General features: G+C 40.5%; 2 protein-coding genes across 2 annotated transcripts; both read right to left on the bottom strand.

Annotated features, from left to right (window-relative positions):
- Positions 1 to 35660: 35660 nt before the first annotated feature.
- Positions 35661 to 36046, bottom strand: LOC308340427 (large ribosomal subunit protein uL1-like; the record flags this gene model as incomplete). Its single annotated transcript, XM_080799602.1, is given in 3 exon segments — positions 35661 to 35914; positions 35917 to 35935; positions 35939 to 36046. Coding segments are annotated over 3 exon segments (381 nt in total).
- Positions 36047 to 60577: 24531 nt separating this feature from the next.
- MBD5 (methyl-CpG binding domain protein 5) lies at positions 60578 to 126116 on the bottom strand. The gene is made up of 10 exons (XM_080798142.1): positions 125974 to 126116; positions 113448 to 113550; positions 112193 to 112373; positions 104514 to 106649; positions 91225 to 92250; positions 89389 to 89600; positions 84572 to 85780; positions 73105 to 73178; positions 64113 to 64188; positions 60578 to 61182 (listed from the first exon to the last, which is right to left on the bottom strand). The coding sequence occupies exons 1-10, from the start codon at positions 126084 to 126086 to the stop codon at positions 61111 to 61113; spliced, it is 5202 nt and encodes a 1733-aa protein (XP_080654268.1). The 5' UTR covers positions 126087 to 126116; the 3' UTR covers positions 60578 to 61110.
- Between the last annotated feature and the right edge of the window lie 18063 nt (positions 126117 to 144179).

The raw sequence follows: 144179 nt of genomic DNA, 5'->3' as shown, positions 1-144179 counted from the left end.
TGTTTCTTGACTAAAAGGAGAGGATTGCAATCACCAAGGGAAATATGTCTGACAATTAGAGTTGGACACCAGAGGGGATATAATAGTTTGCTAGAGCTACTGTAACAAAGTCCCACAAACTGGGTAGCTTAAACAACAGAACTTTATTGTGTCATAGTTCTGGAGGGCTAGAAATCCCAGATCGAGATGTTGGCAGGATTGGCTGCTTCTAAGGGCTGTGAGGAATCTGTTTCATGTCTCTCTCCTAGCTTCTGGTGCTTTGTTGGCAATCTTTGGGGTTCCTTCGGCTTTTAGAAACATCACCTCAACCTCTGCTTTCAACCTCAGATGGCATCCTGTATGTGTCTATCTCTAAATTTCCTCTTTTTATAAGGACACAGTTATATAGAGCCCATCCGAATGGCCTCATTTTGACTGGATTACCTCTGTCAAACTGTATCACTAAATAAGGTTACGTTCTAAGGTACTTCACATTTTGGGAGGACTGCAAGTCAACCCTTGATAGGGGATTACTTGTTCTGTGCTGTGTCTGGCTGGACTGGGCTATGTCTTGCTCCCTCAACAGCAGGTTTGACCAGACAATGGCATTTACTCCCAGTCTCATTCTGCCTTTTGACCACATGACATTGGTCTCACTTGGCATCATGCTTCAGAGGAAATACTCTTCCTGGCACGGGTGAAAATAGTGACTTGGTTTTAAAGAACCTGCCCATCATCCGCATGGGGGAGCAAAAATTCATTCATACTCTGTACTTCCTTGTTCCTGTCGCTCCTTATCCCCCCCTACTCCCTACTCCTTCTTCCAAGCTGTAACCCCATCTGACATTTTCTTCTGACCCTCCTCAGAAGTCACTCTGGCTTACAACCCTTCCTGCTGCCCTGCAGAGAGCCAAAGCAGCAGCTTAGCTGGGTCTCTTTCTCAAATAGCAGAACTGCTGAGCCTTCCTGCTGGGAAGCCTTTGTCCCTGTCAGCCATTACCACGAAGAAAGACCTTCTCTGACCCAGAGATCAGCAATAGGCTTATCTGTGAGTAAAGAGTTCAGTGGGCTGAGCTGAAAATGCCACACCTGGGAGTTGGTGGACCGTATGCCCTTTAAATGAAAATACCTCGAAGAGTCCATGTAGCCATCCAGAAAGCCCTCCAAGCTTTGGTTCATTTTCCGCAAGCTCCCACGATGTTTCCTGTTGACCTCCTTCTTCCTTCTGAAGTCAGCGTACTCCTTGACTTGTCTCTCTGGCCTAGGGGAACGAAGCTGCAAAGCAGAGCAGGGGTTCGGATAGTGCTGTTTTTGTTTTCCCAAATAGAAAAGCTAGTTCTTTGCTCACAACTAAACCATTTGCAATCTTCGTGTTCTTCTGATGCTTTGACATCAGCCAAAATAAAAGGTACTGTTGCCTCAGGGAAACGTGTCAGCTGAATTACAGAGACTGGGAAAGCTTATTGAAAATCATCTCCCATACGTCTGGGTATCAGACCCTCCAGAAAGGTGCTTAGGAGGGGAGTCAGAGAGACTAGGGAGAGAGGAAAGAGAGGAAGCACCTTTTGTGTGAGGAGGTTTTGGCACAGGACTTAACCTGGGTGTGGAGGAAAGGGTGACCGTTTCCGAGTAGAAACGCTGCTCAACAACTCTGTCACTTAAACTCTGTGAACCTCACTGTTTACAGTTAAACTTGCCAAATCAGGAAAATAGGCCTGCCTCATGGGTGGATACTGAGATAATGCGGAATTGCAATGTTTTTGCCTCAACAGGTCATTTGGAGGCACATTCTTCTGCCCATTTCAATAGAAATATCTCATTGTAGTTCAGACTCCAAAGCAAGAAAGGGAGGGATGGGAAAGCGAGAGAAAGAAAGCAGCGTGGACACTGATGCATGCCTCCGTGCGGGCCTCCCATGTGTGCCCGTCCTCCGACGCACCGGACTGGCCGGAGCCCGGCTTCCACAACACGCTGCTCTCCGTTACACGCTGCTCTAGCCTCATGCTCCCCGTCCCGGCTCCGTCTCTCCTTCCAGAAGTGCGTTTCTGTGCACAGAAACACATCCACCCGCACACACATGAATACGGACTGATAGGGAGACTTCATTATTGTTCTGGTGTGGGAGTGGAGGAACAAAATGACTTTGATGACCCCAGCCCGCTCTCGCGTCTCCTTCTCTACTATCTGCTGAGCAGATAGTAGATATTTAATAAATGCTTTATTAACTGGATTTCCACTCAGGTTAAACAGTCAACTTGTCTTAGATCAACTCCACTGAACACAACTAGAATAGCTGGATTTTTAAAAAGATCCGTCTGTTGGAAGTCGTCAGAGTTGCCACTACAGGCAGCAATTAGGGCCAGGGTCCTGGAGAGAAAGGAAATGCATTGAGGGGAGAGCCAGCGTGGGGCTCCTTGTCCCCTTCAGGCACTTGCTGAATCATAGGAGGAATGGGGCTGAGAGCTGAGGGTACAATCAAAGAGGGAGGGAAAGCTAATCACTTCTATCTCAATAAAGCCGGGAAGAACCACCGCCCCCCCCACAATGTTTCTAGAATTTAAGGAAAAAAAATTTTAAAGGGGTTGGCTAAGAGACAGAGAAGCTGAGCAGTCTCACAAGGTTGAGGAAATAAAAACTGGAGCTGTGGGCTCATCAAGGGAAAGGGGCCTGGGTAAATACTTCAGGCTCACAGTTGTGATCGCCGAAGGGCTGCGCCGGAAGGAAGAATGAGAAATCGCTCTGTTGTCAGCAAGACTGCAGCCCAGTTCAGTTCAGATCAATGCGAGTCTGGAGTAAGGTGAACAGTCCTATTCTAACAGCCTACCGGAAGCAAGTAAATCTGCTCTGGTGGAAGATAACATCATCTAGAAATGCTACACATTCTCATACAGTAGTTTAATGATATTTACCTTTATATAGCTCCTGTGTCCTTCCCTTCCTGATCCTCCTGGTGAGGCATGGAAAAGGTATGGGAAGGCAGAAACCTTGGCCTCTAGGTCTGTTTCCTTATTTACGGGGTGAGACAGGTTTATCCAGCTTTGAAATTCTGTGTGTGTGTGTGTGTGTGTGTGTGTGTGTGTGTGTAGCTGTCCTCAGCCTCACCCTGCTCGTGCTGGGGCTGCCTTCTGTTTGAATTCCTTCTTATTCACCCGGCTGCTGAGGGAGGATTCCTGCTTGGGTCGTGGGGCTGACCGAACAGGGGCTACCCAACACGTATACACCCAGAGCCACATGGACTCAAGGCCCAGGGAAGACAGACACCGCACGCCCGCCATGCAGGGCCACGCATGGGCTGCCCTCGGGAACAGAGCACAAAACCAGGGCTGTGGGGAGCAGTCTCTGTGGTATCAAGAGGGAGGAATGACCCTGGTTCCCAGGGGAAGATGCGATTGGCTTGTTTGAATGTTCCATGGGCTGGTAGGGAACTGGAACCCACTTCTCAGGGATAAGCAGGAGCTGTGCCTGGTCCCTTCGATAAGGAGGGTTGTTTGCCAAGAGAATCCTACCTGTGGGAGCAGCGTGGGCAGGAGAACTTGCAGTTAGGCCATTTGAGGCTCTTGATGTTACCAGTTGTCAAGGCAGCACATTATACTGAGTCTTCATTTTATACCTTACAGCGCATTTCCCAAGGAGAAGGCCCTATGCCCACACCCTGTGCCCGGCTTCCACCACTCTCTTCCACTGGCTGGACTTGTCACTTCTCCTTACATCTCAGACTCTTTTCTTGCATGCTATGGCTCTCCCCAGACTTTGGGTCCTTGTCACCTCCCATCTGTTGTGATAACGTCATGTAATAGATTTCTCTGCCTCTGTTTTTCCCCTGGCTGAATCTATTCTTGTCACAGCTGACACATTAATCTTCACGAAATAGTATGTTAACCACATTGGTTCCCAGTAGCTCCTCACAACCCTTTGATCCCTCCTTACTGAAGCTGTGATTTGGCTTCCCCACGCTGTGTGAGAACACGAGTGGCGAGCATGATGGCCAGCCCGCTGAGCTAACTGCGATCCACTGTGTGTGGGGACCCAGTTCTCGGACTTCCGTGTGAACTCGTCTTGGTTGTAAGAGTATGCTTTTTACTTATCAGAATCAAAGGAGTTATTTTCTTTAATTTTATTTTTTGGAGGAGGAGAGTGCTTTTTATTTTTCATTTGAGTAAACTCAAGCCCTAACATGGACCTTGAACTCACGACCCTGAGATCAAGAGTTGCATGTTCAACTGACTGAGCCAGCCAGGTGCCCCAGAAGGAGCTACTTTCATTTTGAATGATTAAAAAAAATGGCTATAACCTTTTAAAATTCTACCTGAGTTGATTCTTTGCAAGAAAAGATTGGGGAAGCTAAGCCCACCCTAAAGTCTTTCATTTTCCCTGCTTACTTTGTGGGTGTGCTGCCTCTCACAGGATCCACACAGGAGTCTCTCCACATAAATCCATCCCTCATTCACCTGGCTGCCTTTTTTAAAATAGAATTTATTTTTCTAAAGTAATTTTAGGTTCACAGAAAAATCGAACAGAAAGTTCGGAGAGTTCCCGTATCTGCCCTTCCTCCACACATGCACACCCTCCCCTACTCTGTTCCTCCTGCCGCACGATGGCACATTTGTTACAACAGATGAGCCCACAGCGAGACAGCATTATCACCCAGAGTCCACAGTTTACACAGGGCTCGTGCTTGGTGTTGTAGGTTCTATGGATTAGACAAAAATGCATAATGATGTCTATCCACCAGCCTAGTATCATACAAAATAGTTTCACTGCCCTTAAAAAATCCTCTGTGCTCTGCCTATCCACTCCTCCCTCCCCACTAACCCTTGACAACCACAGATCTTTTTCCTGTCTGAGTAGTTTGGCCTTTTCCAGAATGTCAGATAGCTGGAATCCTACAGCATGTAGCCTTTTTGGTATGGCTTCTTTACTGCATTTAAGTTTCGTCCATGTCTTTTTATGGCTTGATAGCTCTTTTTATTTTTTTAGTGCTGAATAATAGTCTATTGTCTATCATTTACCCACAGCTTATTTATCCATTCACCTACTTAAGGACATCTTAGTTACCTCAAAGTTTGGGCAATTAAAAATAAAACTGCATCGAGCACACTTTTTGCCTTATAAACAAACCTACCTAGGGTGTCCAGGCCAAATAGGATTGAGACGGGAATCCCAAGGAAGAGCAGCTTCATTACGTACTGCTGTATGGGGTTGTGTTCCAATAAGATACCTCCTGCTAACTACACCTGTGCACAGGGCTGCATTACGAAATTCACATCTGGGCATTTTTCAGAGATACCATATTTCCCCAACAGAAATTATTCTGTTATCTTCCACAGGCATTTATAGAGTGGTGCGTATACTCAATGTTTGGGGTGAGTTGGGGGGGCGGATAATGAAATGACTTGGATGACTGCATGCCCTCAGGATGGCTTGCAAGTAGTGTAGAGAGCCCATGATGACTATAACGTCCATAGCAGTAAACATTATAGGGCAGGCATTAGGTGCTGAGATCTCTAGTTGGTATTTCATCTCATCCACACAGTGACCCAGCAAGGACATTTTATAGAACAGGGAGTTGAGATTTAAGCAGATGAAAAGAAAGCATCCCCCCTGCCCCAAGCTGAACTGCAGAAACTTGAAGAGCATTTAAGATGTGGATCTGCCCCTGTCCATTTGTTGATGTCCAAAGGAAGCTACTCCTTGGACCCTGAGGTCCAAGATTGTGTTTTCTATTACTTTCCTTCTAGGCCAAGGGCAGATTCAAGGGTGCATTGGAAAAATTCCTTCCTTGGATTCCATACACACACACACACACGCGCGCGCGCGCATCAAAATCACAAAAAGCACAATAAGCCTCTTATCTTAGCAAGGAAACTTGATGTCTTCCTGGCAAACTGTTGGGTGTCCCTGAATTGGAGCAAGATGGAGACATCTAGCCAAGAATGACTACCCACCTCAGAAGGCGAAGGAAAGAAGGGAAGTCATTATGAGCCTTTGGGGTAGTAGACTCTGCAGTTTGGGGCCAATACCAGACCCAAAACATTTCTATGACAAGCCATTCAAGAGGTATGCTGATTTTTTTTAAAAAGGGTGGGTAGGGAAATTCAGGAAAAGAACAACAACCACAACAAAATGACGTAGCACTAAAGCAAATCAAGAAGAAATTAATAAAAATATAAAGAGAAATTAATGAATTGAAAACAGTAAAACTAATATGAATAAATGCAAAAGCTGATTATTTAACAACAATAAAAAATACAATAGATAATCTCTACTTCTACTCCACAGGGCTGGGCTAGCTACTGCCACTGCTGAATGTCCAACTACCCCAAGAGGAACAACACTGAGTTCCTAATAAAGCGCCATCCCTCGATGGAGTCCAACCAACCAACTGGTGGTAAGCTGGTTACATTGGAGTCCGCCCACCCTGCAAGTGTCAGTGATTCCTCTTGACGAGAATGGTCACATATTACAGATTTTGATTTACCTTCACAGCATCACTATTCTTCTACTGTCCTTTCAATGTTTTATCCACTTACAGAATCCTGCATAGTATCACAGAGGATCAAGGGACTCCCTTTATAGCCAGGGAGGCGTGCGGTGGGCACATCATGGAATCCACTGATCCTATTACCCACTACTCCATCCAAAAGTTGTTAACCTAATTGAATAAAAGGATGACTTAATGCTGAGGTGCCTTAGAAATACCATCTCCTAGGATGCAGTATATACCTTAAGATAATGACCTAGTTTTGAAGGACTGTGTCCCTCCCATAGGTAGAACCCATAGGTCCAGGAGTCAAGGAGCAGGGGGAGGGGTGGGAGAAGAAGGCTGTGCTCCCCACCACTCCCAGTGATCCACTTGGGAATTTTATGTTTATAACTCCCACAGCCCTCTGTCTGCATGTTTAGAGGTCCTGGCTCCCAGACAGAGAAATCCTTCCACTAGGAGTCATGAAAAAGTCCGATTCAGCTTTAAGCTAATGCAGCAGCTTGTTTACTTTGGGTTCCTTGAGCAGATAGACCAGACAGCTTTTCCACAAGGGGACAGGAGGGATTATGTTTGGCACCCAGGTAACCCACTGGGAGTCTCTTGATACTTCTCTGACCAATTATGATGGTAAATCAACAAGACAGCCACTCTGGCCAAAGGAGGGCCTGGCAACCAGGGACCCAGAAAGCTTAGGGTTGAGGATCCTCTTTCTCCCCCACGAGGACAGCCAGCTAGACTTCGGGAGGTGCTAACGGGGGCTGAAAAAGATTGAGAGTAGACAGTAGACAATGAGAACCAGTTATATCAAGATCAGTTGTAGCAGTGGGGGTGTAATTTGTGCCACTAACCTTAAGTTTCCCCAGAGAACTGAGGAATCTTGGAAAACAAGTTTCCAATGTGATGCGTTTCTTACACTGAAGAGTAGATCTTAATGTGCAGGGGGTGGACTGTAGCACACCGCCTAGGATCCCGATGCAGGGCTGAGGCACTCACGCCAGCAGCTGCTCTGGGAGGGTCATTTGCTGGAGGGTCGGCTCTCCCTTGAGTCTCTCCCCAGGAACTGCCTTTGGTTGAAGGGATCTGTCTCACCTGCAGTTATGCCCCTTGCTGGTCAGCCAGGATCTAACTGACATGAGGGCTCAGGAACCTGTCCCTGGCCTCAATTTGAGACATCTCTGGAGGGCCACCCCAGCTTCAGAGCTGAGGCCTTTGTGGGGACTGCGTCACAATGCAACTTCTCTCTTTGTCACCCTGTTTCCTCCATTCTGCTGCAGTGTTGTTCCTGAGAGTGCATTCCAACAACCTACCTGCACACGAATTTCCACCTCGAGTCTGTTTCCCAGGAAACCCAACTTGCAATACAGGTGACTGGGCATTTTAGAAGCTGATTCCACCAGCTCATTGCGGATACCCACAAAAGGGAAGTTGAGGGTGCGGAGTGCAGTAAGGTGACAGAGAAATCTCGGAGATACCCCCTTGCATCCTCAGCTGCTAGATGGCTCTTTACAGCAACAGCAGCAGCAGGAGTGAAGCCAGGAGTTCCACAGGCTCAGACATTTCCCTCTCCTCTCGTGGTTCTCACAGAGCCCAAAGCCAGAGGACCGGCTCATTGCTCTTTTGCGCTTGTTATTCTGCCGTTCATGGCATCCTTGAGAGGCCTCCTCTTAAGCAACCAGGAAAAGAGTGAGCTACTGCCAGAAATGAAAATAAAAGTGTTCCTTCCATTCTGTTCTTAAATGTCTCCTAGAAGAGAAACTAAGGGATACTTCCTAAACAGGATGTGGCTTAACATCTCTCTTTTAAAATACATTTTTAGCAGCCTACACTCAAAGGTAGTTTCATCCAAAAAGCAGCTTTATCAACCTCAAAACCGTTCCTTCACACTTCGATTCTCTTCAACTTTTAAAAATGTGTCCTTAAAGGCGATGAGTCATCAAAAAGACATTTCGAGCAGACCAAGAACAAAGTTAGAGAGACAATGAATGATTCAGAAGATAGTCCTTGTGGTTTGGGGGCCTAGCACAAAGTGAGAATTCGGCTGTCTCCGCGTTAACCAGGTTTTCCCCGGTCCCAGATGTAGAAGTCTCCATGTTTGAGGGCAGTGTTGGAGCAGGTGCAAATGGCAAGCCGAAGGATGAAACAATAGGAAATGAGGGGTTGCCGCTGCTGCTTCCCTGCTGGCATACAATCCTACAAAGGGGACACACAGATTCAAAACCAGCCGGCTGCCAGCAATGTTCACCCCCTTCCCCGTTCCAGTGCCTTCTCTGATGCTCACCCTCCAGGCCCAAGGAATTATGGACAGGAGACTGTCCATGGGTTTGAATTATAATTCTCTCCTCCCAGGCAGAAAGTAAGGTGTTGTGAATGCCAACTGGTAAGTGGAAGGGATGACTGGAGGGATTTACCCGGGCCTCTCCCCGATCCCTGTCACACAGGGAAGGACGGATTTGGAAGATGGATGCTATCTGTGCCAGCTGAGAAAGTTCTGGTCACAGAAGGGCCAGTTTACCCCAAGATGCATTGATGCAGCATTTCATTGCCTGCAGTCGTTTTCCTAACAAGCTGACTCTCCTCTCCTCTCTCACAAAGACTGAGCTACCAGGTGCACTTGTCCTCCAGCAGACGACGACTCTACATCTCAAGGCTGGAGTATGCCGTTACAGGAACAAGGACCTGTAGAACAGAGCCACGCCCTCCACCCACCCCCTCCCGCCTCTTGCTCTCCCTCTGTGGGCTCCCCAGCCTTGGCCCTCCTTTTTGTCTTCCTGGTATCGTTCTCTGACTCTCGGCCCAAAAGCTAGGGCAGGGATGTTTCCAGGGAGCTCAGGAGCCTTCCTTTATCAGGCTGGCCCCATGGAAGAGTCCCTTTGTACCTATTAGCACAACAAAGCTAGGACGTGGTGATGCTGAGAAACCCCACCGCACACAGCACCCGGGACCACGCGAACAGGCGGTGTGTTCACAGATGCCCACAGTGTTTCCACCAGCTCACTGGTCTGGGCCACACTGACCCAATAGGTGACATTTGCTACTGCAGTCCAGAAAGCTTTTATTTTGCATTCATTTAGAAACTGTTTTAATCCCGAGGATGACCACAGTCTAATACCGTGCCTACCCCTGGTCTCAGGAAGGCTTCTGGTTCAAAAGAAAAACAAAGAGGACTGTGATCTACTATGGGCACAGATATTTTTCTTTCTTGAACATTTTTTTTTCTGTGCTTTTGCCTCATTTGCTATGTCCTTCCATCAGAAGCCTTTCTACCCTCTGTGGGTCCTGCAAACTCTTTCAGTCCTGTGGCTTCAGTCAGCCGGCCTACAAAAGAGACGAAACAAGACCCTGGCTGGGGTGGAAGGACTTGGCAAAGATCACTGTAATGAGGGTGTTTCTGGAAAAATCTCTCCGCTTCGACAAACTTCTCTCTGCTACTTCGAAGAGGTAGATGGCCGAGAAGGCGCAGTTCTGAGGTCCTGCCACTGAGGTCTGGCACATGCAATGACCAAAGTGTGTCCAGAGACAGAATAGAGGAAGAACCACATTCTCCCTTTTTACATTCTCTTTCTTCTTTTTGTTTTCCTTTGAAGGAGAGGTGGTCAGGAAGCCCCACAGAGTAGACAGCTGTGTGGGATATTAAAATACAACCTTCCCAAACCGTTACAGCACTCACTGGTAAGAATATGCCAGTATGGGCCCTGGAGTCACACACTGACATCCAGTCCTGCCTCTGCTGCTTGCTAGCTGTGGGGCCTTGGGTAAGCACTTACAGCTCTTGTCGGGGTTACCTCCTCTGTAAAACTGGGGGAAACGAACATGCCTGACTCACAGGCTTATTGTTAGGATTGGGTGAGTTAACACACGGGAAGCTCCTGGCACCGTCGCTGGCAAGTAGTAAGTGCTCAACAAACATTTGCTTGTAGACAATTTTAGTGTATCTGCCTTTACCCTTCCTATGACAAGAGTCTTTACATCTGGCCAGACAGATATAGAAGTAGAGAAAAAACAAAACCCAAGAGATGCGGAGGGAAGAGGAGAGGGAAGAAATGGGGCTGGGAGAAGTGTGGGAAGGGGAGGAGCAGAAAGTATATCCTGGGAGTGGATGGCTGGGTCCCCACAGGCCTCTGTGGCCCAAGTGAGAGGCTTCTCCCCTGGAGAAGGAGTGAATTATATATTCCGAAGAAGATGCGCTGCCCAAGCTCTCACAAGAACCAAAAGAAGATTTCTGAGGAAGCAGAAGCTGTGAGACCACAACTGTGGAAAATACACACCCCACAATTTCACATGTCAGCCCAGGATAATGCAGCAGGTGCCCGGGGAAGTCTGTCCACTTAACATTTGTTTTCACATGTGTTGTTAAATGATATACAAAATTTCCTTTAAATTTCTTGTTGTAATTTTGACACAATGATCCAGTAATTCAAATATTCAGGAATGCTGGAGAAAAGGGCAGAAAGCACTGCCATTTGACTACATTCCATGCCATTGGTGACCTGGTGGGAAGCGTATGTTTACAAGATGCCTTGAGGGACGTCTGACTCTTGGTTTCAGCTAGGGTCATGGTCTCAGGGTCCCAAGATCGAGCCCTACATCAGCTCCACTGAGCTTAGAGTCTGCTTGAGATTCTTTCTTCGTCTTCCTCTGCCCCTCCCCCTGCTCAGCTCTCTCAATAGATAAATAAATAAAATCTTGGGGCACCTGGGTGGCTCAGTGAGTTAAAGCCTCTGCCTTGGGCTCGGGTCATGATCCTAGAGTCCTGGGATCGAGTCCCACATCGGGCTCTCTGCTTGGCAGGGAGCCTGCTTCCTCCTCTCTCTCTCTCTCTCTGCCTGCCTCTCTGCCTGCTTGTGATCTCTATCTGTCAAATAAATAAATAAAATCTTAAAAAAAAAAATCTTAAAAAAAAGATTCCTTGATGTGGGTACCACCAAGGGATGAAGAGTGTGCAGGTAGATACGCAGGAAAGGGACAGGCATACCAAGCAGGGAGGAAGAATGTGTCTAAATGTCCAAATATGAAGAACAGCTTGGAATGTGCCCGCACTAAAGTATTACCTGAGGGTAAAGTGCAAGGAGAGGGAGATGAGGCTGAGAGCTGGGGCAAGGCAGGGCATTGTGGGTCTTGCCTAGGCACTTGGACTTGATCTCTCTGAGCTGTCAGAGATCACTGAATGATGTTGAGCCTGGGAATATCAGCTTAGAACACAGTGAAGCATGGTTTCGAAGGGGCTGTGACTGGACAGTAGGAAGGCATGAAGGGATCCCCGCAACAGTTCGAGTGGGACTGGCGAAGGTCTGAGCTGCAGCGGGATGCCAGGGCATGGGGGATTTACCCTCCAGAAGTGCAATCAGTAGAACTTGGAGAAATTACCATCAAGAGGATGGGTGAGTCCCTGGGTTCTGGTTTGGGTGGCTGAGGGGATGACGAAGGGGGAGAGACAGTACATGCAAGCGTGGAAAAAAACATCCTGTAAGGACGCAGGGTGGAGAGGAGGGACCGAGTGGGGAGGGCAGTGTGGGTAAATGTGAGTAGGAGCAGAACTGGTGAAGTGGATAAGACATTCAGCCTATTTGCTGTCTTATATTATCTTTGCCACCTCTTCTCTTCTTAGAGAGGGAATATTTAAAGATACTCCAGGAACGGAGCAACTAACACTTACTAAGTGCTTGCTTTGTGACTTCTTTGGGTGTTAGGTACTTTGCCTGTATTACTCCATTGATCCTCAAAACAATCTTATAAAATGAATATTATCATTTCTAGTTTACAGATGAACAAATTGAGATTCAAGGGGATTAAGTAAGGCATTAAAAGTCTCACAGTTAATAAGTGATAGAGCTGATACCACTCTATAAGAATAAAAATAATTTCAGGAAAGAAGAAGTAAGGGTTTTCTGTGTTCATATTTCTGGGGGCGGGAGGAGAGAGGCTGATGAGAAATTTAGATGAACAAATGCACTTAGGCAATTTTATCAGCCCCTTACATTAATATGTTCATGCTTTCAAAACCTGATCTCAGATTTCTCTTAAACTGTCTACATGTAGCAGCCCAGGCAGATGCGAGCACCTCTAGGAATCAATGAGACAAGTATGTAGTGAGCGAGTCTTTATATTAGTCAATCTGTGGGCATTGCAAGTTCACGGGGTGTTTGCTGGAACTTCACTCATGGTCCTGCTCACAAAGGGTTTAGCATCTTGCAAAGAGTTGCTACAGGGGGCTATAGGGAGCACACGCTAAGTGCTAAATGGAGAACCATTTGTTTTCCAAGGACATTACCTAGATCCTAGTGCCTCTTGAACGATGGTTCTCAAAGAGTGGAATGATTTTGCCCCCAAGGGGTCATTTGGTAATATCTAGAGACTTTTTGGGTTCTCCCAACTCTGGGAGTGGTGGTGCTGTTGATCTCTAGTGGTCAGAGGACCGGGAAGCTTCTCCACATCCCACAAGGCACAGGACAGCCCCCGTGACAAAGAATTATCCAGCTTGGCGTGGTCGTAGGGCCAAGGCTGAGAAAAGTTGCTCCAAGGTAATACAATGACTAAATTTGAATTGCATTTTTAAAATTACACTTTAGTTTTAAAGAGTAGTAAAACAATAGATATGCTGAAAATTATTACATGCTAAATTTTAGCACATTGTGCTCACTAAAGGATTAACATGTGAGGCCAAATTAAATGCTTTTGCGGAGGCTTGAGTTAAATCTTCTTGGTATGGAGACTTTGAAGAACAATTTAACAGCATTACTTGCTATGAGGAGTATCCTGCAGTTTCCACATAAGTACTTTTTTTGTTTTAAATGTAACCATTTCTAATTATGTGTATCAGAGTTTTCTCAACAAAATACAGAAATAAATTTGGAAGCTGAGGCTGACACAAGACAAGCTGTCATCCTCAACCCTCCATTTCATATTTCTGTATTTATCAAACAGCCCAAGTGACTGACTTTGAAAGTAAAGGTTAAGTTTGAACTTGTAACTTGGAATTAGCGAAGTACTGAGCTCATTTGGGGGAGGCGGGGGAAGACCTGTGTACTACAAAGAAACTTGGGAAGCACCGGTCTGGGGGCCCAGGATTCGTGGCCAGGCCCTCAGAGCACTCTCCTCAGCCCAGCAGCAGCAGGCACACCTACGGGTAGGGTAAAATGCAGAATCTCAGGTCCACACCAAACCTCTCAATCACAATCAGCATTTTCAACAAGATTCTACACACATCAGAGTTTGACAAGCGCTGGTCTTTAGGACTCCACAGAAAAGGAACTGAGCAGGGCTTACGGTAGAAACAGACTGCAGACAAGGTGGGATTTCAGCAGGGCATGACTCCAATTATGGAGACGGGAATGTGGGGAGGGCATTCCAGGTGGGGGGAGGGGCAGGATGAGAGGCCCAGGAAGAGACCACCCTGGCCAGACAGAGGGTTCTGCGAACAGAACACGGAGGAACGGTCTGAAGAATTTGGGGGCAGAGGGGAATGTGGGGCTGGGGAAGACAGGCAGCCAGCCAGCACTCCGGCTCGGAGCTGCGTCTTCAAAGGCTGATTCCTTACCTCATTGACAGAACAGCTCTGGGTGAATTCTGGGACAGGATCTCTAACCATTTCACCACCATGAATCAATTAAACCTTCAATAGCCCCAAGAAGTTGGGGCTCATTATCTCCATTTTTTGGATGGGGAGCCAACCACTTCCGAAGCTGTAATTACTGAAGGTCAGAGGGCACCCGAGGCAGGAAGTCTGGTCTGTAACAGCACATTCTTGGCCCTCCCCGGTTCTCCCTCTCGAGGAGCACGGAGGAGGGGCCGCTCGCAGATGCTGGGAGCCTTTCCAGAGCTTAAGGGGCTTCAAGGAGCCCTGGCAAGGAGCAAAGGGGCTATTAGTGTCTCCACTCAAGCCGGCTCTGGGGAAAGAACAAGACTAATCTCGGGTCAGGAAGGGGGAGGCTGCTGAGAGGGTTTGCTGGAAAGACGCTTGGACAGGGCAGCCTGGGGGAGTAAAGGGCCTGCTGGGGAGGGTGGAAGAGAGGCGGCCACAGGGGAGAGGCCTGCTGGAGGAGGCCTCTAGCGGGGCTATTCCTGAGAGGAGCTGGAACCGTACGTAAGAGCCCTCCAAGCTAGTAGCAAGGGAACTGCAGCCGAGTTCAGAATCCCTTATTTTTCTTAAGAAGACAAATAGGCTTCATTGAAGCCTTGTGTGTCAGCTGAACCCTTTACAGGACCACATATAAACCCTGGGAAACAGAGGGAGCATCTTGGCTGGTGGCCTGGAGTGTTGATTCTGACTGGGACCTCCTGACCAGCCCTGATTTTGCTAGGAGTCAGTCACAGGGTCAGCTTTCTCTTGACCTCTTGAGAGACCCAGTGAGTTTTCTAAGCCACAAAAACAGACTCGAAACTCCTAGAGAGACAAGCACCCGAGGTAAGGAGAAGACATGTCAGGGCAAGCTAGCCCATCCCTGAGGGCTCCCTCAGCCTCCCTGTCCTGAGGATGCGGAGGCTGGGACGCCCCGCCCTGCCGCCCCACTGCACCCTGCTCAGGGCTGTTTGTTGACTTCCAGTGGGGGCCCCTTAACTCTGCCTTGAGGCTGATTCATCAGCTCCTGGAGGCTGAGTGTGTGGAGGCCCTGCCTTCCCTTGATGCTGCCCTTTGATTCCTGGTTAATGACTCCCAGCTGTGCGGTCCTGCGCTTGTTCAGACCTTCTGGGAAGAAACCACTCCGAAACCTGAGCTCTTCACTAGGTGACTGAGGACAGGTTTGGGGACAGAGCAAATGCTGCTGGTGCCCAGTGGACACTGCCCCATGGCCTGAGTCATCTCCACAAAGTGTGGGGAGACCGAGGATGGGATTACTTGTGGGGAGCACGCAGAGGTCATTCCCACCTCTTGGCCGCTGAGGCTGAAGAGGCGGGCCTCAGGCACGAGGTGTTTCTCTAACTGCAGGGAAGGATCTTCGAGACAGGTCTCAGCCTCAAGAGCCGAGGACTTCACCAGAGCAGGGGGACATGGATTTCTTGCCCCTCCCCCAAATCCCTGAAACGGACTCTTCTGGGATATTAAGAAACGGTTCCTAATGGCTGTAAAAATCCAGAGAGGGGGTAATCTTAAACCAAGAGCGCCTTACTAAAAGGAGCCTGTCTGGAACCTTCTGCAAGGTACATCTAGCAGAGAAGTTGGCAAGCAAGAGAAGAGTCTGAAGATAAACGGGGAGGCTCCAAGTTCATCATGTGTTCAGTTAAGGGGTGACTTGGGGTGCTCCTCAATCGGGAGGCAGTGTGGGCACATGAGGATCTCCAGGGGAGCACTTCAGGCTAAAATGGGGGCAGAAGAGAGAAAGGAAGATAATAAAACCCAAAGCTGAGTAATGAGCCCGGTCCCAGGCCAGGTCCTGGCTCCTGGTACCTGGAACAGGAAGGCAGGCCTGGGGGCTGGGCTGGATCTGAGCTGCTGGGGCAGGTGCTCGATGGGGCGTCCAGACACTGTCACTGCTGATAGCTTGATCTCTCCAGGGGCCAGGACAGCCGAGTGGCCTTGTGACTACCAGACCTGAAGTCCTAGGCAAGTGTAGGATGGCCGGATACCCTTCATATATAATTACACACACACATATATGCTAAACAGCTATGAAAATATCACACTATGCTTTAAGAATATTTATACGGGGAAATTCTCATGAGACATTTGTAAGTGAAAAGAAGCTATACTACAAATAGTACATACAGATTCCATTTCTTTGCTGAATACACATACAGACACACACGTACACACTGGAATTCTGCCTACACATCCACACCCGTTATCTCTGTGTAGTACCATTGTGATGAGCGTTGATTTTCTTCATGTTTTTCCATATCCCAAATTTTCTATAAGCAGCATGCCTTGCTTTTGTCAACAGAGAGGACAATGACTGTTTATTTCCATGAGAGCACTGCTTCTGTTTCAACTGGCAGGTCTATGTAAAATGTCAAAGAGCCAGGGGGCATCAACATGTCGAGGCCTCAGTGGATGCTGTTATTTACCTAAAAGCACCATTTCTCCTTCATTCCTAACTCCGGCCAAATCAGAGGGCAACCCAGGGGCTTCTCGGGCAGCTCCTTACTCCTGCGAGAGAGTCATGGGAAGAGATGGTCCTTCTGTCCCCCTCCTCCCTCTGGGCTTGGGCCTGTCTGGGCATAATGCCGACAAGTGCTGCTGCTGTCAGCGAGCAAGCCAGCGACTCTGCCGGAAAGTGGTCCTGCTCTGGCCTTCCTGTTGTGTGAAATACCGTTTTTCTGTATGGCGTGTTGTGATTTTGGACTCTGGTGTTAGTAGCTGGAAGCCTACTAAATGATAGAGAATTAGATTGGTCATATGTGGCCTTCAGCAGGGTTGGTCTAATGGTTTAAGTGTCCCAACACCTGGTCAATGTATTCCTTCCAAAAAAAAAAAAAAAAACTTTCAAAAGTTGAAAACTCTTGATTAAAAAAAATCATGCTATATTCAATATACTTACACTTGGCTGGCAAATAGTAGGAAAGGAAAATGGGTAGAGGTTTATAATCAACCACCACTTTAAACAGAGACGGGGCTGAAACAACCATAAGGTCAAACAAAAACAAATCTGTGTAACACAACAAGACAGTGAATTCAGCAAGCAACTGTGGAACCAGCCATATGCCCAGCACTTAGCACGGGGGCATCACATGGGAATGAGACACTGGTCATTTTCCTTGAATATAATTCACAGATTTAAAAAAAACACATTTTTTTCTAGGTTATATTTTATCCAAATCATGGAAAAATAAATGCAGAACTCTCTCTCTAGCAATACTTGTACTGCTCACCTTCTCTACCTCTCTTGATTATATACTCAAAAGAAAGGACTGTTACAGTCAAAATGAATGCAATTCGGAGGCAGAAAAATAGGAAGGAATTTGCTTCAGAAGGATCACATAAATCAAGTATGAGAATGACACTGATCTTTACCCCAAAATGTGAAAAACTGTGTTCTGCTGATAAAGTATTACTTGGAATGGTGACAGATACCTCCCAGGGCCCAGTTTAGAGACTGCTGCTTGAGGCTTGAGGGAGCAATGACGGCATGCTGGGCCAACCCACCACACTTCACAGAGCATCACAGGGAGCCATGGGGCCACGTGTCCATCAGCCAATGGCCCCGCCCCCTCATTCCAGGCCCAGGAAATAGACGTCCCTCAGTAAGCCTAGAGGGTTCCTCAATCAAAAACCACTCCCACAAGTGTGACAATTCAACAGAGAACCTTTCCTTTAAATCAAGTAGGATGGTTCCAGAAACGCTCTTCAAGATTCTAGTACTCTTAGGAGGGGTATTCAAATTAATTCACAACACTGGCTGCTTTTTCTTTTTTTTTTTTTTTAAGTATGTTTTTTTTAAAGATTTTATTTATTTATTTGACAGAGAGAGATCACAAGTAGGCAGAGAGGCAGGCAGAGAGAGGGAGAGGGGAGCAGGCTCCCCGCTGAGCAGAGAGTCCGATGCGGGACTCGATTCCAGGACCCCGAGATCATGACCTGAGCTGAAGGCGGCGGCTTAACCCACTGAGCCACCCAGGCGCCCACTGGCTGCTTTTTCAACAGTGCTCTGAGAGAATGGGACCCAGAGGATGACGAAGAGTGAGATGGAAGGACTGTGGTTTGGAAAGTCTGGTACAGGTAAGACGTGCAGATTGGGGATCCCTGGCAGGCAGGAGGCTGAGTGAGGGGCCTGGAGACGAACCACCTGCTTGTTCCTCTCTCCAGGGTCCTACTTCTCATCTCTCCTTAGCCTTCCTCTTTGGAGGAATGCTTAAATAGAAGCCAAACTCAATCAATAAGCTTTCTCGAGTTTCGCTCTTTGAAACCCTGGTTCTGCAAAATACCCTCAGAAAATGCTGTGTGCTAAAAGCCCTTGGAGAGTTACACACAGCTCAGAACGTCAATGTCTCTGCCTCTGGTTCCTGTAGTGAGGAATCCTAATCTGTGAATATGTAATCCAGCATCTTCCAAACTTTCTTTTTGATCAGTGCATGTGAATTACCATGACATAGTAACATATTCTGAGAAATGCTTCTCTGACGCTCAAAGGCAGTGTTTGTCACCTGAGTTTTCAGATAATCTAACCTTTTACTTCCTTTGCCATTTCCCTAGCTTATTGCATGTGAGCAGGAAAGAGAAGAGGACAAATGCACACTGACCCTCTGCTATTCCTTGTTGGCTTTCCTCGTAAATGATGTGGTTGGAATAGATTTAAACAGTTCCCTACTTTAAAGTTAGCATATTAGCCACAGATTGCAATGATCTAAACTCTCAGTTCTTCATTAACCTGGAAGAATTGAAAGTTGGCTTTTGCCGAGTCATGCTCAGGAAAACTTGGTTTCTTTAAAAGCAGTAACCTCCTTTAGTAAGCATCTTTTCATTATTCTGTAATCTTTGGAATGAGCCCAAACACCTCTCCTCCCCAAGGAGAGCTAGTTCAGGAAAACTACTACTATTCCTGGACTGAAAATATTTCAAATAGAATCATTACAGATATGACTAGATATTCAGGATGTGGCCTGGAAGCCCTCAACCAAACTACCAAGTATTTGGAACCACAAGAGACAGACCCCAGGGCTCACTCTAAGACTTTGCTCCTCAAAATGATCTCTCTGAACCAAATATTGAGAATCTGGAGTCCCTCCCCAGCCACAGAAGCAGATTATGTGTTGGAACAGATCCCCAAGTGATCCCCAGTGATCACCTGTCCATCAGAGTCTAAGGAGTATCAGGACTCATCCATTTATTTCTCATTTGCTCATTCATTCAACAAATACTGAGTATCCCACTATACAACAGACTCTCTCTAGGTATTGAGGCCCCAGTGGTTAAAAAAAAAAAAGCCAAGAAGTTCCCAGTTCTCATGCAGTTCACATTCCAAGGGAGACACAGACATAGACAAGTTTAAAACGAAGGGTTTCAGGAAGCAGTAAATGCTTGAAGAAATAAGCCCCATAGCTTAGAAATGGAGTAGGAGTTGGGGGTGAGATGAGTCAGGGAGGGTCTCTCTGAACGGAGACCTGCACCGTGAGAGGGAGGGGCCTCACATGGTCTGGGGCAGGAACATTCCAGGCAGATGGCAAGCTGGAGCAAAGGTCACCCGGAGAGTCGGAGCTTGGGAACAGAAAGAAAAAAGGCCAGTGTGGCTAGAGCTTAGTCAGTTTGGAAACTCAGAGGTCAGAGAGGTGCACCAGTGGTTCTCAAACTTGGCGTGCATCTGAATCACCTGGAGGAAGGCTTGTTGGATCTGGCATGCTGGGTCCCACCCCTGCAGTTTCTGATTCAGCAACTCTGGGGAAGGGCCTAAGAATTCACATTTCTAACAAGTTCCAGGTGATCCTGATGCTGCTGGTCCAGGGACCACACTTTGAGAACCACTGGGATGTAGAGCCTTGTGGGGCCTGTAAGGAGCTCAGTTATATTCTAAGTATGATGGAATGCCACTGGAGGATTCTAAGCAAGGGAGTGATAAAATCAGGTGTTCATTTTCCCCCATCACCAGTAGAAGGGGAGCAGATCTTGCCTGTTATCCATTATCATCTGGACTCGTATCCCTTTCCCGCTAAGCTCATCACCTGATTTGGATTTTTTAAAAAGTTTTTATTTATTTATTTATTTGTCAGAGAGAGAGAAAACAAGCAGGGGGAACAGTGGGCACAGGGAGAAGCAGGCTCCCTGCTGAGCAGGGAGCCCAATGTGGAGCTCCATCCCAGGACCCTAAGATCATGAGCTGAGCCGCAGGCAGATGCTTAACTGAATGAGCCACCCAGGTGCCCCTTAAGTTTTTATTTAAATTCCAGTCAGTTAATGTACAGTGTAATATTAGTTTCAGGTGTACAATATTATCATCATCTGATTTGATCCAATTTCCCACCCTTCCACTCCATGTCCTCCCAAACATTTCCGAGGTGCTGTTTAGAACCTCCTCCCCGCCCCCTCATTTCCTGATCTACACAATTCCTCCACGTCCTCAGCCTGTAACTGCCACTCCTTGCCTTGGTCAAAGCCAGACTGGTCCCAAGGACCCTGTATTCCTTCAGTTCTTTCTGGCAGAGGCTGTTTGATCTTTTAGAGTGCACAGACTTCAAGGCCAGGAGGTAGAGTTGGTGCCTGCTTATTTTCCACTGTTGTTCTCAGATATGACTCTTATTCTCTCTTACAAAGCCCTTGTCTGTTAGAAGGTCCCCCTGCCTGACTCTACTACTAGATCACACGTCCTCGTTCACTGAGGGCTATAGTCCCTGCTTCTCTACACAGCTCCCTTTCATCAATCGGAGTGACGTTAACCACACTGATGCTCATTCCAGCAGCCTGGCTTCTAAGTTTCCTTGACCTTTTTAATCTCTGATGGCCTTTTCTTCCTCTATTCCATCTCAAGGTTATTGTCTGAACCTTGTCACCACCAGAAACTGTCAGTCCTCTGCAAGCCCACATGCCCACTGTCTTCTCCAGCTTCTTCTCCTTCAATGCACTTGTTCAATTCACTGCAACAGTTCTTCAGCTCTGTCAAGATCTCCTTTCTATTGGTTCCAACACTTTTTCCTCTCCATCAGCCACCTCTTGTGTTCAATCTTCTTTTCTAGCGTAACATCCTTACTCTTAGCTGATGAATCCTTCTCATATTTCATTAAGAAAATAGAAGCTATCTCATGTTAACTCCCTCATTTCTCCATTTTCCCTGAAATTGTCACAAGTACACTTGTTCGCCTCTTGACTTTCCCTCTAGTCAGAAATGTCTGCCCCATTCAAGGGCCACCAGTCCACTGGTGCTCAGCTTGGCCTCCCCTCATTCATGCAGTCACCCTCCACATGCCTCCTGCTTCTGTTGGATCATCCCACTGGTGTATACACATGCTTTGGCATCTCCCATCTGTTTCTTCTGTGGTTTATATCTGTAATTCTAAATAATATAAATATTTTTAGCTTCTTCAGTTTTAGACATTCTCAACTGTTTTCCTGCACCCCCTTGTACACATTTCCCCTCCTTCCACCTCCCCAATGTAGTTATGTCACCATTTTTAGCTAAGTCAATGTTTAGTATTTGCATTACTGTCACTTAAGTACTCACAGCTGAACCATTATAAGATGTTATTCTTATACGGGTTGACTTTGTTTTTCTTGGGGTTACTAATTACTTCATTTTTTCATTGCTTAGTTTTTAAAATGTCTATTGCTAAACTTTTGTACTAAACTTTCCAATCAAATTATAAAACCCCTCTCATGAGTCACAGATAACCAATCAAGATGGCTTCTTCACTCTTGAGGCTGGACCCTTGGTTGTTAGGGCTAAAGTAGGCAAAGCTGGGACTGTCGACCTGTGGGCTTACATGTGGTCTCTTCAGCGTGGTGGTCATAGAGTAGCTGGACTTCTCACATCATAGTTCAGGACTTTGGGAGTGAGTGTTCTGGCAAACAGGGTGGAAGCCATATGGCCTTTTAGGACCTTGGTTGGGAAGTCACATTGTATCGCCGTATTGTATCAGTTTATGTTGTCGAAGATTTACCCAGAGTCAAAGGGAGGGGGCATAAACCTCACCTCTCAATAGGAAGAATGGCCAAGAATATATTTGGCTATACTTTAAAAACACCACAGAGACACATACACTTATACTTGCATTTGAGTAGCATGTCTCTGGAAGGAATCACAGGAAATTGGTAAAGGGAGAAACTGACCAGGGAAAGAAGCAGAAAGGAAACTAACTTTGTCTTATAAGTCCATTGTTGTTCTCAGACAAAATTCTTTTGAATTTTGTGTCACGTGCCTGAACTACCTTTTCAAAAAATTAAATATTGGGGGCACCTGGGTGGCTCAGTGGGTTAAGCCTCTGCCTTTGGCCCAGGTCATGATCTCAGGGTCCTGGGATCGAGCCCCGCATCGGACTCTCCACTCAGCGGGGAGCCTGCTTCCCCCTCTCTCTCTGCCTGCCTCTCTGCCTACTTGTCATCTCTCTCTCTCTCTCAAATAAATAAATAAATAATTAAAAAAATTAAATATTATTCACCATGTCACAGCTTTGCCTAGAGCCATACCTGCCTCTAAAGGTCTGTCAGTTTCTAGGGTGCTCTACACCAGCGCTGTTCAGTAGAACTTTCTGTGATGGAAATATTCTATGTTCACACTATCCAATATAGTAGCCAGTAGCCAAATGTGGTTATTAAAATTAAAATTAAACTAAATTAAAATTTAATTCCTTATGCATACTAGCCACATTTCAAGTCCTAACCACATGTGGCTAGTGGTTCCATATTGCATAGTCCAGCTCAAGAAAATGGGAGGAGTCTACACAATTGGGTGAGGGTAGGGAGCACGAGATTCCTTGGGTCAGTGCTCTTACTTTCACACGTGTACTTCCTAAAACAACTTTAAGAATATTTATAATCCCTTGCAACAATTAAAGTTGACATCTACATGCTTTACCCTTAGTTTAAAAGTTTATTTTTGTTAGGAGTTACAAAATATTCAACATTTTCTAAGATGAGAACTAACTATAATTAGAATAAATATTTCACGAGATGGTTTGATAAGATAGGTTTAATTACTGAATAATGCAGACTGAATCTGAGAGAAATCGTGTAAAAAATTTAAAACCACTAACCTATCTGCTTTAGTTGTGCTAAATTTAGAGTATCTCAATGTGGGCCATGCTTCACCCTTAACGGAAATACATGCCAGACAGGGAAAGACAGGAAGCCCTAAGAGGCGAAGATGCCTTGATGAATCATTAAAGAGGCTCTCCAGAAAGCAATATATCAATCTTCCCTTTCTTTGGCTCGAGGAGGTTTTTATACCCCAGAGCAAAGCTCCGAGGTGAGATTATCATGAGTGAGGGGGACATGGGAACTTCTGTGAGACAGTTTTAGAAATCTGTGCTTGGAAGTTAAGATTCTGGAAATGAAACCACTTTAGATCCTTCATGAACATATACCCCCTTGAAAGTAGACCCTCAGATGTACTTGAACCCTGGCTTGCAGATAGCTGCCACAGGGAGACAGAAGCTGGGCTTGGCACCAGGTTGCCTGCTGCCACTGTGAAAGTTTCATCAAAACCCACCAAGGAGTAAAGATGAAGGCAGGTCCCTGGTGCTCCTGCAGCTGACATGGGGGCCCTGTTGCTGTCACTGCTACAGCCTCCAGCCTATTCTCCAAGGCTTGTCTGTCAAAGTGAAATGATTGCCTGGGTTTCTTCCATAGGAGCTCCCTTTTCTTGTCTGGAATCGTTAAGCCTGTTCCGAGTGGAAAGGGCCAAACGCAGGGCTTCCCAGACTTGGGAAAAACAGGCAGGACCAGACTTAGTTTCTCTCTACCAGTCAGTTCTGTTCCCATTCCTCCCTCTTCACCACAGCCCGTCTTCCCCTCTGCCTCTAATTACTGCAGATTGAGTATAGACTGGAGATGAATTTGGAGAATCACAGTTCACTAGAATAGAGGGAACAGGAACCGGGGGCAGACATGGACAGTAGTCTAACTGAGGGCCGATGAGACCATCCTCCTCGCAGTGCTGTTTATCAGACCTGGGGCTTGCTCATAAGATGAAAACCTCATGGAGTCAAAATCGTTCTAAAAAGTCTCTGAAATCAGCATCTGAACACAGCTCACACGGCAGTGGTATTTATGTGCCGTGCTGGAGACAAAGACATCATCTCTCAAAATGTCCAGTACAGAAACCACTTTTCTCCCTCTGGCCAAGGAAGGATAAATCAGAGTTTCTTCGGTCAGTTACTAGAGGTGCAGCCGGCTTACACCTAAGAATTACACTGTGTGAAACATATATTTCCTTAAACCCAGGAATCACACCTAGCACGTGGGGAGCTGACACGGTGAGAGGCTGGAGGGGTCCGAGACCCTGAGGGCAGAGCAGAGCTCTGTTCTCACGCCTCCCTCACACGGGGGCAGATGGGCATTGCAGGAGCTCAAGGGCAGAAGCACTGAGTGCACTGGTATGGCCATGTCAAAACCTTCCCCTGCCCCCTTTCCTGGCCCAGCAACCTGTAGTTCTGTAATTTTGTAAGTTTGCCTCTGTCTACGGTAGGTCTCTACTGTCGTCCCTCGCTCTGGCGTTATTTGGGGTCATCTCAGGAAGGTAGCAGGTGCTTCTGCCTTTCTGCTCCGTGCCAGGCCCTGTGCTGAGCCGCCTGTCCCCAGCCTTCTCAAGCTCAGCCCACCTCCCACTCAGAGAAGACCCTCTTCTATCCACCTGCAGAGCCATAAAAGCTACGGATGACGAGGAAGACAGATACGTGTAGCCCGTTTCCTCACACACGAGGGCCGGGAGACTCCTGCAAGCAGCAGGATTGTCAGTGATTAAACCCCTAATGCTCCAGCGAGAGGAATGGAGCCTGCCCTGGGGGGGTGCAGGGGCTCCCAGACACACAGCCACTGAACAAGTTGAGTTGAAAACGAAGACAGATAAGTAAAGTCTGGAAAAATGAAGGCCCTTCGTTTGCCAGCAGGGGAGCCATCTTGATGATCTTCAGGGGAAGAAATCTAAGCCAACGGTATGTTTCCTCTAATTTTCTGCTTTGGGGGAACGGGTAAAACATCAATTAATAACTTCTACTGCATGACCTGTAAGTGTCATTACAAAGAAAAGCTACTGCCTACTGTGAACGTGTTTGGTTCAGGAGCTTGTAGACTTGTCTCTGTTTATTCCGTCATGTTAGTGTTTGTCGTGGAGGCTGGGCTCCTCTTGGAAATTGATTCCATAGTAACGCTGTCACGAGAAAATGCACATGCTGTTTTCTCTTGCCCGAGCACATCCCCATCATGACACTTACAATGTCCATTTCCCGAAGACCACGCGGGAGGCTGTGCTGAGGCAAGCCCTCAGCAAGGCCCCCGTTGGTCAGCTACCTAAATAGCCGTCTCACCCAGCAGATGCCAGGGTGGAAACAAGGACAAAGCAGTCAGAGAGCAAGTGACATGAGCTCCTCAGGGGACCCGTATTTCTGGTCCAACACTACCAATGACTGCTTCCTCGTATTTATAATAACTCGATGGATACTCTATTTCCTCTGTCGCTGTATTTTATTTGAAGTACTTATTACCAAACTATCAGGATACTATGTATCTGAGTAGAAGAAATGCTGGTATTTCTCTCTGTGACTTGGAGCCCTGTCCTTCTGCCTCTCTCCCAGCATCAGGGCACACATGTTCCTGCGTCAGAAGGCCCCAGCACCATCCATGTTGGTGTGTCTGCCCTGGAATGATGAGGGGCTTGTGCACATCTGCTCACAAGCGGTCAGGACCTGACTATCTTTTAAGCCTGTCCTCAGGCCCCAACTCAAGTTCTGCCCACACGTGCCCTTCGGCTCCTCTTCTTCCTCCAAGGCCTAGTTCTAAGCAAGGGCATGATTAGCTCTGACACCCACCAACTGTTCTCTCCCTTCACTAATGCTGACACCTTCTTTCTCTGAGCTCTAGTAACCCTTCCCAGCTGTCCAGTTCCACACCACCTACTTCTGCCTCGGAGCTAATGCATTCCTATGGACAAGTCTTCTCTTCCTAACCAGGCAGGTTTTCACCTTCTTCAGAGCACAGACTTTGGCTTATTTCTCTTGGTATCTCCCCATCCTGCTTACCAGCATGGCCGGCCCTGAGCCTCGCACAAGTGAGGGCAACAGTGGCTGGCAGAGCTGTGTTGCCTGTGCACCTCCAGGGGCCAGAGCGTGAGAGAGACTCTTCGGCCTCCAAGCACGCAACCTGTGTCTCCACAGCTCCTCCAGCCTCCAGCCTCCCTGTTCCATTCTGGAACCAAAACAGATCCTCTGGTTGTGCAGGCCAAGGTGACACTTGGGGTCCCCATGCTGGAGCGCTGAATGGCAACCACCTGCACAAGTAAAGCAAGAATAAGGAGAGAGGAGGTTGTGGGAAGGAGGGGGCATCTGAGCCCAGAAAGACACACAGGCAGTGAGAGGCATAGCAAGGGAGGGCAGGAAGAACATTCTGAAGGACAGGAAACCACAGACGCAATGTAAGAAATCTCATCTTTGCAAGTAATTATTCTGGAGTTCATTAAGCAACTTCCTGCACAAAGCTGGAAGGGTAGTGTGTGTTCTGTCCAGTGAGCTGATAACCTTGCTTCATCTTTGTTTAAAAGGTGTAAGAGTACAGGGGAGAAGCCCAGGGTCGTGGCGCTTTGAGCCAGTGGACCTGAGACCAGACTGACAGACACCCCAGTGAGGGGGGCTGGCAGAAGTGCCCGGAAGAGCAGAGCTGCTTCTGGCGGGAGCTGAGCCCAGGCCCTGGCTGGATACTGCCACTCCCGCCTCCCAGCAGGGACTGCCCACCCCTCCCCCACCTCCCAGGTCCTCCCAGTTCTCTCCACACAGGAAGAACACCACTCCTAGCCCACAGCTAGATTCCCCAGTAGCACCTGGTCCATCTCTGCTCCGAGGGCACTTGGCTGTAGTTCTGTCTGAGAACGAATGTGTTGGGACGGGAGGAGCAGATTCCTCTGTGTGGTGTCAGAGGCAACCATGGATCACCTCCTTCCAGACACGGGCTGTACAAAGCACAGATCTTTGTGGAACACTGATCTATTTCTCAGGGTCACCCTCAGGTTTAGAAAGGAGGTCGTGGTTCCCCCACCTCCAGCCACCCAGCGTCCTGGGCTAACATACCAGACTTCCATGCCCTCATGGTGGTTTCTGAACCTCTTGTGGCCCCCGCAGTGTCCCTCCAAATGTCCCTATCTTGCATTCTATTTTCTTTCCTAATGGTTGGCAAATATTTAATTTGATAAAGCAATGTTATAAAAGCCTAACACAGTAATGGATTAATGGATTATTATTATCAACAGACTTTCGTAGTCAGAGATTCTGCTTGCCCAGAGCAGGAAGTGACTCTAGGCACCTAAGTAGATGTTCACTTACAGAAAGGACAGGCAGAGCACGGGCAGACGGAACGGATTAGGCTGCTGTGGAAAGCATGGCTAAGCAGAGGTGACTCTTGGAAAGACCCTTGGAAAGAGGTCTTCCTCGTTATCAGCCCGGGGGCTCTGGATGCTTGGCACTGTTCCCCTGGACTTGACTTGGCTGTACTACCTGTGGATAATCTCCAACTGGCCTGGGCCTCAGGTCCTGGGCTGTAGCATTTGGTTGGAGGACCTTCCTAGGTCTCTCCAGCTTTCTGGAGGTAGGGAAAGACCATCCATCAATTCAGTTTCTGTAGTAGAAAGTAGGGCCCTTTTTCCTATTTGAGGGTTCTTCCAGGATAGGAAGAGTATTCTATGTGGGCAGTTCAAAAGAACCACTGTCCACTAAAATGATATGGTGACTAGTTAGAAGGGCCCCTCAAGACGACAACCGAATCCAGAAGAGTGCCTCTCCTGGAGATTTCAGGCATTACCACAGTGGATGGGGAGACTTGCCTGAGTCATGGACGGGAGCCCTAGGAGTCAGGCAAAGTTCATTTCCTCTGATTATAGATCCAGGTGCTGGTGATGTACTGGACTCATTAAATGTCTTGCACACAGCTGATGCTCAACCAATATTTGTTAAATGAATGAATGAATTGTTGGGTTTCCTAGCACGTAATCACCTGCCTCAAATACATCAAGAAATGAAGCAGGATAGAATTATCAATCAATAAAACAAAATCTCCAGGCCCTGGAGTAAGTTATTTCATCGTTCTCATACCTCATCCTCCTTATCTTGCAAGTTCAGAAGGTTGGCTGATCTCTAAGAATTTACCTTGGAACAAACTGCAAAAAGATTTTTTGTCTCCTGTAAGACACTTAGAAATGTAAACACTGACCCAATAATTTGATGATGTTAAGGACAGACTGTTAATTAATCATTGTTTAAGGAGAGAAATGATGATATGGTTTGGTTTTTAAAAGTGCCCTTCAACATGGATGGACTGAGAGGGCATTATACTCAGTGAAATAAGCCAGAGGAAGACAAATCCCATATGATTTCCCATACACGTGGATTCTAAAAAACAACAGCAAAAAAAAAAAAAATGAACAAACAACAACAACAGCAAAGCAGAGAAACAGACTCATAAATAAATATAGAAAGCAAACTGGTGGTTATCCAAGGAAAGGCTTTGGGGAGATGGGTGAATTGGGTGAAAAGGATTAAGAGGTACTACCTTCCTGTTATAAAATACATAAATCACAGGGATGAAAAGTACAGCATAGGGAATATAGCCAATAATATCATATTATACTTATTGTGGTGAGCATTTTATAATGTATATAATTGTTAAAGCTAAAAACAAAACAAAGTAAAATGAAAGTGTTCTTGTCTTTTAAAGATACATGCTGGAATGATTTTGGACGAAATGATACAATGTCCAGAATTTGCTTCACAATGAATTGGAGCAGGAAAGCAGGTGAGAAAGAGATGAAAAAGGCCCTGATTTAATCATTGTCAAGGCTTAGCAATGTGTACATGGGGGCTGGTTGCACTCTTTTGTTTGCTTTTTATATGTTTGAAAATTTCCACATTGAAATGTTTTTTTAAAAACCCACAATTCCTTTTCCTGCAGCTCCTGTGCTGCCCATCCCAGCCAGAACTCATGGTGGGCCCTGGTAGTTGCTGTCCCAACATCTCTGGCTCCTTGGCTCTTTCCTAAAAGAATCTTGAATTCTGTCCATGTGTCCGTTCTTCCACACAGGCCCTGTGACTCAAGGCAAGAGGATCCCATCCCCACCTCTAGCCCTAATTCGTCTCAACAGATCATGGTAAGCCTGCCAAGTGAAATAAGCCACACAGAGGAACTTGTCTGACAACCTTCTCACTAGTAAGTGCTCCTACAAGGACAAGGGATGAAGGAGAGCTTTGCCAGGACTCCCAAGAGGTTCCTCCCTACTCCTCGAGGGCCACGGGAAGCACTTTTCTCCTGCTGGAAGGAAGCAGATGTCCCCAAATGCCCAGCAGCCATGCTGCATCCCAGAGAAAATCAGGCCCAGGAAGAAACCAACATGCTGAACAACAGAGCAGAGAAGTGAAAGCCCAAGTCCCTGATAAGCTTCCTGAACTGCTGGATCAAACAAGCCTGAAGTCTACCCTCTCTCTGGGCTCCTCATTACAATATAATAAATGTTCTTATTCTTTTTTAAAATTTTTACAACCAAGAGTATTTATAACCAAGAGAATTGTAACAGATCCAATGCTCGGGGAATACGCATCTTGACAGTGGTGGAATGAGGACTGAGCTAAAGGGAGAGATCCCCTATACCCTGTGGTCACCACCATTGTTTGGGATGCAGGAAGCAGTCAGTGAAGGAGAAAATAGAAGGGCAGTGGTTGAGGTGGGGGGTTCAGAAGGTGGAGACACTGTCATGCTCTGCACATTTTCAGCCCAGATAGACTGTTCCTTCTAATGTCAGGCCATCCTGCTTTGAATAATAGTCATCTAAAGCTACAGACATAAGATCAAGGTCACTTTTAGGAAAGTTATGCCCAGCCCATGTTGCTGTGGATTGCCTTTGGAATATGATGGCACCCATTCCTTGGCAGAACTTTCATCACAGAAATTAAGCAAATCTACTTTTACTGTCATGGATGCTGAGAAGAGCCATTAGCAGAAGCAGGTGGCAGGAGAGGTGTGCAGCCTGTGGAGGTCTCTGCCTTTCTCCACACATCAGAGATGAAATTGCAGGACTTCTCATCCAAGGTTCTCTCTTCCTTCTCAAGCAGATTGAAACCCAGGGGATGAAGCCCTTGAATGGAGCCTGGAGTCATTCATAAACCAGAGAGCGTCTCCTCGGTTTCCAGTGGGAGCTGGTGTTGAACATTTTCACCCTGTTACTTCTGGCTCTGTCTCCTGTTGCTTCACCCTCCCCTTTCCATCTTCTCTGCCACAGCCCCAGTGCAAGGCACCACCATCTCTCACCTGACCACCAACTACAGTGGCACAACAGTCACCCTGAGTGGATTCCTGCCTCTTTCTAACTCCATTCTTCCCACAATAGCCGATCCTTTAAAAATGCAAATCATATGGTGTCTTTTGCTTTCCTAGAACCTGTCAATCCCATTCCGCTGCCAGCCATGGTCTCCACGCCTCTGCCTACCTCCCCGCTGCTCTCTCCCTTCTCTCCACTCCAGAATCCCGGACATTCTCTCACCTCAGGCTTTCCATATAGGTTGATCCTCTGGGTTGGAGCTGTCTGTACTTCATCCTTCCCTCTCATTTGCACATAGGCAATCCCTTTAGGTCTTATCTTAATGTCACTTTCTTGGGAAGAAGGTTTCTTTCTCTCTTACCCCCAGCCAAGTTGCATCCTCTATACTCATGCCCACAGTACCGTGATCTTCTCCTTCACAGTAGACAATGTAATTGGAAATTTTGCTTAACATCTCTCTTCCCCATTAGATTTTAAGCTTAAAGAGGGTAGAGATTTTGTCCACATTGCTCCACACTCCATCCCGAGGACCTACCACAGTATCTGGCACATGATCAAAGATTAGTAAATAAGTATCAGTTGACCATCTATCAGGTGTAGCCACTCCTGGGGCCTCCCAGGACTATGGTCCCAGTGACCCCTCCAGACCCTGTCTGAGCCCTTGCTCAGTAGGTGGAACTTCACACCTACCAAGCTCCTGCTCTAGAGCATGGAGAGGGACAAGTGTAGACTGATTAGAATCCAATTTGGAACCTGAAAGCAATGTTGTTGCTTTATGGAGAAAATGGCTTATTAAAATTCAGGACATTCCCCTCCCAAACACACTTGTTTCTTACTGTTTGCTCTAAAATGTTTTGTGTGACTCAGAAATACAGATTAAAGACTTGAAACAGAAAGCGAAGCCTGAGAGGAAGAAAAGTCAGAACCATTTCCTGTTCATGGGCAGTATACACGAGAGAGGAGAGTGTTCTTGTCCTCCTCCTGCCTTGGCAATAAGTAGAAGCCTTGAGTCCCCACATCAGTACTCTCCCCTGGACCTCAGGCAGAGGGCTGGTGGGAGAAGCCACAGGAATGATATCCAGGGGGGTGGGGACCACATGAAGTGCCATGGCTGGGAACTGCTAGTTTCTCTCCCTGGGACACTCAACTAGCTCAACTTCCTGAAAGGAGATGTGACAAGGGTGGGAGGAGTGCACTCTTCTTCTTCCATGTGAGGCTATCAGGCTTCCCTTTTTTGGGATTACAAAAGCCTCATCCCTACTCTGGGCAGGAGAACACCCCATTTTCTTCAGAGTCAGCCACAGCCACTAGAAATTCATTGCCAAGTGTCCCTCTGGAAAAATCTGGAGTCATTTTATCCTAGAGTCAGGTGTGGAATGGTTGAGACTGTTGTGTCAGGAGGGGAGTTTAGTCGAGGGTCAAGAGAATCCAGTGGCAGGTTCCTGGACCCGGTCAGGTGGCTAAGGCATCGTGGCTTCCTATAGGTGGGCCTGGTCTCAGAGACTCTGGAAGCCTCCCATACTGGAGATGGGGAAGGCAGAAGGTGGGAAACATGGGGATGGTTTTTAAAAGGTGCAGGGGTGGTGAGATGCAGCAGGCCTAGGCCTGAATTCAGGCCATGCAATTGAGAGCTCTACACCTCTCGGAGGCTCAGTGTCCTGTGATAGTGTAGGTCCTGCTGGGAACCTGAAGAGAAATGCATGTGGATGCCCTAGCACACAGAAGGCTCTAGATTTGAGAGGCAACTTGTATAATTATTACACAGGGGCTGAGCTCAAGAACCTAACCTCCATTCCCTCCACCTCTTCATGCCTCCTTCAGAATGGTTTTCCCAACACATGAGCTGACCCTGCCTTGTCCTCTGTGAGGGAGCGTTCTGGGCCTCCCTGGGGAATTCATCAGAATTCTCGAACTTTTCCGATGAAATGTTCCTAACAAGAGGGAATGCTTGCCTCGGAGCAGCACAGGTGAAATTTCTTTTAAGACCCTCATTCCATCTTAAAAATTCATGTGAATTAGGGGCACCTGGCTGTTGGTAGAGCATGAGACTCTTGATCTCGGGGTTGTGAGTTCAAGCCCCACATTGGGTGTGGAGATTACTAAAAATCTTTTTTTAAAAAGTCATGTGAATTTATATATCTTAATCTGTAATATGATCATGCTTGTTTAATATAAATATATTATTTTCTTTAGCTATTCAAATAAAATGGACAGTTCTAAGAAGTTGCTGGGAGAAGGGGAATGGACAATGGGGAAAAGTCAGAGGACTTGGCCCCTCACATCTGAACCCTCATTTCATTCTCCCCATAATTTTATGAGGTAGAAAATTTTTAAAAAATTATTCATTTATTTAAGAGAGAGAGAGAACACAAGTGGGGGAGGAGCAGATGGGGAGGGCTAAGGAGGGGAAAGAATCTCAGGCAGACTCTGTGCTCAGTGCAGAGCCAACGCGGGGCTCAATCCCATGACCCTAAGATCATGACCTGAGCTGAAACCAAGTCAGCTGAAACCAGTCACACGCTTAAATGACTGAGCCACCCAGGTACCCTGAGGTAGAGACATTTCAAAAAGAACTAAAACATTACAGCCAGTACAAAGCAGAATGTGAGCAGTCCCCACAAAGTAACACCCTAAAAGGAACCCTCTTGAACAGTATCTGTGGCATCTCTCTTTCCACTGGCCTAGCATCACTGGATGTCCCTACCCCTGGAGTCTGTGAAGTGTGTCTCAATTGCACAGTCACTCACAGACACTGTCCCTACCTTTCAACAGGAGCAACAGCTTCCTGCCCAGAGTCCATTCTGTTAACTCAACGTAAGCTTTGGCCTCAAGTCAGCTCTGTCAGAAACCAAGAAAAGCGATAGGAGGGAACTAACTTCCTCAGGCTCTTGCCTGATCTTTATTTTAGAAGTAGCTGAACCTGATGCAAAGGTACTGTCTGGTGGGTCGTGAGCTGGTAGCCAGCTACTCAGGGGTCGGTGTGCATAAAGAGGGGAAATGATGTGGACCTCAGCTCAGAGTCTGGAGGGGGAGAGGGTAGAGCTGGATGTCATGCTGTCTGGAACCCCTGCCCTGTAGAAGAGGGGCTGGGATTGGAAAGAAGCTATGGGCGGGTCAAAGACCTATTTGCAATGGGGGCTTCCGAGACCCAGGTCCTGAGGACAAATACAGCACAGGTTTGGGATTGAAGGTCTATCTCCCTATGTCTACATTGCATCCAGGGGTTCAAGAAGGAAGGCACTGCTCCCAGAGATCCTGGCCAAAATGGCCACGAGTGGCTTCATGGGCAGCAGTCAACAGTGAGGGGCCAGGCTGGAGGGCTTGAGAGCAGAGACTGTTCTTTCACACAGAGTCGACTCCATCAATACCCAGCAGGAGCCTTCCAGGGGATGCCAGAGCCCAGGCAATGGGCCAGTATAACTGAATGTTAATGCTTATGTGGCCTAATAAGTATTCACATCCAGGGAAGGCTTGAGGAAATTCAGTTTAGAGAAGAATTCTGTCGAACAAGCATTTAATCATGGGATCTTTTTTGCCTATATATGTTCTGAAAACAAAACCAAAAAAGGAACAAACTGAAACTTATACATGGAATGAATTTGCCCCTTCAAAGTAGTACCTCAGGAGGTTATGCGCACTTTCTAAGAGGCTCATGATGTTTGCAGTAATGATCTTTGGGAAGTGCCTTTAGAGCCATCCTACGAGTCAGACCTCAGAGTCAGCTAGTTTGATCACTTAACTTATTCTTCGGACTTGTCTTCGAATGATTTTTGATTCCAAAGATAAAATTGTTCATCAAATGATTATGCTTTTTTACCAAGTCTGTTTCTTGGTAGACTGTAAATTTCTTGAACCAATGGAACATGTCCGGTTCATCTCTGGCTACACAAGACCTGACCAAGCCCTTGAGAAATGCTTGACCAATATTTAGGTCTGTGGTTGTTCCCTCCACTCCATAGGCCTATTTCTGCCTGCGTTGTGTCTTGGACAGATTGCAGATATCAAAACGTTTGACTTCTCTTCTCAGGTACCTTTTTGGTATTAAGTAGTTAATGTTTATTCCAGAAAAGGAAGGGTTGTTCTAAATCTGCACCCACCAAAACCCACAGTAGAAATGCCTTCTGGAACGAGCATCAACACTTCAGCTTTTTCTGTTGGTTGACGTCACAGAGAACAGTCTGTCAACATTTTTCCCTATGTTGCTTTTCTGTTGGGGGGGATAGAATAAAGATGAGAAATCACAGCCCTGGGAGCACACAGAACAGAGAGCTGGCACTCAAGGGATTGATTATGTATTCACTTATTTATTATAATTTTTAAAAAATGGCCCAGCTGCTTCAGCTTACACAAGCTGAGCTGAAATATTTCACTCAATAGTATTCTCATCTGGTGGTTATAATACTGGGTGATTTAATGCAAAGGTTTTTTAACCCTAAAAGGAGAAAATCAAAATTAAATAAAAAATAATGTGAGTGCTTTGAACTGAGATTCAAACATTCAAGTATTTTCAAGAAATGACCACTGCCTTGTCCTCCCTTCCCTGTGAGTTGATCCACAGTAGCCACACTCTCCAGGGGTACATGTGGAAACCAGCTCACCTGGGAGAATTTTCCATTTGCTCACATATGTCTCTCATGTGACCTGGAGGGCCCAGGCCCCGACATGTTCACTTGTACCTTGTAAAATGCTCCCAGGTGATTCTGATGCGGACCTGTGGTTGAGGCTATGTGATCTATAGCCATCTGACTACTGCTGCCCTGTTTTTTCTCTCCTGTGGTCACCGTTATGGCCGATAAGTTATGTTTTGGTCAAATGATGGACCAGCTCAACTCTGTCTCAGATAGAAGGGGGAACTTACTGGCTCATGTAACTGCAAAGTCCAGGAATGGGTTTGGCACAAGACGTTGCTTGATTCAGGTACCCAAATGGTGACAAGATCAGGCTCCTCTCATCTCTTGTCTTGGCCCCTTCTCATTGATGCTTTTCTCAGACAAGCTCTTTTGTGAAGGCAAGATAAGATGGCTGCCAGCAGCTCTGGCCTTATAACCTCCAAGTCTGTTGGAATGTTAGCCTCTATTTATCAACTGTTGGAATGAAATTCTGTGATCTGACTCCCCCTCGGTCCACCTGGGGTCCCAAGTGTCCGCCTCTTCTGTACCAGGCAGGATTCATTTGTAGAATATAGAAGCCACTCTAGATATTTAAAGCAGAGAGGGGTTTAAATCTAGTACTGAATGCTTGCAAAATTGTTAGATGGTTTGAACCTTTATTTACTTATTTATTTATTTATCGGTAGCACTAGGGTTTAATTAAGTTCCACTTTAGTATGGGCTCTAGGGCTTACCCATGGCACTCTTAATGTATAAAGCCTGGATGTTCTGCCAGTTCTTCTTGAGCAGTGATACCAGGAAACTGGCAGCCAAGTGGATGTTGTACACAAACTTATCATTGGTCATCTTCTCATGGCCATCAGCCACTGGCAGATACAGCACCTTCTTCACCTGGAATTTGATTACAGACTTCACTTCATCCACTCTGGTTGCCAAGTTCTCATTGTGGGTCAGCAATGAGGGGAACTTGCCAGTGTATTCAGGCCTGGACCCAGGATTTATGGGATCTGCTTCATCAGAGATTCTGAAGCCAAAGAGGCATCATACTTCTTGGCCAACTTCTTGACTAATTGCTTATTCTTGAGTTTCTTCAGTGTCTCAATGTCCATTTGGGGAATAGCCACAGTCTTGGCCTCATTATAGTGCTGCTGGTCCCCCAAAACACAAATGGAGGACTTGGGGCAGGGAGTGGACTTAAGCCTGATGGTGTCTGAGAAGGGTTTGTCCTTCTGATGGTCATAGTTCTTCAAGCTGACCTGTCTTCAAGCTCCACTGTCTAAAGGAGGAAGTTTTAGATTGAAGCTTTAGAAATGACTCCCAGAATACAGTGGAATGAACTTGCTAGGGAGAGCTATGACTCTTGAAACACTCAGGAAGGAAGCGGAATCAGGAGGCCACCATGAGAACAGTTGAATTCAAGATCACATGTCATATTTGTGATTTGAGGATCAGGAGGCCAGGAAGCTGGTGACATTGCCTCCAAACTGCTTCTGAAATCCAAGACACAATGGACCAGAGGTCAAACAACTGTACATGGGAAGTGTCTATGAGCATGTGTGCCTACAGAAAATGTGCCTACAGAAAACTATCTCTTCTGCACTCCTGCCTTCCAAATCTAGTTTGAATGAAACATTTTGGAAAATAATTTGCATTCATATAATTGCCTATACAAAAGTCTAGAAAAGTGGATTTTTTAACCACTGCAATATGGACAGCACAGTGGGGGGCAGTTGGAAAGGATTCTGAGGGCAAGTCCACCACAGGAGGTGGCTGGGAGGGTGCAAGGCTCTCCTAGGCAAGGAGCCACACCCCCAGCTTCTGGGACTATCCAGGGTCAAGTACACCTGTAGCTCAGGGAGTAATCAGCATCAAGTTTATTGTCCCGAGGAAATTCAGGCTACAGGTTATAATTTAGGTTATAATATGCTGTTACTAGGAGAGATAAAAAATGCTGGGTGGCAAAACCCAAAGATGTCCCCTACAAGGTATATGCTTTATCATTACAAGTACCTTCACCTACACTGCTCCATTTGATTCTCACAAAAGGTCCAGAACAGGAGGAAGGTGGCTGGGGGGTGGGGGTTAGGGGTCCATCTTACAAAGGAGAAGATCAGACTCAGAGGTTAAGAGCCTGCCTAAGCTAATCCCTTACAGCTGGTGAGAGGCAGTGTTTACATTCAGACGCAGTCTCCTGACTCTTTGGATCCCATTCCCTTGGGCTAGAGCAGAATGTGGAAGAAAATCCTCTCTGAAACAATGGTTCCAACTGCCCAGTCTTCATGTATAGAGTATTGTGTCAGGGCCCTTGAGGGGAAGCATTCCTCTGCTTTCAAGCAGCTATGGCCCAATTGGAGCACAGGGTCCTGGAAGACTCTGGTACAGGAGAAGAGGCGGGAAACTTGCACAAGTGCTTGGATGCCTGGCACCTCCCTTCATTTGGTCTTTATCTGAAGAATGAAACAGGGAGTTTCACGTTTGTTTGTTTAATGCTGGGTGTTCCAAGATGCCACAGTATCATTTAAAATTCCTGGATTTAGGACATAGATGGGCGCACATTTCTCCCAAACAGCAATATTTTTAGCATTAGCCATTCCCACGTAAATGCAAAAGCTTCTTTGATAATAGATCAAAGCAAATCCCTCCTCCTAGCCTTCCCTGAGGACTGCAAAATGACTGGGTTTGCATAAACCAGATTAGAGCCATGCAGAGCTGCTACCAGCAATTACAAATGCCTCCTGGTGTCAGCACCCAGGAAAATCCCTGCTGTCCTATCAGCAAGAGCTTCCTCTCCGGGAGTCCCAGAGATTTAGGCCTCCGCAGCGACAGAGATCTCCAAACTGGACTGCACTGCCTCCTAGAGGCACCGTGTTTCAAAGAAGGGGACTTGCCTTGAGGCCAATGGATTAATAAGAATCTAGGGGCAAGAAGAGCAAGCACCAGGGCCTACCCCCTAGTAGTTCTACCTCGTGGTCAGACTCTGTGGGGCCTACGCAGCTGCTGCCCGCAGACAGCTCCACCCCACTGGGCAATGCAGCCCAAACTGTTTGTGATCAAGGAGGTTCTTCCTTTTCACATGTGTGGTTGGGTCATCACACTCTTAGAGTCCTCACCATCTGTCTTAGCTCAGGCTGCTGTAACAAGTTTCCACAGACTGGGTGGTTGAAATAACAAATACTTAACGTCTCACAGTTCTGGAAGCTGGAAGTCCAAGATCATGACACTGGCAGTTTCTGTACTGGTGAGAGCCCTCTTCCTGGCTTGCAGATAGCCTTCTTCTCACGTCCTCACATGGTGGAGAACAGAGAGGTAGAGCAAGCTCTTGTGTCTTTTTTAAATAAAAACACTAATCCCATTCACAAGGGCTCTACCCTCACCTCTTAAAGACCCAACTTCCTAATACCATCACACTGGCGTTTGGGATTTCAACCTATGAATTTGAGGGGAACACTGATGTTCAGTCCATAGCATCTTCTTGTTACAGAGAAGGCTATTGGTAGCAGCTGGTCACTCCTGGAGTCCTGGCCCAAAGTGGACAAGTTGGGTCAGTCTTCCCATCATTCACACCAGGTCTTGTTGAAACCTTTATGACATTTTATACAGTGAGCTGGTTAGTTCGGTTTTCCTCTCATTGCTTCGTTTTTAACAAAGTTAAGGAAACACTTCTGTGATAGGCTGAAAAATTATGTCCTCTTCCAAAATACATATGTTAAGGTCCTAAGCCCCAGTACCATAAATATGACTATATTTGGAGATTAGGTCTCCAAAGAGGTAATCAAGTTAAAATGAGGACATTATGATGAGTCCTAATCCTGTATGACTGCTGTCCTTAAAAGATTAGGACACAGACATGTACAGAGGGAAGACCAGGAGAGGACAGAGGGAGAAGACTGCTACCTGCGAGTCAAGGAGAGAGGCTTCCCAAGAAAACAGCCTTGCCAACACCTTGATCCTGGACTTCTAGCCTCCAGGACCATGAGACAATCCATTTCTGTTGTTTAAGCCACCTAGTCTGTGGTACTTTGTTAGAGCAGCCCTAGCAGACTAATGCACCTTCCTTCCAGACCAAGAGCTAGTTTGGGCTCCTGCCTCTTCTCTGACTCCCTTTCCTGACAGCCCTGCTGATAATCTGTCCTCTGGATGCAGAGATGGCAATGAGGCCATCACCAGGAGGTGTGTGCTTGGAGTCCTTTTCCAAGTATGGCCGTGGAATCATCCACTCATGCTCTCTTTCTCTGGACTCTGTCGAGGGCAGAGGAAACAACAAAGGTTTGCCAGATGCTTCTGGCCGGGGCACATTTCATGGAGGGGAACTTCCAGGGGGAAAGGGCCCACATGTATATAATGTACTTTCTTGGTCCCCACATTTGCCATTCTAGGCAACAGATGCACCAAATATTTATACCTCCATTTCCTCTCAGCATTGGTGGTATAATCCAGTGAGACCTTGACTTTCTAAATTTATTTCCAACTACATTGGCACAACACACAGACACAGGGATTGCCCAGATTGGCTTACGTTTTCTAGACAGGTTTAGTGCCTTGTCTCATGCAGGCATGATGGGCTCATACATGAGAACTGATCAGACGCTATCAATGATGGCAGTTGACACACTGTCTTGCTTTCAGCCCTTTACAGTATAGCTTGTGTTCTTGCTACAATATGTTAATAAGCACCATGAACTCATAGTTAGGAGAATAAGGATTAACCACATCACTAACGGTTACACAGGGCAGGTTGCCTCTCCCCCCAAAAGTCTCACAGGACCTAGTGTTTTAACCATCCCTGTCATTCCATCTGCACTCAAAACAATTGTATTTCTATCTCCCGTCTCCTTAGCAATTGCCACTTTGTGGACAGGGTCTTGCTGGGACTATTAGCAACCTCCCCACTGTACCCAGCACAAGTCCTGACATGCATAGGGGCTAAATTGATATTTCCTATGGGAATAAATAATGCTTATGATTTAGATTAATTTTCACTTATAGTCACTTTAATTTCAAAGTAGTCCTCCTTTTTCATCCTCACTGTACCCATTGTAATAGTTAAGGAATCAGAGACATGTACCTGATGTGATTAGCAAAGCCTTAGGCCAGGGTGCACAGAAAATATTAGAACTCCAACTCCTCTGTATTTTTAATTTTATAATTTAGTGTACGTTTCACCTACACTATTAATATGGTAGAGTGTATAATGTAGGACATGTATTCACAAACACACACTGCAGGTGTCTGCTAAAGGAGTTGGCATTTTCAGGAATGTTTGGAGACTGAGCCAAGACTGAGAACCAGCCATTCCTGCCTCTCTGAACCTCATTTCCTTCCTTGTGAAATGGGACGTGGGGCAGGGCCTGGACTTGTGACCAGGGCACCCTCCCGGATCTGCCAATCACTCTGCACAGACTTTTCTAGGGGCAGATTGCCCTGGGGTAAGAGAAGTTCCTTCTTCTTTGGACATTTTGGACTCCAGCACGATGATGCATATGAGACATTAGTCCTGCTCCTGGCCCACAGAAACCCATGCGTGCTGTCTGCCTGAGGGAGAATTATTTCTGAGAGAGCGTCCGGAGCCTGCCATATAGTCACCACTAAATAAATGTTTGTTGAATGAACATGTGAGATGCTCTGAAGACCAAGTCCCTGCCCTGGTGCTCGAAGGGTGCATGTCCTCCATACCCTGCTGGCTGGCAGTGGGATCAGGGGCGAGCAGGGTCGCGAAGTCTCTAATTGGTGCATGTCTTCTGCTGCCTTTAGGGTCTGGGAAGGGCATGGGAGATTGAGTCTTTGACTTCATGAAAAGATGCAGAGAGAATTCTCCATTCTTCTTTTGCCTGATGAGTTGCTGATTTAGGGCATCCCCCTGGGATGTCTAAGGGTGGCAGTGTTCTGCCTTAAGCCTGGCTGGCAGCAGGACCCCAGTTCCCTGCATCCCAGCCCCCAGTCCTGGTAAACAGAACCAGGGGATGAGAGTACTCCTGGGCTCTGGGGTCTGGAGGAAACAGGGCCTGCTGTTTGGTGCTCAGAGGCCCCTCTGGGCAGTGCTTATTAGACGTCCCCATTCCAGCTGGAGATTGCTGGAAGGAGAGCCCTGTTCTGAGAGCATCAGCAACTACAGAAACCTGGCTTGTAGTGACATCCAGAGGTCATGAAGAGAGGCAGCTGATTGGCAAGGGAATGCATGAGGGTAGCAGTAGTTTAATCTTAATTTGGGTGCATCTACAGTTGCATTTTTAGCTTGATATCAACAAGAGCTTGGAGGCACAAACTTCTCCATGGGCACGTTCTCAGAGTGCAGACAAATCCAGCTCGTGCTGCCAAAGAGAGGGGCCCCAAGGAGCCTCTTGGAACTGCATAGCAGAGACAAACAGACACACAGACATACACACAGAACCAGAAACTCTAGGGAGCTTCCTGCAGCTTTCAGATGCCAAATTGCATCAGAAATCACTTGGGCTGGGCAGCATGTTACAGAGTCAGGTTTTGAAGCCCTGCCTCAAGGATTATAGCCCTGGGGTGGGTCTAGGAAATCGGCAAATGAGCTCCTCAGGTGATGCTAATGGGGTGATCTGTGAACCACAATTTGGGAAAAGCTGTTTTAATACCCAGAATCACAGTGGTGAGAGTTGCAAAGCCTGAGAACTAAATAATTTTGGAGCCTGGGTCACTTTAGGGGGAGGTAGGTTTGTCTCCACCCAATTGTTCTAGAACATTGGGTGGGGGAGTATGGTTAAGGAAACAGGGTGCCAGGAATGAATGAAGGTGGGGATCCCAGTTTAACAAGAGAGGCAGAGGATGTAAAGACTGGCCTTCCTGATCCTTCCCGGTGTACTGCCTTTCTCCCCCCTCCTCTGGACCCTGGATCAAAGTTGGGGGCAGCAGGGCAAGGACCAATCTGACTCCTGATAGAGACCAGGCTGGCCAGCCTCAGTGGGTTCCCATGGTGGTGCTTTCTGCTGCCTCTCCTGGACCTGCCAGACCCCTTCAGCACCCCCACACCTTCTCACCTTTTCCCCCACCCCAGTCTACGTGGGCCTGTCCTACCTACCATCTTCTTCCTCAGGAGAGGCCACGGTGAGAGTGTTTGGCCTTGCTCTCCTCTTGAGGACAAAGGCAGGTGGCCATCACTGGCTCCTTCTGTACTAACTGTCTTAGGAGATGAGAGTAAATCATTCTCAAACCCTGCTTTGTAAAGCCCCACCTTGGTGGGCAAGATTCTAAAACTCGCTCCTCCCCTTCGGATCCCAGCGGCACAGCTTGCAGGCACTTCCTTGGTTCCTGCTGGCCAGTAGAGCTTCCTCTGAAGACAGGCTTCTTGTGGTTTAAAGAAAAAAATTTTTAGCCACAAACCTAGTGTACCTGACTCGTTTTTCAGATAAGGAGGCCTAGGAAGTAAACGCTCACCTTCCTAGTTTTCAGTTTCGATTTGGGCATCGGATATTTTCTTAAATAGGATCGTATTTTTTTAAAATCCAAATTCCAAAGTGGAACTAAAAGAATAACAGTGAAACGAATGTTTTCGGAGAGCCGAATTCAGGTCAGTGACATGCGTGATGACCAGCAAACAAACAGGCAAGCGGCCGGAAACGCAGAAGGCACGTGTCTAAGCTGCTTCTCTTCGCCGTCCTTACTCAAGTGTACGCAGCTGGGAACACCAGGCTGGGAGCCAGTTTGCAAAGCGACCCAGGAGGCCCTGATTTCTCGTGCTAAACATTTGCATATCCAGAGTCTACGTGTAGCCTCTAAACACCACTCTGCCAGGTGTCCCCTGGCCACTCACCAGTCCCTCCGGCGTTGGACTGTGCGAGGCAGGACAGAGAAGAGGGAGAAACAGGAGGACACACAGATGGGCTGTGCTTCCGGCGCCAACCTCCTCAGCCCGCTGCTTGCCGGGTTGGCCAGCCCCTTGTCTCAGTCTGCTCAAGCGGCCGTAACAAAGCACCACAAGCTGGGGGCCTTAACTAACACAGATTAATTTTCTCATGGTTCTGGAGGCTGCAAGTCCGTGATCAAGGTACTGGCCGGTTTGGTTTCACCTGAGGCCTCTCTTCTGGGCTTACAGATGGCTACAGTCTCGCTGGCTGTGTCCTCACATGGCCTTTGGCCTGCCCGTACTCTCTAGCGCTTCTCTTCCTATGGACACCAGTATTGGATTAGGGCCCCACCCTTATGACCTCATGAAAGGTGCTATGCACCCATCACACTGGGCATTAGGGCTTCAATATGTGAATTCTGGGGGACGTGATCAGTCCTAACTGTCCCTCCTAAAGCAGAATGCTCCTAAAGCAAGAATGCTTTGGGCAGAGGCTTACCCTCTCTCACATCTTGTCATGTTGTCACCTGAATCAGACAGGGACACTCAGTAGCTCTTCCAACAGCCAGCTGTGGGCTGGAAACACATGCCCCACAGAGAGCTGTTTCTTTCTACTTTGCTCTTGGAGATCTGAAATCATCAAAATTCAGTGTGGTGCTAGGAAATGTGCCCTTGTCTAAGGTGACCCACATGGGACCTCCTTGCCCTTTGGAAATTCAGATTAAATGTGGCTCAAACTCTACTTGTACGGCCTCCCTACAATTTCTTTGCCTCATTTTCTTCAGCTTCTCTCTGACTCCTCACTAAGTTCCTTGGGCTTCTTGGCATCAGACTGGATGCAGGAGTCTGTCCCTTTACAGTTCCCACACACATCCAGACTCATGCAGCATTTTCCATAGTCACTTACCTCCCTGATTCCAGGCAGGGACAGAGTGAGATTATACCAGTAGGGAACAACCTTCTGCAGTCCTCCCCTGGCTCCTCTCAGTGCCTCACCTTTCCCAAAGTCCAGGCTCCTCTACCCTATTTGGCCCCTGAGAAGTGGGGTTCAGTTCTGGTACCGAGGGGATGCTGTGATGTACTGCTCAGATCCTTCCTTTCAAGACGGAATCACACATTCCCCCATCCACATGGGGCACTGCTTCCTAAAATGAGCTCTGAGCTGAGCTTCTCATTGGAAACTGCCCTTGACTCAAGGGAGCTGCCTTACCTAACAAGGCATCCTAGGCCTGATGACATCCCAGTGGGGTAGGGTACAAAGGCACAGCCCCATGACTCCATTTGGGACAATTCTGAAGAGCTCAAGTTCCCTAGGGGATTGGCTGTTGCCTTTGCTGCAACTTTTCCCTCTCTGTCAGCAGCCCTCAGTCCTCACAGGTGTTGCACCTGAGCGGACTCCCAGATAAACTTCCTGTACTCACACCTCCATCTCAGAAAATGTCTCTGGAAAACCTGACTCAAGATGCCAGGTCTGGCTGCCACAGGGGGAGCCCCACTGTGATGATCTGCACCTTCCTAATCTCCACAAAGACCTGATAAATCGAATTCTCTACATTTTTAAAAAAAAATCATCATTCCCTCCTTATTGACAGAGAAACCAAAGCCCAGAAAGGAGGAGACATGTGAATCCAACCTCCCAGAAAGGTACAGCCTGAATTATGTGTCAGTCTTGTTTGGTTGGTTAGCTGGCTGCCATATGGCACTGTGAGTGCCTGGATGGTCAAATTAAGCCATATGGTCCTGGCTATGGGAGATGAAAAGTCTCTCCCTTGCCCTAATCCCATCCCTCTGTGCTTCCTTGTAGGTCTGCTACATTGACACTCCCTTTTTCTCTCTAATGTCCCTAGGCTCTCTCGCTTGGAAAGCCCAGATCTCTGGTTTGGTCCCATCTGGTTTGGTTTGGGTTATTTTGATTGCCAGGAGCTGAAACCCATTCTGGATGGCTTGTATGGTCTCAGGAAATCCAATAAAATGAAAGTGTCTGAGCTTAGGAAGAGTTGGCTCCCAGAGGCTGCAGGGAGTGCCTTTCATTTCCCTTCAAGGGGGCAGTAATGCATGGTGGCTACAAGGAGGGAGTCAGCAGTCAGCCTACTTAGCTTTATATCGTGGCTTTCCTGTAAGTCATTTGGGGCACCACCTCCTGTGTCTTGGGTTCCGCGTCTGTACAATGAGGATAATCATGGCACCCATCTCCTGGGATTGTTATGAGAAATAAATGAGGTAGTATCAAAATAAGGGACTTAGGATAGTGGTTGGCATATATGAAGCACCATAGTTTACTTACTGTTCTCTCTTACTCATGGCTTCTCCACTTTTCTCCCTGTATCTGTTGTTCTCTTATTCTTTCTTTTCCAACCACTTCCTATGGGTCCTATGACTTAGGTATGTACACTACCTGATAATAGCCGCTGTATTCTCCTCTACTTGATTTTCAGCTCAAGGAGCCATTCCAAGAAGCATCTTTCATCTGTACCTCTTAGTTTGGGGCTCCTATGAGAAGGAATGTGACTGTCTCCAGTCATCTTTTGAGGCTGTTTATTCAAATGATATGTCATTGGCAACTTAGATTGGCTCTGCTCAAATCAGGTGCCCACCTTGGTCTAATCATCTGACGCTAGGAGCATGGGGCTAACCATTTCCCTCTCCCTCAGCAGGCCCATCGGGCAAGTGCAGGTTCTATGGGAAGGGAGTGAAGGAAGGGCGGAAACCCCCAAACATGCTTGCTGCATTTACTCTGTGAAACTCCTGCAATCTTTGACTTCCCCAATGATGTGGTTCCTCTCACAACACATATGGAAAGAATAATCTTTCATGATGTCTTTGCTTCCTCTCCACCTCCTTCATCCCTTGCCTCTAACAGTCCCCTCACCCACTCACCCCAAAGTAATTCCCTGAAGACTCTGCTCAACTCTTTTTCTCCTCGCTGGGCCTGCATCTCTGAGCCTCCTGATCATCTCTCCTTTGTGAAATTCTCCCCTCTTATTTTTCATGCTGTTAACCAGCCTTATGGTCCTTCTGCCTCACTCATCAGCTTAGCCACTTCTGCTACTTTAACAGATACTTGGGCATCTAATCTTCTGTCTTGGATTGTAAGCTTCTAGAAGGCAGACACAATGTCTGGTACAACTCCATATTCCACAGGGGCTTCTACACAGTAAGCATGTAGCTTACATTGTGAGTGTCTTAGTCAGCTTTTGGGAGGATATGCTGTAGGAGCAACCCCCAAATCCCAGTGGCTTAAATCAACAAAGGTTTATCTCTTGCTCATGTTTCATGACTCTTGCAGGTCAGCTCCAGCTTGGCTGAGCTCTGTGCACCGCCATTCTTCATGTCTCAATCACTGTGGGATTGAGAGTAAAGGAATATTCCTCATCTAGAATATACATTCGTGGATACAGAAAACTGCAAGGAACATGACGGAAACACACAATGACTCTTGAGACTCCTTGGAAGAGGCTTTGTCACTTCTACTTACAATCCATTGGCTAAAACTAGTCCATAGTCAAGTCTGATTGTCAGCAGGGTGGAGAAGTAGGAAGACACAACAAGTATGTAACAATGAAGTCCTTTTGTAGAAAGTGGGTTGTGAATAATTGGGGAAATGATACAGCATTCTGTAAAGCGATGTAACAGGGCTGTTTAAGGGAACCTTGACAAGGAGAAACTTATAGGTATTTCAAGGGAAACGTCATAGTATCCACATTTCTACACAATGAAGGATCCATTTTAAGTTATGACTTAATTAGAATATAACCAATTCCTGGGGTGCCCGGGTGGCTCAGTCATTGAATGTCTGCTTTTGGCTCAAGTCGTGATCCCAGGGTCCTGGGGTGGAGACCCACATCAGGCTCCCTACTCAGCGGGAGGCCTACTTCTCTCTTTTCCACTCCCCCTGCTTGTGGTCCTCTCTCACTGTCTCTCTCTGTCAAATAAATAAATAAAATCTTAAAAAAAAAAGAATATAACCAATTCCTTCCATGAGAATGGGTATAAACCTTTGCTCCTTCTGGCGCTGTGAATGTTTATCTAACTCCATAGGGAAAACACAATAACCATCAGAGAATGCAAGTACTAGTGACAGGAAGCTACAGAACTGACAATACCAGGGCCAGATTTTTCAGAGCTTGATGGAAGAAATGGAAGCATTTTGGAGGAAACAATTGACACTTGGTGTTCACTGACTCTGTTTTATGCCAAGGCTGAGACTTACCACCAAGAATCTGTGGCAAGAGGCAGCAGATGACTGTGGACAACAACAACACAGGAAACACAAAACTGACCTAGGTCACACCTGAGCTATGCCTTCAGTTAGGCAGATTAGAGTTTTTATCACTTCCCTAAGGAAAGGGAACCTGAGACAATCCTTGAAGTTCTTTGGTGTTAAGCATAAGTAATAAAATTTATTTGGTTCTCACCACAGAGTGTTGGGTTAGTCTTAATGAGTACTTGGAATTGTTTTCATAGACTTATTGCAGAATTTTTAGGTATCTGGCCCAAGTGAGACCTACCTTCCTAGTAGATTCTTCATAACCAGAGTAGGCAAAACAAGGAGAACAGACCCTCAATCCAGGATTTAGTTTTACTGAGGTTTGTTCATATCTGGGTATGACAAGTGCTGTAGGCACTCGGTAAGCATATGCTCAGTGAGGAAATTCATTCTTCCTGGAACAGATTGGGCTTGATGCCAATTACTGGGAAGGATGAAGAGGCCCCTAGTGGGACTGAAACTAGTTAATGAATTCCATCACTCTGTCAAGGACATGAACTACTTGTTATAGGGCACAATTTAAAAACCCAGAGGAAAGTGCCTTCCTTTATTAACATGGGCTAATTCTGAGCAATCCATGATACAAATCTCAGCCTCTAAACTTCTAAAACAATAAATCCAACTACATCAAACTCATTGTGATTTTTTGCAATTTCACTGAAGATTTTCAGAGACCCAGGGGTGGGGGGTTTAAATATGTCTCTTCTCCTAAAATCTCCTGATTCTTTTGTGGGAAGTGGGGAGGATTGGAAGGTCACCTGATTTCTTCACTCTTCTTCCACAACTGTCAATACCTTTTCCTTCAAGAAGCTCCCTCCTGCCCAGCAATATGGCTAGGGAGGCTTCCCTTTACTCCAAAAAGGGGTTATCACAGTATCTTTCCCTCAAATCGAACCTCCTCCCTCCAAAAACCTTCACATAACAGCTATCAAGAGGATATTTTCTCCATATCATTAGGAGCTGTATAGTATATTTTTGTGTGTGAGGTTGAGTACAGTTATAACCCATTTATTAACTTTGAGATATTTATTTCATGTACCTGAAACTCGTCTTCTATAGGTAAAATAGAGACTGAGGAAAGGTTGACACTTTGGCTTAATGAACAATCCTGTCCTGGGATTGCCACTTTCTACCTGAGTACCATGGACAAATTACCTAGGATCTTCAAGTTTTAGATTCCAGAATGATGAAATGGGGAAATAAGAGTACCCATCCCACAGAAGTAGGGATGGATTGTCATGTAACTCACATCATGGAGAGTGCTTTGCGTTCTTCCTGGCACATGACAAGTGCTCCAAAAACATTAGCAATTATTTTTATCTTAGCAATACTTACAGAGCAAGGAGAATATGTTCCAATCACATAATTTGTTCCAAACTTATGTAGTGGTTTTAAATGTGTCTGCCAATTTTTGTCACTCTATCAAGAAAGGCAGTCAAATTTCCCTTTTCAAGAATATGGGCTGGCTTAAGGGACTTGTTTCTAACCAGTTAAATTAGGCAGAAGCAACGACACGTGACTTTGGAGGCTTGGTTAGAAAAGGCAATACAACTTTCACCTGGCTCTTTCTATTGTGTCTTGAGACATTTGCTCTTGGAAGCCAGACACAGTGCTGTGAGGAAGCCCAGACCACACAGAGAAGTCACGCGTAAATGTTCTGGCCAATAGCCCCAGTGGAGGTTCTAGCTGACGGCCACTGAACATGTGGAGGAGAAGACTTCATCATGACTCCTCAGGCCCTGTTTGACTACAACCAAGATATCAAATGATAGCCATCTAGCTGAGGTCAGGGTAGGCACACACAGGTGATGTGTACATAGTGGTAGTGAGTCTTGACAGGAGATGCCATTTATGTTCTTTGTTCTTATCTCCTAGCTTGAAAACTGTATGAATTTCATAGATGTAGAACAACATATGAGTTACGTGTCATCCTCTAAGTGGCATCATTTTTAGGCATGTTGACAAGTACACCACCATTTTTTTTCCTGGGAATAACAGAACGCAACACTGGAATACTCCACCCTCAACTTACCTTTCATCCTTGCCACAATTATCGGGCTGTCATGTCATTTCTTTGAACTCATGGGGATGTGTTAATCTTGGCCATGGAAATTACAGACATTGAGGATGGGGTGGTAAGGGCTATGGTGCCCATCAAAGCTCATCCTATGTAGCTTGCTATTCTGGTCCTGGAGAAAGCATTATCTTCTTGCCTCAGGAGTTGTGCCTCATACAATCTTTTGGAGTGAAAAAAGAGAAAGGCAAAATCTAGTCTGAGGGAGCTAATAGCCTACTGTGAGGTATAAGGACAACATGTACACATCAGTTGGATTGTTCCTTGCAACCCCATCTGTTTGATTTAATTCTGTCCAACAAAAAGGACAGTGTGATGTGCAGGGCTGTGTTGGGGGTCAAGTGGTATGGAGAAAGTGCTTCAAAATAAAAACTTAAATTAAAAAGTGAAATTAAAATTAAAAAAGAGAGAGAAAGTACTTTAAGAAATTGTCTCCTCATTGTCGGTCCACGGGTGGGTAGATCTGACAAAGATTAACACAGACAGCCCCAGCCTTTGTAAACACGAATTCGCTAGAACATTCCAATTACCAGCCCTCTTTCATAGAGTCTTGGAACATTAATCTGAGAAGAACTCTATTATTCTCCTTAAAATTATTAAACCCAGTGAATGGTGTGACTTGCCCAAGGTCACAAGGGCAAACAGGAACAGAACTGAGAGCACAGCACAAGCTTTTGATTCTCACCTTATGGCTCTGGGTTCTAAATGTAACCCTTTTAAGTTGCTGACCTTAACCAGGCCATTCCCCATGCCTTAATTCGGAGGGTCAATGATAACTTGACTGAGCATCTCAGAGAGCAGCTGGATTTATGCCTTGAGGTCAGTGGAGAAAACTTGAGCTGTTGGTATTTTTCCAGGAGGATAGGAAAAATTATCTGACCTATTCCGTGGCCAGAGTGACCTCTCTGAACAACATGATATGGTGGCATAGAATACTACGGCCATCTTAACACTCATTACACTTAAATAATTTTTTGGTGTCTGTCTTTGACCCTCGGCATACACTTTATGAGGGTAGGAACATGGTAGTCACACTGACTCTGGTATCTTAGAGGAGTGCTAGCATATGCTAAATGCACAATAAATAAAAATATTTGTTCATACGTGTACAGATAAATGGTTGTTGCTAATCTGATGTAAAATGTTTCAAGTAGCTTTTCAGGTGCTGCTGGCCTGGAAGATCTGCCAGCGTCCCACTTCCACCATGAGCTGGCTTCTGCATACTTTCTGGGCTTATTGTCTCCCTCTCTTCTTCCTGGAAATTAAGTCAAGACTTACTGAGTGCATTACAGCTCCCAGAAAATCATGTTGTTCCCTACTGCTTTCCATCCTTCACCCAACTCCTGGTCTTCCCTTCATTCCCTCTCTCTTGATGTCCTTCACTCCTGCTGGCAATGCCTGAATTTCTATTCTTCCATAAGTCACTTAATCTGATTCCCCAAAATCTAAATCTCCGAGTATTCCAAAGCTCTTCATAGTTCACACCTTGCAGTGGGTTTTGTCAGGTATGGCAATGATTGTTTACATGCCTTCCTCATTCACTGGCATAGGAGCCCTTGAGGGAGGGGGCTTTTTAACTTTATCTCAGAGGTAAGATGTTCTAAAAATATTTGCTGAATGGAAGAACAAAAAAATTACATCTCTTGGAAATTTTGGCATTATCTGGGAGAATGGAAATGTATCCACATTTTTAGAAGTCATCGTTGTCCGCTTGGTTCATTCTTTAGGTTTATAAAGCCTGTAGGGCTCTGAGTTCAGATGAGAAATCCACCATGAGCCAATTTCCCTCTGAGCTGGGCTCCTTAAGAGAAAGTTCCACAGGACAGTCAGCTCCAAAACTTGTAGGAAAAGTTTGTCTTTATGCCTTGAAAAGACCTTAACACATGGATCTGAATACTTTATGGCTTCATTTGTACAATGTTTTGCTATTCTCAAAATTCCTGCATAGGTGATAACCCTGTGGGGCAGATGGTGTGATACCAGCTCCCCAGGGGACAGATGAGAAAACTGAGGTCGAAAGACGTTAAGGCATTTGCCCAAGGTCACAGAGCAGAGCTGAGACTAGAACCCAGTTGAGCTCCTTTTCCACAATGTCATAACCTTATGAATGAGCTGCCTAGAACTACACAGCTTGGCTACTTGTTGAGAAAGCCCCAGAATGTTTCCGAGACTGGGAGTGCATGGAGTACATGTGCACATGCATAGTGAGGGTGCCTGACCCAGATCTGTGAGCACGGCTGTGCCCTCTCACCCTGCCAGGAGTGGCACAGGCAGCGCTGGGCCTCCAGTCAGGCCCTTGCACACTGGGTCAGCAACACTCCCGAGCAGGTGACAGAATTGGGCAGTGACATTGTCTCACATCCCAAAAGACATATTTAATAGACACTTTGAACTTACAGAAAGATTGAGGTTATTCATATAACCTAACATAAACCTGGATTCCACATTAGTTATCAGATACCCAGGAAGGCTTTCTTTCCTTTTCCAGTAAAGTAGAATTGAGCATAGAAAGTTAAGTAAGAGAAACTGGGTCCCCCTCCAGGAGCTTCTTGTGATGGTTCAGTTCCATCACTGCCTTTTGTTCACTGAAGCAACATATTTTGACCTCCCAGTATTTTGTCACTTAGGGTAATCTCGGAAGGTGGACGGTCACACCCCAGGCACCATGTAGGAAAATTCACTAGAGGGAGAGAGGGAGAAAGAAAGACTTCTATTTCTGTTCAGTTCATCTCAGTCTTTCTTAATTTCTATTTTGTGTGTTTTTATAACACATAGATAGTTAATTCAGTAGTACACACAGAACACACAGACACACACACACATTTGTATATAGTACGTCCTCAAAGTTTGGAAACCACTGCTTCACAACAAGGAAATCTATTCTTTGAGGAAAGAACCACACCTTTCTGGTATTTAGTTCTCCACTCAGAAAGCTAGGAGCTCCTCGTGATGGCAGTCATCATGGCCTGATCTCTTCTGGCTGACCTGGTTGCCTTGTGAAGCACAGAGCACAATGTATACACTTCTGTCCTCCCAGGATGCCCCTCCTGCTCTGCGATCGCTTCGGACATTTGGGAAGAGCTGGAAAGCAAAGAGAAAGGGGAGGGAAGGTTCTCCCTTGCCGTTGGTGGCTCTTGCTCAGACCGACAGCTTACCCAGAGCGAGGCCAGTGCATTTCTCTACTCCAGGTTTTCCACGCTTTCTTTTCCGTCCCCTGTGAATATTTGCTTCCCATTCTTTGCCATATAAACCAGAACAGTGAGACTCAGCCTGACACCACAGGCTCCCGAACCTCCATGCTTGTTTTGAAATTTGAAGGAGCTTATTGATTCTAGATAATCTGTATTTGATTGGAAAAGAGGGACAGAGCCTGTAAAAGGTCACAGAAGATTTCCGAAGGATATCTTCTCTCATCACGAAAGCTATTTAAGATTAACTTGGCAGGGGAAAACTATGTTCTGGGGGGATTCGGTCACAGTCCAGGGACCAAAGCCCCTGGCAACTAGTCCCCCTGATCCCTTTCCCACATGCATTTTTCTGCAGCGGCCCAGGATGCTGAACAGACCGGAAACCCCAAAGTGGCCCTGCCCCTGGGACCTAAGCATTTAGCTAAATCTACTCCATCCGTGTTTAACAAATTCTACCCCTTCTTTTAGCAAGATATGACTAAGAATTCATAGACTGAAAAGTCGAGGTACAATATTTAGACCTAAACTTTCAATTTAAAAAATAAATAATAATTCCTAATAACACTTGAAAATACTACCACTTTCGATGATTTCCCCTTTTGAAAGCAGGCCCCATTGTATTATTTCTTTTCATTTTCTTGTTAGTCCTCCAAGTACTGCTAACTCTAGGATATTATGAACACCTTCTTCCCACCCTCTATATTTTCAAATCTTTTAGGAACTCCCTGAGCCTTGCTTGGTTCAAAGTCTTACTCCTCTCAAGAGCACCCACGTTTAAATCAGGGAAGAGAAATAAGTGGTTGAATGTGAATAGCAGAACCCTCCTAAGTGATCACCCCACAGAAGACTGGATCTTTCTTTGAGACAAGTAAGGGCTTGGCCATTCCCATCTGTGGATGAAGGAAGTGAGTGAGGCTCAACCCCTATTATTAGCAGTAATAGTAATGACCATATCGTGACTTGCCTGGTATTTACTCGTTGCCTGACACTTTTCTAAGAGCTTCACAGAGATTGGTTTATTTAAGCCTCAAGCACACCGATGATTCTATGATCCCTCAGTTTTCAGATGATGAAACTAAAGCTTGCCAGGAGGGTAATTTGCCTGAGGTCACACAGCTCCTGAATAACTGGTTTCACATCCTAGGAGTCTGGCCCCAGGATCTTTGTAGTGATTTGTCGTAAATCATGGAGTCAGTGCTAAGAATTGGGACGCCAAAGTTCAGTCTCTTAAGTTAAACATGCCCATGCTCTGCCTTCCCTGAGTTGATGGGTTTTAAGTCGTTTAAACTTTTCATATCCTCATCTACTTATTTGAGGAGCTGGTCCTGACTTCACTCTGAGGCTGAGGGTTAGAAGCTCTGTTTCTGCTCCGAATGCCACTGTCAATGCAGTTCAGTTCTCAGAGAAATCATTTTCCAGACCAGTTTATTAGAAAAACACTTTGCAGGTCCATGTCTGTATATGGCATTCTGGACAGTCGGATCCATCTAAGAAGAACCGTGGGCAGAAGCTCCAGAAGCTCAGGGCTGGACCAGAAGAACCAGAAAAGGCCCCCACGACACAGTTTGCTTTGGACAGAGCAGCCTCGGACAGGTAAATACCACTCTCCTACCTTTAAGGACTTCCTGGAGAGACACGGCAATTTTAGATACAACTCCTCCTTATGTGTGACACTTTTCCCTGGCAGGAAGTTCCCTTTTCTGATCTAGATCTTTCCTGGAGCAGCTTAACAATGACCATTTTCTGAGGGCCTGCTCTGGGCCAGGCACTAAGACCTTTGTCTGCATTATCTCGTTCCAGCCTCAACCCCATGAGGGAGTGCTACTATCATCTTTTGTAGATGGAACTAAGCAGAAGTAGTTTAAATAACTTACCCAAAGTTCAATGAGTTAGTAGCGCAGCCTAGATATGACTGTAGATGATTCCTCTCCAGGAGCCAGTTTGTAGAGGTTACAATGGGCTGCCTCCCTATCAAGGGTCCATCTCCTGTGTACAAGACCCTGTGCTTGAGGCCCAGCTATTTCCTGGGCCCTGGATCATAGGATTGAATGCCTGCTATTGCATGGCCTCTGTTGTGTGATTTTCTTTTTTTAACTGATAATTAGTTTTAAAAAGCCCTTATGTTCCATGTTCACTGAATGTAGGAGGTGGTTAATGTGGTTGGAGATACTTTCAAGGGTATGTGCATAATAATGGGCTGGAATGGATGATGAAAGACCATTGTGGTCTCCCCTGCTGTGAGACAGAGGTCCCCTTAGCCAGATGGCCTTGTCCCGGCCCCCAGCTCCCTGTAGTCCGCTTTCTGGTGCTTTTTCAACCCTCAGTGCTTCCTGGCACCCCTGTCACCCCCGGGTTCCTGGGCAGCTTCCTGTTCCCTGGTGGAGGTGCGGAGGGGGCAGCTGGCGTGCCAAAAATCTACACCTGACCTACACTTACCTGTGCACTCTGGCTAGCAGGCCTGGCTTTCTAACACTGTCACACTTTATAACACTTTAATGCTTGGGGATTACAAACTTCCCCTGCCCCGGACCATCAAAGGAGAAACATTACCTGTCTGCCAATACAGCACGACTTTGTGGGAAGGGAACAGGGAACTGATGCTGTTGGCAATAACTGTGAGCATGCTGAACAGCACTTATTTAGGATTATTAAAGTGAATTTATACACATAGATTTATATACGTACCTCAGGACTATGATGGAACTTGCTCAACAAATGTAGTATCAAGAGTTATGGTGGGCCCAGAATGTTTTTTAATTTTTGAGGATGTAGGTGCTTTTTAAAAATGCTGCACTCGAAATGAGATCTATGCTTCTCCGTGTTGTCTCACTCCAAAAGCCCGTTCTTCCCACGGCAGTCAGAATAGTCTTTCTGGAACACAGACCCGCTCCTATCACACCTCATCCTGAAACCCTGCGGTCGTTCCCCATCCCCACTGTGCTGCCGAAGCAGGATCTGGACAAGGCACCCCCAGACGGCCCCTTTCTTCTTGCCCACTGCCTCCCACCTGCTGCTCCTCGGCTGTTCTTCTCTCAGGCTCCTGCCAGCCTCCAGCCTTACACACGCCATTCTCTCTGCCCCAACACACTCCCTTACCCTTTTCCAGGTCATACACTTCTCCTTTGCCTGAATCTTATTCATCTTTCCTGGGTCCTCACTGAGCAAGGTCAGGAGCCTGCCATGTACTTCCCAGCCCAGCCCTGATCACCCTTTACGGTACTTACATGTGCCATGCTCCTTACTGGCCAGCTCCTTGGACTGCTCTGTCCGTGCAGAAAATGGGGTCTGTCTTATTCACCACAGTATCCCTACAGCTGCGCACTGGGTGTGGCATAGAGAGGAATTTAAGAACATTTATTATATGAATGGATAGATAATGATATCTCCAAGATCTACGGAACTGCTTCCACCAGAACTTACAGGAGGATCACGCAAAAACTGCTACCTCAACCAGCTGTTGTAGAGACCTATTAAAATATATGCATAGCATGGTACTCTGCAGCCAAAGTCCTCCTTTTGACCCAAGGCAGGAAACTATACTATTGTTGAGAAAACTTTCATCACGGAAACCCCTTACACACATCTGAAGGGGGCCATTCGTCTTCTTGTAAACCAAACAAGGATATTTAGATAACTTTCCTAAGCCCTACATGGGATTTCTCAAAACATGACTGTCTTAGGTCTCATGATCAAAAGTGTCAAATGTGCTCAGGATGAAACTGAAGCTAACAGATTCTCTTCCTTAATGATGGACTAAGAACCGCTACTTTGGCATGGATTTTGTTTTGGATTTTGATCTAGGAATCAGTTTCCTGTTGATTACAGCATGCAAAACATGCCAGTATTTCGCACAGGCATATGCTTCCTAACTGATTCCATTAAGGCAGTGGTTTTCAAGTCTCACTTTGTCCCCTCCCCCAATCCTAACCCCTGTCCCTCTCCCCTCCCCCCACCGAGGAGACATTAGGCAATGTCTAGCATCATTTTTGATTGTCACAATTTGGAAGGGATGCTACTAGCATGTGATGGGTGGAGACAAGGGAGGCTGCCAAAGGCCCTAGAATGCACAGGACAACCCCCACAACAGGGAATGATCTCACCTAAAATGTCAATAGTGCTAGGTGGAGAAGCCCTGCATTGAGATCACTCTGTAGACACCTTGGTGCACAAGAACGAGGCCCTGTTTATCTGTGTAGTGCTTTCCAAGATGTGTGGAAACAAAGCAGAAAAAAAACAAATTAAAAAGCGGCGAAAAGGGGGTGCCTGGGTGGCTTAGTCATTAGGCGTCTGCCTTCGGCTCAGGTCATGATCCCAGGGTCCTGGGATCCACCCCCGCATCAGACTCCTTGCTCTGAGGGAAGCCTGCTTCTCCCTCTCCCACTTCCCCTGCTTGTGTTCCCCTCTCTCGCTGTGTCTCTCTCTGTCAAATAAATAAATAAAATATTATAAAAATAAAATAAAAATAAAAAGAAGTATGAAGGCTGTGTTTTTTCCCCCAGCCTATGATTTAGAAATTAAGATGCACAGCCTTTTTCTAAAGTAGAATAATTCCATTTGGGGAGGTTTACTGGATAGACCCCAGTCCTGAACCAAAGAATCTCCTACAGAAATATAATAAATGGCATTTAGTATGGAATTGAACGGACCCTTGAGTGTGAAAAGTTTTGGTGAATTCAAAACCATATTTGTTTTTCATATTGAATACGTTCAGGTCATTTTTTGTTTCCTAAGAAGATAACCATTTGGACAAAAATATCCACTTGAAAGGCAGGTGAAATGTAAGCTGCTACTCTTCTACACAGACAATCCAGTGTATTTATACTTAATTCATAAAGGCATGATGTTACAAAACACATTTGTATATTGTGAAGCCATCTGGCATCAAATTTTCCAATTTATAGACAACTTTGTATTTACATAACAAATTATTAAATCAACCATTTTTCCGGTTTATAAAAGGTCGCTGAGGTACACACACAGTGTGTATAAAAGCAGATAAGGCTGATAATACATATTTACAGTAGATACAAATTAATCTTTCATATTTGAAGATAATGCTTTTTATATATTTTTTCTGTATCAGACTCCCCACTGTTAGCAGGATTTCCCATGCTTGAGTTGTTTATTGCTTTTTGGCTCACTGATTTATTATTCACTTCTGGGTTGTTTACACGTATGAATTACTAATGTTCTTATCTCTTTGGCTAATGCAAATGTGATAGAGTGAATTAAAGAAAAAGATAAATTAATTCAACATTACAGTTCTGGCTGGTTGATATTATTTTTTCATAGCCCCCAAATGAATCAAGTAATGCACAACTCATTTTATACGCTACATTGAAAAGTCTTGAGACTCGTGTTACACCATTTGGGCATAAATGGGCAAAGTAAACAAGGTATCAGATTTTCAGTAAGGTCTAGAATCTTGGCTTTCTTGTCAGAAAGAGCAATGTCACCAGCATTTTAAGCATCTTAGATTTTTAAAATCTCAGTGCAAAACCGCTTGTGACTTACAAGGACACGTTGCAAACTGCAGAGAAAATTACCAAAGTTAACTACAATGTGTTATCATGGTCTGAAATGAAAAAGGAATCACCTCCTGGGATAAGTCAGTCGGGAATCTTCATAAAACTTACAGAAAACAAAATATCAGCCCTCTGCTGTTCCCACAATTTTGCAGTGTTATGTTAAAAAAAAAAAAAAGGATTGTGTTTACTTGAAAAATAGACACAGCAAATAACTCAAAGTCAGGGTCCAAATACAAGACTAAAAGTGGCCCATGATCTCACAAGGAATGAATATTCTTAAAGCATTTACATTCACAATGAGACTGAAAACTACGAACTAAAAATATTCCTTTAAATAAATAAAAACCCTGATAACTTTTAATGCTATAAATGAGACAAATCAAATAAGAGCCACTCAGTTAATTTTCATTCATTTGAAATAATCTTTAAAAACTACTTAAAGGTATAGTTTATTCTCCTTGTGCTTCCTAAGGCTGTTAAGGGACACAACATAAAATTAGATTTTCTTTTCCAAGAGGGATATTATGTTCTCTAAAGGAGCAAAAATTTTTCATTATTTCCATTGTCAGATTTGTTGGGAAAAAAAAGAGTTTGTTTATTTTAGGGAATAAAAAAATGTAATAATGTAAAAGGGCTAGCCTTCATTTTTAAAAAATGAATTGGCTTCAATACAAAGAGAAAGAAATGGCTCTGTGGGCAAAATTCAAGTATGAGTGACCAATTTTTTAATTGTAAAGTAGGTGCAACATTTAAAAAAATGTTACAGCACTGCATGACCTGTAATGCTAACAATATTTACATTAACTGCTTACACAAAACCATAGAACTGTAAAAGAGAGGGGGAAAAAAAAAACATGTGGACTAAAACAACAACACCTAGATCCACGTCAAAGCCGTAAGCAACCAGTGAAATCATGGACACAAACATACTTTACATGGCTTACTGATGTAAAGTACACATTGGCGGGGAAGCACACACCTAATTAGCTTCAACTATCTAAAAGAAGACTTGGTGGACACAAACTCAGTCTAAGGACAGACAGCAAGGGCTAAAAAAACTTCTACATATCAACACACACACACAGATACACACACATATGCAGACACTGCAACATACAAACACACATATGTGCCTACCCGGGACTAAAAACAACCTGTAGATGAAACAGTAGAAAAGCAGGTGGTGGTGGGGAGAACGTTTCTGGTTTAAACATATCAAACACACAAGATGTATTGACTAACCTACACAAAAGATGACTCAGGGTGAGTGCATGAACGGCTGGCAGGCAATCCCACGGTTACATGAAAGACACAATGAACCTACCCCCAGAAGGAAGGGTTCCCGCCTCCGGGTTGAGAAGCCTGGGGTAGCCAGTTGCATTCCATCAGGCTTGGGGGTGGGGTTGAGGGTGGGAGTGGAAGGACAGTGAGACACAGGAGACCGGGGGAAGAACTAGAGCTGTTACTATCAAAAGTGAGCCCGGGTGGAGTGCTCTGTGCTGTGGCCCCAAGAAACCAGCTGGAAGAATGACCTTGGTCTCCTTTTTCCTGAGTTACTGGAACTCTGCTACATTGTGGGACTGAGTATGGGGGGTGGATGAGAGAGGAGGGATAATGGAGGTGGTGGGCATTTGGGGATCCAGAGCCTGCTATTGAAAGACTCCCAGTGACTGGAGCTTTAAGCTGTTGAGTGAGCCTTAGGATAGGGGACAAGGTAGCAAGTGCCCTTGAGGGGGTTGAAGGATTTGGGGGGGGCTGGTGATTCTAAGAATAAAGGGATAATGGATCCCCTTCTTTTGACAATCCATCAGTGGAAGTCAGGCTGGAGGCCGGAAACTTCACTCAAGTGCATGGGAGATAGGGTTAGACCACCACCACAAAAATTGTGAAAAAAAGACGGAAAATTATGTTGTGCTACATTTCTTATTAATAACCTTGTACTTTACAATGGCTCACAGTTTTAGGTTTGTATACTTGTAATGTAGTATTTTCTCTCTACATTTGTTTCACATTTTTTTCTTACTTAATATAATATAAATAATTTGGTTAATAGATTTAACCTGCACATTTCAGCCACATTAATATATATAAGAATCTGTTAATGGTATAAATAATTCTTTAAATAAAATAAATCTGATATGTTACATAATACTGATAAAAAATTACCATCGCTAATAATTTTGTAAGCCACCTTCACTTCCGGTGTGAGTAATATGATGAATGGCTATGAAACCTGCTTTGATGATTCCTATTTCTTCTTGCCACTACAAAAAAACTGAATTATAATCAACCTTACCTCTGATAATGGTTTCGAAGTGGGGCTTTTGCCTCCATGTACGGAAACAGAGAGTTTTACATTGTCAGGTACGGTCTGCAAACAAATCCCACTCTGAGCGTCAATGGTGGTGCAGCATAAGCTAGCTAGATCAGTAGGTGGCTATCAAACGTTAGCTACAGAAATGACTGAGTAAAATATTCCATCTAAGATTTTTTTTTTATAAAACCTATTCTACTTTAAAACTTAGGTAAAAAAAATATGCAACAAATGGTTGCAGTTTCTGAATTCTTAATTTAGACCTGTGAGCCCTCATCCCTTTAGAAATCGGCAAGGTTTTGATTTCCTAGGCACCCGAAATCGAGTCCAGTGCTGCCAGGCAAGGTTCATTCCAAACAGACAATATAAATGGACACTCGGTGGTGTGCAGTGTATGTCATCATTCAGCTAATACATCATCATGCCTTTTCTTTGCTGTTAAATACAAAAACAGCATCTGTTACATTATCATAGAAAAGCATTTAGGTTGTATTTTTATTTATCACTTTACACTGGTAGTCTCTGGTAGGTGTACTCCATAGAAACCAAAGAATTTTGTACACTATTTCTTTGTACAATAAAAGATAGAGTGTGCATTAGGTACGCTTGTACATGACAATATTGTACAATATTTACACTTCTGATATCACCGTGAAATTCTGTATTTTCTATATACAACACTGAAAAGTCTTCCGAAACATTTGGACATTTCTTATAATCACAATTTTAGTATTATAGAAAAAGTTTCTCAGTAATCTCTTCACCGTTTCTCCCTCTCATCAGTCAGGGATTTTGATTGGTTTTCCAGCCTTCATTATCCTTCCTGTTCAGAAAAATACTGTGTCACTGCTCCTTTTAGCACCCTGTGGTGGTGGTAGCGATCTGCTGTGGTATAAATACTGATATAACAGTGGCCATATCAATACCTATCTATAGATAGATTTATCTGTGCACGTTCCTTTACTCAACACTGCGCATTGGTGGAGTAGTCCCTGTTATCTGGAGATCTTCCTCCTCTTGGGTTTGGGGGGTCTCATTTGTCTGTCTCCCTGTGGGATTTGGTGAACCTGGAAATAAAGAGGTGGAAAAAAACAACAACAGAGGTTGAAAGGACAAACACCGTATGATTTCTGACAAAGAAATGGGGGAGGAAAGAGAGTCCACCTTTCCTTTTCAGTCACTGATATCATGAGGCATTTACATTTTCTGTCAAGCCCCCAGATCTCAGTGTGTCCCCAGTCCCTACAGAGAAGGAGGAATCCTAGGAGCTGATCAGCAGAACAACACTGCGGGAACCTGATAAACAGTGGGACTCCAAGGAGGAACTGGAGAAAATCAAGTGTGGGAAATGCAGTGTGCCGTTGCACTGTTGCCCATTTAAGACCGAAATAAAGCCTTTCTGGTTAGCGATCCCTAGATCACCAATTTCAGTAAAGTCTAGAAAAGTGGAAAAATACATACCAAACATGTTTTCTTCTTTGCTTCGTCACCCGACTTATTTTACAACTACTAAGAAGGGTCAAAGATGGTAAGAACACGTGCATAGCTCAGCCCAAGGAAGTTTATTCGTGAGAAGACTTGGAGTGAAAAAGAGAATACCACTACCATCTGTTGGCAGATCTGAGCTTGTATAGTCTCGGGGGAGCGAGTAGTACAAGTCATCTTTATATGCTAATGCAGAAGCTGTAGTGAGTAGTGCTGTGTATCAGATCGACCTGATACACGGCCCTACTCACCACAGTAGGAACATGGCAGGGGGTGATTGCCAGATATCAGAGAGCAGGTATGGTTCTGAGGGGCAGAGGACAGGTGCGAAGGAAGTGATCTGGTGCCCCACATTGTATGTGGCTACTGACAGGAGAGGGCAAGGTCAAGACCCAGGAAATGCAGGCTAGTCCCGAGACAGTGGTATAGCTAATGCTTAACAATCAGCTCCCTGTGGAAGGACACAAGCCTATTGTAATATTTGCCAATTTCCATGGTGTAAAAACTTCCACCACAGCCAATTTCAAAGCTACCATCATAATGTCACAGAACTCATAGTTAGGAGACATGCCCAATCAGTTCTCAAGGTCCACTACAAGTTGGCTTAATTGTACATTTTAAAAATAATGTTTAGGTAACAGCAAAGGCCAATGCTATTCAAAGTCAAATGCAAAAAGCTTTGAAATAATTAAATTTTGAAAAGTAATGTTTATAAGTTTCTCAAACTGTCTCAAACTGTCCATATACATCTCTTAAAACCACTAGTTTCTGGTGAAGAGCCATAACTGAAAACTTGTTAAAACTGAGGAAAGAAGACTTTATCTAAGACTGCAAACAAGTCTTGGTAATCTGTGGACCAAATATGTCCTGTAAAGGTATTTTGTTTAGCTGTATGATGCTTTAATGTTTAAAAAATCATTGTCAATGGTAAAAAAAAAAGGGGGGGGATTTTACTTCCACACTTTTAGCGTCTTATGAAAAATTGGAAGAGCTTGCAGCTCTGGTGTAATTTCTCATACAGTTGAGATCTGCTGGAGTGTGGAAGAAGGAGCTCCTTCTGGAGATAGCATGGACTCCAGGTTGCCACAATTCCCACCAGTCCTGACTGCCTACTGGCCACAAAGGCCAAATGTCCCACAGCAAAGACCAGCAAGGTGCTCACCAAACCCATTTTCTCTTCTTCCTGAACAGGCACACCGTCTATTACATTTCCCAGTCCATTTGAGTTAAGAAAGCCACATGATGGGGTCAGACCAGAGGAAAATCAGCAGGAGTGCAGCCCTTTGCTTATACTCTTCTCACACCTGCTGGATGGATGCAAGTGACATGAAGGAGCACTCTGAGGCTCTAGGGAATGGTGGACACTAGATGGAGAAAGAAGAACCCGAGTCTCTGAATGACTGTGTGCAGCAAGCCCTTCTCCAACCAGCACCAGACTGAAGTGAGCAATGCCTTTACGTGTTGCGCCTCTAAGGCAGCCTACCCTGACCTCTTGGCTGGCACTTCTCAGTCCCCTTGAGTTGCAGTTTTTCTCACACCTGACCCACTTTACTTACTCATAGTATTTGCCTGGTCTTAGAAGGCGTTTAAATGTATAATTCCTGCTTTGGACCTTTCCTAAATTCTATCAGGACATTTAATATCTTAGAGGCTTAATTCATCCATCGGGAAAAGGATGGGTTGGATCACAAAATCTCTATAGCCCATGCCAATGCCAACATTCTGTGAATCTATAACCTGTGTCTGTCAATCAGTAGCCACTGAATGGGTTGTTAGGATCCAGATAAACTTGTTAACACAAAGTGTTGAATAGAAAAAAAGAAATTAGCTTTCATTGCTGAATAGCCTTAGATAATTTACGTTTTTTAAAGAAATTACCAAAATTATACTTTGAGTGTTTACACGAGCCAATTCATGAATTAGATGACAATGATTAAACTTCTCACATTCAATACTATTGTATGAACAGTTCAGTAAAAAAGTGAAGAAGGAATAGACACAACCTCTTAAAAACCAGAGGTTACAGTGTTCAATAATTTAACGATGGGATTTTGTGCCAAATATTTTCCTTCTTAGGTAACAGCGGAAAGGAAATGAGAGTTCTGTCTACTCTTGATCTTGATCCTATTGTTCAATTTCCCTTTTTTTTTGTTTTATGGACAAAGCAAAATTTGCATTATTGACTATTTAGGCAGCACTAGTGGCCATGGTTATTCAGAGTCAAATGCAGAAAACCTGTGGTTTGAACTCGAATATTTTGCTGCTTCACATTTGGGAAGTATGTTAGGTGTGAAAAACAAAAGTTATCTCAGAAAAAAGACATAGTTAATACCACTAGGTTATTTTTATCTTAAATTACTTTAAATCTTCTCTGACATCAGTCTTTTTTTGAGCTTAGTAATTTAGCATTGCTACGTGACTTGCTTGTCAATATTTAAGAGACTTTACCAAAAAGTGTGATACAATTTATTTTCAAAGAAACACAGTATAATGGAAAAATAAATTAACTTACGGTCCCAGACATTTTGTCCAGTTCACTCATGGCCTCATGAATAGCAGCTTCTAAATGGTTATTTAGCTTTCCACTTCTGGAATTAATGAAAATAACACACCAGATTAATAAATAACACACCAGTCTCAATTTAATCCCCTACTCAGAAAACAGAAGTACCAATTCCACCAGAGAAAGTCAATTTATATTTACATTTGAAAAAGTCAGATGACAAACGCTCCAGGATTCTCACCACTGAATACTAATAATAAAGTCACTAAACAACGAAAAAATGGAACACATGAGAGGAGACAATGGATTCTTTCCCCCCCACATGCTTCTTCCCCCCTCTGATGTTTTTGCAAGAAAACTGGGCCATGGGTCGTCTTCCCCACAGATGCAGCTTGTCCTCCAGGATTCCAGCCTGCCCTGCATTGCCCCTTGTTCGGGCTTGTCTTTCAGGCAGCCGGGCTGTGCCGCCGTGGGAAGGGTGGAGGAGCTGAACTGCAGACTCTGGCCACTAGGGAGCTCCCTCTGCCCTCTCTGGCGCGTCCTGGCTTCCAGAGTTGAGCAAGTGAAGGCTGAATCTGGTGTGCCTTACCTTAGTACGCACGTTGCATGTTCTGGGTGGGCAACAGCTTCGCCTGTCATGCCCAAGGCTCCCTCCAAGCCTGGGCCCATCACATTTTCCCCCAAACTAAAATGACTTAAGTATTTGAACAGATAAAGAATGACTCTCTCAGAGTATCTATCACTCGTCTGAATTCTTTTCGCTACTCAGCCTAGCATGACGCACGTGTGGTCCGAATAATAAAAAACAGTACATCTGTCACTATTGAAACCATAGGAAGTTGTTGAACTAACTACTTAAAATCAGGCAAATCCATATTATCTTATCTCCTTCTGTAGTTTTGCACCCTTCGTCTACTGTAACTTATTTTTTTCCTTTTTTAGGTGTACTATATAGTACTAAGGTGATTCATTTCATTCCCCTTGTCACGACAATTACTAGAAAAGGTGCAGAGATAAACCTTTTCAGAACAGGCTGTCAGCATGGTTCTCCAAGAGTTAAGTCCCACCTTAGCATCTACACGGAGATTGGAAATTTGCAGTCGTGGAGGAATTTGGCTCATAGTCCCATTTGGTTTGGCTCACATCGTGTTTAAAAACATATTTGAACTTTAGTGGAATGCCTTTAGATGAGGCCTTTCGGTTTACCATAGCCCCCACCAGCTTTTATCCTCATACGCCAGACTGGACAATTCACACACTTAGCTTCTGTGTACACCCTGAGGAGTATACTGCCAGGAACATCATGCATGCTCCACATATTTACTAAAAATTTTGTCCAAAGCTAACACGATGTCTCGATATTTTGGGAAATATATATGAATTTAAGTCATTTTAACTGGAAAAAAAAAGGTTAATGTAATGCTTTTAACTAAATTATGTGGGAAATACAGCACCAACTCCTTCCTCTCACCTTTTGCTGGCCTGTAAGCCAGCTTCTAGCTTTTACATTCTTCCCATTTATTTTTAGAAATATAAACAATGCAGAAAAGTACATAAATAAGTTAACCCCTAACAAAACCACTTCCAAGAATAAACTGATAAGAAATTACTTACTTCCTTTAAGTCTTTTTTACCAAAAAAAAAAGCTGAAATTCCCATTTGTCATCAATTACTAGTTCCATTCTCTCCTCCCCTCTTCCCCAAAGACAACTGTGTTGTGTATCTTTCTAGTAAGTTTTTATAATTTTTTATTTTTAATTTTATTTATTTATTTGAGATAGAGGGAGAGCATAAGCGGAGGGGCAAGGGGAGAGGGAGAAGCAGACTCCCCACAGAACAGGGAGCCTGACTCAGGGGTTGGTCCCTGGACCCTGAGATCATGACCTGAGCCAAAGGCAGACGCTTAACTGACTAGAAACCCAGGTGACTCTGTTTTTATATTTATATGTCCATGAATAGTACCTGGTATTGTCTTTTATGTGTGTGTTTTTTTAATATACACACAAAGATGTCTATCAGGTATTTTATGGTATACATACTATTCTGCAACTTGGCTCTTTCTCCCTTATCACTGTCCAAGCACTGACCACTGTCCAAGTTGATATTATAATATATTTGTACACTCTTTTATTTACCTACCCATTCCAGTTTTAAGGAACCATGAGCATCTGGTGCAGTCTGAGTTGCTTTCCCAGTGAAAATTTTGCTATGCCTGATTCTGAGTTACTTGAGGTGGGGGTGGAGGGGTGCAGTCTGATCCCAGGACTCTGTGGGTCCTATAAGCTTGGTTGGGGTTGGGTTGGGGCCCCATTTATGGGCTGTTTGGCAAAGGTCTTGACAGTATCACATGTTGTCTAGTTGCCTAACAATATTAAACCTTGAGTAATATGTTAAATAGATTTAACTTAACTATTTCTTTTGTATTTAAAAGTATGAATATACATTTCAAAAGATATTTATGTTATGGATATTTATTATAATATCTTATGGATTTATAATAAACTACTTAAAGTACTCAATGTCTAAAATCAAAGTAAAACATTTCAATGAAAAACCATTAAAGAATTTTGGTTTTCTCACTTTTATCTTAATAGCAAAAATAGCTACTATTTATTGAAAATTGTCAATGTGCCAAGAATTGTGTTAAATCTTCATAAACATTATCTCAATCCTAACAGCAAGCCTATGAGGTAGGCATTATGACAACTGTTTATATGCAATACTTTGACCTTTTAGGAGAACTGGTAAAACCAATTCTAATTTGGTAATGAAGAAGATGGATATTTAACTACAAATAGTTTTTTAAAAATAATAAATTCAAAGTGCCATGAAAAAATTTTCACTAACTATGAAAAATTGCAATAATATCACTATTAAAGTATAAAAATAATTCAATATTACTTGCTGAATAAAAAGATAGAATTTAGGACTTTGTGATCTCATTCTTCAACAAGGTGTTTAAACTGTTTGTAAATAGCTTATATTAATTTAAGCTAAATTAATAGTGTTTTTCCTTTAACAAACTCAAGTAGTTAATAGAGGGAGAAAGGACTACTTGTGGAAGAGAGAGTAGATACAGAGAGGTGGGGCATGAAATTACTTGAATGCATCAGGATATTCAAGAGGTAAAAGGAGATGCTCCCAGGTGTTAAAGCTGCAGACTAATTTTTACACTAACTGGTCAGGTAAGGGAAGAATGAACTTAAAAAAGAAGAAAAATTTCCATGAGTTCATGAAATGAATAATTAGTCAAAATTCAGTCTTGCAGTACCGAGGGCCTCCCTGTGGAGTCTCTTCCACTATTTTCAATTCCCTGCTGACATTTAATAATAAACATTTTTACTAATGGACACTCTAAAACCTACTTGATTAAGTAATAGATGTTCATATAATCACATTTCTAGTTATTAATGGAGATAATTGCCACTTCTATTCTTCACCGTCTATATTGTCACACATTATCCTTACCTTCACTAATTGAGAAAAAAGGCAGGTACACATCTGTGAATGGTACAGGAAATGAGGGAAATGAGAATTGCATGTTGCTCTACACTGTCAGTTTAGAATTTAAGCAACTCACTTCATGTAGAACAGAACAAATTTGTGTGACACCTAAATGTCAAGAATCTTAGATTCTGAAACCTAATCCATAGAGAAAGTATGAAGATTGAAGGAAATTTAACATGCTGGGGTAACTGGGTGGCTCAGTTGGTTAAGCATCCAACTCTTCGTCTTGGCTAAGGTCATGATCTCAGGGTTGTAGGACCAAGCCACACTTTGGGCTCCACGCTCAGCAGGAAGTCTGCTTGGGATTTTCTCCCTCTCCTTCTGCCTCTCCCCTCCATGTGCTTGCACATGTGTGCTCTTCCTCTCTCTCTCTCTTTCTAATAAATAAATAAATAAATATTTTTAAAAAAGAAAATTTTACATGCTAAGTATAATTTCTTGGTTTTAAATTGGAAGTATGATTTATTTGATCACTTTGTCACTTTCCAGCTTAACAAAAATCAGATTACCAATTTTTAAGTTTATATGTATGTATAGATAGAAGATTTGATCCTCATTTCAGTGAAAATCATAACAAATCTAAAAGCTATGGAATTTTTTCTTTAATGAGCTTATTTTCTCTTTTAAGTATAAAATGACCCCAAGTAACATCCTTAATACATATATGTTAGTATTTCTTTTGTGATTAGGCTGTAATAGGTGTATCAGTTTAAAAATATTTATTGTGCAGTTTGATTGCAGAATATTGAAAATTAAAATGACTACATTAAATTCCAAGCATCTACATAGGGTGTCAGAATGTTTCAACTGGCAAAAATATCTCATAATTGTGTTTTCTTCACCTGTATCTTTATAATAAAAATAGCTGTTTACTAACTACTTACCATTTGCCACATACTGTGCTGAGGCTTTTTTTTTTTTTAAAAGATTTTATTTATTTATTTGACAGACAGAGATCACAAGCAGGCAGAGAAACAGGCAGAGGGAGAGGAGGAAGCAGGCTCCCTGCCGAGCAGAGAGCCCAATGCAGGGCTCGATCCCAGGACCCTGGGATCATGACCTGAGCCGAAGGCAGAGGCTTTAACCCACTGAGCCACCCAGGTGCCCCTGCTGTGTTGAGGCTCTTTTTAAATTATCTATATTATAACAATGCTAAGAGGTAGATATTAATATACCCATTTTAGGAATGAAGAATTTAGGCTCAGAGAGGTTAAGCAACATGCACAATGGCACACAGCTCTAAAGTGGTGGAAATAGGATTTGAACTCAGGCCCCAAACCAACCTCTTAACCATCTTATTCCAAATTCTGCCTTTTTTTTTTCAGTTGCTTCTTCCCTCCTTTTCTTCTGTCTACAAAAGCAGTCAAATCTTTGTAATTTTCATGTTATTTTTCAGGAACTTTTCATATTAAGGATAGGAAGAAGCCTAATTAATTTATATCAGCTCTCTTTATTCCATATTTATTTGCTCTTCAACCATGGCCACTTTGTTTTTACACCTTCCACTTCATTGGAAACTATTTTCACTAAGGTTGCCAATAGCCTTTAAATCGCCCAGTCCAATGGAGATGTCTCAGTTCTTGTCTTAGGGGACTGCTGTTTATCATTCTATCATTCTAGAAGCTTTTGGTCTTTGGTTTCTAACATCCTATTCTACTGCCCCCCACCCCTGCCCCCATTTTCTTCCTCCTTTTTTTTTTTTTTTTAAAGATTTTATTTATTTATTTGACAGACAGAGATCACAGGTAGGCAGAAAGGCAGGCAGAGAGTGAGGGAGAAGCAGGCTCCCCGCTGAGCAGAGAGCCCGATGTGGGGCTTGATCCCAGGACCCCGGGATCACGACCTGAGCCGAAGGCAGAGGCTTTAACCCACTGAGCCACCCAGGTGCCCCCTCTTCCTCCTTTTTGATTTTTCTTATCATCTTCATTATCTCTAGCAAACGTTCAAATGCCCAAGTGGTTCAATCCCTGGCCCACTGTTCAAATGGCCCAAAGGATCTCTGTGTGATCACAGCCATTTTTACATAGTCAAATACTGCTTCTTCCCAGTGTCAGAGACAGTCCATAGGTACCCCATGTGACTTAACAGTCCCCCCCCACCGTATTCTCCACTTCAATCAGTGGTTCTACCACACACTAAGTCACCCTGGTAAGACCCTGAAAGTTTCCTTGATTGTTTACCCTCCATATTCCAATCAATTACCACGATGTTCTGTGAATTTTACCTTCTAAATATTTCTACAATACATTCCTCCTCCTCCATTCTCATCGCTCCCATTCTGGTTTGAGTCCTCATCCTCCCTTGACTTCTGCCATGGCCTCCTAAACAATGTCCCTGTCTCCAATATAGTTCCCCTAAAATTTATCCTCCATACAGACATATCTAAAGTGAAAATCTAACCACCTGTCCCCTCAGGCACTTCCAGTAAGATAAAGGAGCGTCTGGGCCCTCACTAAGCTCTTCATGACCTGACTGCTGCTTACACCTTGGCTGCATCTCTTACAATTTCGTGTCTGAAGCTTTACAGTGCCCCAAAACGGACTGCTGATCTCCTCTAAACGCTATTCCACCCCATGCCGTCTTGGTCCTTATTTCCTTCGCCTGGCTAATACCTATCCAGTGTGTATGGCTTAGCTCAGATATCTCCTCTAGAAAGTTTTCCTGTACCCGAGTTTAATGCCACTTCTCTATGATGCCCAAGTATACTATACATATTGCTGTCATCGCAATTTTAACATTTTAATTGTTTCTGGATCTCCTTGGCTCAACAGTGAGCTCCAGGGACTCAGCACAGATTTTTGCTCAATTAGTCTCCTTAAACTGGGGAATAACTAAATGAATAAATGAATAAATGAATGAATGAATGAATGAATGAATGGGTTCAATGGATCATTTGTCACTCATGTGACTTTCAACTAATTATTTAAGCTATTTGGGTCTGAGTGCCCTCATCCATACATGGGCTTAGTAATTCTAGCTCATTTTGTGATTGGGAGAATAAAATAATGGGTTTTAAATAGCATATGCAAAATGTAAAGTATTCTATTGGGCATTTGTAAGGCAAGTCAGTCTGCATAGGCAATAGCATGACAAATGAGGCTGTTTTTACTAAAATTTGCCTCCTAGGGGCGCCTGGGTGGCTCAGTGGGTTAAAGCCTCTGCCTTCAGCTCAGGTCATGATCCCAGGATCCTGGGATCGAGCTCCGAATTGGGCTCTCTGCTTGGCAGGGAGCCTGCTTCCTCCTCTCTCTCTCTGCCTGCCTCTCTGCCTACTTGTAATCTCTGTCTGTCAAATAAATAAATAAATAAATCTTTAAAAAATAAAATTTGCCTCCTAGTCCCTTCTTTTACATCTCCAACCCGCATTCTGAGTTTATGGTTTCATGACAGTTCCTTTAGATAACGCCACTTAGGACCCATGTAAATTCACCATAACTAGTAAACTAGCTTAGAAGAAAAATAACTTCAAATTCCTATTTATTACTTACTACCTTTCAGAAATTGATTAATACCAAATTTATGGGGGGAAATACAGCTCATTTCAAGGCAGTATATTTATTTATTTATTTATTTATTTATTTATTTTTAAAAGATTTTATTTATTTATTTGACAGACAGAGATCACAAGTAGGCAGAGAGGCAGGCAGAGAGAGAGGAGGAAGCAGGCTCCCTGCTGAGCAGAGAGCCCAATGTGGGACTCGATCCCAGGACCCTGGGATCATGACCTGAGCCGAAAGCAGAGGCTTTAACCCACTGAGCCACCCAGGTTCCCTCAAGGCAGTATATTTAAATATTTGGAAGTGTTAATTCATTTCTGTGTTATTAGTTATTTTGGATATTTTGCACATCATTCAGCTAAGTGGCATATCTCACTGGCAGAAAGATTTTTGGGATCTTTTACGTCAAATAAACAAGTACTGTTGAGGGACGCCTGGATGGCTCAGTTGGTTAAGCCGCTGCCTTCGGCTCAGGTCGTGATCCCGGAGTTCTGGGATCGAGTCCCGCATCAGGTTCCTTGCTCAGTGGGGAGCCTGCTTCTCTCTCTGCCTCTGCCTGCCTCTCTGCCTGCTTGTGCTCTGTCTCTCTCTCTGTCAAAAAACAAAAACAAAAAACAAACAAACAAACAAAAAAAAAACAAGTACTGTTGAATATTCCATAGCAAGTGGCCCACTGCAAATTTGTGATGTAGGTAATTTGCAATTTCCCTCCTTTCATCCAGAACTTTTATTAATTTTGTGGGCCTTATCTTACCACAAGCCCTGCATAGTCAGAGTAGAGGGGGCCGGCCTCACCATATTCTTTATCTTTTCTGTAGAGAATCCAGCAGTTCACTAGGCCATCGCCACAATCAGTGCCAATTTGCTACCTTCAAAAGAAGTCCCCAGCATAGGGGCACAGGAGTTCACCTCTTGTGGTTGGCATCTTTTTGTGAAGCAGTTTATTGAGCTAAAGAGTCTCCCCAAGAGTTTTTGAGTTCTGAAAGATCACCTCTGGCCCACTAAGAAAGAGTGTTCTCTAATAGATACTACTGATACTATATATGCAAGATACACTACTAATACACTACTAATCATTCTCATAATTCTTGGGTATTTGATAATATGAACATTTTAGTAACTGAACAGGCATGTAAATTATATGTATTTTTGAATAACTTTCCATGTGCATATACAAACTCACATTTGTAGTTCTCTAACTTAAAATGAAATAATAATTACCAGATGCAAAACTACATTGTATTACAGTGGAAACTGTGTTTCAAACATTATCTACCTGTCCATACAATATTACCCAAAATATAAAGATCTAGAAATACTGGAATAATAGTGTCTCAAAGTACAACTTCTTTTTATAATTCCAAAGAAAACCTGTTATTCCTGCCCTAAGAAAAAAGAATTACTTACCATCACTTTGACTAATAGTAAATCTGCCAAAATTATTTACCTGTGTACAGTTGGGGGTAACTCCCATTCTTACTCCCAAAGGGATAGATTTTAATGACATTTTTATTTTTCTCTTTTATTTATTTGTTTTTAAGTTTTATTTATTTATTTATTTATTTATTTATTTATTTATTTATTTATTTTAGTACTCTCTGTACCCGACAGGGGGCTTGAACTCATGACTCCAAAATCAAGAGTCCCATGTTCTTCTTACTGAGCCAGCCAGGTGCTCCTTGCTACACTTTTAGAAACTACTTAATTGCTATGAGAGTGTTTCTTTCCCAGTAAATGAGAGGGATGGAGGTGGAGGGAGTGAGGAAAGAGCTCATGAAGTGGGAAATCCCACACACAGTACAAATTGTTAAGAAAAGAAAATATTTTCTGTGATAGCTAATTTGACTTAACTATAACGGTCTTCTTGGGTGATAACTACTAAAATGTCCTTGGCAAGCCCTAAGGTAGACAAAATTAGTGAGATATTCTTTTGAACAAACACCAGGAAATTATATCCATGAAAAACAAAATGGTGGGGAAAAAAATTCGGTGCTTACTTTCTGTTCCTTTTCCGGGCTCGGCTGTAGGCTTCTAAACCTTCTGTTAGTGTCTTCAACTTCTCGGGCTCCACCTGAGTGAAGGCATGAAGACCAAACCATATTACCCAGACCTGCAATTGTTAACAGCATTTTTACTTTCCTGCTGGGGGAAGGGAGGCTTAACTTTCACTGCCCTGTCAAACGTCCTGTCCCTGCTCAGGCAGAGGTTGACTGTGTGGCTCCAGGCTGTAACATCAATGGAAATGAAAGATAGTCTGACTTTTCGACTGTCAGCATTTTGAAAATAACATTTTAAGAACAAAATCTGGACTTTAAAAAACCTTCAATTCACAAAATCATAAATCAGAGATCCCTGGTTTGCTTTCTCTACTGCCTGATATTCAGTAACTGCAAATTTGTACTCTGTCAGGAGAGGACAAGAGCAGTGGTTAGTGAAGAAGAAGGTGGGCTTTGGAGCCAGTAGGTAGAAGTTTGAATCTGACCTGCTCACTTTCTAGCATAAATGAAACACTCAAATGTTCTGGGCCTCAGTTTCCTCCTCTTTAAAATGAGGGCAGTAATACCTACCATCTGGCTAGAATTGCTGGGACAATCAAAATGCAGCAAATCAGGTTGAACACAGCTAAGCAGAGAGTCACTATTATTACCTAGTAGTATTAGGCTCTGCACAGGCCACAAAATGAGTGGGAAGTAGGCTACCATAGTCCTTCCAGTCAAGAGAAGAGGGTGTGGCTACAACTTAAGGGTGCGTCCTCTCTCCCTTCTCGCTTTAACACTGCCAAGAATCTTGCTGCTTCATCACCCTGTGGCCACCAAATGGTGATGGGGGACTTAAGGGTGGGGAGGTGCAGCCTTTGACACTTTCCCCCAATAATCTCTATCATGGTTCTTGAAGCCACCCCTCCAAGATAAACAATTAATAAATAGGAAAACTTGTATGTGACTTGTAAGTAAAAACACCTTTAGAAGAACATTGCTAAAAAAAAAAAAAGAAATTGCTATTTTTATTGATCTTAAAAAAAAAACAATTTAAGTAAAAACAGTGTTGTTTGCTGTGTAAACACAGCTTCAAGGCAAGTCTCCCAGCCATTGCTTAACCCAGTTTTTTCCCCAACCCTATGCTACTTTTATAGATAAATTTGAGAGGTTGCCAAAATTCCTCATGGTTAAGAAAATAAATACTAAGAAGCAAAGAAATTATTCTTTTCTCTTGAAATATCCCTAACTCATGAATATCATTTATAAATAATTTTTCTTTGACCCCTTCAAATTGAGTACCCAGTAGTGAGTAACAAAATGTTTCCTTTATCAAGTTTGAAAACAGGCATTTCTAAATATTCAATGAGAAAAACAGTAGAATAATGAAAACATTTTCCTTTTCATGATTTTTATATTTTGTCCTGAAGGATGCAAATATCTAATATACAGTTAATTGGGGACACCTAATTTCTCTTGTGCTAGAACAAGAGACAATTTTGTTCTAATAACACTTCATGGAAGTCATGAAGAAAAGCGTCTTGCTGAAATAACTGGAAAACCTTAAGTAAGATGAATATATCCATGTGTTGTTTAAAAAAAAAAATTGGTGCCCAGATACATTCTCACATTTCATGTTAGAAAAGAGGTTTCATCTTATATTCACTCACATGAAGAAAAAATGAAAGATATTTCACACATTATATTTATGTAATCTATGGCTAATTCCACTTATATTTAAATGATTCTCCCACCCCCATCCTTGGCAGTAGAAGGAAGCTCTCTTGTAACATAAACTTATAGGAGATACAAACTGGTGTAGTGAAAGGTCTCAGAAGGGATTAATACAAGCAACAGAAAGAGTCATAGTGAAACAAAGCAAGACCAATATAAAGACTTACCTCACTGGTCTTAATTCTTAAAAACTATGTTAGGTAAAACTATTTTTTTAATCTTCAATTTTTATTTTTAAATAAGTAAGGAATAAAGGGCAATAAAAACATTTCTTAAAAAAACATTTCTTGTGCATTTATTATGGAAAAAGAACTCTTTTATCATTTAGTATGGTAATAGTGCAAACTAGTATTATTTTTGTTATTTTACAGGTGGGAGTCAGTGAATTTAAGTAACATGGCCAGTACTGAAACTCAGGTCTGACTCCAAAGTGCTCAACCTCTCCACCACACCAACTACAATATACATTGAAGTATATAATCACTTTACACACACACACACACATACACACACACACACACACAGATACACTAAAAAAAATTAGGTCAAATTATTTTAAAACAAATTAGATATTTACAGAAATTTAGATAATACATGCCCAAAATTATCTTTAAAATTTTTTTATGCTTGGATAATTTTCTGGTGATTTTTCTGAACTAATTCTCTACTGTGATTTTTTTTTTTTTCATTTAAATTGACTCTAAGGCTGTAAGGTACTCTATAATGAACTATATTATTTATAAAGGAGTCAATGACCTTGAAAAAGAAAGCAATGATGGTGCTTTCTGAAACTAAATACGAATAAGATACACATCACAGTTTATTTCTGATATGACAAGACCATACATATACAGAGATAAATGTTTAGCTTATTTTGTTTCAGAATTTTAGTGCTCTCCTGAATTGTGAAATATATGAAGAGCGTATGTTTTTTATAGGGAATTATTCATGCACTTATGCAATATTCAAGAAACTCTTTAAGGATACTCCTGCCCCTTAAGATGGTATCAGAGAAGAACAAAATAAATTCAATTTCTAGTCAAACAGAAATCATATTTAATGATTTAATGAATACTCCATCATAAATTACTTAGCTAACTTATAAATGAAGAAAGTACTGAGAAATCAAATACAGCAATGTAACGTTAAAAAGGATAAACACACGAACATTTCTATAAACCTTACACTGAAGGAGCAAGTAATTTAAAACACTTAATACTTTGATCTGTAATTATAACCTTATATTCCTGTACATTCATAAGCCAGGACTTCCATAAATTACTTAACTCCTGTCTTGGTGAGAAATCATGGGAGGACTTTATAATGTACCTTTACTCATAATAATGCTCGCTCTAATAATGATGATGCTAATAGTAATGACCAACATGGTATAACTCTCTGCACATATGTCATTTAAGGATTAGAAAAAATTACCAGAATTTATATGTATTTATAGTTCACATATTATCTCATGTACAAATATACACACATATTGAATTTTTTTTGACTTCTAAAACCCTCTTTCACTCATTCACATTCTTTAGGTACCACAATTCTTCAACACAAATAGTCCTATGGCCTGTTCAGTAGGGTTAGAAACATACCCAGAAACGTACCCATATGCTCCTATAGGGTGGAAGTTTAAGACTTTTCTGAAAAAGTCTGAATCTCTGCTTGCTTATTTTGTTCACAAGGCACACATTAAAATTTGGTAATTTAATTAAGTTTGATCTGGGGTCAACTCAGTAGCACGTAGTCTATCTTAGAAATAACTTAAATCTACGACAAAGGGAGACACAAAGCTTTCAGAGAACCAAGCCGACCCTCTGAAAGTGAGGGAGAGTATGTATTAGAAGAGCCTGGATCAAAGATCCTAGGTCACGTTTGAATAGAGTCCATTAAGTAAAGATGATGTAAAAGTTTCCTGCAGGCTTTAAACCTGATAACAGATTGAATTTCTGTGTGACTTACTTGGCTGCTACTTGGTTGTGAGGCAAAGCTGTCACACAAAGGTCAAAGGACAGAGTACAAGTCACATACCAGGTTTCATAAGAGAGCCAGGACAGCTGGCAGGACAGCTGAACTCAAGCCGCCTTTTCTTTTTTACGTCTTTTTTCATGTCATCAGCTCCTGTTGTTGGGGGAATGGTACTGTGCAAAGAGTACTAAGCTTAGAGTTAGGAGACCAGGGATGGGGCCTGGCTTAACTGCCTGTCACTGCTCACTGTATCCTTAGGAACGTTACTTCGCTGAGCTTCAGCTCCCTCAGCTGTAAAATAGGGATGGTTGTGCACATCTTCACTGGTCACTGAGAGAGTCTAGAAAGACAATGAAGCGCTTTCTAAACACCAAAGCACACTTTACCAAAGGGTCATTAGTGGCATGTGAAACAAGGACACATCTTTAAACATTTTTAATATTTATATAGCCATACCAGCTTATATTAGAAAAATACAAAAAAATTATACCTATAATTTCGTATGTATTATATTTTAGAATAAGACTGAAAAGTTATTTGAAAGTGGCTCGAACGATGCCTAGTTCATAATATGAGTCCAAAAAGTCTTTGTTGATTAAATAAATAAGTAAATAAATAAGTAAATGAATCTGAATAAAATTTTAAACTAAGTAATAGTACAGGGAACATGCAACGTTATTTTTGGGTTTATTTTTGCAGAGAGGGGAAGAGGGAGAGGGAGAAAGAGAATCTTAAGCAGACTTCATGCCCAGGGGAGAACCTGACACAGGGCTCAATTTCAGTACCCTGAGATCATGACCTGAGCTGAAATTAAGAGTTGGACCCTTAACTGGCTGAATTACCCAGGAGCCCCTAAAGGAACACTGCATGCATTTTTCCTTTTTTTTACAGAGAGGTAGGGGTGGAGGGGGGAGGCAGGAGCAGGTAACTTTAGCTGAAGCCTGGGAAATACAGCCCTGAAGCAATAAGCAAATATGAGACATTTATTAGGTTCATTATTGTCAAACATTAATTAACATTAATTAAACAGTAAATATTTTAAAAAATCTTCCACCTGAAAAAGTCCTGCTAACTTAAGGGCAATATTGCAATATTTTTAAAATATTGACTTACCTGTGACAGTAAAGGATGAACCAAATTTTCCATCAGTAGTACTCATGGAAAAATTCCTAAAGTGAACCCCTTTTTTTTTTCAAATGAACTTACCAAATACACATTAATGATTTGTCTGTGGCATTATCTGAGGCTTTGTGTGTGCGTGTGTGTGTGTGTGTGTGTGTGTGTTTGTGCTTCCTTTCGTCTTTACTTGGGAAGCAGGGTTTTAATAGGAAAGTAGACTATAGGACTAGAGTAAATCTCTTCTAAATGTACAACAGAGTTCATATTGATCCACCACCCATACATGCAATTAAATGTTTTGGGCAAGCTCCTATTTCTAAACGTTTAAACGTTCGTATCAGAAGCATGTACCTGCCTCAGACCAAACTCCATTTGCTACTGTCCTTTTGAAAACTGTACCAACCAACTCAAGAACTCCGTGTGGGTCTCCGTTGTCTGTAAATGGAGATAAGCCTCCTTTTCCTTTTTATCCTTGTTCAGGGGGAAAAGGTTACAATATCCCACAGTTCACTTCAGGGACATTCACCATCTTACCTAAGCTTTTACTCTGTTTGGTCTTTTTGCTAATATTCACATTTTTTGTCTTACCCAGTTCTTCATTGTTACTATCTTCCAAATTTTCATCAGGCACTGACTTCATCAGCCTGGCTTTTATCCTGCACATTACTTCTCAATATCTTCCTCCCTTTTCAGGGCGATTCTGTTGCTACAGAGCATTGATCGCCCCTGCCATCCCACCAGCCACAAGGCAGCCCAAATACTGTGGTGGGTGATCAGGTGTAGAGACAAGGATTCATTCCCACCAGCAGTTAAGGAGATATATAAGGCAGGGGCAATACACAAAGCACACTTTCAACGGAGAATTATAATACCAAAGAATACAAACAACTAATGCTGGTAATCAAGCACAGAAAGAATGTTCTTCAAAGTAGAATGTTTAAACATCAAAAGAGAGCTCAAACTTCAGTTACACATCCCTATCCGATGGTCAGCTGTCTTTGGTTATGTTTCACACTGTCAAAACGTTTGTGTGTGTGTGTGTGTGACACTCACCTGACATATAGAAAGTGGACTGTCCCAAAATAAGTTTGGTTATGAGTTTTAAAAATGATGAGTTTTGTCTCATTTAAATGACTGACTATTCAGAGAAATATTTTTATCTCTACCTGCCAAATATAACTGCATGAAAAAAGGCAAAGTGTTATTCTAAAGAGAGAGCACCCTGCCCACTCCTTTTAAAAACACGTCTTCAGGGGCGCCTGGGGGGCTCAGTGGGTTAAGCCTCTGCCTTCGGCTCAGGTCATGATTCCGGGGTCCTGGGGTTGAGCCCCACATTGGGCTCTCTGCTTGGCAGGGAGCCTGCTTCCTCCCTCTCTCTGCCTGCCTCTCTGCCTACTTGTGATCTCTGTCAAATAAATAAATAAAATCTTAAAAAAAAAACCAAACACACGTCTTCATTTATTCATGTGCTGTTGCACTGAAATGTACAACTTTTCTGGGTAATCAGAGGTCTCTACCTGTCCAGCAACAACCAGCATTTCCCTGAAGAGAAACATTGTGGTGCCAGCCTAGATATAAATCCTTTCCTAAATTTGGCTCAAGTTAGAATACACATTTTATATAAGAGCAATGAAATATGAAGACCAATGGGAAATGTTCAAAAAGATTAAAAATTATGTACTAAAAAAAGAACTTTATTTTTCGATTATCACTTGAGTGTCACTACTTTTAAGCTAATTAATGTAAGATCAGAGAGGGCAGATGATAATTACAAAATATATTTCAGAAAACAGGGGCACTTTTCCTATTTTTAACTAATTACTGAAACAAGTACATAAAGATAACCATTTTCCTCCACAGTTGCAGTGGCTTAAAATGTTTGCATGCTGGGGTGCCTGGGTGCCTAAGTCAGTTAAGCGGCCACTCGTGATTTCAGCTCAGGTCATGATCTCGGTGTTCTGGGATTGAGCTCCCCATCAGACTCTGCACTCAGCAGGGAGTCTGCCGGAGACTCCCTCTTCCTCTGACCCCCCTTCCTGTGTGCGTGCTCTCTCTCTCAAATAAATAATCTTAAAAAAAATGTTTGCACTTTATGGTGGATAGGTGTAATGCCAGCGGAAGCCATTTCCCTTTCCAAGAATTCCCTAATACTGTGCCAAGAACTAGCAGTGCATTTCTCTGGCTGCGATGATGTACTGGAACACAGCACTGAGGTCTTATTCTTGGGCACTGAACCTTAACTATAAAGGATTCATGGTTCAGATAGAAACTTGCATCATTTATTTAGAAAAAATATGAATATCTTTCAGACCATCCTTCATTACAAACTGATAACCAAAGGAAGGAATGTATTAGAGAGTAAGGAGATACTACTTTTGGAACAGTGTAATACCGGATACATAATATTCTTTGGTGTTTCACATAGCTTCAATATTGGGACAGAGGTCCGTAGGGGCGATTAGCCCAACTTTCCATGGACTGTTAAACATCTCTACTCATTAATATTGTTGTATGTGTGGGGGTGGGGTAGGAAAGCAAAGGAAGAAACTCTGTGTTGGTATTTTTTAGAAACCTTGTTGGGAGAGGGAGTTTCAGGCTCACTGAACAAAGTGCTTGAAAATGCTTCCAAGTAGATCTCCTACTTGAAATGAACAGCTAATAATAAGTTATAATCAGATATGCCAATTTGTATGCAATGTGCTGAACTTCATTAAAAAATGGTTATAAACTATTTCATTCATTAAATATATTCATTATAATCCTCTCACCTCTACCTGTTTAGTAAATCCTTTTATTCATGCATAATGCTTAGGTAAACAATAACTAAACTCAAATCACCACAGTTCCGGAGTGGTGACAACCAAATTAACAAGGTTGTCTAACAAAAAGAACAGGGGCAAGGAGGCTAGTTTTTACTGAGACTCTTTTGTGTGCTGGATAATCTATTCATGGTATCTCATTTAACTCTTGAAACATCTTCTGAGTAGGAACTGATATTCCATTCCCACTTGAGAGGTGACGAGATGGCAGCTCAGGAAGATTAATACACCTACCCAGCAGCATTTAGGGAACAGATAGAGCTGGGATTAAGCTCATGTGAGAATGTCCAAAGCTCGTGCCTCTTTCTGCGTTCTCTCTAGTTCTCTGAAGACTATGTTCATACGGTGTTTGATGTTTTGAAATAAAACCTCTTAGGAAGCAATCACCAAAAGTGCAGGACAGTTCTAATGCATTATTAGTAATTCTGCTAGGCTTAATACCCCACCAAAGATGAACAATGCCTTCCTAAGATCATAAACTGACCAGGTCATTTACTATCATGACAGCCGGCTGAAGTATCAACTTAAGGACAACATGGACATCTCAGCCCCAAGCCGGTATCAGTGTTCCAGTCACAGCACTGATCTGTTCGTCCAGAGGCCACCCATGCAACCTAAAAGCAAGAGAGGTGCCCAGCTTACTTTGAATCAGTAATCCACAATCCTGTTAATTCATTACCTTTTAAAAAATTTTGCCTGCTTCTGAAAAGAATTTGAAGTGGTTTGGTGAGAACAAAGGCTGCAATAGAAAATAAATGATAGGTTTGTGCAATGTGGGGGGTGGGGAGAGATAAGATAATAAATCTACTCTAACACTTGAGTTAACATAGATTTTATCTGGAGGGATCTGACAGAATCTTGGATTAATTTACTTTGTGGACATGGAAATAGTATGAAAAACTGAGAATCTAAGAAGGTTTAAAATGATAATTTTAAAGAAAGAAATTTTAAGAAAATTGTTTACTAAACCTTTTCTTCTGAGATACTACAAAGATAAACACTAGGGGGATGCGGTTCCACATTCCACATTAGCAAGGTGGAATTAATTAGATTTTACTATAATAAACGCATTGATTATGAAGTCTGTCTGTCTCTTCCTCTCACTACTTTACTAAAATGTCATCCATTGCTACAGTATATAGAAGAGACCCTAACGTACTACTCACCTTTTTATTTATTTATTTTTTTTAAAGATTTATTTATTTATTTATTTGTCAGCGAGAGAGCGAGAGAGCGAGAGAGCGAGCACAGGCAGACAGAGTGAGAAGCAGGCTCCCTGCCGAGCAAGGAGCCCGATGTGGGACTCGATCCCAGGACGCTAGGATCATGACCTGAGCCGAAGGCAGCTGCTTAACCAACTGAGCCACCCAGGCGTCCCACTACTCACCTTTTTAAAAGCAGAAATCTGATTAGTAGTGCACAAGACTATATTTATGCAACATTGCTGAGAAGACTAAGGGGTTCTGTGTAAATAAAATTTACATCATGACCAGTTCGTTCACCAGACTGAGAGTATAAATTTTAAAAATCTTTTACTGGAAATCTTTTCAAATAGATCATGCTTTGTCTTACACAGATATTGAACATAGTTTAATGTTTTCTTGATGAACCAGGATTACCAAGACATCAAGCAAAGGCCATCTGGCTTGAAGTCAGACAGCCCTGTGTTTGAAATTTCACCTTTCCTGGTCTTATAAATTGAGAACACTGCTTGGCTTGCTGGGCATCATTAAATAAGGTATGAGGAAGCCCTTCCTTTGTTTTGTGAACTATAGAAGAAAAAAGAGTGCTTGTGAAATAGTACTTTGTTTCATTTTTTTAATGTGCAAAAGTGAGGGGGGGGGGTTCCTGAAAAGGCCAGAGGTTTTTAAAAATGTTAAGTGCCCTAGAGCTTTTAAGGCTGTTATACCTTCCTTTTTAATGATAGATAAATATTTCATGTGTTACCATTAATATTTTATTATATGTTTTCAGTTTTGTACCTCCAAATGTGTGCTTTAAATTATTTTTTTGAATTACTAAAAATATTCTTGGTGTATCGTGATATCAAAGTTTTGATATTAAGGTTGTCAGGATGCAAAATTACAGTGTCAGATGGTGGGGGGTGAGGGGAGTATTTGAGGTGACAGAAACAATTTTATGTTCCCTGTTAAGAAATTCATCTACTGCCTCCAATAAGGAAGAAGAATCTGGATTTTAAAAAAGGCTTATTAGTGTACAGTGAGTGAAAACCAGTTGCTTATTTAAATGAAGCAAAATAAATGTTTCTTGGATTCTCAGATAATGATTTTTTTAAAAGTGTATCTCCCCAAACATCAGTGAGTAACTCAATCCCAGGAGTTTGCAAACACAGACTAATCAGAAGATTAAGACCATTGTTTAATGTGAAATGTGTTAAAAGTACATGCCTTTATTCTCCTGAGGACATAAAAGATATTTAGACAAGGCATTTAGGACAGGAAGAATGCTTCCAGGAAAGGGAGGCCACAATCTTTTCTTTCATTAAGCTTTTTGTAAAATGGCGCTTGGAAAAAGACTTGGTTTCATTTGCACAGAGATTGTGAAACAGTTCAGTGTCTACCTCTTCTATTTGGAGCTGTTCATTTACATCATAAAAGCCCAGTTTTGCTGTTTCTAATTACTTTTTTAATAAACTGTCAAAAATATTTAGGTTTATCAACTTAAAGAATGTTTTGTCTGGTCTCAGAGAGATTAGAGAATAAAATGTTTTGTGAGTAGGGGTATGGAATTCATTTTCTTATCAAACATAGAAACACTATGCCCAGAGTGTATCCTGACAAGTATATATTAGGCATCATAAGCAATGGGCTTAAGGACCTCCTGATCATTTGGAGAAAGACAATCTTTTTATTGTGCTGGCAAAAATGTTTTTGGTTTCCTGCCATTAAACCTAAGTGCAAGTGGAGGTTTGAACGGAGTTGAAATAGCTTTACATAAGATACTCTTTAAGGGAATAATACATATTTGTAAGAGTAATTTTTATTTCCTAAGGAGATGAAAAATTATGTTTCCTCATCATATGTGGGGAATGTGCATAAATATCTCCTCTTGGTCATATATACATTTTTCTATCTGCTTTAAACATTCTGTGTATTTCTTGCCTAGTAAGACAATTCTACCAATTGTGGGGTGGGCGGGAGGAACCCAGAAGACCCCTACTAATTTCTTCTAAATTGAATGGTGGTTTCATGGAGAAGTTTTCATTTAATTTGCATGATCAGATTGTGTTAAGTAGAACCAGACTGTGGGGTTAAACATTTCCATATGTTATAAAGGCCCAGAACATTTCCTGAAAGGAGACAGCATTCTGAACACGGATGTTACTTGCTCTTCCAGAAATGGCTGCAATTGCACCAGGTTTTACCCTCTCCTCAGCGCCATGTGTCCCATGCGAGCACATGGGGGAGATGGGGTCCCCCAGCACTTCCTGTTACCCTACCTCTGCCACACTCCTGGACTCCAAAGGCCACCAAATTTTTTCCCAGTCCTTACCACTTGCCTTCATCCTCTGTGTATGGAATGAAGAGTTAGGTACATGCAGGGAAGGAAGGCAGAATTAACAAAATTCTGGAAATCTGGTTCCTGGGTTAGAGGCCCTTGTGGGATCTACAAATGCTTCACAACTCACCCCTTGATATGACATTTTGGTGACTATAACCATCCCCTCTTCATTTTATGCTCCAGAAGTTTGTGAGACCTCAATGAGTCATGAAGAATCCTAATTTCAAATCCAAAGAATCCAAAGTGATGACAACAAAAAATAACAATTGATATCTGAACAAAGGTTAGTATTTGACAATGGATAAAGATTGGTATACCTTCCCTTCCTCGGGGCTTTGTTGACATGAATTGTGAACGTCGTCTTCTCTTACTAATTTTCCAGGCCAAGAAGTAAGTCCTTTGATTTGGCCCCAGACCAAGTCGCCAACGTTGAACGTCCTTGGCCTATAATGTATCAACTCATTTGAAGAAGGGGAATCTGGATTCCTTAGGTCATCTTCACTACTAATGCTTTTAGCGTCTGAAGGGCTAGGCACACACCCATTAATGCTTTTGGCATTAAAGTCTCCATTGTAATGGATGTAGTCTTTGACTAGAGAACTTTCCAAACTATTTGAGGAGCTTGGAGACTGCTCCTCTAGGACCAGGTCTTGCCTTGTGGTGCTCAGCAGCTCGCCAAAGCTCCGACTCTGTCGAGGTCTGTTCCCATTAATGTGTGCACATCTTTCCACAGTGTTCTCTAGTCTCTCCTTAAAACTCATCATAGTTCTTTTGTAGTTATTATACCTGAAATTTTCCTCCAGAATTTTATCCCCTTGACAGTTTCTTGGTGGTAACAGTACCGGGTGCTGTTCCCCAGGCAGAAATGGCAGTGTAGAGACATTGTTGGACCTCTCATGACAAGGACTACTGTGGATATGGCCTGGATGATCTAAAAATTCCTCACACTTCCACCTGTTTTGCTCCCCTCCAGGGCTTTGCTCCCCATCCCACTGTTTTTTGGATGTGTGGCAACTTGCTGACTTGAAATATTCAAACCCATCTCCTTCATTTGAGTTTTTCCCATGGTCCAGATTCCTGGGCAGCCGAGCCCCTCTTGCATTCCTCAGCCTACCATCATGATCGACACTGCCCATATTTCGTCCATGAATGACCGCACTGACAGCACTGGGGAGACTTAATGGGTCACCAATTGAGGCAGTGAAGGCACTCATGGCACTCAGAGCTGGAATGGGGCTGATCTGAGTTGTACTGTTGACTGCAGTGGTGATGACAACCTGCATCCCTTTGCTGGCTGCATCAACAACTGCTTTGTAAATGGCATCTACAGAAGCATCACCTTGGCCACTCACAACGAGGCCATCCTTCACCTGCTGACCAAGAGATGGGTCAATCCTCTGTTGCAGCTCGCAAGATGTATCTTGGAAAGGTGGAAGTGTAGTGTTTGGATTCTCAGGAAGTGCCGTGAGCCCCGGCTGAGTGCTTATTCTTTTGTTTAGGAGAGCTGCATCTTCCTGCATTCTCACCTTGAAGAAACAGACAGGAAGCAGTGAGAGAGAGAAAAGTTTTTAAAGACCTCAAAGAGAAAGACCATAAATGGCAAAATAATGTAGGCAAAACAATGAAAGGCAAACAAATGTAACAAGGAGAGAAATATAAAGAAAGGACAAGGCTCAAAACGAAACAAAAGTCACTCTGCATGGAAAAGTTTGTGCCTTGATTATATTTGGGTAGGTTTCTCTGGTTGAAATCATTTCACAGATTTTTTTTTTTTTTAAAGAATTCATCATTGGGGTGCTTGGGTGGCTCAGACAGTTGAGCGTCAGACTCTTGGTTTCGGCTCAGGTGGTGATCTGGGGGTCTTGGGATCAAGCCCCTGGTCAGGGCTCTGCGCTTAGTGGGGAGTCTGCTTCTCTCCTTCTCCCTCTGCTGCTCCCTCTGCTCATGCACTCTCTCCTTTCTTTCTAAAATATATATTTTTAAAAAATAAAAATAAAAGATGTATTTCTAAAATAGATAGAGAAATAAATAATTACATAAATAATAGAGAACTCATCATTACCAAATATTTTCTAGAAAAGTTAAAGTTGATGTGGTTGGACACAAACTGTTTTCGGGTAATGACTCCACATATTTAAGTGTCATTACAGGTTTCACAACTTGGGAATCCAAGAGAGAACCTAGTGAGTCACCAGCACTGCTCAAATGACAAAGGGAACCAAATTCTGAAAAGGGGTTCTAACTCACTGACATTTCTACTGAAATATAACATAAGCTAAAAGAAAATTCTCTCTCTCTCTCTCTCTCTCTATATATATATATATATACACACACACACACACTCTAACAATAAAATATTTCTGATACAAAATATGTTTTTGAAGACTTTAGATAGAATAGTGATATCTACTCCTTAACCTTACCCAGCTACTGACTGGGGGACACCACACACATGCTGTTAGCAGTGACAATGGCTCTGTATAGAAGTGATTCTTAACTGGGAAGGGAGGAAGGGAGGGAATGCCCAGCAGGTAAGAATATCAATGCTCAGGACAGAAAGGATGAGTGCAGTTGGAAAAAGTCCCCAAAATTATTCTAATCACACCAAGCCCACCTAGAAAGTGCTGCCCCAGCCCCTTGCTACTTTGGATTTTCCCCTCAACAATTTCTCCCTTCTTGTCTTCACATGCTTTCCCATTAAACCAGAACCAGGGATCCATCAGCCTATCCACGATGCTCTTGTTATTCTCCCCCTGTCTACACCTACCAGATAAAATCTCAATCTGGGATCAATTTAACTGCCTGCTTATCTATATCCACAGTGAGAAAGCTGAGTATCTGTCTAGGAATTTAGGGCTTTCAGCTGTAGCTGGGGGCTTATTGTTTCCATCAATCTGATGACCCTCTAGTTGGGTAACATTCTCCTTCACAGCTCTTCGTATCTTGATCCACTTCTTCAAGCCGGCTGCTCCACCATCTCTGGCACTATTCTTAGAGTACAACCTTACTAACAGAAAATGGGAGTTGATAGGTTAAGAATTCTTATAGTTCTTATACCCTGCTACTCCCTACCCCCTCACAGCACATACTTGTCTGCAACTATGCATGCCCCCAATCCTGCCCCGCTTCTCAGTGTAAGAGGGGCCTCTTCTGCTTTCTGAGGGTATCTTGGAAAGGCGCAAGTGTAGTGTTTGGATTCGAGCTCTGGATCCTAAGCACTCCTCAGGGATTTTGCCTCATTTGTTATCCCTTCCCTACATTATGTTCAATCTTCTCCACTTTTTTCTTTTGTTTTGGTTTTTGGCTCTTTCCTTTAGCACACAACCATGTGCATAGCTTCCGTGTTTTAAAAGGTTGCTTCAACCTACGTCTGCCTTGGGGCACCACCCTTTTACTCTTATGTTCCTCATCCTTAAGTGTTTGAAAGAGTAATCCACACCCTTTAATTCTTAACCTTTTCATCCTTCCATCCATTGCAACTCTCCTGTGCTCTTACCACTCCACTAAAACTGAATTCTACCCATTACTGGTGATGTCCTAAATCTAGGGGATTCTCTTCAGGCTTTATCTATTTGCTTGAGATTCTCAGTGACATGGCTGGGCACTTTCTCCTCCCTTCTAAATTATTTTATTACACAAGATGTGTCTGAATATTTTCTCACTGTCAAAAAAGATAAAAATGTTCTTTACCACTACTCCCCACCCACCCAAACCTGACTTTCCCAACCCACTCCAAGTCCATTTCCTTTCTCAGAAGTAATCAGTGCTGTAGTACATCCTTGCAGACACTTATGTTTAATATTTAAGGTGTGTAGGTATATATCTAGTTTTCTTTCCTTCCTTCTTTCACATAAATGGTATAGTATTTTAGTACTATTCTATAGTATTATAGTATTAAAGTTTTGCATTCTTGTGGATGTTTCCATATCAGTTATGTAAATCTACCTAAACATTATAAACTACTAGAAAGAGAGATATATTATATACATTTATACATATACATATAAATATATAAATAGTATATTTAGCCATTTCCAGACTGATGGACAATTAAGAGGTTTCTAATTTTTGCCACCACAAATCAAGTTGTAATGAACATTCTAGCATGTGCCCTTTTGTTCACATTGGAAGATTTCTCTAAAATAGATACAAAGAGGTTGAATTTCTGCATCAAAGGATATGTATATTTAAAAACCTGATGAACTATCAAATTAACCTCCAAAAGAACTATATCAGCATACAATCAGACCAACAATATATCTAAAAGAATCCATTTCCCCACACCACTGTGAGCAAGGGATATCAATCAATCTGATGGACACATTAGTGTTGTAATTTGTATATACTCTGATTACTCTTTTCATATGTTCATTAATAATTTATTTTTTGTTTTCTGTGAATTTTCTGTTCATATCTATTGCTCATTTTTCTAATCAATTATCTTTTTTCTTCCTGATTTGTAGGAGCTTTTTTCCTATAATGAATGTCAATTATTTGCTATTATTATGCAAGTATTTTCTGCCAGGTGCCACTTGTCTTTAAGTTCATTTAGAATGCCCTTATCATACAGAGATTTTGAAGTTTTATATATTCAACCCTATCACTTCTTTTCTTTTGGACTTCTTGATTTTGTGTCTTACTGAAAGAGCCTTCTCTACCTCAAGATTATTTTAAAAATACTTCTATATTTTCTCTTTATATTTATTAAGTGTTACTCTTTCTATCTCCTAATCTATCAGGAATGTATTCTGCTTGTATTCAGCTTGTAGAACTAAAAGGGAAGACTAAGTGGTTGAAGCCAGGGAGGGTGGTAAAAGCTGGGCCTGGTGAGTGAGGCTGAACCAGCAGGTGAAAGATACGGATTTCAGTCATGAGAGCAATGGAAACCACGAAAGGGTTTAAGAGGATCCTATGATCAGTTTCTTCTATCAGCTCTGAAAGGACCACTGAGATGCCTCAGACTAAATAAAATAACCTTCACGAAAAGACCGTAATGTTTAACAACATTCATTACCACAGTCAGTGGTGGCGAGAGAGCACATGACTTCCTTATCCCATTTCTTCTCCCCCAACTAAGTGTTTCAACAGACCTAGATATTGTTTACTATTCGAGGAACCCAGGGAAGGAGAGTACCTGAAAGTTCTGAAACAGACAAGCCATGGGGTTACTGTTAGCCGCACAAGGAATTGTGGGCTGTCCTTGAAATGCCTGCAGGTTCTGGTACCCCTGAAGAAGTTGCTGCTGCTGCTGCTGATTTGGAGGAAACATCTGATTGTTGTTTAACAGCGACTGCAGATGAGTCAGTTGATGGTTATTCAAAGAATTGTTTATTGAGGACATGTCACCTATAGTTTGAAAAACATAAAATGTAAGTCAATGTGATTCTTTGGAGATCCTATGCCTATCTTTGTATCTGAGGATTCCTGAAACAAAAACTGAAACCTAGACCTGACATGGTCATTCTTTTCTCTTTTTCTCCTCAATGTCTTACTAAGTGGTAAATAAAGAGGAGTTTTATTACTTAATTTTATCTTTCATAATTAGTTTTTTTATTTTAATTCTGGAGACACTACTTAGTCTTTGCTCTATCCATTAGCCAATCCCCATACACTGAGCTTCAAAGTTGTAGAATTCCTTTAAATTATTTTTGTTGAGCACTTGAAACTAAAGGTTGAAATTAATCCTAAAATGTTTTAGTAATCATGTCTTTGAGCAAATTGTTAAAATGAATGGGTCTGAATAGGGCTTATTTACAAAATTTTGTTCTCAAGCCACAGTCATCAATAAATACCACCAAATAAAATCAGATTTGGCCTAGAAAAACACACTTTGTTTTTAAGTAAAATGTTGGTCACCTAAAATTAAAATTGTAAAGAAAATAACAATACAAAAGAATTCATTGTCATAGTCATTAAAGTAAATGTTATACAATCAGACGGGATTAGTTGATAACTAAGTTTATATTCAGAATTCATGTTTAACTTGTTTGGAAATTACATTGAAATGATCTTGAAGACAATGTCATTGAAATTGTTTTGTAACTTGAAATATGCAAATCTGTAATCCTTTTTAAATGATTTAACTGTTGATTTCAATGGCAAATCAAACTAATAAACTATAGCAACTAGTTAACCATAAAATTAGTAAACTGGATTACAAAGGTGTCCATAAAATCTGAAGACATATTACTACTAATTTTTATGTACTGAAGATGCCCTTTTGGCAGTATCATTTTGCCTGTTTCCAGACTTTGCGGACACCATCTCTACACTTAATTTTAGAGTTACCTGCATGAGTCAGTTGGATATACTTGACATTATTTTCTAACCTTTTTGTGATAGAATAATCTACATGAAGGATTTTGTTTTTAAGCCACAACGTTCTAGACTCATACTGTATGAGGCAATCTAACAGCAGTGATTGAGACTGTCTGTTTCCCTGAATTTGGGCAAAGTTTATCTTTGAATGTTTTTATGCCTTGTTTCTTATTTTGCTGGATAAGCGTTTAGTTTTGTTATTTAGGGATCACCTGGAAAAAACACTTCCTCAATCTGTTTCCATCCACAGTGCAGCTGCTCATACTAACCCTGTGATGCCACACCAAATAAAATTCAAATAAAAGTTATTTTTAGGATGGACCTGTGCTTTATTGTTTGAAAAATAAGACTCTACTTGGCTTAAGGGAATCATAGGTAGGTTAGGTATAAGTGGCATCAGAATTAGAAGATCAGAGAAAGCAGATTAAAATGATATTTAGTACTGCTAGAATAGGGGAAAAGGAAAAAGTCATTTTCATGTTTGTATAACTATGGATGTGTGTGGGTGTTATTATATTTAGTTCCTTAAGCAAGCTGTGACATAACAAAAACATTTTTAAAAATAGTGTGACAAAATGGAGTTTTTAAAAAGGAGAAAATAGAATTAGAAAAACGTTTCTTTTTTAAAAATTTGTGAAAAAATTTAACTTACCAAGCAGACCTGTCCCCAGTAGAGGGTTAAGTAGCTGTGGCACCACAGAGTTACTGTTGAGTTTAGCTGGACCAGGTGTATTCCCAGCATTATTAGATATATTCAGCAATGTTTCTGCCATTGACACCACTGCTGTCCCACCAAGTGTTGAGACAGTCAGTGCTGCCACTGCTGATGATGTAGTGGTTGTGGTAGTGGTTGCCTGGGAGGAAGTTGCTATGGAAACCTCTGGATGATTAGCGGTGTTGGCGGATGCTGAGTTCAGGACACCTCCCAACAGCTGGGGATTCAAGGCCATTAATCCCGAGGCCCCAGTGACAGCTGGGAGGAACAGGGGGTTAAAAGTAGTGTCACTGCCTGCAAAGCTTGGTAAAGGGTTCCCCAGGGGGCTGGTTAAAAGGGTCTCAGCTCGGCTGTTCTCTGACTGATTGCTTGGCAAATGGTCTGGTGGGGCTGTCATCTGTGTTAATGAGGGTAAAGGGGTATTTTGCTGTTGCAAAAGATCTGAGATGGTCATATTGAAAGATGGCAGGGGAAGCATGGCAGCTGCTTGGGCTTGGTTCTGAAGCAGGGCTGCTAAGAGCTGAAAGTGAACAGGCTGCAATACCTGCCCATCCATGTCACCGGAGAGAAAAGCTAAAGCAGTGTTTACATTCGGGTTGAGAAAACCTAAAGGGTGGAGGTTGATCTCAGACTTGCCTTCTCCTGCTGAAGGCTGGAGGATATTTAATAGATTCTGGTTTAGGAGATGCTGTTGATTCACTGGCAAAGAGATAGGTAGAGAACTGAGGAGGCTGGGGTTCAAGGGGTGTGGAAGATGGTTGTTTGAAGTGCTGTTGGATGGAAAATGAAGTGCGTGCTCCTGGCCAACATAAGGAAAATCACTCCCAATAGGCAGCTGACTCTGCAGTGGGTTTCCAGCTGCGGTGGTAACTATGACGCCATCTTGAAGAACAGATGTTGTCTTTGTAATGGCAGGGTGGTTGGTGCCAGCTATGGCTATGGAGGATGATGGTCCTGAACCGCCTAAAATGAAGAAGGAAAAAAACCAAACCACTTATTAATTATGGATGTTAAGGAAGATGATCCCAAAATACATTAAGATACATTTCAATTAATTTGTTACAGGTCACCTTTGAGGAGTTAAGTCAGATTAATTGTCATCAGAGATGAGTTGGAATCTGTTAATAAAACTTAAGTTTAACTTTATACTTCCTAATCTGCTTTGAAAATACATATATTGAAGAAGTTTAGAAATACTAAAAAATATAAAGAAACAGCTCTTTCTAACTAACAAATAGCTTGTTTTTTACAAGTTGAACTAAGTGAAGAAAGAGGAATCTGTGTTGTAGCTCACTCAATTGGCTAGATAAAGGTAACAAGGCTTTATTTTTCAAAATATATTTTTTATTTAAGAAAATGTTTTTGGTCTTTATAATACTACCACTTGCTTTTAGCGAAAAAAAAAAAAAAGAATTAGAATATGCATGAGAGTACAAAGCAGAAAAGAAAAAATACCTATGGAGATAACTATTAATATGTTAGTGTATACCTCTTCAGGCTTTGCCCACCTGTATGTTTATACATATGCAGACATATATACACATATATTTTAACAAAAATGGAATTATGCTGTTTTGTAGTTTTTTTCTTTTATCAATATGTCTTGAATATCTTTCCATGTTAACTTCTGTTAACTTCTGAGCCATTTTACTACTATCATGTATCAATATTTAATCAGTCCACAGTTGTGGTTATTTGATTGTTTGTGATCAAATTATAATTACTATTGTAAGCAACACTCAATAAACATTCTTATTAACTCATCTTTGCCAATATGCTCAATTATTTTCCAAGGATAAATTCTTTAAAATGGGATTCCAGGGATAAAAGGGTTTATGTATTTTTAAAGCTTTGGATACATATTGTCAAACTGCCCTACAGCAAAGTTGATCAATACACATTCTATTTACATTTTTGTAAACAGTGTATGGCAGTGCTCATTTCTCACCGACACTGTATTTTATCATTATTTTTTAATCTTTGTCACTCTGATAGCATAAAGATACTCTGTATTTAGGATTCCTTAAATCAAACCAAATGCTACCATCCAAATAGCATTCTTAATCTTGAAAGTCTTACGCTAGTGATGAAAATTCAAGGAACTTAACATTTAAAAGTATAAACTTTCAGTTGTTTAGGATTATAATCGTTTTAGCTGTTCTAAATCCAAGCTGCACAACAGGATTACTACTTGGAGAACTTCAAACAAACAAACAAAGAAAGAAACAAACAAACATAACGCCTGGGCCCTATCCCAGAGCAGTTGAAAACATCTCCTAGGGTGCAGCCTGAACAGAAGTATTGTTTGCAATCACCCCTGGTGATCCAGATGCACAAGGGATGGGGTGGGAGAATCACATCCTGTTGAAAAGGAACCTTCAATCATTTTTTTTTTCATAGAAGGCCTTTCCCTATAGTGATGCATTATGTAATATATGTATTCAGCAAATACTGTTACAGGCTTATGCATTTAATTTTATATTAAACATGTATAGGATATCAAGAATAACATCAGTGTTATTGAAACTCTAAAGTAATTCAAATACTGTACTGCGGTGCTATGCCATAAGAAACTTTATATTTGACCATGTTACCATTGAGGCCTGTCCAAATACAAATATACAGAAATGTTTCCATAGTCCTAGTAGTACCACAAATATCATTTTATATTCTTGTTTTCTTCTAGCAGAATAACACCAAAATCTTTCCTTTTTCATATATAGACATTTGTATTAATCTTTTTAACCTTATAGTATATGGATTGATCATATTTATTGAACCATTCTTATAAAGTTTGGTATTTACACTTTCATGTTTTCATCATTATATATAACACAGGGATGAACATCTTGCTGCATACGATACTTTGCTACCTTTGAATTTTTCCTCAGGGAAAACTGGTATGATGGCATGATTGTTGTGAGAATCAAAAACAGGTAAATGAAAGGCTTGTAATGTGTAAAAGTCTCTACAAATAAAAGGAGCTATCGTTGTCAGTATTATTATTTACATTAGTAGTTGTAGTTAGTAGTGGTGATGTAGTAATAGTAATAAGTATACATCAGTATATCCAACACACCTACAATATCTTTATATTGCACAACTTTGCAATATTTCCCAGATGTCATTGTTTTTTTAAGTTCTCAGTGTTTCATTTAAAGAATGAGATTTTTAAAAAGAAACCTCTTTTCAAAAATATATAAATATTTATAAAATATTATCATGAAACAATTTCTATGTTCATGAAGAGTAGAGTAAGAACATTTTGAAAGCTGAAGTCGGCATATGGTATACAATTCTTTAAATGTTAATTTAGATTTGTAATAAAACAATGAACACCTTAAACATTTCATTGCTTCTGAAAGCTTGCTATTTCCATAAATAGGCACTATGCTTTATTTGCATTTGGAAGCCATCTTTTTAAACAAGCTAATAACAACTCTTATTTATTGGTAATCACTATCTGTAGCCTTTTTTCCTATCTGTTAACCAACAATGACGTATTTAAATGTACAGATCACCATTCCTCTAACCACAGTCAGAGGACCATTTTTCAAAATACTCTAGCAAGCCTTTATAGATGTAGGGTTTCCTTAGAAGTTTCTATTATTAATATTTTTGTCTTTTTTGTAAGAGAGAAGCATCCATATTTAGGATGCAAGAAAGTAGACATATGGGGACATTATTCTAAAAGCTCTTCATCTAAATATTCTTGAGGAATGACCATAAAGAAATATGGTTACTCTGTGTGTATTTTTGTATTACAAACAAGAAGCTGGTGAGCACCACAAGCTTCTTAAGGGTAATATGAAAATCAAGGCCTATTTTATATTTTCTCTAATTTTCAACAATAAACATGAATGCCCTGCTGAATAAGGGATAGAAATGGTGATACAAAACAACAACAACAAAAACAGCATGCTGCCCTTTTCTTGCAGGAAGTAGAGTTTAGGAAAAGTGATAAACACACAAATCTCCCTGTCTTTCTTTTTCCTTTCTCAAATACACACGTATTAAAGGCTTATATGAATCAGGAGATTTTAAAGCTCTGTTCATATAGCTAGTGAAACTATAATGCAAAATGCTAAGAGATTTAACAGGTATATAGCAAGAGGACAGTTGCAAAACTGTGTTAGGGTAAACTAAGCAAGTGGTAACATTTGATTGGGGATTTGAGAGTGGAAAAGGAGATAGAAAGGGCTTCCAAGTAGAAATAAGGTCATTAGAAAAAAAGACAAGGAGATAATAAGTGCATGGAGACATGTATTCTGAAAACAAAGAAATGTGACTGAAAATATTATATGCTGCCTTTTCACACACTCCTACCCTCCTACCATGGTTAAACCTGATGCCTCAAACAAGCAGCACAAAAATTCAAAATCATCTTTCTAAACCATTAAAGAAAAGGATCACTTCTTATTTCCAAGACCTAACACGGATCTCTAGCACATAGTTGGCATTCCAAAAATGTTGGTTGAATGAATCCATTAAGGTCATAAAATCTACATTCAACTTTCAGAAATCAGAGCTTTTGATGCTGTGTGTGTAGCATACATGTATGGGAAGTAAGGGAGGGTATACCACCCATTTGTGGAAAAAGTGAAAACTGACTTTACAGTATTGGTCCAAAGCCTGGAGATAAGGGACAGGCAAGGAGATTCATAGAATAGGACAAGTTTCTTTAGACTTCATGTGTTCCAGGGAGTTAAAATCCCCTTACTGAGGAAAAGGTCCATCCCCAAGTACACTGAGTTCTTCAAGTCACTCAGTAATGCTTGGGGTCATCCAAAGAGGACCTTGAATTTTTATATTTGGAGCAAAATTGGAGCTTACTTATTTCTGAACCACTTAATCTTGCATAGGCACTCTCTGGCAAAACTACTTCATAGCTCTGCCTAAAAACCATATGGTCTCTTGAAGCATGTGGGGAAAAATGTTTTCTTAAAGCTGAAATTTTTTTCCTAGCCAAGATGTTTAGTGCTTAAACTAATGAAAGGGACAGCTAAGTTTTTTCATTTTCTTTTCTTTTTTATTTTTTTTAAACAAACTATTCACTAAACATTTAGCAGTTAAACAACTAAAAGGCAGCTGGAGCCTGGAACAAGTTAGTAAGCTGGAAAAGTCCTTTAATTGGAAAAAATGATTATTTTACACCAGCCAGCAGCACCATGAGCTGGCATAATTTCTCTTTCTCATTGTCTGTTGTTTTTAATGAAGTCGGAGATAAGATTGGAAAGCCACTCAAACAAACTTTCCTGGTGTGAGATCACGTGCCTACACACCCAATCGGAGACTGAAATAAACCAGGACAATCAGGCAACAGCAGTGGTAGCTTGTCCAGTGGGGTAGATTTCTAGATATAAACAGTACTCTGTCCCCACATGTAATTTATGATGTGTGTGTGTGTGTGTGTGTGTGTGTGTGTGTGTGTATGTGTCTGTACCTACCTAAATAGCACCAGTAAATTTTTTTCTTAGGATTTGAAAGGATATTTTCCTACAATTACTAGTTTCATTCTTAAGGTCTTTTTCTACTTCATTAAAAAAAATTTGCTTTTTAAAATAAAGGTAATATCTACCACTTTAGATTTATTTCTCTTCTTTGTCACTGATATTCTTTAAGAAAAGTCATTGTTTATATTATGCTAAACACTTCTGTGGTCAGCTCTGAAGTATTAATATTGTTGTACACATCTCTGGATGTGCAGAGATGGCAAATGAACAAATACGGTTTTTAAATAAAGTCATTATACCATTTGATCTATATTTCTAATTTAGAATAAATATTACTTGATGTTAGAAAACTTTTTCTAGGTCAATATGCCCAAATTCTAAGTGAATATGCCCCAACACTGATTTTTATCCATAAAAAATTCAAGAACTAAGAAATGACTCATATAAAAGATATGCTTTCACCATTTGACCTTTATCATTTGCTTTGCCAAGTGTACTTTAAATGCAAACAAGGTCAATGGTAATCCTTAATAAAAATGAATGCTTGTAGAAGCAAGAGAAAACATCATGCCCTAGTGAGTCTAATAAATATAATTCACTCTTCAATCCCATGGAAATAGTAAAATCTTCTCCTCTATACTTAAAGGATTGATTTAAAAATATAAATAGAAAGATAACTTGTATGCGAAGTCTAGATCTTCCAACAAGACATTATTTTAATGGCATGGTATATGTATGTACAAAAGTACATTGATTTCTATCCTCATGTAAATCCCTAGCATTTCTTTACCAGAAGTAGGCAGGAAGACCTAGGGACTAGTGACTATTTCTTTCCTAAAAGGAAGAGGGGAGGGACCCCAAACCAAAGCACTCAAAGAGGAGAGAGGGAGGGGATTGATAGCAGCATCTTAGAAAATGCTCTCCACCGTTAACAGGGCAAACCCTCTGGGAAGGAGGAAAACCAGTGGAAGGGATGCGCCTTGAATACTGGAATATATCTGAGTCATCATCAAGATCAGTCTTGTGGTGCTAATGGAGTCTGACAAAAAAATAAAAGAGAGATGTGATTTTTTTTTTTGCTACTGATCATTTCTGTTTCCTTTCTTAACACATAGAATCACTCTGAAAACTGTTAGAATAAATGCAAAAATGCTTGAGATTTTCCATTGTTTATTCAACTAACCCAGTTTTGGGTTTTCTTACAAATGCTTCCTATCACGTTTTTAAAAATATGTATTTAAGGAAACAAATATTGAGAAATGAGATTAAATCCCTTGCTTGGTGGGGTATCTGCTGTCTGAATATGGGGGTAGAGTCACAGGTAAAATGCTTCAATATTCCATTTGGAAGTTCTAGCTCCTTATTTTGTTTAACGAGCAGAGCAAACTGAGTTTCTGAGTTATAAATACAGTTAACTTTGTATTCTTCCATTGTATACTACTATATCTGTAGTGCTAAAACAGTGCTTAGCACATACTAGGTACTCAATAAATATTTGCTGAGTTAATTATCTCAGGAATATTTTAAGACAGTTTAGAGGCCTATTTGGGCCTGCAAAACCAATTTAGCATGCTCCAACGATTATATTTTGATAAATGAAATAAAAAAATAAAAGAATACATTGTATAACTAGGGTATTATTTTGTACAAGCTGTTATGTATGAGTGCTGGGTCGTGTTCCATTAGCGGGTGATAAAATCATTTCATGACTGTTTTACAGAAAATAGAGTAAGATAGGAGACAGAATGGGATCAAAAAGATCACAGTGCATCACATATGATAAGAGTTTTTTAAAGGAAACTTGTTTTGTATTAAAAACATGCATCTAGTGGATTATAATGCAAGTTAATTTCTCACTGTAGGAGGCAGTACCAAAAGATTGAAAAACATTGCTTTAGAACCAGACCTCGGGTTGCTCAACTGTGGGGAAGATTCTATGGAGTTGTGGTCCAGGAAGCATATCTATCAGGCTATCTAGCATGAGAGGTGTCCTGTGGAGTTGTGCAGCACAAGAGTCCTGTTCTAGGGCCTCCGTGATAAATATACTCCCTTATACCTGTACCCATGGGTCTTGGACAGATACTCTGAAATTTCCTGGAGCAGCTCTCCCCCAAGAGTACCTCAGCAACTCCTTCACACTGTTGTTGCTTAGTTTCATTTTTAATCTTTAAGAAGGTGAGTTGTTGCTTTGAATTTTCAAGAATTATAATTCTTACAAAATAATGTTTACTCTACTCTTTGCTTGACTGGCATTAATGTGTTTGATGTAAGTTCCTATAAAGGACGAGCTCTATGATTTTATTTATCCAGTACTACCTGCATGTAGAAATGAAATGTTTTGATGATACCACAGAAATATTTTTAAGCATAATTTTAATGAGTGAAATTCTTGTAGAGTTAACATTTACTGCCTAGAGTTTGGGTACTTTTAAAGCTGCGTCAATGTTTTCGGACCACTTGATTTTAGTAAATAGTAGTTTAGGCATGTCCTAGAGAACTCAAGAATTTCTAGTGACTTCATTAAGTGAGTTCAGTGTATTGCAATGGAATAAAATTCTCCCAATGTGCACACTGGGGCAATTTATTTCTTGAAAGGTACAGAATAGATTATTGAATCAGCAAACATATCACACCACTCTGGGTTCTGTTTTCACCTTTGATTATACAGACTCCGTGTCTAAAGTCAAACATATTTCAACTCCTTTTGTTCACAAGGAAACATTAAACCTGGAATATGTAAACAAAACAAGGGGTGTAACCCTGATCATAGGAAACCTTCTTAAACAGCAAGACATTGTTGTAAAAATATCTTACAGCAAAGAAGACATGGCTCATATTGCAAAAACTTAACTGAAAGAACAGACATAGATTTTTATCACACAATCAAGAATTTAATAAGAGTTTTGGTATTTGGTTAAAAAACAGAGCAGAAGGCAACTCTGAACCTAGAAGCCTTGTGCATTAGATGAGGGATAAAATCTAAGTATTTAAAAATGTGGGTGAAAATACTTTTAATAGCAACTATTATTTATTCAGTCACAATCTTAAAGGAGCCTTTGCCCTTCTCCCCTCTGCATTATTCCCTGTAAGACTAAGAAATTATTTCTACACAAACTTCCCATATCCTGAGATGGCTAACTTATACACTATAACCCATCCTTGAGCATTTTTAATCCCATAATCTTTTTGCACCTGTAACTTCAAAAGTAGGGAATGACAATTTCCCTTTATTTATTTATTTATTTATTTATTATTTATTAACTTCTTTTTACTGGCATGTTCTGAGAATAAATACATAGAACAAAAAAACAAGCTCATTACTTTGCAGTCTTTTATCCAAAGTGTTCTTTTGTGGTCTCTATTTCATTTTCTTATACCTACCATATTAAAAGCTGTACTGAGTTTCAATCAAATGTATTCTGCGCTGAAAGAAAAACACTTTCTTTTCCAAAGTTTTAAAAAAATTTATAAATATCCATGAGCATATATTTATTCATAGGTTTATTTATATTCTTGTTAGTCAATATATCTCTTTAAGAGTTAAGGCAAATCAATGTTTGAGTTATTTTCTCTTCTGGTACAAATTCATACTCTGCCTCTTCAGAGGATTCTATTTTAATGTGGTTAGAAGAGTTGATTAAATATTTTTTATTAGAAAAAATAAGAGAATATAAAAGGGTTTTAAAGTGAAAAAGTTGTATTTCATGATTATCACCATAGAGAAGGTGAGGTTTAGTTATTAAGCTGGTGAGCAAAGTCGTCTAAATCTTTTTTGGTTCTTCGAAAATTGTGAAAAACCACAGGCCACAGGGACACTGACAGAACTCGGTCCTTGTCAGAGGCCAGGGTTCCTGGCATGTGTGGTTTTGTTCTCTGGCCAGGAAGTGGGCAGCAGGCAGGAGGCACGGGCCTGGTAAAATTTGCCAGGCAAGGGCACTTGCTTCTGGATTCCTCCCTAAACCAAATCACCACAGGACACGTGCTGGAACCATTGAAATGCTAAAACTTGGCTCTCTTCATAAATGGAAAGTTGCTTTAAATGTACACTACTGATGGATTTCAGAACATACCTGCATTCAGCAGTTTGAATGTTTGGACTGAGACTCAGGAACTTTGGGGTTTGGTTGCCAGATCCATCAGAGCTTTGCTTTACAACTTGAGGAATGTCAGCAAGTATCCTATCGGTCATTTTCTAAATCTGTTACATGGAAATATTAAACTTTACTTGTAATTTGATGTCCAAAAAGTTAATAGAAACCTGTAAATGTTACAATGCAAAGTGTTCAGAGAGCTTTCATGGGAAGGCAATTTCAAAACACCAAATAGAATTAATAAAGCCTTGTATAGTCTTAAATTTTAGAAAGATTTTCTAAGCATTTTATATTTTTTATCTGATTTTTTTTTCTTTTTTTTACTACCTCTGCCTCCAATTCCCATATTTGAGATGTAATACATTCTTAAGTATGTCCCATGGAATTCACATATAGGCCTTAAAAAAAAATCAGTGTTTGGGATGTTTATAATAGAAAAACTCTTTAGAAGAAGTTTCTGAAAATAAATTACCAATCAAATTAAGTGTTCTCAGAGCAGGTGATTTCTTCTCTTAATTGAAGCCTTACTGTAACAATTTTGAGCTGTTTAGGAGAGTGGGAAAAGGCACTGGATTGAGCCGGTCGCTTGAGTTCTGTCCAGGCTCCGTCACCACAGAGAAGAGTAGGACCATGTTCTTGTGGGGCTCTTTCCCTCTCACTGTGTTATCATGCTTCGAAGGGCAGAACTAGTACCTGCATAGTTGCCTCCTTCAAAGATCTACTGACACATCACTCACTAGGAAACACATTCTTATCAGATTAAAAGAAGTGATAAAATCCATTAATAAAAAGGTCACCAAATGTGATTCACAAATGAGGGGTGGTTCTCTTGATAAGTCTGGACATTTCATCTGTGTTGATACAAATATCCCAATCTCATTATACACTATGATACCAGAGTCCAGAGAGAAGGCAAAAATAACTTTTGTCTAAAAGTGCATCAAAATTTACAAACGTGGCTTTTAACATACACTGATGTGCTTTAATTCCTGACCTGTTGGGTATTTGTAAAGATTTTGCCAGTGAAAACAGCATTTTTGACTACTAAATGTTTTAGATGAAGAACTTACACAGCTCGGAAGAAAATGGATTTTAGAATCAGATGAACCTGAGTTCAAATCTTAACTTAGTTATGCATAGTCTCGGACAGTTATTTACGTTCTCCGATCCTCAGTTGCTCATTTCTAAAATGGGGGCAATAATACCTTACAGTTTGGGAAACTACACAAATCAGAAATAATATAGGTAAATAAGCTGGCACATACTAGGTACTTGATAGCTATAAGCAACATTTTAAGAATAAAATGCATTTTTCTTCTGATGTCTTACTGGTATGCTAGGAATACCTAGCTGAATTTACAGAGATAGCTGTGACTGTCATCAGCTAGCTCACTCTGCATGCCTAGCCTTGGTACTTATTTGATGGATGAATAAGTGTCAGAGTAAATAAATATTTAGGCTAAGCAATTATAATGACAGTACATTTAGCTGACACAGTTTACTGTGTATCAAAAAGAAACATGGCATTAGAGACCTCTTAAATATTCAACTCATCAAAAGAGTTACATTAATTAGTAAATCTACCCATTTTCACAACCCACTGCACATCAGATCTATGTACATTAATTAGTATTTAATTTTATTAGTTTAATATTATAAAAATTCTTACTGACCTAGATATTTTATCAAGTAAATGCTTTCTGTTAGCTTACACACGATTGGTCACATCCATATCATTATTAGACATTTATTTTTGTCCCATTTATCTATTTCTATGCTAACACTTTTCTAATATTAATAAATTTCAACCTGTGTGTTTGACACTGCCAGCACTGGCAATCCAGATCTGACGCTTTACAGAGGTTCATGGAACAAGAAAATACATGTCAAAGACTACATAAAATAAGTCTATAAACTTAACATTCAGAAGAAACAAAAATATAAATAAGTGTTGGTCTTTTCCATTATGGATAAATTGAAATACATCATTAATAAAATATATACACTTTGCAATATGAACTCAGACCTGAAACAAAGTAAGTTGAGGTAAGGGGTATCAATTATGTAAAGGTATATAATACAAGGAGACTAACAATGTCTCATCTAAATGACTGAAGGCATGCTTAATAAATACGGTGTATCTTAAAATAGTTATGGATTTTATGTGGCTTTAATCTTCTAAAAGTGTAAGATTAAATTTTCACTTGTGTGGAATTATTTAAAAAAGAATATGAGTCATTGAAAAGTTGGAAGCCCCTTTGGAACAAGGATCCTGTTAAACACACAGAAAATAGTTTCATGAGATTCTTTAGATTAAGAATATCAAGAAGGCACTAATCATTTCGATTATCTTCTCCACCATATATTGTTTTTCACACAAGAGGATCAACGAGCAGTTCTTCAGGAAACACTGACATCCGGACATAAAACATAACACAAGTTGTGGAGGATGGCAGGTGTAAGTAATGACACCAGGAAGGAAAACACTGGATTTTACTATCAGCAACACAGGCTTGTGGGTTCTAATGCTTTTCCAGCATGATGGTATATTACAGTCTATACATATCTACAAAACAGCTTATTAGTAAAAGCCTCAGCAATTTCCTCATCTCCAGTAGCCATCTGGTCTGCAAAGCCCACTGTTTTCATATCTGAGTAATACTGTCTCTACCATTATCTTTTGTTTCCTCCCTGTCATTTCCTATAAACCTCTCAAATCGTTAGTGTTGGGTTCTGGGTATTCTTTCTACTCTTTTCACAGTCAGATTTTCTGATGTCTTAATGAATTCACCTCTTTAGTGCTTCTTTACTGATTTTTATAACAATTTTTAATAACTCTATTGCACAAAACACAGTTCATTCTAATGTGTCTACTTTTAAATAAATTTGTCTCCTTCATTATAGCGGATGAAGAGATAGAATAAATTTGGGTTCAAAACCTTAATGTCAACAGTAAAAATAATGAATAACTTCTACAAGAAAACTATAAGACAATTTCAAGATCAAAAATTCTGGAAATCAGGTTTTCAAGCCTTTTTTTTTATTAGAAAACTTAAATTATTACCTTTTTTTAAAAGGGAGGAGCCAATATCCACTTTTGAATTTTCTCAAACAAATAATAATAAAGGATAGCAAACTAGGATAAGAGAACACATTAGAAGGCAGCTTTCTACTTCATACAACTTCTAGTTACCTTTTCCTATCCATTCACCTAATTCTGGTCAGCAGCAAGAACAAAAAAAATCCATTTATTTTTGCCTTTTTGGGTTTTTCAAGATGAGCGTCATTTACCTGAATACAAACAAAAGCTAGGGGAAACGACTTTTATGTTGGCATAGACCAAGTGAGTACATGTCTCATGAACCAGGAAACCCTGCCTTCTATGGCTTCTTTTGTAGTTTAGAGTCCAATGGTTATAAAACCAACTGAAAGTCAAACAAAATTCAAAATGACACAGATTGACAACAAATAACGGAAACATATGGAATCCCCTTGGTTGTTCTTTTTTTCTAATAGACAAATCCCTAGCATTCTGTAAATAAAATTATAAATACTAAGAAATGATGACAATTTCACAACAGGGAAAGGATCATTTCTTATCATAATAAATATTTTGGTACAAATTTTAAAAAAAGTAGAAAAGTTTAGTACCTTGGGGTACTTTTTTCTAATAAAACCATACCTGCTTCAGAACTTGTTTGATTATAGCTGCTAACAATGCTGTTTGGTATCACTGGAGTGGAGGACGTTGAAATTCTTGACTGAGGTGGATTGGGATGTAATGAATTTCCTAAAGCCATGCCCGACTGACTGAGCATCCCACAGTTCCCGCTAGCCTGAATCTGATTTATTAAACCTGCAAGATGGTGGTTTGGGACTGGACTGTTACTGTGAACAAAGTTAGTGTTTGCATTGTGGCAGTGCACGGCTTCCCCTCTCAAAGGTATGGTCTGTGTCAGTGAATTCTGAAGAGCACTGGAGTTCATATTGGGATCTGTAAAATGCAGCTGGTTAGCAGAGCAAGGCAAAGCAGTATTTGAGCCCCCACAACCCGGGGTACTATTGCTACTCAAGTGAGAGCTTTGACAACTCATAGACTGTAGTAACTGAGACATTGAACTGATGGGAAAGGAACCCTGACCCTGCTTTCTTAGCAAGTCGGGTCCAGGCTTAGGAACTGCAGAACTATCCATTTGAGACTGTCTGAGCAAACTCAACACTGTGGTAGGTGGCTGTTTTCTTTTCCGCAATGAGTCTTTTTGCTGAGACATCAGCTTATCTCTTAGTGCTGCTCGACCACTTTGCCCTTCTCCTGTCGGGAGAAGCATGTTGGCAGTAGGAGGGAACATGGTGTTTAAAGTGCTATGTCCTTCAGTGTTGCCACTGCCAGCAACAGCTCCAGAATTGCTACTGCTGCTACAGTTGTTACCAGCAAGTTTGTTTTGATTTGCTAGCTGTGCTTTGGCTGCTGCTGAGAGTAAACTACTTGCTGGAAAGGAGGCAGCATTGTGCTGGTTCAAGATCTGATTTAAAGGCATTCCCAGCAAACCAGGCTGACTCTTTACAGAACCACTTCCTGCAGATGCAGTAGGAAAAGCTGCACTGCTTGGGGTATTTAGTACATTACTCATTCCAGCAATTAATGGGTTAGGGATATCCTTGTACTGATGATGTCCATCGGACTTGGTAGAAGGGCTTGATGGCATTGATGGCCTTGGGGACCCTATCGTTGACCTTGGTGACCTGGGTGGAACCTTAATACCACTACAAGTGGCCTGGGGTCCTAGAGGTGGCATCATGAAATTTCCGTGATCTGATGATGTGGAAGATGAGCGTGATCTTTGGGGCGATGCCTCAATCCTTCCAATTCCAGTCCCCATCATGTGCACTGGGGATGTCACTGGAGAAGGGGACAGGGAGGTTGAAGCTGAATGCTGAACTCTTTGTATGTGACTCCCATGATTCATATGACCAGGTTTTACAGTTGGCAAAGGGAGATTACTTGGCAAAGGAACAACAGCAGGAGGCATGCTTACATTCATCACAGGTACCTGAGAGTGGACATTTGAATGGAAACTAGTTGGATTAATGATAACAGGGTTCTGATTCACTGGTTTACTAGGAATAGGGTCAAGAATGCCAAGTGGATCTTTCTCGGATGTTAATGGCTTTTTCTGAAGAGCACAGGAAGGTGGAGGAGGGGGAGGTGGGCCTTGGGGTGGTTTGTGGTGGAACATTGCTCGTGGTATTTCCATATTAGTTGAAAAATTACACATTGGTTTTTTCATTACTGGACTCTTTGTAGTCAAGGTTGGGGAAAGAGGTATATTAGTCCTTCCAGCCATTGCACAGGATGACTGTACAGGAGAACCATGTAGCATTACCGACGGTGGAGAAAGAGGAGTCCTACTCAAATGAATAGGACTAGAATTGGGAGCTCCATGAAAACCAGGATTACTTCTTGTGAAAACATCTGGGCTTCCTAGTGGGTCAGTCCTTGGAGAGATTGAGCCATCTCCATATATCTGGGAACCTGACGATGCTGGGCTGGGTAGGCCTCCATGGCTGCCACGGAATGGAGATTTCTGTCCGTGTTCACTGCTGCCCAATCTTTGCCGGGGGTAGACAGGGTGGAGTTCTTGTTGCTGGCTTCCAGGCAATTCTTGTACATATAGCCTTCCCATGGCATTTGATGATCCAATCATTAACTTGAAAGGATTCTTACATTCAGGCATTACAGAATTTGTAATTCCTTCATGCGACTTATTTCTTACGGATCTTGGAGTTGCTGCCCGTGAAGGTACTACTGGAGTTGCATCTGATGTGAAAGACAAACAAAAATTCTGTTAGTGGTCTCAATTCTTCTGTGTTGGCATGGGGGGAGGGAAGGAAAGGAGGAACTGAGGAAGGGAAGGCATCTGGAATAGAAGTTTGCAAACAGAAGCTGTGACTCCATGCAATTAAAAAAAAAAAAAAGTTCTGGGGCGCCTGGGTGGCTCAGTGCGTTAAAGCCTCTGCCTTCAGCTCAGGTCATGATCCCAGGGTCCTGGGATCGAGCCCCACATCGGACTCTCTGCTCCGTGGAGAGCCTGCTTCCTCCTCTCTCTCCCTGCCTGCCTCTCTTGCCTACTTGTGATCTGTCTGTCAAATAAATAAATAAAATCTTTAAAAAAAAAAAAAGTTCTGTGCTCTACAGTAAACTTCGATGGAAAAAACACACATTATTCTCTCTCAGTTGACCAAAAGCTCTCAATAACTGGTCATTATGTTTGTTTACTTCTTATCAGTTGAGAAAGGATGGGGATCTGAATCAGTATATACTCACATTAGCCATTCTAATAATATTTATAATGTGAAAAATCAAGATTGACAGCCTCTATGGAAATGGTGATGTTACTATCTTGTTGGATTTGAATTTTTTAAGAACATGGTTACAATAGAAAATTATAATCTGGGGTGCCTGAGTGGCTCAGTCATTAAGTGGCTGCCTTTGGCTCAGGTCATGATTCCAGGGTCCTGGGATCGAGTCCTGCATCAGGCTCCCCGCTCACTCGTTATGCTTATGTTCCCTCTCTATCTCTCTCTCTGTGTCAAATAAATACATAAAAAAAAGAAAAAGAAAATTATAATCTGTATGGCATATTTTCTTGTAATTTAAATACATTGCTTTTTAAAAAAATTTAAATTCGATTAGCCAACATACAGTCCACTGGTTTTTGGTGTAGTATTTAGTGATTCATTAGTTGTGTATTGCATTGCTATTTTCACCAGAAAATTTGTTACCCTATGCATCTTTCTGTTACCTACTAAAACTTGCTCAGGACAGCAATGAAAACTCTTCCTTATCTCAACATTCTCACTGTGAGAGCAAAAGAGCCTTAACTTTAGTGAATTAAGTGAATGGGATTTTGAATCTTTTAAAATGGGAGTGATAACAAACAATAGCTAAGTGCAGTGATACTGCAATCATATTTAGCTTCTTTAAGTCTGTTGCAATACTGTAACAAAATTGTAACAAATTATAGAATATTGCAATTCCTTTGCCCTTGATAAGCCACTATTGTAAAAACAGCCTTAGGTAACAACCAACTTAGGTAAAAGATTGTGATTCTTTTATTAGGACAGAATTCCTATGCAAAATTTTCTCAGAATGCTAAAATCTTCACTACTGGGTTCCAACTGAGTATTCTCTTTTTATAGCAAGCATTGCTCCCTCCCTGGCTTTTTGGAATCCCTTCAGTTCTTTTGGAGATCAGACAGAATATAGGTAACAAAAGCAAGCCTGCTTATCATACAGAATTTTCATTCTATCATTTCAGAATTCTAGGTTTAAGTTTTTTTTAGCTCCTGAGGATGTTTAACAATTTACAAAGTTGTGCCTTCTAAAACAGATGGCAAATAAAATCAGCTTCATATGCCAATTCCCATCAACTGGTGGTGGCTGCTTAGTGAGATATGTGGAGAGGATGTTGCACCCTGGCTGGGCTCTGTGAGAAAATGTCAGTGAGTCCCTTACAGGCACAGGTGATGAAAGTGGTACTATTTATACTATATATTGGCCACCCCAATTCTGAGGCTAGCAATATATTAGCAAGTATACTTGGGTTCACTTGGAATCAGAGGTATATTTACTTAAATGGATAATCGCACACTTAAGATAAATATAGTTCTCTTCCTGCTAGACAGTATACAGGTAAAATTATATCATTACAATTTTTTTAAAGATTTTATTTATTTATTTGACAGAGAGAGAGATCACAAGTAGGCAGAGAGAGAGAGAGAGGAAAGCAGGCTCCCTGCTGAGCAGAGAGCCAGATGTGGGGCTTGATCCCAGGACCCTGAGATCATGACCTGAGCTGAAGAGAGGCTTAACCCACTGAGCCACCCAGGCGCCGCTCATTACAATTTCTAAGACAGTGGTTTTCAACCTGAGGTATAGAGAAGTCCAGGTAGGTTGCATTAAAGAAATAAGAGAATGAAGTGAATATATATTCTTCTTAGAAAAGTGGGCTTTCTGTTTCTGGCATGGTAAAGATTATTTGATAGAGTGGTTTCTGCACATAATATATGAAAAGTTGAGAACCAATGATATAAGAGAATTGCAGAAGATAAACCCAACTGAACTTATTTTCTTGTTAAAGACAGAACTTTACAGTTTATAGTTAAAGGAGTAATATATGGAAAATATTTGGGGCATTGCAGTTAGCATCTAGTGAGAGCACAGTTGTCTATATTAACATCATTAGCATTATTATGTGATGAACTGTATCCTTATTAGTAACAAAACCACTGAGTTGTGTCTTTTTTTGGTTATTTCTATAATTACGCACAGTTCAATGTTTAAAAATACAGACACTGGCATTCTTATATTCAACAGAATTTAGAAAACAGCTGTGGTTTAGAAAGGACTTCTCCCATACCTGGGGAAAAATAGTTACCATCTTTAAAATGACAGGAATACTGAATAAACAAACAAAAGTCATGCTGATGTTGTGTTATACTTAGCAACTAAAGTATTAAAAGAGTTGGCAAACAGAAATGCTGGGCACTCATCAAGTGCTTTCATGTATACTCAAGCAGATCTTTCAAAATAAGAGACAGAAACTAAATATATCCTCATATATGTAAAATGAAGAGGAGTGAAAAGTACTACTTGAGTCTCCTTAACTTTTATTTAAATCCCAACCCTATAATACAGTTTAATATTAGGAAATTAAAATAAATGCTATGTCTGAAGCTAGTAAAAGGGTAGTGATTAATCCAATAAAGCATATCATTTTAAAAGGGGATGGAGATATACCTCTTATACCTATACCGGTTAAAGATTTACCTTTAATTTCAAAAATGAAACTTGTATGTATAGGGTATGACAAAGGACCTAGATCAAGATTCTGCTAGGGTCATTAAAAAATGACAAGGGAGACTTTTTAGAAAGAGGTAAAATTGATATAATGTGATATGAGAATGGCAGCAGATATATGCAAGGTAATATGCAAAACGTTTTATCAAGGTGGCAAGATAATGATAAACTTCAGATAATTTATTACTATTAAATATGTCTTTAAATTGTTGCAATATCCTTGAATTTTAAAAAATGAAGCTCATTAAAAGAAAAAGAAAAATTCCCTAAAAAAATTTTTTTTACATACCTTAGTGGAGAAATTTTTCTGATCATTCCTGTTAAAGTTCAAAGGTTAGAAGGTTATTGAAGAGGAGCTCTCTGTTAATAACTGCCAAATTTGTCTCTTCCTGCTCTCTTCACATGAGTTCTAAGTGTGACTCTTTAATTACCTGTATGATGTCACAACTGCTCCTCTTTGTATCTAAAGCTGGTAGTAATTTGGCCTCAACTTACCTATGCAAATTTAATCTTTCACTCAATTCAGATTAGTTTCCACATCATCTCTTAATTATGCTATACTCATACTGAATAAGAATTTTCTTATTCCCCTCAGATGTCCAAATCTTACTATTTTCCAGGGCTGGTTAAAATCTGAGGTCTACCGTAAAATCTCCTCTGATCATTACAAGTTATACTCATTGTTCCTATTTTTCAGAACTCTGAGAACAGAATCACTTATTCTTCATAAACAAATGCTTTGGTGCTGAGCCATATTTTATCTTGAATTATTACTCAACTGTTAAGTTGATTGTAATATTTTGGAGGGAGCTCTCATCCTAATACACAGAAAAAGTTTCTGAGTCTCAAAGTATTTTTTACATCTTAAATGTAAAAAATTATACATACATTTTTTACAGATTACAGATTAGTTATAGAGGGAAAATTTACCACAAATTACAGATTAGTTATAAAGGGAAAAGTTACCTTAACAATGGAGAAATTGGATATACATAACTTTAACCAAGCATTCAAGCTTAATGTCATCAACATGGGATAAATTGATATTACATATCTCCTAATGATATAACATCACCCATGCAATATTTCACTAAACTGTGTTTAACCTGGTTCTAAATAAATATGAAGAAATAATTAGGCAAATCCAAACTGAGGAATATCTGTAAAGTTGAATTAGACTCTTCAAAAAATAGATTTTAAAAGACTGGGGAATTGGTGTAGATTAAAGAAGTATAACAATTTAGTGCAGTTGTATGATCTTTGATTGCATCCTGGGTTTAAGAATTGAAGAAATTATTAGGACAACTAGAATTTATTAGGACCACTGGAATAATTGGATATTATTAGGACAACTACTTTCTAATCATATCCACTGTATATTATTATTATTTTTAAAGACTTTATTTATTTGACAGAGACAGAGACAGTGAGAGAGAGAACACAAGCAGGGGGAGTTGGAGAGGGAGAAGCAGATGCAGGGCTAGATCTGAGGACCCTGGGCTTATGACCTGAACTGAAGGCAGATGCTTAACAAGTGAGCCACCCAGGCAACCCTATACACTGCATATTAGATAATAAGTGCTAAATTTTGAATATGATAATTAGATTGTGGTTTCTATAGGTGAACATCAATGTGTGCTGACATATTTAGGGATGAACTGTCATAATATTTGCAACTTTTGCCACAAAATGTTAATTGTCAAATCTAAATGAAGGGAACTTGGGTGCTCAGTGAACTGTTAATGTAATTTTTCTGCAGCTTTGAAATTTTTAAAAAATAAAAGCGTGTGTGTGTGTGTGTGTGTGTGTGTGGTGGAGGTATGAAAAGTTCATGATCAGGTGATTTCTCTTAGTAGGTGTTTAAGAAATAGCTACTAAGTGACTGAAAGAATAACACTGGGGGCACCTGCATGGCTCAGTCGGTTAAGCATCTGCCTTTAGCTCAGGTCATGACCCCAGGACTCTGGGAATGAGCCCTACTTGCTGCTCAGCAGGGAGTCTGCTTCTCCCTCTGTCCCCCTCCCCGCCCCCCTATGCATGTGCACACATACTCTCTCGCTCAAATAAATAAATAAAATCTTTAAAAAAAAAGAATGACGCTGTTAGCTTTGGGCAATATTGCTCGTTCTGTTTGAGGACTTGATACCACACATCCAAACCAACTCTAGGAGAAATGTTACATTTGTTTCCTAAAAATCAATGATACTTTTTCATTTGTTTGCTCAGCTCTGTGTACTTGCACAGCATTTGTATGTGTTAATTGGTGTTTATTCTGCTCAGTTAACTCAATGATTTAAATAGGAAACCTGGGGAGATAACTTCATAGGAATTTTTTAGACTAATTTGCTATTTGTCAAAAAATGATAAAACATACAACTTTAAAAGCATTCTGCATGTTTTAAAAAGGGGACTCAGAAAATGTTTGGCTAAATGATTTCCAGTGATTCCTCAGGAGAGAAGATGGGGAGAAAAATTTCTAAACCTTTCACCACATTACATACTTGTTCCTCCCCCGGGACTGGTGAGCACCAGAGAAGGATGTGGGGCTTCCATGCTTTTGTGAAGTGTGGCCACTGCAATGATTTTTCTTTTATGTATGCATAGCTTTGTGACATCTTCATCTGCTTTAACATCTTCTGCAGTTCTCTGTTTCACAGCAGCTCCAGGATCAAAATTAAACACCTGGAAAAAAAATTCTCTGTTTAGAATATGCCTGTGAAAACATTAAATTAAAAAAAATTCCCTTGTTATAAGAAACGTTTTGCATAGATTAAACCATAAATTTGAATAAAACCATCTCAAGTTTTTAAATTTAAGAAAACAACTTTATGTATAGTATAATAAATACTTCTGATGAACTCTTGTATTTTACTGACAAAGTAAATAATGAAAATAAGACAATCAAATCAAGATAAATGTATGGAAACTTATAATACCCGATAATGTTTGCAATTTTAGATACTTCCTAATGTTATAACAGTACAAAAACAGATTACGGTAAATTTAAAAACCTCTAAGAACTGACATTTCTACATGCTTACTTTTTCTTTGGCTTTATTTTATTACTGTATTAATATTACTTTTTCATGGATTTAAAACATTACTCTATTTTTTTAAAAAAATCTTATTACTTATTGTGTATATACTTACAGGCTGTTTCAAATGTTTTTTTGGGGGTGAATGAGGTGACACAAATAAAAGGAAAAGCTGTCCATTAAACTTTAGTTCTAAGATTAGCACATAATAGATATTCAGAGAACAGTGACCTGTTTCTATGCTATTGTAAAATATTTTATTATTTAAAATAAGTGCATTTTTTACCTTGCAAAGGACTAAAACAGTTTTACTTTTGGATCAGAGGGTTCAACCTTGTGATTTTAGATATATTTGTGGCAGATTTATCAACACCAGTGCAAAAAATCATATTGTAGATTGAATAGTTATAGTAGGGGGAAAATGCACTATTAAACAATGAGCATGTGTATAGCTCAAATAAAAAGGTGCTAAAGAGATTCTGATAAAATACTTAATATGAATATAGGTTTGTCACTTTTGAACATGACCAGGACTTGAAATATTTCCTATAATTTTAAGCATTCCAGAACGTATGCAAAGGTATCTAATTAGATACAGACTTTAAAGTGCATATATGATTGGAGAAGTAATATAAAAATGAAATGCCAAATGAGAAAAACAAATATATGAAACACCTAAAAAAATACAACACTGCCAATAGATGTATTGTGAAATGGTTACCTTGGGAAGAATAAGAGGACATTCCAAGCCACACTTGCATGTTCCGTCAGTAAGCAGGTATGTTTTAACCTGCTCCAAGCAAGATAACAAAGACCCACTGGGACTGTAAAAATAGTTTAAAAAAACATCAGGAAATAATTCTGACTGCACATATCATATGAAAAAAGGCATAATTTATAGTCTTACTGTCCTTTACAAGATAACATTTTCCTACTAAGGAAAAACATTTGCTTTGTCAATATTATGTTATCTACTAAATTATAGCCTTTAACACTATCATTCTTTCTTTTAACCAAACTATTTCTCAGAAAAATAGAGATTTTCATAGAAAATTAAGTAAAAGTATTTTGAAAACCAAGAGTGCACTAAGGATGAAAAAAATGCTATTCTTAAAGAAGTACAGAAGCAGGCAAGAAGGACTAAGAAAACTACATGAAAGTAACCATTATTTTAAACTAGAAAATCTACCTTTAAAGCTGTTTGAGGAAAGACTGAAATTTAGGAACAGGTTGGAAGTCAAACCAGAAAGTGACTAAATCTACAAAAGTTGGAGCTAACAAGTTTTCTCCTTCAGTTTTGGAGTCTAGAGCTATATTGACCCAATGTAAAAACAGAGTTTCCTTTTTTTCCCAATCCATGTTTTTCTTTGAAGATAGACAAGTGTGGCCCAACTCAAACTGTACTGAAGAACCAAACCGGACTGTCAAGTAAAGAGGAGCCATGTAGGCCTTCTGGTTGGTAATTGGGGTAGTGCTCTTAATGTTACTACTCTGTGGGTCAAAAGTCAGTTTAGTACATGAATACTGATCAAGTTTAAGTCTACAGATTAGGTACCAATTCAGGTGATAGGATAAGTATTTGATTTTTATTTACAATGAAGGTCAGTTTAAAATGGGCTATTTGTACCTTAGGACTTGTACTATTAATATGTTGATTTTATAACTCAAATGCATATTATGCTTGAAAATTATCATATATTTTTCATTCAAGAATATCTTTTATTTATGACTATTCCTTCACTTTAGCCTTCTGATTAAATTTATCCAGAAATGATACTTGCCATTTTATATACAAAGCATTACTCTACTGGGGGCAGACTGCCTATACAAAAACAGAGGTAATAGTTTTAGATCTATAAATAAACCAGATTTAAAATGCAACTCATATTTATGGACAATCATATAAGTGACTTATGAATATAGAAAATTTCAATTAAAATCTTCCACATTGTTGACTCATTCATTTGTTTAGACTAACAATTTTTTTCAGATGATATATAAAAAGTAATTCCCGTATTACAGACTTGAGTTCCACCCTAGCGGTAGGGGCAACCAGATGACTTTGAAGGTCTGGTAATTTTGATAAAACAAGATTACCAATTAGTTGTCATAAGAAGAATTAATGAATTTTGTGAAAAGAAACTGCCTAGCATTTTACAGTTAAAGAAAGTGTACAGACTGAATCCTAGAGGAATTTAACTGTAAAATTAAATCTGAAGACAAAAATTCCTGAATTCCATTAGAGTACTCTACTCTAGACACTTTAAAAACATTTCCTCTCAATCAGTCAATTGAGTTCTTTCCTTCAGCTGTAGCTCTTTAATTAACTTTTGGGAGTAATAATTAACATAAAAAATAGTTACAAGTCTTAAGGCACAGATAAAGCTCAAAAGATTGGAAGCAGGTGGGAAATTTAATGTGCAACCTCGATGCTACCCTCAGGCAGGAGCAGCTGGAGACTAACCTAAAAATTACAAGCAAACTGCATATTGAGAAGGGAGCTACAGAAGGAGGACTAGCCTCCTATATATGTTTAAGTAGTAATTTAACCAGTTATATATACAAACAAATAAAAACCATGCTGACTGAATTTATTTGATGGTACTTAACCTTATCTAGCAAAGTTTGTTTCTGAAATAATTCTTAGTGTATAGATCTGGATTGGGAGAACTCACAGTAACAGATAATGAAGTCTACTTACACTTGGAAAATCATGAATGAACAAGATGAATGACAGATTCTTAAACTTAACTTGATTTAACTTAGCTCTCAGCAATGTGAAAAGCTGATGTATCTTCCATAGGGATGAAGATGAAGTAAAAAATTTAAATTATTAAAATTTTAGACTTATTTGCTCTAAGCTGAATATATATATCTACATATCTATATATCTATATGTATCTATGCTTCTTGTAGCCTAGAATAACCACAAATATGAACAGTAACATTGATATCTTGCTATATTACAACAAAGTATTTTTAGCAGTTTTAAACAACATTGGCAATAAGAACAGTTTGAAAAACTTATGTGTCCTTGTCCATCTTATCTACTGTGGGATGAGCCCCACATGCCCTGCTTTCTTTTCCTTTCACTCCAATTAATATAGGGCACATCTTTACCATTTCAGGAATAAAATACTTATGTGCAAAACAATTTCAATAGGTAATTAAGTTTCCCTCAAGAAACAACTTACATAAAGCAAACAAACCTGAGAGAAAATCTGTACTGACTTTTGAGTTGTTAAGGTATGAAATCATTTGTATTTATACAGTGGAAAAGATCTCATTTATATAAATACATCCTTGTTCAAATACAGAATTCCAGTGAAGCTGGGATACAAATAACCACACTGAAAGAAATAGCATTAATGCCGTGTAATGGGGTTACATTACATTAATTAATGTAATGATGCAATGTGATATCCTTTAAAAAAGTCCTAAGTCTGCTTCTGATAGTTTTTTTTATTACACCACAAAGAAAGATTTATATTATCATAACCTTTCATATACTTCCTAATAAATTACAAAATAAGTAACTTAGGTGGTATTTGTTTAATAATAAGACTAAAACTTGGTTAAGCATTCAAGATGATAGTGTAGGAAAATCCTGAGCTCAACTCTTCCCACAGACATAATAGACCTACAACTACATATGGAATATTGCCCCTTAAAGACTTAGAAACAGGATGAACAGAGAGCTTCCACAACATGGGGCAGCACCGAGGTGTGTGGAAGTGGCAGAGATACAGTCTCAATAAGGAAAAAAACCACACCCGAGGCATGAAGTTCCACAGTCAGGAAGAATCTAAAAGGTATGGAACTCTTCCCTAAAAATTAAGAGATTTAAGCTCCACATCAGACAATCTAACCCTTAGATATTGCACAGGAGGGACAACTCCCCAAAATAGGTGGCTTTGAAAACCAACAGAAAATATGTCCAGAAAAACTACATAATTATAGGAAACAAAACAAAACAAAACTGCTCTCAAAGGGCTCATGCATAGACTCACTTGACCCAGAAACTAGAGCAAAAACACTAGATTGAAAAGTGTGTAGGCCACAATGGAAGATACCTACTTACCAATCTTGGAGAGTCTGCTAGAGAAACAGGAGGCAACAGGGCCTCTCCCCAAGGACTAAGACATTGGCGACAGTCATTTCTGCCACCTCATTCTGCCACGCTGATCCAAGTACTAGTGGACACTATTTTGGAACCCTCCTACTAGATCATTAATGCAAAGTGGTGTGCCTTGCTCTGAGCTCTACACAACCTTGCATCTCTGCCAGGCCTTGCAGCCTACAAGACCCTAATCTTGCCCACCAGCAAGCCTGCAGCAGTTACCCTCAGGCCACAATCCAGCCAGGGCAGGGGCCAGCGCTGCCCAGCAGTACATCCACAGCAATTGTGGCCCTAAGACAACAGAATGGTACGCAATGCCCATATGAGGGATACCCCTGTAGCAGCTGACTCTGGTGGTTAGGGAGGACTGCACTTCTAGGCCTCATAGGACATCTTATATAAGGCCACTCCTTCAAGACCAGAAGAGGTTGCTGAACTGCCTAATACATAAAAACAATCACATACAAATGAGGAGACAGAGGACTGTGTTCAAAAAACCAAGACAAAACCTCGTAAAAAGAACTAAACAAACAGGGATAAACAATCTGTCTGATAAAGAGGTCAAAGTTATGGTCATAAATATGGCTACTGAGCTGTGAGAACAATGGATGAACACCACATTTAGAACTTCAATAAAGAGATAGAAAATAAAAGAAAGTACCAATCAGAGCTGAAGAATACCATAACAGAAATGAAAAATACATGAGGGGGAATAAACAACAGATTAGAAGATACAGGAAAATGAATCAGCAATCTGAAAGACAGAGTAATGGAAATAGCCTAAATTGAATGACAAAAGAGAAAAAACTAACAACTGAGGACAGTTCAAGAAACCCCTGAAACAACATCAAGCATACTAACATTCACATTATATTTAGGGGTCGTATAAGTAGAAGAAAGAGAGAAAGTGTTGGAAAACTTATTTAAAAAATTATAGTTGAAAATGTCCTGACCGGGGAAAGGAAAGAGACATCCAGGTTCAGGAAGCACAGAGAGTCCCAAACATGATAAACCTACAGATCTACACCAAAACATATTATAATTAAATATCAAAAATTAAAGATAAAGAGAGAATTCTACCCCCCCCACCCCCCCCAAAACAGAGAAAAGCAATTAGTTACATGTAAGGGAATTCCCATAAGACTATCAGCTGATTTTTCAGCTGAAACTTTGCAGGCCAGAAGAGAGTGGCATGATAAATTCAAAGTGCTGAAGGGAAAGAACTTACAACCAAGGTTACTTTACCCGGCAAAGTTATCAATCAGAATTAATAAACAGTTTCCCAGACAAGCAAAAGCTAAAGGAATTCATCACAAGTAAATTGGCTCTACAAGAATTATTAAAGGGACTACTTTAAGTAGAAAAGAAAAGGCCATGACTAGAAATAAGAAAATATATGAAAGAAAAAAATAATCTCGCTGCTAAAGGCAAATATACAGGAAAGGTAGTGGATCAACCACTCATAATGCTAGTGTGAAGATTAGAAGACAAAAGTAGTAAAATCAATGCTATCTGCAATAATTAAAGGATATACAAAATAAAAAGATGTAAAACATAACATCAAAAACATAAACATGGGTAGAGGGAGAGCAAAAATGTAGTGTTCAAACTTAGGTGACCACCAACTTAAAACAGATTGCTATATGTATAGGTTGTTATATATGAACCTCATGGTAACCCCAAATCAAAAATAGATACACAAAATAGATACACAAATAGAAAAAATAGATACACAAAAAATAAAGGGAAAGGAATCCAAACATAAAACTAAAGAGCATCATCAAATCACAAAGGAAGAGAGCAAGAGAAGAAAGAACAGAGAAGAACTACAAAAACAACCAGAAAACAACAAAATGGCAATAAGTACACATATATCAATAATTACTTCAAGTATAAATGGATTAAATGTTCCAATCAAAAGATACAGTGTGGCTGAAGGGATTAAAAAAACAAAAACAGAAACAAGACCCAGGTGTATGCTGCCTGTAAGAGACTTAACTTCAGATCTAAGGACACACACAGACTGAAACTGAAGAAATGAAAAAAGATATTCTATGCAAAGGGAAACAAAAACAAAGCTGGGAAAGCAATATTTACATAAAAATAGACTTTATAACAAAGACTGTAATAAGAGATAAAAAAAGGAAATTATAAAATGATAAAGGGATCAATTTAACAAGAAGATATAACATTTGCAAATATTTATGTACCCAACAGAGCAGTACCTAAATATATAAAGCAAATATTAAGAGACACAAAAGGAGAAACTGACAGCAATACTATAACAGCAGGGGGTTTTAACACCCCACTTACATCAATGGATAGATCATCCAGACAGAAAATCAATAAGGAAACACTGGCCTTAAATGACCCACTAGACCAGATTGACTTATTAGATATATACAGAACATTCCATCTCAAGAGCACATGGAGCACGGTGTCAGGGTGCGGAATAAGTCTCAATAAATTTAAGAGATTGAAATCATGCAAACCATTTTTTCCAACCACAACAGTATAAAACAAATGTGAAATCAATTACTAGAAGACAAATTGAAGAAACACAAACACATGGAGACTAAACATCATGCTACTGAACAACCAGTGGCCAATGAATAAATCAAAGAAGAAAAAAAATTTTTGAAACAAATAAACACAACATTCTAAAATCTATGGGACACCGCAAAAGCAGTGTTAAGAGGGACGTTTATAGTGAACAGGCCTGCTTCAAGAAACAAGAAAAATCTCAAATAAATAATTTAATCCTATGCCTAAAGGAACTAAAAAAGAACAAATAAAACCCAAAGTTAGTAGAAAAAGGAAATAAACATTAGAGTGGAAATAAATGAAATAGAGACTAAAAATAAAAAAAAAGAAAAGACTGATGACACTAACAGCTGGTTCTTTGAAAAGATAAATGAAATTGAAAACATTTAGCTAGATTCATCAAGAAAAAAAGAAAAGAGAGAGGACCCAAATGAACAAAATAACAAATGAAAAAGAAGAAAAGACCCTGAATAGCCAAATCCAATCTTGAGAAAGAAAAACAAAGCTAGAGTTAATCACAATCCCCATCTCAAACTATACTACAAAGCTACTGTAATCAAAACAATATGGTACTAGCACAAAAACAGATACAGAGGTCAATGGAACAGAATAGAGAGTCCAGAAATAAACCCATGGTTATATGGTCAATTAATCTACAACAAAGGAGGCAAGAGTATACAATGGGGGAAAAGATCATCTCTTCAATAAGTGTTGCTAGGAAAATTAGACAGCGACATGCAAAATAATGAAACGGGACCACTTTCTTACACCACACAGAAAAATAAGCTGAAAATTGAAGACTTGAATGTAAGATCTGAAACCATAAAACTCTTAAAAGAGCAGTAAGCTCTTCAACATCAATTTTAGCAATATTATATATATATATATATATATATATATACATATATATATATATTTTTTGGATTTGTCACCTCAGGCAAGGACAGCAAAAATAAAAATAAACAAATGGGACTATATCAACCTAAAAATCTTTTTACGCACTGAAATAAACCACCAACAAACAAAAAGAAAACTTACTGAATAAGAAAAGATACTCACAAAGGGTATATCCAATAAGGGGTTAACATCTAAAATATAGAAAGAACTCAAACAACTTAATACCCAAAAAACAAACAGTGAGATTAAAAAATGTACAGATGAAGATGGCGGAGAAGTAGCAGGCTGAGACAACATCGGATAGCAGGAGATCAGCTAGATAGCTTATCTAACCATTGCGAACACCTACAAATCCAACGGGAAATCCAAGAGAAGAAGAGCAACAATTCTAGAAACAGAAAATCAATCTAAGCAAAAGATCAACAAGGAAATAAAGGCCTTAAATGACACACTGGACCAGATGGACATCACAGATATATTCAGAACATTCCATCCCAAAGCAACAGAATATACATTCTTCTCTAGTGCACATGGGACATTCTCCAGAATAGACCACATCCTGGGTCATAAATCAGGTCTCAATCAGTACCAAAAGATTGAGATCATTCCCTGCATATTTTCAGACCACAATGCTCTAAAGCTCAAACTCAATCACAAGAGGAAATTTGGAAAGAACGCAAATACATGGAGACTAAACAGCATCCTTCTAAAAAATGAATGGGTCAACCAGGAAATTAAAGAAGAATTGAAAAAATTTATGGAAACAAATGATAATGAAAACACAACGGTTCAAAATCTGTGGGACACAACAAAGGCAGTCCTGAGAGGAAAATATATAGCGGTGCAAGCCTTTCTCAAGAAACAAGAAAGGTCTCAAATACACAACCTAAACCTACACCTAAAGGAGCTAGAGAAAGAACAACAAAGAAAGCCTAAACCCAGTAGGAGAAGAGAAATCAAAGATCGGAGCAGAAATCAATGAAATAGAAACTAAAAAAACAATAGAACAAATCAATGAAACTAGGAGCTGGTTCTTTGAAAGAATTAATAAGATTGATAAGCCCCTGGCCAGACTTATCAAAAAGAAAAGAGAAAGGACCCAAATTAATAAAATCATGAATGAAAGAGGAGAGATCACAACCAACACCAAAGAAATACAAACAATTATAAGAACATACTACGAGCAACTCTACGCCAACAAATTTGACAATCTGGAAGAAATGGATACATTTCTAGAGACGTATAAACTACCACAACTGAACCAGGAAGAAATAGAAAACCTGAACAGACCCATAACCAGTAAGGAGATTGAAACAGTCATCAAAAATCTCCAAACAAACAAAAGTCCAGGACCAGACGGCTTCCCAGGGGAATTCTACCAAACATTTAAAGAAGAATTAATTCCTATTCTCCTGAAACTGTTCCAAAAAATAGAAATGGAAGGAAAACTTCCAAACTCATTTTATGAGGCCAGCATCACCTTGATCCCAAAACCAGACAAGGATCCCACCAAAAAAGAGAATTACAGACCAATATCCTTGATGAACACAGATGCGAAAATTCTCACCAAAATACTGGCCAATAGGATCCAACAGTACATTAAAAGGATTATTCACCACGACCAAGTAGGATTTATTCCAGGGCTGCAAGGTTGGTTCAACATCCACAAATCCATCAATGTGATACAATACATTAATAAAAGAAAGAGTAAGAACCATATGATACTCTCAATAGATGCTGAAAAAGCGTTTGACAAAGTGCAGCATCCCTTCCTGATTAAAACTCTTCAAAGTGTAGGGATAGACGGCACATACCTCAATATTATCAAAGCCATCTATGAAAAACCCACCACAAATATCATTCTCAATGGAGAAAAACTGAAAGCTTTTCCACTAAGGTCAGGAACACGGCAGGGATGTCCGTTATCACCACTGCTGTTCAATATAGTACTAGAAGTCCTAGCCTCAGCAATCAGACAACAAAAAGAAATTAAAGGCATCCAAATTGGCAAAGAAGAAGTCAAACTCTCACTCTTTGCAGATGATATGATACTATATGTGGAAAACCCAAAAGGCTCCACTCCAAAACTGCTAGAACTTGTACAGGAATTCAGTAAAGTGTCAGGATATAAAGTCAATGCACAGAAATCAGTCGCATTTCTTTACACTAACAACAAGACAGAAGAAAGAGAAATTGAGGAGTCAGTCCCATTTACAATTGCACCCAAAACCATAAGATACCTAGGAATAAACCTAACCAAAGAGGCAAAGAATCGAAAACCATAAAGTCCTCATGAAAGAAATTGAGGAAGACACAAAGAAATGGAAAAATGTTCCATGCTCATGGATTGGAAGAACAAATATTATGAAAACTTCTATTCTACCTAAAGCAATCTACACATTAAATACAATCCCTATCAAAATCCCATCCATTTTTTTCAAAGAAATAGAACAAATAATCCTAAAATTTATATGGAACCAGAAAAGACCTCGAATAGCCAAAGGAATATTGAAAAAGAAAGCCAAAGTTGGTGGCATCACAATTCCAGACTTCAAACTCTATTACAAAGCTGTCATCATCAAGACAGTATGGTACTGGCACAAAAACAGACACGTAGATCAATGGAATGGAATAGAGAGCCCAGAAATAGACCCTCAACTCTATGGTCAACTAATCTTCGACAAAGCAGGAAGGAATGTCCAATGGAAAAAAGACAGCCTCTTCAATAAATGGTGCTGGGAAAATTGGACAGCCACATGCAGAAAAATGAAATTGGACCATTTCCTTACACCACACACGAAAATAGACTCCAAATGGATGAAGGACCTCAATGTGAGAAAGGAATCCATCAAAATCCTTGAGGAGAATGCAGGCAGCAACCTCTTTGACCTCAGCCGCAGTAACTTCCTCCTAGGAACATCGCCAAAGGCAACAGACGCAAGGGCAAAAATGAACTATTGGGATTTCATCAAGATCAAAAGCTTTTGCACAGCAAAGGAAACAGTTAACAAAACCAAAAGACAACTGACAGAATGGGAGAAGATATTTGCAAACGACATATCAGATAAAGGGCTAGTATCCAAAATCTATAAAGAGCTTATCAAACTCAATACCCAAAGAACAAATAATCCAGTCAAGAAATGGGCAGAGGACATGAACAGACATTTCTGCAAAGAAGACATCCAGATGGCCAACAGACACATGAAAAAATGCTCCACATCACTCGGCATCAGGGAAATACAAATCAAAACCACAATGAGATACCACCTCACACCAGTCAGAATGGCTAAAATTAACAAGTCAAGAAATGACAGATGCTGGCGAGGATACGGAGAGAGGGGAACCCTCCTACACTGCTGGTGGGAATGCAAGCTGGTGCAACCACTCTGGAAAACAGTGTGGAGGTTCCTCAAAAAACTGAAAATAGAGCTACCCTACGACCCAGCAATTGCACTCCTGGGTATATATCCTAAAGATACAAACGTGGTGCTCCGAAGGGGCACGTGCACCCGAATGTTTATAGCAGCAATGTCCACTATAGCCAAACTGTGGAAAGAGCCTAGATGTCCATCAACAGATGAATGGATAAAGAAGATGTGGTATATATACACAATGGAATACTATGCAGCCATCAAAAGACATGAAATCTTGCCATTTGCGATGATGTGGATGGAACTAGAGGGTATTATGCTTAGCGAAATAAGTCCATTAGAGAAAGATAACTATCATATGATCTCCCCAATATGAGGATGGAGATGCAATGTGGGGGTGTTGGGGGGGGTAGGAAAAGAAAAAATGAAAGAAGATGGGATCAGGAGGGAGACAAACCATAAAAGACTCAATCTCAAAAAAGAGACTGAGGGTTGCTGGGGGTAGGGGGGATGGGAGAGGGTGGTGGGGATATGGACATTGGGGAGGGCATATGCTATGATGAGTGCTGTGAAATGTGTAAACCTGGCGATTCACAGACTTGTACCCCTGGGGATAAAAATATAATATATGTTTATTAACATGAATAAATAAATTAAAAAAATGTACAGATGACCTGAATGAACATTTTTCCAAAGAGGACATAGAGATGGTGAACAGGCACATGAAAAAATGCTCAACATCACTGATTATTAGGGAAATGCAAATCAAAGCCACAATGAGATATCCCCTCACAGATATCAAAATGGCTGTCATTAAAAAGATAAAAAATAACAAGTATTGGTCAGGATGTAGAGAAAAAGGAATCCTGTATATTGTTGGTATGAATGTAAATTGGAGCAGCAAGCTTGGAAAACAGTATGGAGCTTCCTCAAAAAATTAAAAATAGAAATACCATATGATCCAGTAATTCCACTTCTAGGTATTTAACCAAAGAAAATGAAAACACTGATTCAAAAAAAGATTTGTACTTATATGTTCATCAAAGCATTATTTACAATAGCCAAGATATGGAAACACCCTAGATGTTCATAGATAGAAGAATGCACAAAGGGCATATGGTACACACACACAGATACACACACAAACACACACACTGGAATATTACTCAGTGAAAAAAAAATTATGAGATATTGCCACGTGTGACAATATGGATGAATGGAGTGGGTAGTACGCTAAGCAAAATATGTCAGACAGAGAAAGACAAATACTGTATGACTTTACTTCTATGTGGAATCAAAAGAACAAAATAAATGAATAAACAAAACAAAATAGAAACAGGCTCATAGATATAGAAAACAAACTGGTGGTTGATAAAGGGGAAATGGGTGGAAGGACGGACAAAATACATAAAGGGGATTAAGAGGTACAATCTTTCAGTTATAAAATAAGAAAGACACAGGAATGTAATGGACAGCATAGGGAAGAGTCAGTAATTATGTAATAATTTGCATGATTATAGATGATAACCAGACTTAGTGAGGTGACCATTTCATAATCATACAAATATTGAATCACTATGTTGTACTAATAAAACTAATACAATGTTATAGGTCAGTTTAAAAAAACCTTGAAACTTCTTGTCAACAGTTTAGTTATTCCATTGGACTCATTGTACACTAGATATATGTCACCAAAATTAAAAGGAGCAGGCATTTGCATTTTATTTGTATGATTTTTACTTGTGAGACGAAGAGCCATCTCCATCATGACTTTTCCTTTTTTACTATTATATGCAATAGAATAGATTAAAAACTGCACAGAAAAAAATAGGGAAATTATTTTTAATTAATATCAGGAATTAAGAAGACTCATAACTGATACTGCCTATAGATAAAAACACTCAACCTTACATCAGAAAAGCCAGCTGAAGCACTAGAATGACAGGAAAATATTATCAAGACCTATCGGGTCTACATCTAGTATTTTATATTCTCCTGTGAATGTGGTAATGATGCTTATATGTTTCTTTTAGAAATCTTCATATTTTTCTTTATCCTTGTTACAGAGATAAGCAGAATGACACCTTATATAAATACAAGTAATGCATAAAAATATTCTCTTGTAACCTAAGGCAATTTACATTGCAAAACAGTACAGAATAAAACACTCGAATATTTCTAGCACAAAGGTCATTTACTCAAATTTATGTGAGGTGCTGTCAGTGATGGTATGTTTTTTCCTCAAAGGAACAGACACTACTTCCCTAATTTTGGGACTGCACACTGGGAGTGACACAGGTAATAAGGCAGCTCACCTGACATAAAGCACTCCATTTTGATCCACACGACGTTGCCAACCCACAGGAACTTGTATAGCTGGAAGACCTCCATCTTTGTCCCCTCCGTCACAGTCCTTGCCTCCATTCATTTTCTGTGTCTGCTTGGGACTCTCCAAAGATATCAGCAATAAGATGATATCCTTATATTACAGGGCATGATGGCCTTCAAAAATGGCCAATGCAGCACAGTTTTTCCCAGACTGTACAAAATGCATTGGGAAGCTTCTGCTCAGTTTGGAACCAAGTCCTTGAAATCTGCCATTGTGGAAAAAATCAGTTTTCCATTATAATCTACATTAAATAAACAATATTTAATTCCTAAGGATGGTCTACATGGGTAAAAATGAGTGCTTCTGACTAAGGAAAATCATATTCACCAATGCTGGTACCTGCCTGAATTAGGGGAGGGGAGGAGTGTAAAGTTTTTAGTTCAACATTTTGTCTTGAACCTTGATGTCAGACTAAAATAACCTCTATGGTCTAGAGACCGGTCTCATTTTTACAGTGTGAGTCGGTTAATATTTCCAGGTACTACCCGCCTTTAGAGGCCACATTCTTTAAATTTTCTCTTCATCTTCCAATCTGAATCCAAGATGTCGTAGGTTGGTTCATCTGATGTTTTCATGTCTTCAAAATTCCAATAATGTAGCCTGAAACATATGTAAATGTGTAAACTTTATATTTAATATTGAAAACGGAGAAGCTGCACACGTTTAAAAATAGAATAAACTCCTAAGTGCACCAAACGACTTTGATGTTCTCTGCCATCAAAATCACATGTCAAATTCGTCTTGTTTTCTTCTTCCAACTTGATCCCCTTACTCTAGTTAACCAATTTGCTTGCTATTTGCCACATGTAACTTTCTAATTATTAGAGATAGATACATGCTCATGGCATTTCACACACACACACACACACACACACACACACACACACCCTCCTTCTTACAATTACAATATATCTATCGCCTCTTATTATCACCTTTTATGGTTCTTACAATTGGAAAGTTTCATATTAATCCAATTACATTTTATCACTCTTTAATTGTATATGCCCTTAAAATTTACTTTTCTTTCCAAGTCATCATATTGGCCTCAAGAAGAACAGGTGTTTTTTTAAAAAATTAAAAGAAAATATACAGCACATTTTCAAGTACAAGAGATTCCTCCCACTGTTCTGGAATATAAGAGTGGGAGTTGCTTTATAGTTAAGATTTACAAATTCCTGTCTATTATGGGGTACTCTCTTAATTCCTTCATTAAGTCATAAGGTGCTGCTTGGGGAAAATATACTGGTTTGAGACAACAGCAATCAGTGCTATTGTGGAAAGCTTGAAAGAAAGAATGAAAGAATGAAACTGTTAAGTAAAATAAAGATGGCAAATAAAAATTTTAAAAGATTTAGTACTTAATCCTAATGAAGAATGTGATATAACAGTTGCCAGCATTATTTCTGGTGGTATACAAGCCTTTCTATAATCAATTTAATATGTAGTGGGTAACTACATTGTGGGACTCAGGAACCTACACTGAAGGATGAATAAAAAAATCATTTTTTTTGTTGAGTGGGACATATGGCTTGGGATAAAAATGTCCAGTGATAGCATCATCTACAGATTAAAAAAATGTTGTACTCAAACAACTTAACTGAAGGTGAAGATGATACACTCTTGAAAACTGTATCAAAGGATGTAAGAATCATGAAAATATTAAAATTGTTTAAAAATTTTCAATAAAAGGATTTCTATTTTCGATGTTTAAAATCTATATGTATAACTTAACAAATTAAACTGTGTAAATAGACACATAACTAGTTTATCTACATCCCTAAAAGCCTACTATTTAAGTAGCCCCAAACATTTTTGGGACTGTCTTTATTGAGAAGACAGGAGAATGCCTTACACTAAAAGGCTTCATGTATTCAGGTGTATGCTCTATTTGTAGCCTGGGCTCAGAGACAGAGCAAAGGTATTGTAGTTTAGCATATACTCATTTAGCTGAAAGTCATAAACCATGTGCATGGCTATTGTAAACATCAACAAGCTATGGGAAAAGTAGCAAAAAATTATTGGGAAAAATATGGGGTATAAAGAAAAGTGCCCAGTAGTATCATTCCAGTGGTGTCTAAAGCTGTTAACATTGCTGGGGCCACTCCACTGTGTCTATGCTTCTCACAGAAATGACCCACTTGTCTCCCATTCCTTGTACTTTTAACCATGACCCCTGCTGATGATGTATGTGTTTATTCAAGTTTCATTTGATAGTCAGCAGCTACTAGGTACAGGGTACTATCCTCTGGCTGGAGTACAAAGATGGGAGGCACCTGTTTATCCATAGCCCAGGGTAATGTTTGCCAGTAAGGAGCTGTTCAGTGTGGAAGAATATAAAGAAAATAGGGAGGAAGGATGAGAAAGGATGGAGAGAACAAGGAAGGGCCAGTGGAGTTCCCAGTGGAGTTCCCAGCACTACTTGAAAGATGGGAAAGAGACATGAATTTTGTGCCATCCTGGATTCCCAGTTTTGTCAAATAGTAACAGACCCTGAAAATTGAACCTGTTTTTTTAACAGTCCTTTTCATGCTTATTTTATTACCTTGCCTTCCCAATAAAAAGTAGAAAACATTGGTGATCATTAGATTGGACTGGCTCTCATACTCCCTATTTTTGAGCTTTCTGATCATTTGAGGCCTATTTTCTTTTTTCTTTCCTTACCCCCCCCTTTCTCTTCTTCCTTTTTTTTCTTTCTTTACTTTTTGTTTGTTTGTTTGTTTGTTTGTCTGCTCCTGCATGTGATGCCAACTTCCCTGAGGCAGGCTGGCTCTCTCCATTAAGTAATTTGTGGACCTGCCAGAGAGTAACATTGGATTGATTCCTGCCAAATGTCTCTATCATATTTCAGTAATGAGAAATACAAATATCTGATGCCTGGGTTTTGCTTAGACCAGCAGTTCTCAAAACTGGTCCTGGGACAAACATCATTATTGTCAATAATGCCCAGGAACTTGTCAGAAATACAAATGCGCAGGCCTGGCCCCAGACTTAATGAATTGGAAACTCTGGGGGCCACTCTGTTCTTTAAGAAGCCTCTGGGTGATTCTGATGCATGCTCAAGTTTGAGATCAACTGGCTAATGCCCCTGCCTCCTTCCCAGGACACTAATATCTCCACACTATGCAGGCAGCCAGTTTTCTATTCCCTTTTGGCTTCAGGCGAGGTCATCCTTTTTTGCTGATACTTGGGCCTTCTAGAAGCAGCTCAGTTGCAAGAGCCTTAGGGACTCCTCACAGAGCAGAGGTCCAGAAACTACACAGTTATCATTTATTTATCTGTAAGTGGCCCCGATTTTCTCAATATTCATTTTGTGCATTTGGAAAATTCAGAGATGTTTGAAGGTGAAAATGAAAATTGAACTGTAATCTCACTGTTGAATAAAAACCACTGCAAACCTGAATGTACTTTAATCATTGTTTTTAGAAAGTTTTAAAAGCACAATTTAAAAAAGAATTTATATTAACAAACAATAAACCACCACTCTAAATTCACAATGAAAGCATTTGTCAGTTCTGCTTCTTTTTGAAAACAAAGCACTATTACAGATAGAGTTAAATACTATCTCCCTCTCCCATCCCATCTTTTTTTTAGTCCTATTTCCTTCTCTTCTATCTTAAGGCAACCACCATCATGATTCCAGTCCTCTTTCTTCCAGGTATGCTTTTATTCCCTATTTATATTTTCAATATAAACAATTTTTGGTGTTGTTATATGTGTTTTAAAATTTTACATAAACACTATTACACATACATATCATTCTGCAACTTGCTTTTTAAAATTCAACATTGTTTGAGAGCTATCTCAGTTGAGATACACAGACCTATCTCTGTTGCAGATATATAGATCCAATTTGTTAATTTTTAACATCTGAATGGTATTCTATCAAATGATTATACAACTATTCATCTAACATTATCATATTAATGTTAGGTTGTAGAGTCTGTACATTCTCAACTTTTTAGATACTGCCAAATTGCTCTCCAAAGTTGCACTGATTCCAAATTGTTTCCATGTTATAAATGCATCTTTTCCTTTAAATATTGAATCATTACCACTTTATTTTCATCCTGAGCATTTGACTATGGCATTAGATACTTTTCCAAAATATGATTTTCAATTGCTGGATAGAATTTTAGGGGATAAATCTATATCTATATCTATATCTATATCTATATCTATCTATAATTTATTTACTTCCCTTTTGTGAACATAGATTTTCTGCTGAATTTTCACAACTACAAATAAATCTGAGATAACAATATCTGTACATAAATCAGCCATTTTGTTAATTTACTGAGAATTATTTGCTAAAACAGAGTTGCATAATTTTTTTTTTTTAAATTTATTTGACAGAGAGAGAGTAGGCAGAGAGAGAGGAGGAAGCAGGCTTCCCGCCGAGCAGAGAGCCCGACGCGGGGCTGGATCCCAGGACCCTGGAATCATGACCCGAGCTGAAGGCACCCAGGTGCCCCCAGAGTTGCATAATTTTAAGACCCTTGAAAAGTTTCTTAAAGTGACAAAAGGGTAGTTTTGGGAAAGCACTTCAGGCCATGGTTCTCAAACTTTTGAAACCCATGTATATCCTCTTCTGCTATTTATGAAAATCTCTTTGCCTCTAAGATTCTGATAAGTTTGTCACTTACATAGACTCATCATTCAAGATTTAGTCAAGCTTTATTTTTATAGTTTATATTATAAAAACAGTAGTTTTTACTCTTTTCTTAATTTAACATAAAAAACTACATATCTACAACATTTTTCCTTCATCTTCCCTGGAAATTCCATTATTACCTTGTTTATATGGCTTGGTTTAAGCCTAATAGACACCGGTTAAAACAGAAAAGATAGAGTGGTATGAAAGTTATCTCCATCTCACTAACACTCAGAATCAGGAATAGATCTTATACTTAGGACAGAATTTAAGTTTTTTTCACAGTTTTGGCAGCAACAATAATATAATTCAAAAAGTGGTGTGTGTGTTTATGTGTATGTTCTGAGGCAATGTACCACAATTCTACCAACATTTTCATCTTCCTACTTCCTTTCAATATGTAAATTAGTCTGAGAATTGGCTTTTGGTGAATTGAATTTAGTGGCTTGATTTACTGCTTTGCATTGGCTTCTTCTGACCATTTGGAATTCAATTAGATGTCACGTCCTGGAAGACACTACACTATAAACGACAGGTAATCTCTCAGATTTTAAGTCACTGATACCTCCTGTCATCCATCTGTTTGTTATCATTTATTTGTTTGTTCACTGGCTATCTCTTCCCAGCGGAATGTAAACTCCCTCACAGCATGGACGAGTCTCTCTAGGTCCTTCCTATATTCCCAGTTCCTGGTAGTGCCTGGCCTGGCGTAGGTGCTTAAGTGCACCTGAAGACTATGCATATTCTAATGAATCAACATAGTTTTATATTCTGATTTTTGCCATGGAGGCTTATAAAGATTTTTTAGCAATATGCGCATCTAAAATGAAAGAGAGGTTTTTAAAAGAAGCCAATAGAAGCCAATGAGTATTAAAGTTGACAAAATATACAAAAGATGTTTTGCTCTAGATCTGTCCCTGATGATCTCATAATCTCTGAGTGATAATTTCTGTGTAGAGACTATGATAGGGCTTCTAAGAAAATTAACAGACTGACTTTGTGCTTTATTTGTAAAGTGTATTAGTTTTATTTATGAAGTAGTTTATATATACATTTAATAGGATTAATAAAGAAACCATTAAATGACTCCAACAATATAAAAATTAAACTTATATTTCAATAGGATGCTAATTAATGCAATAGACCTTTTTCTTCATTTGCTTTGCTGACATTCTTTTCAACCTAAGAATAACTCACTACTTAATGCAGTATTAAATGTATATTTTAAAAGCATTCTCAAAACATCATGAAGACTATCAGATTATGACATCATGAAAACTGATTAAGTAGCTATTCTTCATAAATCTTTCCAAATAACATCAAACATTATAACTTCTTCTGAATTATGTCACATAAACTTGACTAATGGTAAAATAATAAGTTGATTTTTGAGTCATGTAATATCATGAGTAAATTCTATTAAAACATTTAAAATGACATCACACATTGATCTTGTACCCAGTGGAGTTCCTTGGATGTGTAGTAGGATAGAACGAATACCAGATGAACTGCTGATTTATCAAGGTAAGACTATGTAAATCAGGTAAAATACCAATATTTCATATATTATATAATTCTAAGCCATTATTTATACTTTTTATGCTATGGTTATTATCTTAATCCTTGAAATATTTAAAGTTAATTAAGAAGTCTATTCCATTTCAACATTTGCAAGTGAACGCCTCATGTTCTCCAACTGGGAACAAATCTCACATAAAACCTACCTCTATACTTAAATTTCAAAATAATTATGTACACACCACAACAGATATGATTGGATCAAAAAAATAACATCAGCATTAGCATTTTGGAGAGTAATGTCTGAGTGGCTACAATGTTATTATCATTTGATTGGGTAATAAATGGATATACTCATAATCTTTCCATCATTATTAGTTAAATTATGCTGTTAGAGCAACCCTCAATCACGTTTCTCCTTTCCAATTATCTTTCACCCTCCTATCAATTATTCAAACAGCTCCTTCACAGTACTTAGCCAGCCCTTCCATCCAACCTCCCCATCTGTTTCACCTTTCACCTATTTATTCAAGCTATATGCATTTTTATTTATGAGCACACTTATCTTGCAGTTACATCTTTTTTCATTTAAAAAAAAAACTTCCTCTTAGATTATCCCTATATTCATTCTGGTTCTTATTGTCATTTGGTTCTTATCTTCATTGTATAGCCACTTCTTCTAAAACATACTTCTCATATGCACCCAATGTAAGGCTCTATCAGGTTCTACTAACCCCAAACTACCCTCAGCACATTTACATTTGTTTCATACAGTTGTGTTAGGGTACCATAAGCACATCTTTCCTGCCCTGATTACTGAAGCTCTCCAGTTCCAAATGTCTTTGCCCTGTTAGTGCATAAAAGTGTAAACGTTCACAACCTAAACATGAGGGATCATATTTAAATAGGAAGGTTACATTTTTTCACAAACTCGGAAGGTATGGGAATAGGTTCCTCAGAAGGAGGCCAGTTCTTAAAGTCAAGGTAACAGGCATCTTGGCCTATGCCCATCTATGGTTAGGGGAATTATTTATATCCATTTCTAGCTGCCAATGTTAAGCAACTTATACATTCTAGTCACATAGAAGCCATCAGAGAGCAAAATGTTGAGTATAGTAGACTGCAATTGGCCTGAAATACTTTGTAGCTCCTTTTATCAGGAGGTAGGATTTATTACTCTGCACTTTGAATCTAGTCTGGCCTTACAACTTGCTCTGACCAGTGGAATGTGATAGATGCAGTACTGTTCAAGTGCTGAGTCTAACCCTTGCTTCTTCCACCCTTGCTTCTTGGAATGTCACTGTCCCAAGAACAACCTGAACCAGGCCGCTTAAGAATGGGAGTCCAGGTGAGGAGAGACAAGCCCAGCTAGTCCAGTCAAAGCAGCTAAGGGCTAAGACATGGGAGTCCAGTCAACACCATGTGGACCAGGGATGAGCTGGCCCAGCTGAACCCAACCTACACTGCCAACCCACAAAATCATGACTATTTTTTCAGATAGCCAAAAATTATACAGAAAACAACCCATAAGCCTAAAAATAGGGTTTTATGTAAATTAATTACTATATTGAGCTGCTATGTAGCTCTACCCTTTATTAGCTTGTGACCTTGGGCAAGTTTTAAAATTTCTTTCCTTTATAAAACAGAGATTATAGCCCTATAGAATGGTTCTGTGGATACAAGTTAAAAGTCTTAAACCAGTGGCCAGCACACAGTGAGTAGCTAAATTATTATTTATGCATAGCTATTAAAATCATGTTATGGAAAACTTAACAGCATTGTAAAAGATCCATGATATTGTCAGGTGAAAAAAACATACTACAAATCTTCATTTACAAAAATGCTGCTACATATGTAGATGTGGAATAGAGCAGCACTGCCCTCTCACTGGTTGTCTCTAGCTAGCAGGAATATGAATGATTTTTATTTTCTTTATTGCTTTTCTGTATTTTCAGAATTTTCCATAGCAAAAATGTATTGACTTTTCAATCAGGAAAAATATTAGTTCCAAAAAACTAAATATTATATCCACAGATCAGCCAATTAATATTTTCCTAATCTTTAAAAGCATTAGGGAAACTTTTTTTTTTTTAAATAGTCACAAGCTTTGTGCCTAGTATTATGTTATTATTTTTCTTTCTGTTTTAGCCAAGTAGAGAAAAATATACAAAATCCTACATTAACCTGGATGTTCTAAATCCTAGAAAAAAGATTAAGATTATCCCTTGACTGGTTCTAAAATGCTTCAGAGTATCACTCTTAATTTTCTGCTTGGAATATATCTCCCATCCCTACATTCTTGTTCATTAAAGCAACTTCTATTTATCTTGGTTTAAATGTCACTTCCTCAGAGAGGCCTTCCCAGGTTTCTCCAACCATTAGTTGGTTTTCCAAGTCTAAACTGGGTACCCCTTGCAGTTCCTCCTTATAATGTTGAGTATTTCACATATATTACTACACATAACTAAGCTTTCTTTTTACCCTTGCCATTCTGCATGACTGCAAAGAAAGAGCAATTGGGAGAAGTTAAAGCTTCCCCTTGTGCCTTTAAAAATATTTAAGGGCACCTGGGTAGCTCAGTTCTTGATTTTGGCTCAGGTCATGATCTCAGGGTTGTGAGATCAAGCCTGGCATTGGGCTCTGCACTGGGTGTGGAACTTTCTTAAGATTCTCTCTCTCCCTTTCCCTTTGCCCCCCAAGCTCATGCAGTCTCTCTCTCTCTAAAATAAATAAATAAATAAAGATAAAAATATTTAAAGAAGTGGAAAGTGAGGGTCGGTATACATATGTAAAAAATTCTTACTATACATTCTTTTATTTATTTATTTATTTGAGAGAGAGGGACAGAGAGAGTGTGCAAGTAGGGGGAGGGGCTAATGGATGGGGAAGGCAGAGAATCTCAAGAAGAGATTGTGCAGAGCCCAAAATTGGGCTCATCTCATGAACCTGAGATCAGGACCTGAGCCAAAACCAAGAGTTGGAGCCTTAACAGGGTGAAACACCCATGTGCCCTCATTTTACTTTCTTAAAAACTAAAAAGTATACAATTACCAGCTCCCAAATATGTATTCTATAAAAAAAAATTAGAGGACTGTTTAAAGTATAATAAGAAGTTATACCAGCACATCTATAAATTAACTGATAAACTCACTACACTGCTGAGGGAAAAATTATTTATGGTTTCTTTCTGCATATTAGCCACCAGCAGAGTTTGCTATTTTCGTTTTTCTGTAGTATAGTGAAGTTTCTCCTAGAGAATACTTAGAAAAAATACTTGTCTGCATTTACATAATCTATTGTAGAGTAGACTAAAGAAGTTTAAGGAGTAACTTTCACACTTTATCTGTATATTACTGGTATTGTGGCTACTTCAGGAACAGCTCAATATATACAGGCCAAATCATTGTTGAGAAATGACGTATATCAATTTTTTCCCCCAAAACTATACTAATAATGAGACAATTATGAAAACATCAATTTGAAGAGATATATGCACCCCTATGTTCTTTGCAGAATTATTTACAATAGCCAAGATATGGAAGCAATCTAAGTGTGCATTAATGGATGAATGAATAAAGAAGATGTGGTACGTATATACACAATGGAATATACTCAGTCACAAAGAAGAATGAAACTTGCCATTTGTGACAACATGAATGGACCTAGAGGGTATTATGCCAAGTGAAGTAAGTCAGATAATGAAAGACAAATACTACCGAATTTCACTTACTTATGGAATCTAAAAAAACAAATGAACAAACAAAATGAAACAAAAACAGACTCATAGGTACAGGAAACAAACCTTTTGTTACCAGAAGGGAGAGAGCTTGGAGGGTAGGCAAAATAATGAAGGAGATTAAGAGGTAAAATCTCCCAGTTACAAAATAAATAAGTCACGAGTATGTAATGTACAGCATAGGGAATACAGTCAGTAATATTGCAATAACTTCGTATAGGGACAGGTGGTAACTAGATTTATCTTAGGGATCATTTTGTAAGGTAGGAAAATATTTAATCACTATGATGTACACCTGAAAGTAATAGGATATTGTATATCAGTCATACTTCAATTTAAAATTAATTAAAGAAATCTGTGTTAAAAAAAGAATGAGACAATTATGAATTATGCCCCTTTGGGGTTGTATAACATATTTAAACAACTCATATTTATATACTCTTTTACATACAAGTGTTTAGCATTCTTCAATTCATCTGGCAATAGATACCCAGTTACTACTTGGAGTAATCAGTTCTGTAGAGAGGTAATGGTGCCCCCTAGTAACCCTGAAAATCAGTTTACTCAAGGCAGAAATAAGAAGACTCCTCAGCCATTGTAGAAACCCACCCAAAGATACTGTCTCTAAATATGTACCAATATCTAGGAACACTCAGGTCCAATCAATGCCTGCAACAAATGTAATTAAATGTAAAAGATAACTATAGTGTAGTTGTTCAATGAGGTCTTTCAAGAAGGAAGAGGAAGAATACTGTCTCTGTGTGGATTCTAAAAACAGGAGTCCAAAGCATATAACCCCTTGGTCCCATGAAATAAATGAACTTTTACTGTGTTTATGTAGCTCACACATCAGAAACAAAATGAATGAGTAGTAATACCTGCAGATGTTTTGTGGTGTCATATGAAAAGTGTCTCAAGGAAACTCCACTTAGCATTGGACTGCTAACTGGAATGCTGAGGGAGGCAGAGGAAATGTAGCAGCCAAAGAAAACTTATGCACAAGTATTCAGGTTGCAGAGGAAGGCAGTTTCAGTATCATAAAACCAGGTATAGAGTGTCTTAGAGAACATGCTGAAGAAAAGCAAAACCTGTAGAAAATAAAGTCTCTAATTTAACAAACAGTTAAACAAAATACAAGACCAAGTTACAAACAAGAGGACTCTGGGCCAAATCCCACTTGCGAAAGTGTTTGGCATGTACACAGTTTGAGAATAATAGTAAAATTAGTTGACTATATTTAAAGGATTTCATATGAAAATTTGCATTTCCTGCTTTACCTGAGAAACTGGACAATGTGGTAATACTAGGTCAACATTCCTGCCTTTCAACAATTATCTGGAACGGAGCAGTGGCTGCTCCTTCAGAAAGGACTTGGCTCTCCAGTTCAGTGCAGTAGGTTCCTGCTTCATTCCCATCAGCCTGGCCTCTGTAGGCACTTGGGTTTCCAATCTCTGGAATAGAAAGGACCTTGAGATAAGGCTTGAAGGACTCACTGTAGCCTCTGACAAGAAGTACAGCTTTTTTTTTTTTTTTTTTAAAACAACCACTTAACCTACACTTCATAGTTTCTTCACAGTGGTGGAGAATGAACTCTCGGTGGATCATCATGCATTATTAGTATATGAAGTAGAGCTAGTAAGGCAGCTAAAACCATTAGCAAACAGTTAATTTTCTTGATAAAATTGAGATGACTGAAACTACAGTGATTTTTGAGTTGGAGGAGGTAGAGGTTACACAGAATTCTCACCCAACTTCAATCTTCCATCACCCCTTCTTTCATAGCCCCATCATCAGTAACACCACATTAGCATTATCTCAAGAACTCATCTTGGGATCAAAGAATTATGGAAGCAAATTGTACATTACCATTACTGAGTTGTAAAATGCCACCCCTCGACTTTTAACATTGTTTCCTTTCAGTAAATAAGAAAAAAAATCATAAGGACTTTCAAAAGTGTACTTGAGACCTTATCACCCCTTACTCTGTTTTCTCCTGGCCATCAAGGAGACATTGACAAGATTCTTTCTCAGTCAAGGCAAAACAATCCTTGGGACAGTGTAGCTCATTTTGCTCTCTTTCCATAGCTAATGAATAACCTTCTGATTTTTGTTGGGTTTCATAGGTGCTTTGATATCATCAAGTTCCTAATTTGGATATTTGGTACAAGTATTTCAGTCAATGAAAGCAAATAAACAGATAAATGGCTTATGTTTGGCTTCTAAATTAATTTCTTGTAAATACAGGTGATCTGTATCAGACCCTAAAGTCCCATCACCCATGAAAGCAATGGCAAATAGTTTTTTTCTTGATTTTCTTTCTCTATTTTTTAGAGTAATCTCTATGTTCAACATGAGGCTTGAACTCATGCCTTTGAGATCAAGAGTCGTGTATCTATTGACTGAGCCAGCCATGCACCACATGCTGGACCATAATTACTACACAGGACGCACCTCCATCTTTGGGTATTTCCTGAGAGCCAGCCTACTTGTTCTTTTCTTGCTTTTGGTTTTAGGCCAAAGCAGGACAGGGGAGTGTGTATAGGACATGGTGTACATATGCTTACATTGCTCTTCCTCAGAAAGCCACCAGGAGGGACAAAGCAGCAGCTAAGGAATATGGAACCAAGATTAAATAACTATGTCCCTATAATCCTGATATATTAAAGGCACTCCAGACATTAGGTTGAGTGTTTTAGTTATTTACTGGGCATCAACTACATGTGAAGCACAGTAATGGATATCAAGGAACTGGACATAAACAGCATACATGACTGGGAGGTGGAGGGCAGGGAGTAAGGCAATTAGGGAAACAGGTAATTACAATACTGAATGACACTGGCTACAATAGGGTTAAATGTGGAGTGCTAAAGGAGCACAAAGAGTGAGCTAGTCTAGTTTTCAGGGATCAGAGAAAGGGAGACACAGGATACATTTAAAGATGCACTGAAGTTAGACAAAGAAAGGTTAGTAGGAGACCTCAAACTTCATCTCATCCGTGCAAATGATCTTAGTTCCAAAAGAGTCATATTGAAGATTTTATGTTTCTGTCTGATAACAATTCCAATATTGGATATATATTTTTAAGCTGGTAAGCAAGCAGGGTCTTATTTTGTCAGACCTTTTAACCTTGAGATGGGCTAAGTGATGAAGTGTTAATGAATATTTTGTGCAGGAAGGTCTGGATGCCTGCCTCATGCCTGAAACAGAAAACAGTGACCTGACATCCAGATAAGCAGATACTGTTTTCTAGAAGAAATACTATCAAAGTACAATGATTCACTTCAATAAGAAAGTATTTTTAGATGTGAGTGCATTGGAAACAGAAGCTGAAAGGAGCAAGAGATGGATGAAGGAGTTTTAGCCTGTACATAAAGTAGTTCAAAACCATTTGGAAGTATATCCTTCAATAAAAGAAGTTCATAAGTGATGAAAATAAGGTGACTACTATTCTAAAGCTATTCAAGACAAATGTATGAACAATATTAGCTGACTTCCTACCATCTTCTGGGAACAGCACTGAATATTTTACACATAAATATATTAACTTGTTTAATCCTTATCACAACCCTATAAATAAATATTATTATTTTTTCTTTTCTAGAATTAAGGATATGGAGGCAAGAGAAATTAAATTACTTTCTCTTTTCTTCTCTGGTAATTTATATCCCCCTTTCCTATTTTATTGTTTTTCTCCTTAGTGTTTACCCCATTTTACATTTACCCTATTGTTATTTCCTCTACATTTTTAACATTTACCCTCTTGTTATTTCCTCTGACAAGAGTATAAGCTCTGTGAGCACATGACCATATAAATCATCACAACAGAAAAAATTCCTTATAATTTTTTGCTTTAGTTTCAAGACTCCTTGAAAGCTGGCTGTCTTACCACTTTTTTAAAAAAATTCTCATAGCACAAAGTATAGAATCTTACACACGCTGGAGTAAAAAATATTTGTTGAGTGAATGATGAGCATAATTAATCAGCAAGCACATACTGAGTCCTTGTCATGCTTAGCACTGCACATGTCACTGTCAGATTGCAAAGTACAGAATACCATTGATGTTCTCAAAGAACTTAACGCCTAGGAACAGAAATAGGTAGATGCATGAGGAATACCCAGGTGCAAAATAAGAAGGTCTCACATTTTATTATTTCCATTCTTCAACCTAATAATATCTGAAAATGCTTATTGACCACTCCTCCCAAGACACCCTAGTAGTTTGCTGCATTAAACTTTCATGGAAATGCCAGGACTGTTCAGTTTCATGCCTATGTACACGTTGTTCCCTGGACTTAAGATTTCTTTCTGTATTCTTTTTTTTTTCTTTTTGAGATTTTATTTATTTCAGGGAGAGAGAGAGAGCGAGCACAAATAGGCACAGGGAGAGGGAGCAGAGCAGGGAGTCTGAAGCGGGGCTCCATCCCAGAACCCTGAGATCTGACCTGAGCCAAAGGCAGGCAGATGCTCAACCAACTGAGCCATCAGAGTGCCCCTTCCTTCTGCATTCTTAAAGCAACCTTGTGCTCTTTAAACTCTAGGGTTAACTCCTCTATAAAGTCCCATCTAGACTCCTGCTCAGAGTTACTTATTCATTCCTCTCTCATTCTACAGTGCTATTTGCATGCCGACCACAATGTTTTATGCACACGCATTCCTTGTTTCATATAGCTCTGTTTTTGTGGTTGCCAAACACATTACTAGGTACATGTTATGCAAACAATGTGCTTTGAGTTGAATTATTTGTTTTTCTCACCTTTCAAAATGCTAAAGAACTTTTTTACTCCCTTAAATATAATAATAAAATAGTAAAGTTCTTGTAAGTAATATGTTAAAACCATAGGTGGCTAATTGTAGGTGTGTATTCAACCAAAATCAAATGGAGGCTGAATAGAATCTACTTTTCTCTTATCCTATTTTCAGTATAATTTCTAAATTTGGAGACTGTCTACAGTGCCTACAAGAGTGCCTGGCACACAGAGAATAACTTTTTGAGTAAATGTAATGAATGCTTGCATACAAACTAAATACCATGGCAAAAACTAAATGTACTATAGAAACTCAGAGATGAGGTAACAAATAATAGAACAGTGAGCTAATGGTTAGGAAATGTGGAATCTGAAATTTTCTAGCTCTATATAATATTTTTATTAACATATAATATATTATTTGTTTCAGGGGTATGGGTCTGTGAATCATCAGTCTTACACAATTCACAGCACTCACCATAGCACATACCCTCCCCAATGTCCATAACCCAGCCACACTATCCTTCCCATCCCTCTAGCAACCCTCAGTTTGTTTCCTGAGATTAAGAGTCTTTTATGGTTTGTCTCCCTCCTCGGTCCCATTGTGTTTCATTTTTCCCTCCATTCCCCCCATGAACCCCGCTCTGCCTCTCAAATTCCTCATATCAAAGAGATCATAAAATAATTGTCTTCTTCTGATTGACTTATTTCACTTAGCCTAATACACTCTAGTTCCATCCATGTTGTTGCAAATGGTAAGATTTCATGGTGTTTTTTGATAGCTGCATAGTACTACATCGTTGTGTGTGTGTGTGTGTGTGTGTATACATCTTTATCCTTTCATTTTTTGATGGACATCTAGGTTCTTTCCATAGTTTGGCTATTGTGGACATTGCTGCTATAAACATTTGGGTGCACATGTCCCTTCAGATCGCTACATTTGTATCTTTAGGGTAAATACCCAGTAGTGCAATTGCTGGGTTGTAGGGGTAGCTCTATTTTCAACTTTTTGAGGAACCTCCATATTGTTTTCCAGAGTGGCTGCACCAGGTTTCTACCTCTATATAACTTAACTTTCACTTTAATTTTTCAATTTGTAAAATTAATGACCTGGACTAGATCAGTATTTTTCCAATTATTTTAGGTGTAGGTCTCTTTTATCTAATGAAATCTAAATGGAATCTGTAATATATAAAACAGAAAAAATAGACTTACTGGTAATAATTATTCATTGTGTAAGACCAAATCATAACACTACTTATTAAAATCCATCAATAAAAATAAGGCACTATTTTGATTATTAAAAAGTATGAAGTCAAGACATATGGGTGAGAGTTGCAATTTTAAATAATCTTCAAAAGTGTCATTTATGTATTTGTTTTGGCTTTCTAATATGGACACAATTCTGGTTACCACAGAAAAGCTATTGCCAAAGGCAATTTTTTTTTTCAAAAGTGAATTTGGCTTTAGCAACATTAAGATCTCTGCAATTAAAATGGTCTAGAAGCTGGTGAGAGAGTCAAGATGGTGGAGGAGTAGCAGACTGAGATGACATCAGGTCACAGCAGTTCAGCTAGATAGTTATCAAACCATTCCGAACACCTACAAACCCACCAGGAGATTGAAGAGAAGAAGAGCAGCAATTCTAGAAACAGAAAATTGACCACTTTCTGAAAGGTAGGACGTGCAGAGAAGTGAATCCGAAGCAATGGGAATATAGACTGGCTGCCAGCAAGCGGTGGAGCAACAGACTACAAAATCGGAACTTTAATAAGTCTGCTCCATGGAGGGATATCGCTCCGGAGGCTAAGCAGGGGTGGAGCCCACATGGGGACAGTATTGTCTTAGGTCCCGCAGGGTCACAGAAGGATCGGGGGTGTCTGAGTGTGGCAGAGCTCGCAGGTATCAGAGTGTGGAAGCTGACTACAGAGACGGAGCCGAGGAGGGAACTCTCAGTTGGAGTTTCTTTTAACTGTGATCCAAGGCAGAGTTAGGCCACTGCTCTTTGAGCAGGGATCCCACAAGTGGCAGATCTGGGGAGACCCCCCCCCCCTTTCTCCACTGGAAGAGCAGCGTGGCAGGAATCTGCTGGGTTTGGAGACTTCAAAAGCAGCTGTGTGCCAGAGGTAGAAACGCTCAGTCACAGGCTGGGTGAGCTTGGAGCATAACCAGAGACCACGGAGATGGGAGTGATTGACCGCTTTTCTCCGAGGTCGCACAGAGGAGTGGGGCCCCGAGCTCTCGGCTCCTCTGGGCCAGAGATTAGGAGGCTGCCATTTTCATTCCTGTCCTCCATAGCTCTATGGAAAGCATTCAGGGAACAAAAGCTCCTGAGAGTGAACCCAAGCAGATTACTTAGCCTGGCCCCTGGCAAGGGTGGCACAATTCTGCCTCGAGCAAAGACATTTGAGAATCACTACACCAGACCCTCTTCCAGAAGATCAGCAAGAACCTTCAGCCAAAACCAAGTTCACTGATCAAGGAGAACTGCGGAATTCCAGAGAAGGGGAAAGCAAAGCATGGAATTCATGGCTTTCTTCCCATGATTCTTTAGTCTTGCAAGGTTAATTAAATTTCTTTAACTTTATTTTTTTCTTATTCTAGTTTTTTAAGCTTTTCCTCATTCCTCTTTTAACGTTTTTTTTTAAACTAGTTTATCTTAACAATACCTTTCTAAAAAAAATCTTTTTAAACCTTCTTTAGTATAGTCATATTTTATCCTTCATTGTAACTAACTTAAATTTTTTATACATACAGGGTTTTTTCTTCTAAAATATTTTGGGATAGAATTTCTTCTAATAGATCAAAATATACCCTAAATCCAGCACAGGGATTTGTTCCAGTCTCCAGCCTGAGCAAATTCTCTCCACTTTCTTTTTCTTTCATTTTCCAACCAACTTATCTTATCAATTCCTTTCTTAGAAATTTTTAAAGATTCTCATCTTTATAGTCATATTCCATCCCTTCATCATGTTTACCCTTATTTTTCTGTATATATATGTTTTTCTTTCTTTAAAATTTTAGGAGGTAGTTTCTTCTAAGAGACCAAAATACACCCAAAATCAAGTGGGTGGGTGGGTGGGTGGCTCTGTTCTATTCACCAGTCTAATATGTGTGTGTGTATTTTTTTTTAAAATTGGTTTTAATTTTTTTTACCCCCTTTCTTCTCCCCCCAATTTGGGGATCTCTTGTGATTTGGTTAGCATTCATTTTTCTGGGATCTTTGTTACCCTTTTAGTATTTTATTCTCTCATTCATATATTCCTATCTGGATAAAATGACAGGGCACTCAAACTCACCACACACACACACACACAAAAGAACAAGAGGCAGTACTGAAGGCTAGGGACCTAATCAATACAGACATTGGTAGTATGTCTGATCTAGAATTCAGAATGACGATTCTCAAGGTGCTAGCTGGGCTCGAAAAATACATGGAAGATATGAGAGAAACCCTGTATGGAAAAATAAAATCCCTTT

The sequence above is a fragment of the Martes martes genome (assembly GCF_963455335.1).
Source record: "Martes martes genome assembly, chromosome: 3".
Classification (NCBI taxonomy): domain Eukaryota; kingdom Metazoa; phylum Chordata; class Mammalia; order Carnivora; family Mustelidae; genus Martes; species Martes martes.
Note: the sequence above shows the minus strand (reverse complement) of the source record. Positions and strands in the feature narration are given on the sequence as shown.

Coding starts and splice junctions, on each gene's coding strand:
- MBD5 (XM_080798142.1), bottom strand. CDS start 126,086: ATGAATGGAGGCAAGGACTGTGACGGAGGGGACAAAGATGGAGGTCTT. Junction 113,551..125,973: donor AATGGAGTGCTTTATGTCAG/GTGAGCTGCCTT, acceptor CTATTTTTACAG/TCCCAGTGGGTCTTTGTTAT. Junction 64,189..73,104: donor GCCCGGAAAAGGAACAGAAA/GTAAGCACCGAA, acceptor CATTAATTCCAG/AAGTGGAAAGCTAAATAACC.